The sequence below is a fragment of the Benincasa hispida genome, chromosome 12 (genome assembly GCF_027475165.1).
Source record: "Benincasa hispida cultivar pf3 chromosome 12, pf3_genome.v1.1, whole genome shotgun sequence".
Lineage (NCBI taxonomy): Eukaryota > Viridiplantae > Streptophyta > Magnoliopsida > Cucurbitales > Cucurbitaceae > Benincasa > Benincasa hispida.
The window spans coordinates 404,737-548,915 of NC_143489.1; the positions used below are offsets into that span (position 1 = coordinate 404,737).

General features: G+C 36.6%; 4 protein-coding genes and 4 non-coding genes across 11 annotated transcripts; 7 read left to right on the forward strand and 1 right to left on the reverse strand.

Moving 5' to 3' along the window:
• Positions 1–52,028: 52,028 nt before the first annotated feature.
• LOC120068685 (small nucleolar RNA Z107/R87) lies at positions 52,029–52,151 on the forward strand. The gene has a single exon (XR_005479316.1). It is a non-coding gene; the product is annotated as a small nucleolar RNA Z107/R87 (small nucleolar RNA).
• Positions 52,152–52,210: 59 nt separating this feature from the next.
• On the forward strand, positions 52,211–52,292 carry LOC120068673 (small nucleolar RNA SNORD34). The gene has a single exon (XR_005479306.1). It is a non-coding gene; the product is annotated as a small nucleolar RNA SNORD34 (small nucleolar RNA).
• Positions 52,293–54,832: 2,540 nt separating this feature from the next.
• Positions 54,833–56,997, forward strand: LOC120067098 (L10-interacting MYB domain-containing protein-like). 4 transcript variants are annotated; one of them, XM_039018503.2, is made up of 4 exons: positions 54,848–55,077; positions 55,645–55,693; positions 55,823–56,168; positions 56,258–56,997. In XM_039018503.2, the coding sequence occupies exons 3-4, from the start codon at positions 55,824–55,826 to the stop codon at positions 56,789–56,791; spliced, it is 879 nt and encodes a 292-aa protein (XP_038874431.1). In that variant the 5' UTR covers positions 54,848–55,077; positions 55,645–55,693; position 55,823; the 3' UTR covers positions 56,792–56,997. The 4 variants fall into 4 exon arrangements, with proteins under 4 accessions (XP_038874432.1, XP_038874431.1, XP_038874430.1 ...); XM_039018502.2 differs by having other exon boundaries at positions 54,986–55,077; positions 55,633–55,693; XM_039018504.2 differs by lacking the exon at positions 55,645–55,693 and having other exon boundaries at positions 54,833–55,077.
• Positions 56,998–61,549: 4,552 nt separating this feature from the next.
• LOC120067099 (uncharacterized) lies at positions 61,550–62,502 on the forward strand. Its single transcript, XM_039018505.2, has 2 exons — positions 61,550–62,161; positions 62,265–62,502. Exons 1-2 carry the CDS (start codon positions 61,681–61,683, stop codon positions 62,270–62,272), a joined length of 489 nt encoding a protein of 162 aa, XP_038874433.1. The 5' UTR covers positions 61,550–61,680; the 3' UTR covers positions 62,273–62,502.
• An 18,469-nt stretch (positions 62,503–80,971) lies between these two features.
• On the forward strand, positions 80,972–85,439 carry LOC120092606 (protein DETOXIFICATION 35-like). The gene is made up of 7 exons (XM_039050747.2): positions 80,972–81,442; positions 82,134–82,759; positions 83,051–83,107; positions 83,575–83,813; positions 83,900–84,018; positions 84,160–84,246; positions 85,030–85,439. The coding sequence occupies exons 1-7, from the start codon at positions 81,188–81,190 to the stop codon at positions 85,105–85,107; spliced, it is 1,461 nt and encodes a 486-aa protein (XP_038906675.1). The 5' UTR covers positions 80,972–81,187; the 3' UTR covers positions 85,108–85,439.
• A 3,173-nt stretch (positions 85,440–88,612) lies between these two features.
• TRNAL-CAA (transfer RNA leucine (anticodon CAA)) lies at positions 88,613–88,696 on the forward strand. Its single transcript has one exon. It is a non-coding gene; the product is annotated as a tRNA-Leu (tRNA).
• A 310-nt stretch (positions 88,697–89,006) lies between these two features.
• On the forward strand, positions 89,007–89,090 carry TRNAL-CAA (transfer RNA leucine (anticodon CAA)). Its single transcript has one exon. It is a non-coding gene; the product is annotated as a tRNA-Leu (tRNA).
• Positions 89,091–90,391: 1,301 nt separating this feature from the next.
• Positions 90,392–110,038, reverse strand: LOC120067206 (Ribosomal protein S5 domain 2-like superfamily protein). Its single transcript, XM_039018708.2, has 4 exons — positions 109,133–110,038; positions 92,065–92,505; positions 90,781–90,861; positions 90,392–90,670 (listed from the first exon to the last, which is right to left on the reverse strand). The coding sequence occupies exons 1-4, from the start codon at positions 109,710–109,712 to the stop codon at positions 90,579–90,581; spliced, it is 1,194 nt and encodes a 397-aa protein (XP_038874636.1). The 5' UTR covers positions 109,713–110,038; the 3' UTR covers positions 90,392–90,578.
• Positions 110,039–144,179: the final 34,141 nt, after the last annotated feature.

Here is a 144,179-nt window from a genome sequence, read left to right on the forward strand (position 1 = left end):
CGTTGTAATAGCCAATTTTAATCAATCATACCATTTATATAGCATTTATGAATAACAAGTTGTTACAAATGTAATTGTTAAATCAATTTCAATGATATGAACATTTAATGTAATCTAATGCATTTACAACAAAACAAATTTGAAGAGCCTAAACTTATAAATCGCTCGTAAGGTGATACATCAATCACTACTACACTCCACATTTATAAATAATCATAATTTTTTTATGCAGTCAATATGTTCTCCAAATTACATTATAGTTGAGTAAAATTAGAAGAAAAATAAATGTTGTCTAGCCTTTAGTCTTTTTTTTTTTAATACAATGCAACATTTAATCTTCACATTCCAATTATCTGATCAAACTTTTATCTTTGAGTTTGCTGCAAAAGAAACACATATTTACCATAAAATTCACTTCAAACTCATTCATCAAATGTGGTAATTTTTTCTATAATAGAGTATAATTGAACATATTGCAAAATTGAAAAAAATGCAAAATAAAAAAATGTAAAACAAAACAAATAACTTGGATCCATCTAGAAATAATGGTGTGGTTACAAATGTAATTGTTAAATTAATTTCAATGATATAAACATTTAATGTAATCTAATACATTTACAACAAAATAAATTTCAAGAGCCTAAACTTATAAATTGCTCGTAAGGTGATGCATCAATCACTACAACACTCCACATATATAAATAATCATAATTTTTTTATGGAGTCGCTATGTTCTTCAAATTACATTATAGTCAAGTAAAATTAGAAGAAAAATAAATGTTGTCTAGCCTTTAGTCTTCTCTTTTTTAATACAATGCAACATTTAATCTTCACATTCTAATTATCTGATCAATATTTTATCCTTGAGTTTGCTGCAAAAGAAACATATATTTACTATAAAATTTCAAACACATTCATCAAATGTGATAATTTTTTTCTATAATAGAGTACAATTGAACATATTGAAAAATTGAAAAAAATGCAAAATAAAAAAACTGTAGAACAAAACAAATAACTTGGATCCATCTAGAAATAATGTTGTGGTTTTTGCTAACCTAATACATTTTGACCCTTTATTATATTCAGTGGGCTTGTCTAATTTCAGCATGTTAATTTAGCTTCTAATTGGCTTGGTATACTCTTTGTAGTCTGCAGGGAAAGAATGTTGTTATTGTTGTTTTAGGCCCATCTTAATGTTGATTGTGAATTAGCTGGAAGAAGAATATTCCCCCACTAAATTTATTACAAAAGGCAGCACGGGATTGATTAGTTGTTGAGGAATGTCACCTGAATTTGTTTTTCTTTCCAGGGATTTTATCGTGCGTAAAGCGGTCCTAGATGAAGTGTTTCCCCTAGTGTAATAAAAGGCTGGTTGATTAAGCATTCAAGGAAGCATCGAGTAAGCGAGTATGCTTGCATCAAGTAAGCGAGTTTGCATGCATCGAATAAGCATGCATCAAAGAAGCGAGTAAGCGTGCATCGAGTAATTTAGTAAACTTTTAAACGTGAAGTTTTCAGGTGAACAGTGAGCAACAAGTAAGTGAGTAAGCGGGCAATCGAGCATCAAGTAAGATGCAATCGATGATCGAATATGACTTTGCAAACGCTGAAGCACCGGCTATTTAAGTGTTTTCTTCTTGTTGCTGTGATAACGAACCTTGTATTTTCTCTTCCAAAAGGAATTCCTTTGTAATCCAGTTTTTTATTATCAGTAAAGAAGATTGAGAGACCTTTCATAGTGGATGTAAATCTCATCCTGAGATTGAACCACTTTAACTTTTGTGTTGATTGTTCTTTCTTATCTTTCTCTTTTATTTTTTATTCGAGTACTTCTGTTGCATCATCACTGAGCTGAAACGTTAGTTAGTATAGCTTAGGTTAACAATTTGGTATCAGAGCTTCAATACTCGGACGTCTGGAGAGAAGTTAAAACTGGAGCCCATAGCAGCTAAGTTTCAATCGAGAGATTCGATGGGAAAGGCATTTTCGCTTATTGGCAAAAGTTGATGAATGCTCTGGTTGTTCAACAGAAAGTGGTAAAGGCTCTGGATGAGCAGATAGACTTGTCAACAACCATGAAGCCAGAAGAAATTATTGAGATGAAGAAAATAGCCTACAACATTATCATTTTGTACCTTGCAAACGACGTTTTGAGACAGGTGAATGATGCAAATACTGCAGTCGAGGTATGGAAACAATTTGACAAAATCACTCATTAATAAACTGTATATCAAGGAAAGGTTCTTTTGTTTTAAAATAGATCCCACTAAAGATCTAAAACATAATCTAGATGAGTATAATCGAGTTTTGTTGGATTTATGCAATATTGGTGAAATTATGTCTGATGAGAATAGGGCCATAATATTGTCGAATACTTTGCCTGATTCTTATAATGAAATTAAAACGACTATTAAATGCGGTAGGGACAGTCTTATGAAGAACATTGTGTTAAATGCCTTGAGATCAAGAGACTTAGAATTAAGGAAGGCTAAAGGAAAAGAACATGAAGCCTTGATAGCAAGGGGAAGGTCAGAGAAGAAATTCAACAAAAATTCAAGCCATGGTAGATCAAAGTCTCAAGGAAAAGTGAAGAAGTGCTTTTGTTGCCATAAGGAAGGTCACATTAGGAGGATTGTTTTGAGCTAAAAAATAAAAGGAAAAATGAGAATAGAAAAGATGATGATGTTCAAAATGTCAATGTGACAAAGAACTACCGAGAAGCTGAAGTTCTTACTATTTTGAATGGGAAGTTCAAATCAGAATGGATTCTTGACTCCGGATGCTCTTTTCATATGAGCCCTAACGGGGATTGGTTTCAACAGATCAATAGGGGAAAGGTTCTTCTAGGAAATCATCAAGAATGCAGTGTTGAAGGAATTGGAACAATATTAGTAAGGATGTTTGATGGACAGATCAGGGAGCTGACTTCCGTAAGGTATGTGCCTGATTTAAAGAGAAATCTTCTTTCTCTTGTAGTTTTTAACACTACCGGATACTATGAGTCTATACGTGATCATTATTGGATCATTCACTCAAAGGACACATAAAGAGAAGAAAATTATAGCTACATAGAAAAACAAAAATTATGTAAGTATCCAAGTTACAAATAGCAAGCATCAAGTTACAAACAACAAGCATATTTCTACTTCAATTTTAAGATAGTTCAAGATAGAGCAAGGTTATGTTATACTAAAAGAACACCATAGAACAATTATTTATATATGAGAGCATGGAAAGTCATACAAGAATCCCATAATAGAACAAGAAGAATACCCAAATAGAAAACCCTAGTAGAAACTAAGGCTGTCGAAGAAAAAAGTAAACTGTCATGTTTAAAGAATTTTTACAGTACAGAGAATTGCAACTTAAACAAACAAACAGTATCTCCCAAAGTGAACAAGGGTCTATGGCTTTGTACAGAAAAGCTTAGAGTTGGAGTTCACAAAAGCTTCTAATTATGTCATGCATCGATGTCATACAACTCCATCATCATTTTGATTGTCAATTAAATGATAGATTACAAATGTATATAATTAGAAGAACTAGTGTCTCTATTTGAAACAAATAGTCATGTGAAAAGGGTAAATATACTGGCAGACAAGCCATATTAGAGAAAGTCAACTCCAACTTTGACAAGAATCGAGAAAGAAATGAACAAGCCATAAAACCAAAACTGGATGAGGAGACCAACTCGATTAATGTATTTGGAAAAGCACAATGATCTTAAAAGCAAACTTATCTTGAAGTAGGGTAAAGAATCCAAACTTTAACTTTGACAGCCTAGAAACAAAGCCACAATTAAATCTAGAAAGATTGGAAGATCATTCCTTGATATAATTATGTCATCAACAAAGTCATCCCAATCTTGAGACCTAAGCTTAGCAAAGGAATAAACAACCACCGTTCAAATTGGTTCCTAGTAAAACAAAAGAAAACAAATTCCAAAAAAATACTTTCACCCAAAATGTTTTCCTAAACAAATAAAAATTCCAAACTACAAATTAATACACCGTCAAGAAAATCCAAGAAACAATTTTGACAAATAGAGATATCTAACCATAAGATCCCTCCTTCAGCACCATAGATAACCACTATAGCTAAATACTACAAAAAGATAACTTGTTATTCTTGTCCAAACTGTTATTTTTGGAGTAAAACTGTTATTCTTGTCCACAAAGATAACCACTATAATTAAATAGAAACACGAAGAAAGTAGCACATCCAGAAATGTGAATAGTACAAACATAGGGTTGAAACTCATAACTTATTTTTTTTATCCAACCATTCAAATCATGTAACGAGCTTTAAACTTGTTTACATTACCCAAGTTAGGCTTGAAGCATGTCATATTTATTCCTTCGATGAGTACTCAGGAAGATATACTCGATTAAAGGTGAAAGAAAAAAAATGTGAGATCTTGACATTTAGGTAGGAAGAAGAGAATATTTTTAGGTGGTTGATTACTAAAAAAACAATAGAATAACTATACTTGATTCTAGACTTTCTGCTCATAAATATAAACCATAAATAATAATTAAGATGGAATGACATTTACATTCCCAACCAGGCTGATGGCAACCTATCAGGAGCTCCATATGCCTTGTGAATCTGAAACCTTTAAAGTCCAGATATGCCTTGCAATGCTTTAGAAAACTCTTAAAAGTCCATATGTTTAAAAGCAATTTCAAATGAAATCCTACATAAGGGTTTAAAGCAAATTAAATTAGTTTAGCCCAACTTAAAGCAAATTTTTATTCAAGTTGTCTATCTTGTATTCAATTTAAAAAAACATGAGAGAATTATGTATTGAGAGAAAATTCTTGTAAATCACTTACTTTTGTACTTGTTTAAAAAAATTAATGCCCAATTGCTGGAGCATTATAGCCTACTTGAATTGAGGAGAAAAAGTTCATATGTTTTGACAGGAACCAAGTGTTTTAATAAGACGTTCAATCAAAATATTTACCTATAACTATCACAAGTTCAACTTACTTGGAAATGACGAGTCTCAAAGGAAAAACTGAAAAAGGAAGCCGCCTAAGCGCCCCCTTCTGAATAAGATTATGTAAGCTATGACTGTATACTATTTAATGCATAAAAGGAAATAGAGTTTACTTTCCTTATCAATTATACATATGAACTTAGACATTTCAAAACCATGTTACTTGAAAATGATAAATCTTAGTGGTAAAGAAAATAGAAAGGTAAATATGTGTCATAGGACTGAAGTTTATATCGCAGGCTGCAACAATCTTGACATTTGAAAACCATGTTGCAATTAGAAAAGCCAAAGAAATTTGCAAGTGTATATAGAGGAAAAGATACAAATTGGATGTTGTAGTCCTTCAATGTGATAAAAATTCAACCCTGCAAGAATATAAAAATATTAAGTCGATAGAAAATTAGCAACAAAAAAAATGCTCTAAATAGTAGAGAAAGGACAAAGATTATGGAGAAGCTGCAAGAATATCACTTGTTTCAATACATTAGAAATGATTTATCACTTTTTAACAATCCATTTGTTGTAGGGACTCTGCCACCTAGTATCTGAATCAATTTTTTCAGGCATTGCTACCACACACTTTTATACTTTTTTCAAGCATAAAAGTTACTGTCTATTGTTGTAGGGACTTTTCTCCCAGTATATGAATCTAAGTTCATGATGACATGAGTCTGGGATTACAGACTTACAAGTTACAAGCACAAATGGAAGAGCAACCAAGGCAACCTGCTTTGAGAGCAAAATAAAAACTTTTTTAGGAAAATGAATATTTACTTAAAAAATGTGTAGTTTACATGTGAGTTGCCCAATCTTCAATAGCTATAGGTTCTAATTCTATATTTAAAGCTATATAAAAGGCACTATTAAATAGTGATTCAACTCTATAAATCAAACGGATTATTTTTAGTACTTCGGGAGTACTATACTCTCCTATTCATACTATAAATTTATCTTCATAAATTTTACTGGACCTCACATTAATGTCAATTGAACCAACTCTATTTATAAAAATGCATTGATGTGGCACACAATGAGTGAAGGTAGTATGAAAATTGTCCATATTACGATAGTATAGGAAATTTTCCCATAAATGAAAGGTTAAAATAGCATATTTGAAATTCATATATCACAACAAAGCTTCAAAGAGTAAAGTTATTACATGGAAACTACCAACCCAATGAAATCTATAACCTTCACCAAAATGTGATAGTTATAACATGGTTTAATCACCATAGTAAACATTTTCTGCTAGAAATTATAAAAATAACTTAATAGCCCATGATTTAACAAGTTTTATAAACCTTTCACTAAAACAAGGCTCACAAACAAATATCTCAAATTCATACAAAAGTTATTCACTCATATTACTTTGCCTAAATTGCATTGCTTAGAACTTCATGGTAATATTAAGTAGTCAAAATCTTTTGAAATTCTTGCTATAGGATTGTATCAACAGCAGCAAAAGCACAAGGATCATCTAAGCACTCAAATTCACTCATTTTGGCAATATATAAAGCATGCTTTTGCAGAAAAAAGTGAGTTTCAAGACATACCTATTGTAGAACTTCTTCAAAGCTCCTTCTCCAATTGCTATCTTCTCCAAATCTTATTGTAGACTATCTCAAGATCTTCCCCACTATTCTCTTGAGGTTCTAGATTGAGTTGTGGGACTCAAAACAAGGTTGAATCAAGGGTAGAAAGAGAAAAGATCACTGTAGAAAAACAGCTTGAAGAACTCTTTCTTCAAACCAGTTTTTTCTCCAAATCTCAATAGATTGCATGCCCGATTTTCACTCCAATCTCTTCATTATATTGCAGATCAACATGCAAAGAGAAGAGTTGCATGAGTTGCAGCTCATGCTTGGAGAAGACACAATGATAATACTTCATGTGTGAGCTACTTAGGTGATGGATAATGGAAAAACTCTTTTTTCCATTTTGCGTGCTTTTGGTTTTCCAATTTTCCAATTTTATCTAAAAATCAAAATTTGATTTTATAAAATCTATTTTGATTTTGAAAAATAAAATTTAATTAATTTCATAAATTAATTTTTAAATAAAACTTAATTAATTTAATATCAAATATTAAATTAATTTTAACACATATCCATCTTTATATATTCAAATCATATTTAAATATATAAATTCTCTTATTCCGTTTAATTCTAAAATTAAACATATAATTATATCTCATATAATTACTAAATCCCTTAATTCTAATTTGAATGTTTCAAATTAACTTATCACGCTATTCTAGACTTAGTCCGTTATGAGCTAGTAAGGGGACCTCGCGGACCTACAGATCATGGGTTCCAACGATCCGAGATTAATTGGCTAAACTCATTAGACCAAATTAATCTCCATTCATTAACTAATGGGTCATTCCACTAAAGCCCATAGTTGCACTCGCCTTACTGTAGATATATTATGTCCACATGATTTAACCATAATTAGCAAGCCGACCCTTCACAGATTGTTTGTAATAATGGCAATGTGCGCGGACACCGAATTCCTTGGATCGCAATTTTACTTGTGCCAATGCATTTTTCCTGCACAAAATAAGTAAATTAGTTGTTTTATGCGATGGGCGCATGCAATCGCAATATTCTCAGTTTACTGCTTTTGGACATGATTTTGTATATTTTTACCATCACATTCCCTCATTGTTTTACTTGTTTGCGCTGTAATAACGTGCATTTATGCCCATTATCACACCCCCAAATTTAAAACAATGCTTGTCCTCAAGCATAAACTAAAGATTTTCTTTAGAGAGTCAGTCGCCTTTTCCTTACCTAGATTTCTCGAGGTGCCTTATTCAAATCTTATGAACCAAAATCTTCTTAATTTCTATCCTGGTCTCTTCCTAAATTAATTCTAAGACTTAGGGACCGTAAGTTTAACCTTCAAAAAGACTTTACTTGTTTCCAGGACATCGCATGATTTATTTCAAAAACTTTTTTCAACCGAGGTGTTTCCAAATGATTTCTATCCTTGGACAGTTTAGATATTCTTTTTATGATCTTGTGCTGATCCAAATGCCTTGCCTTCATTTTGGCTTGCCCCCACGGGTGTCATGCGAGCATCCAACTACGAGCAAGATGATCATTCTCAGTCTAAACTCATGCCCATTTGGCAGCGGAGTTGCGATCACTTGATTTATGTGTCGATCACGATTCCTACCTTCGTTTTGGCTTACCCCCACGGGTGTCATGCGGACATCCAACTACAAGTAGGATTGGATCTCAACATTATGATTTTTTTTAATGACTAAAAATAGCAAGGTTGAAAATAAATACTGGCACCCCCAAATTTAAACGCAGCAATATCCTCATTGCTGATAAATTGAAATGATTCATGCGATGCTCTTAGGAAGTTTTGTAAAGATCATTTTGAAAGAAAGCTGGTGGGCCACTAACTTCCAGAAATATTTCATGAATTGACCGTCCTTAAATTAAGTTGATTTTAGTACATGCGATGAGAAATAAAGGCATGAGTTTCATCATTGAAATCATAATTAGTACGGAAAATATTGCAATGACTAAATAAAGTAATCAAAATTTAATGATTGCGCCAAACAAAAGAGGATACGATGATAAAATTAGCAATGTTAAAATGAGATGCGAGGGTACAAAATTTAGAATAAGAAAGTCAAAGAAAGATACAACCCCCAAATTTTCTCTGTTGCCCGTATCATCTGTGATCGCATCCTTCTTTGCAGCGGGTTGATTCCTCGATTGCAATGGACTGAACGAACTAGTCGTGTTTTTCGGTTATCACGTTGCTCCACCGCAATCGTTTACTACGATTGTTACTGAAAAAATCACGAGGGTCAAAAGTATGAAAGACAGAGTTGGTATTTTAAAGAGAAGTGTTTGTACAAAAAAAACGGGTAAAGTAAGTTCATGAAAGAAAGATATAAAAAGGATACTCAAAAAAATTGTGTCCCTGATGAGTTTATGTCGCATAACAATGCAGGGACCGCTCGTTTCTTCTTCAGTCAGGATTCCTCAGGTCCACAGGGGTATTTTCGCAATGAAAGTCACCTCTGTGATACATCTTGACTCTTTGCCCGTTGACCTTGAATGTGCGGGTCCTTTCTTCATTAGTCAATTCGACTGCACCGTGCGGAAATAATTCTTTGATTATAAATGGTCCAACCAGTGATAACGGTCAAAAATGCACGTTATTACAGTAGTAAGTTATTAAACAATGTGGGTTTACATTGATAAAATATATAAGATTGTGTCCAAAAAGCATTAAGTTCATGACATTGCGATCGCATGCGTTCATCGCATGAAAATAGTTAACTGAAAACAGTTAACTTTTGTATTTTTATGCAGAATATGCGTTGACACAAGACAGAAAATGCAATCACAAGAAATCAACGGTTGAGCGCAGCGTTACCGCAATGATTTGCGGTGATTTGTGCTCGCAAATATCTACTCAAGAAGGATTGCCGCATAGAGCCGGCGCAACTTGGTGGGCGCATCTGGGTGAAAAGCATAATAAATCACGATGGGACAGAAAGCTGATGAAGATGGAGTCCAAATTAAGTTGACAAGCCGCTAATGAACTAATGTAGCAAGTACACTCAACTTTTCGGTGACAAATATTTGGCGCATCAGATAGAAAATTAATGTCATCCCATCAGTGCAATCATAAGAGAGAAGAAGCCTTTCACCCCGAAGCTCTATAAATACAGAAGGCGACCTTCAGAGAAGGGGTTGGTTCGTCTGGTTCGACAATTAGATAAATTTCTCCATAGTTAGAAGTAGCCTTGTTCTTAAATTTTCTTTTATTTAAGGCAGAAGCGAGAGAAGCGAGATTGCGCCGAGAGATCGTTCCTGTGAACTTGGAAGAGTGTCGGAAGCATCAAGATCAGAGAGAGGGCCAGCTTCTGCGGAAGCAGAAATATCTTTTGAACAGAATAGAGTTGACAGTGTAAAAACCTTGGGAAGCAAGGGATTACTACCAGGCTTTCTATCCTTATCTTCCATTGTCATTTTATACTTAAACTTATCTATAGAAATGGAATTTACTTCTTTATATCTGTTCACTCTCTGTTTATTACTCATGAGTAGCTAAATCTTCCGAATGGGTTGAGAAGCACTTAGCTAGCATAACTAGGGATCTTCATTATATGCAATTATCTTGTATTATGTATGCATCATTCGTCTATTAGAGATACTCGGGAGGGTAGGCTAAGGACAGAATCTAGGCTTGTAAAAGTCAGGTTAGAATCTAGGCTCGGGAGAGTCAGATTAGAACGCATAATCAAGAGATAGGAGCTTAGGAATAAGCAATCTTTGCTATTAACGCATAGCATGCATCCTAGAGATAGATTATGAGTGTGTGCTGTCACCTTGTCTTTATGTGTATCTTGCATCATCGCATAGGAAAAAAAGTAGAGACTTAGGAATAAGCCCTATGGACATTATCGCATTCATCACATGCGTCCTAGAACTAGAAGCACCGTATTTTCATTGGAAAATGATTTGTTGTCGCATGAGTATAGCATGATCGCATAGTCTGACGCATTCCCAGGTAACGCTAGCTAAAGACCTTCTCAACCCATTCCTCTGCATACTTAGTGTATCTACCGCAGAATCAATCTTTTCTTAACTCCGCCACATACTTTTTATACCGCAAACAAAAACCCAAAATGACTCTTTGATTTATTGGTTACCGCAAGTTTTCTTAAAAATTATCACCGCATACCGTTTTCTCTAGTCCCTGAGTTCGATCCTAGACTTACTAGGAAACTCAGTGAAATTTATACTTGGATTCTGCTGAGAAAACTTGTTGCTCAACGCATTTCCATCACTACATTTTCTTCCTTAATTTCACCACATAAAATAATACATCAAGTTTTTGGCGCCGTTGCCAGGGACTTTCACAATTCAGTGTGCTAATGGTAATTTTTCTGATTTCTTTGTAGCTCTCAATCTCTGGCGTATTACGACCCAGAGATTGAGAGAATGTTCCAACGAAGATTGAGAGATAGCTGCCAACAACAACAACCAGATAAAGACGACATGACGGAGCAGCCTGGAAATAGAGCACCAAACGAAAACAATGTCATGGCGAATCCCATCCTTCTGGCAATTGATCGTAATAGGCCCATTCGAGACTACGCATCACCAAACCTCTACAATTTCTCTCCAGAAATCATGAGGTTTGCCGTTGATGGATCTTGATTTGAAATGAAACTGGTGATGTTGCAGATGATCTAGACTGCTGGACAGTTCGGAGGAAGGCGTGGCGAGGACCTGCACGCCCACCTCTGAAGCTTCATAGAAATCTGCAATACTTTTGCATTCCCAAATATCTCTACCAAGAAGTTCGACTAACTTTATTTCCATTTTCTCTGTGTGATCAGGCACAAAAATCTGCATGTCCCAGCAATCTTCGAAAAGTCCTTCAAAAAACGACGGTAAAATCCTGCATATCCCAGGAAACTCCTGACAGCCTTCCAATTTGCTAAAGATGGAAGCTTTCCAATGGCCTCAATCTTTGCCTTATCCACCTCCAGCCCTTCCTTAGAAACTTTCTGCCCGAGCACAATACCTTCATTCACCATGAAGTGGCACTTCTCCCAATTCAGCACAAGATTTGTCTCTTCACATCTTCTTAGTATCTTCTCTAAATTGTTCAGACAGACTTCATATGTTTGCCCATAAATCGAGAAGTTGTCCCTAAAAATTTCCACTTAATCTTTGAGATACTCAGAGAAGATGGCTATCATGCACCTGTGGAACGTGCTCGACGCATTGCATAATCCAAACAGCATGCGACGAAAAGCAAACGTTCCGTATAGGTAGGTGAATGTGGTTTTCTCTTGGTCTTCAAGAGCAATCATTATTTGGTTGTAGCCCGCATACCCATCCAGAAAACAAAAGTAATCATTTTCTGCTAGGCGGTCTAGCATCTTGTCAATAAAAGGCAAGGGGAAATGGTCTTTCTTCATCGCCGCATTGAGTTTGCGGTAGTCCATGCAAATCCGCCACCTAGTGACAGTCCTCATGGTATTAGCTCATTGTTTGCATTTGGAACTACCGTCATTCCTCCCTTCTTGGGCACACATTGCATGAGGCTGACCCACGTGTTATCGACAATTGGATATATAATGCCTAAGTTTAACTATTTGATTATCTCCTTTTTCACAACCTCTTTCATCGCAGGGTTTAGTCTGCGTTAAGGTTCGATAGACCCTTTTTGGTTTTCTTCGAGACGTATCATGTGCATGCAATATGTGGGTCTGATTCCTCTTATGTCTGCTAGATTCCATCCTATTGTTTTTATGTACTTCTTTAGGATGCTAAGCATTTTCTTGTTTTTCTTATAGCACAGAAGAAATTATAACTGGCAAAGTTTCATTTTGCCCCAAGAAAACATACTTCAAATGGCTTGGGAGAGTTTTTAATTCCACGGTAGGTGGTTGTTCCAAGGATGATTTTTGTGCTTTTCTCTCTTCATTCAACGTCAATTTTTCTTCTTTGTTTGCCATTTCCATGATCGCATTGCAGGTTTCTATGGATGCGGTTGCATCCTCTCTTTCATCTTCTTCTTGGGACTCCTCTTCTTCATTACAACTGGGTTCATTGTCAGAATCGGATAGGTCTTCATCTTTCGGATGCTTCATGGCTTTAATAATGTCAAACTTAAGCTTCTTCCCATTTACACTCAATGTGATCTCTCCCTTGTACACATCAATTTGAGCACGACCAGTGGATAAAAATGGTCGTCCCAATATGATGGGTACATCCTTGTCTGCTTCGTAGTCGAGAATGATGAAGTCTGTCGGTAGAATAAATTTGTCAATTGAGACTAGGACATCCTTCAACTTTCCTTCTGGGTGAACTAAGAACCTGTCCGCCAGCTAGAGAGTCACCGTCGTGGGCGTCAGCTCCCCCACATTCAATTTTTTGAAAATTGGAAGGGGCATTATGTTTATACTAGCCCCAAGATCGCAAAGCGCTTGACCAATATATATCTCGCCAATTGAACAGGGTATCGTGAAACTTCCAGGGTCGCGCATTTTCAGGGGAATTATGGTGTTTGACTTTTGCATTAACACCACCATTGCAAACTTTCCTGTGCTTCTTTTCTTTGTCACCATGTCCTTAAAAAACTTAGCATATTTTGGCAATTGTTCAATTGCTTCTGTGAACAGGATGTTGATGTGTAACTATTTTAACATGTCCATGAAGCGATGGTACTGCACTTTATCATTTTGCTTCTTCTTAAGTCTCTGAGGGAATGGTGGCAGTTGTACCTTCACCGTTCCCTGTTCCATAGGCTTAGAAGTGGACGCAACTTCTAGTTCCATCGTCTCATTTTCTTCTGGTTCATCCTATGTCAACGGGGTCTTGGATTCCATCGCAACTGGAGTAGTCCTACTTGGCTCCGTCTTCTCTTCCGCTATTGTCTTTCCACTTCGCAAAGTCACAACTCGACATTGCTCCATTCCTGTGTTCCCCGGGTTGTAGGGGAGCTCTATTGAACTCGGCAACGCCCCTTGCGGTCTGTTTTTCAGCTCGCCCGTAATCTGTCCTATTTGGATCTCGAGACTGCGAATAGAAGTCGCCTGATTCTGAAGTACTGTTTCATTCTTCTCAATATACTGCTTTAACAGGCTCTCTAGGGAAGAAGATGTCGGTGCTTGCGAGCTGCTAGCTTGATTTTGCGATTGACCATTTGTTCGCGGGAAAAATACTTGCGGCCCTTCTTTTTGTGCCATGGGTTGATAACTCTGTTGGTTATTTTTCCACGTGAAATTAGGGTGGTTTCTCCATCTGTGGTTGTAAGTGTTAGAGAAAGGATTGTTCTTTACGAAGTATACAGATTGCGGGTTCCTCGGACATTCTTCCATCGGATGCAGATCTCCACAAGTAGCACAACTTGTGCTTGTCTGCTCAATTGCATTGTCCTGCCCACTTTACGTTCCCGGGCTATTGATTGCGATGCCCTGTATCAGATTCATCATCGCATTCATTTGATCTTGTAGGGATGCGATGGCCCCATTGTTTGCGTCACCTTTCCAAATTTTTAGTCTTTAATCGCTTGCCCTCCAATCTTCCTGATTCTTCGAAATGCAATCAAGGATATTTTTAGCCTCATCATACGTTTTATCAAGCAGACCTCCAACTGCTACTGCATTGGCAGCTGTTTGCGATGCAGGTTTCAAACCGTGATATAATATCTCCATCTGGAAACAGTCAAGTAAGCCATTGTGCGGACAATCTCGTACCATTCTCTTAAACCTCACCTAGGCATCGTTGAGCGATTCGTCAGTTTCTTGTTCAAAATTTGTAATCAACTTCCTCTTTCTTGCATTCTCGGTAGGGGGGAAGTATTTCTTCATGAACTTCTCTACTACTTTTCCCAAGACGTTATCTCCCCTGGTTCGAAAGAATAGGCCCATTTCCTTGCTTGGTCGCATAGTGAAAATGGGAATAACGTTAGTCGAACTTCTTCAGCTGAGATGTTTAGGAACACAAAAGTATTGCAGATTTTGATGAAACTCCGGAGATGGGGGTGCGGATCCTCGCCATGCCTTCCACCAAACTATCCGCCCGTCTGAATCATCTGCAATATAACCGGCTTCATCTCAAACCCCGATCCGTCCGGAGCTGGCCTAATGATTCCTGGGGAGAAATCATAGAGGTTGGGTGACGCATAGTCCCGGATGGGTCTATTGCAATCATTCGCTAGGAGAATGGGGTTTTCCATGATATTGTTCGCGTTTGCTGCTCTATCTTCTGGTTGTTATGCCATTCTAGGATTTCTCTCTTGTTGTTGTCGGCGGTTGCCTCACTATCTTCTTCGGAACGTTCTTTCAATCTTTGGGTCGTAGTTGGGCTCAGGAACATGTTCTTCGCTCATACGACACCCGCTTCTTCCCTTACTAAAGGAATGGCAGTGCACAGAGGTCGAAAGCTACAAAGAAAATTAAAAGAATTTACTGTTAGCGCAATATGTACTGTCGTAGTCCCCGGCAAGGGCGCCAAAAACTTGATGCGTTGTAAATGAGATGAAATAATGGTATGGAATTGCGGTGATGAGTTACTCACAGTCTTATCTCTTATTCGATTTCTTCAAAACCAGGCCTGAAGGAAGGAATGAATCAAAAGATAACCGAGAAATAGGTAGCACTTGAGGTCCCTAAAGAAAGAAGGAAATTAGGTCGTTGGTCAGGTAGAGGCTGACCAAGCCAATGATGCTTAGCTGGTCTTTTCGGATGATCAGCCACACTGGGACTGAGACACGGCTTGGACTCCTATGGAGGGCAGCAGTGGGGAATCTTGGAGGATTTTTTTTTTACTCGGGAAGAATTTAGGAAATCATTCGATAACACTTCTTCTTATTTCTCAATGATATCCATTTTTGAATAAAAGAGATGCGGGTTTTTCGGTGTCAGTCTTGCTTCTGCTAGGTTAGCTCTTCCCTGGGAGCTGACCCGAGAACTCTAATAGCTCTATCTTAGTGAGTGTTGGGTAAGAAGCTCTTTTCAGCACAAAATAGTACTCCTATTCATTCCTATTCTTTCCTCAAATAAGGTGGGTTGGGATTTCTTTCTCAATCTTTCTCTGATTCTAGCCGTGTAATGGATTCGGCTTTAGTCGGTTAAAAAGAGGTGTGTATGGCCGGGTTTCTTTCTTTATAGTGTTGCCCGCCCCCTTCTTCATTCATCCATTTAGGCTTTTACAAGCCCTACTAGGGAGGATTAATATAAAAAAAAGGGTTGGTATCCGTAATAAACTCCCTTTTATGTTGATCTAGGGGCAAGCTAGCTTTTCTGAGTTCTTTCGCCTCAAACCTCTCCTTATTCAGTTGTGTTAGCATCTGATTTCTCTAAAGCACTAACTAAGGAAGAAGCGTTACATTCTGAAATGACACGTTGAAAGTCTTGTAAAGGAAGAAAAAGCGCTGCTATTCTCTAAAAAGAACCTTCCTTCTATTCCTTACGTCAAGACTCTTCCTAGTTCGTGCTACTTTAGAATACATCTACACCGAAGGAAATATTGAATTTCATTGTCCTTCCTGGCCATGAAAGAATACCCCAATATGCCTTCAAGATAAGAAGTCAAACAATCAAGGGGTCGAGGACTCCTTCTCCTTCCCCTTCTTCAAACTCCGATTCGTATTGTTCATAGAGAAATCTTGGCTAGGGCGCTGGAAGAGAAGTCATTAAAGCGAGCTACCGTGTTTTTATCCGAACCACTACGTACTCCAACAAGGAAGCCATCCCCGTATCTACTAAAGAAAGATGGATTTGTTTTGCACCTGATAGTGCAAAAGATGGATGTCTTTCAATATACAGTATCAATTTCCTACTTAGGAAGGGAAAAATCGTTCTCGAAGAAGTGTGACCATCCAGTTGAATCTCGTTACCCTCCCATGTGATTATGGGGGCGGGCCTACCCCTCTTCCACAATTAGGTGAAGACCAGGGGAGGGGGGCCGGAAACCCCAACGAGAAACCTTTCACCGCGCCACACGATTCCTTCGCGAAGCGCTCTCTAAGAAGTTTCCACTCCTGCCCCCGTAAGCAAAGAGGTTTCATTCAAGATACCAGGCAACCAAATGAAAGTGAATAGCCCCTACCCACATCTCTATGTGCCCGCAGCACTTCCATATGGAGAAAGATAGGCTTACCATGTTCCATCAATACCACCTAACCTATTCCAATTTTGGCGGACCGTGCTCCACCCCGGTGAACTTATGCGGTTCCGACGTACCCAGAGGCCAAAGGCGAATCCGTTCACGGTTCGTAGGACTAACACCATTCAAAGATAGGGCGCTTGAGCACTCCTGCACGATATGGCTGAAAAGCCTGATCTTGCTTTCCCGCGATGAAAGACTAAGTCTGAAAGCACTGAATAATGAACTTTCCGCCTACAATAAAAAAAGCACACATTGGTAGGGTTTATAGCAAGACCTAGGAGAAGTATCTGAAACACGTAAAGACTGTTCTAGAAGCTCTCCGTGAGCACCAGCTTCAAACCCATACGAAGTTGTGGAATTTCAACCCAGTGGTTAGGACATCGTCTTTTCATGTCGAAGACACGAGTTCGATTCCCGTAGGGGATAGGTACTCATTCCCGATCGCTTTCTCTTAGTGTTCATTGCTGAGTGATTGCTCGCTATTTGGCTGGACGACTGGAACTAAAGACCAGAATGAAAGTTCAGAGCTCTCGCGCTGCTTGCTATCTAAAGAATGAAGAAACCGCTACTGAACAAGAGCGAGTGAAGTCATTGAACTGAAATGGGTGATTAGCGTGTAGTCCGAACCCCAATATGGGGAATTCTAGAGTACACCACTGGGTAGATCTAGATGAACGGTCCCAATGTGAGAAGATTCAATCTTTCCCTCGGGTCAGATAAAAGTCAAAGAAGAAAAGTCAAAGTTCGTTAACCCCGACACCATTCAAGGTCCCAAGCCTTCATCATTGCTTAAATCGCCCCTTTTTAAGCGAAAAAGACGAAACGTCTCGCCCATGGAGATCACTACTCTGGATTGGACAGACCACCACGGGATAGACCTCTTGAGGATGGGGACAGATACAGATCCAGCCAGAGAGCATTATGACGGAAGTTTTTATCTTTCTTGTTTTGTTGACTTTTGTTGTAGCCCGTCTTTACAACACTTGGAAAAAAAAGCTTGACTTAGCTCAACCCATTTCTTTTCTTTCTTGATTGAATGTTGGCCGCAAAGTGAACAACTGAACAGGAGATATCTAACTCAAAATCTCATTTATTAGTTGGATATGATCTACTCTTTCGAGGGCTAATATTTATTAACCGTTCGAAATGAAGTTTAGAGGCGACTTGACTTCTCCGCTTCGTGGGACTCCGCTCCTAAAGAAAGAGTGCTTTCATTCAAGAAGAGATCCATATCTCTGCTTCGAAGGGACAGCATGAAGGTTACAAGGAAAAAGTGGCACGAACTAACCTCCTACTTCTATAGATGGCATGAACTCGCAATCTGTGGTCAGACGATTCGGCAGAGACCTTAAGAACCTCTGAACGGAAACTTTCAACATTGATGGTATGTGGAGGATCCGGCCTCATGCAACCAAGCCCTTTCAAGGAGTAAGTTGAATGCAGTGAGGATATTTATGACATGGAAGGTGGTACTGAGGATCAAAGGGCCTACTTTCAACCAAATGGTGAAGGTGGGAATCCATTGGATGCTGAAAGGGAGGCTAGGGCATAAGAAGCAATCGACCATCTTGAGTAACAAGAGAAAGCGGGACCAACTACGATCAAGGAAGGGAAAGCGGGAGTAGCAAGCAGACGCAAGAGGGACAAACCTCATTTTGATTTCATCATTGGTAGAGATGGAGTACAGACAAATGAAGGAAGGAACCATGGAAAGAAGGGGCACTACAATCAAGAAATTCATTCTTGTTACGCTAACTCATACGGATAAAACCTTTTTCCAGGTTTTGAATTGACGCACGATTTTTTTGCCCTAATTGGAGTGGAGCACAACATTACTGGTCTTAGGACTTTTTTGACAAAAGTATACTGGTAAATGAAGAAGATGTTCTGTGTTCACGAATCCAACTGACATAGTGGCAAGATCATGAATACCAGTCCTAGCTGGCAGAAGCCAAGGGAAAGCATTTGAACAAGAGGAATGAAAAAAGAGTTTATTCGTATTCAATGCGGGATGACCCAGCCTTCCAGATCCGCATCAGCGAGTGGTGTGATGACGACCAACTTGATTGAAAATAACGATTTGAATGTAATGACTCGGGACGAATAATATATAATAAGTCGCAAATCCAAATCGGCTAATTGTACAAGTATAGCACCAGCTCTGGTAGAAATTTCTCGATTTTGAAATGTATCGGTACCCCGTCAGTTTCGAAAGGTTAAAGATGACATGCTTGATTGACGTCGTGACCGGGTGCCGGAATTCATTAGTCAAAACCAAATTATCTTGCAGGGGGGATTTTACGGTTCTGCCCGAAGCCCTTTTTTAGACCGTCTCCTAGAACACCTGCTTATCCCGCATATGCTTTTGGAGGGCCAGGTATGATGGTTGGGAACTCACAACCTCTCCTATTATCAGTACCACTCATTTTTTTTCGGGGTATAAAATGGCTTCAGGCAGTTGAATCACCAGCATTTCTTCCTCGTTTGTTGAGATTGAAATGGAACTCTTCATATATACCTCACTAAGCGCGATTGCTATAATATATACTTCCTTAACCACTTTAAGACAGATCGATCTTAAGAAGATCATTGCTTACTCCTCAGTAGCCCATATGAATCTGATGGTTAGAAGAGAAGTCATTAAAGCGAGCTACCGTGTCCTTATCCAAACCACTACATATATGTGTTGCACGTGCAAGTTTTCCTAGTAAAACCCAAGTATAAATCTCACTAGGTTTCCTGGTAAGTCCAGGGTCGAACATAGGGACTACTGAGTTACTATGCGACAGTAAGATTGATTCCTTTGCGGTGGCAAAAATAAATAAGTTGGTTGGTGTTTTGTTTAAGTCTAAATCCTAAGCGATGGATTCGAGTAAAGAGTTGATGAAAACGAGAATTACAATGAGTATGCGGTGAATGGGTTAAGAAGGGATTTAGCTAACACTTCCTAAGATTGTGTTCAAGTTATGCGAGCATGCTACACACACACAATAGCAAGTCATCTTCCCATGCAAATGCCATAATTCCTATTTCTAGGACGCGTGCGATGTATACGATAATGTCAATAGGACTTATGCCTAAGCTTCTATTCTTGTCTATGCGATGATGAATGATGCACACATACACAAGGTGACCGCATACTATCATATCCTATCTCTAGGGTGCATGCGATTTGTTAATAGCAAATAGACTTATTCCTAAGTTTCAATCTCTTACTTATGCGGTTCTAATCTGAATTTTCCGAGCTTAGATTCTAATCTGACTCTCCCAAGCCTAGATTTTATCTTTAAACCACTCTCCCGAGCATCTCTAAAAAGTGAATGACACATACATAAGACAAGATGATCGCATAAAGTGAAGATTTTAGGTCATGCTAGCTAAGTATTTCTCAACCCATTCGAAAATTTAGCTACTCATGCGAGATATAGAGAGATTGAGAACAAGTTGAATTAAGATTTTCATTGTCTATAGATTAAATGCAGAATACAGAATAACAATAGAATGTAGAGATAAGAAGCCCGGTACCAATGTCTTGCTTCCCGTGGCCTTTTACACTATCTTTTCTTTCCAACTCTGCTCAGATGAATGTCCTTTTGTAGCGCTTCCTGGCAGTCTTTCGAGCTGTTTGGGAATGTTCTCTCGGCATCTTCTTCTCTTCACTCGTCTCCATCTTTTAAGTATAAAAACTGAATAGACTTATGGCTAACTATTTTGTATATGATCTATCTTCTATATGGAAAACTCCTTTATCGATGGTGGTCTTCGGTATTTATAGAGCTCAAGGTAAAAAAGCTTTTCCCTCTAATGATTACAATGATGGGTGGTCATTAAATTTTCTGCTCTGATGCACCGATTAATGGTGATCGAAAAGTTGAATGTACTTGCTACAGTATGTCGTTAACGCCTTATCAACTAAATTCGGATTCGACCTTCATCAACTTTCTGTCCCATCATGATTTATTATGCTTTCACCTTGATGCACCATCTTTATGCGACCACCTTCTTGAGTAACTCCTTACGAACGCATACAATCGCATGACTTTGCGATCGCAATCTTTCAATGCACGTGGACGCCGAATTCCTTGGATTGCAATTTTACTTGCGCCAGCGCATTTTTCCTGCACAAAATAAGTAAATTAGCTATTTTTATGCGATGGGCGCATGCGATCGTAATATTCTCAGTTTAATGCTTTTGGTGATTTTGTATATTTTTACCGTCACATTCCCTCATTGTTTTACTTGTTTGTGCTGTAATAACGTGCATTTCTGCTCGTTATCAGCATTTCTGAAACACTTTTTCGAGGGAACTATGTTCAAAATATACACCGTAGTCCTAACTGCGTATCCCCAAAAAGAATTTGGTAACTGAGTATAACTCATCATGGAAAGAACCATGTCCAACATGGTTCTGTTTCTCCTCTCTACCATACCATTCTGCTGAGGTGTGCTAGGGGCTGTGAGTTAAGACTGAATTCCATGTTCTATCAAATAGTTCTAGAATTCTATGTCCATATACTCACCACCTCGATCCAATCGAAGCGTTTTAATCTTTTTACCTAATTGGTTTTCAACCACAGCTTTATACTCTTTGAACTTTTCAAAAGTTTCAGACTTTTCGTGCTAGATAAACATGCCCATACCTAGAATAATCATCTATAAAACTGATGAAATATTCATACCCTTCTCTTGCTCTAACATTTAGAGGCCCACAAAGGTCTGAGTGAATCAACTCTAGGGGTTCTTTGGCTCTAAGACCTTTTCCAGAAAAAAAATCTTTTTGTCATTTTACGCTCAAGACAGGACTCACATGGTGATAATGAACTGTTTTTCAACTTGTTTAGATGACCGTTCTTAACCAATCTCTCAATTCTATTGAGATTTATGAGATCCAGTCTCAAGTGCCAAAGATAGGCATTTGGAGAAATCTTCCTCTTCTTATGAGTCCCAGCAGTTTTAAACATCTCTATGTTCAACACAGCTTTGACCTCAGTTGATTTTAACATGTACAAGTTATTTTCTAATTTTGTAGAACAAATCTGTTTATTTCCCATTTTGATGAACACTTCACCATTTTTGAAATAAACTTTATAAATTTGTTCTAGTAAACAAGAGACAGATATTATATTCCTTTTCATGGAAGGAATATAATATACATTTTTCAAATAAATGTACTTATCTCCTATAAATAACTTCATATCTCTCACTACTTTGACTGAAACAATCTGTCCAGTCCCTACCTTAAAGATTGTTTCACTTTCTGTCAACTGTCTCCAGGAACTTGTTTCCTATGAGATAGTACATACATGATTAGCGGCACCTAAATCAATTATCCAGATTTTATTGTTTTCCACTAAACATGCTTCAATAACAAGTAAATCATATTTATCTTGTTGTTCGAATTCAACATTCTCATCTACATAATTCATAATTTTAGATGAGTTGGGAGAGAGAGGGCAATCCTTTCTTAAAACTTTGTTGTTGTAATCAACCACTAGTAATTTGTTGTTGATTTGATTTTACTGTTAATAATATTGGAAGTGAGTATTCTAGAATTCGACATGCTGATAAAATTCAAACAAATTCTAATTAGCAAATTGTAACTAAATCCAAAGTCAAGTTTTAGCAAAAAGTAATAATGTACCCATAACCATTATTTATTTGCAACGATATTTTAGTGAGTCGGAATATGTGCTACCGAGGGGTAGTCATATACTCCTTCACTAAAACAAACAATTTTAACTAAACACTATCCCCAGAATAACTATTATTCTCATAGTTGTTTAGTTATCGTTTTTGGTCAAGATCTTTACTAACAACTTAGTAATTCTTGTAAGTGTGACCCGCCATTTTCAGATCTTATAGAATGGTATGAACTTGCCTCCGAAATAAAAGACAATATCCAAGACGAAACTATAAAACCCTATTCATATTACTAAAGTCTGGGTTATTCCGAATCCTATGTTACAACCCTCCGTGGGGATAGCCGTCGTTAAACAACTAGCAAAGGGCCGCTTAAAGCTAACCAGTAGGCGCAACATAGGAATCTCACGGTTCAAACTAATGGAGGAGACCGTAGGATATATTGACACATATCCTTCACCTACTTACTATGAACTACTTCCTCCATTTACCTTGATATTGACTCATACAAAACACTTTCCATAGGGAGGTCACTCCCAGGGTGACACGAAGCGTCATATGAATCTCATGGTGTAAACTATATGGAGACGTGGTAGTTGAAATCTATTTATCATATAATAGACTTATATTTAAACAACTTCCTCTTATTCACCATAATCTAGATTTAAGCTAAAAAAAATACTTTTCGAAGGGAGGTCACTCCCTGGGTGACACGAAGTACCGCTTAAATATGGATTGTGAACTCTTAGAGACGTGAGAGCTAAAAATAACGTATCATATATGTTATTAATCTCCCACTCTAATAACTCTATCATATAGAAGTTATAAACTGCCACTGAAGTGTTCTATTTTAGGTAGATTTATACTTAGGTTCTTTTCGGCTAACAAAACAACCCTAAGTCTATGTTGTTTATCCAAGTATAACTCTTATAATTGGATTTTAACCTACGATGTCTAGGTGATAAACCATTTTATTACCTCACATCACTCACAATTGCTCATAAAACCAGTTACCAACGTTCAATTATTCAGCCATAATCCTCAGGTAGGAGGTGTTCCGTAAATCGTCAACTTAAGTACCCCCAGCCTTAGACAGGATTATATACCGGTTGAGTTTGTAACCTAGGCTTTATAAGTTTTAACAATTAAAACAGGTGGTCAACCTATGTGAGCATGCAGCTGTTGTTTATGGATTTTAAATGTCTTAACCTAATTTTATAATAACTTATAAAACTTTAGACAAGCTATTCATCCATAACATACATGAGGCATTCAACATTTAATATAACATTTATATTAAATACAAGAAACCCTAACATGCATACTATATATTATAACAATTATAACATACTTTCAATGCATGTAACATGCTTCCTATGGTGGGATTTTAAATCTAAATGGCATACTATATGCACATACAAGATTTATGTAATTATAACATACATCAAATGCATAAATAATTAAAGACAGACTAATACGGTTTTTAGTTTTGAAAAAAAAAAAAAGCAAACAAAACCTAATTATTACAAAATAGCTTCTGAACTGCTCCCGAACCGCTCAAACCGCTCCAAAACAAACTCAAGTAGCTTGAACCGGACCAGCCAAGAACCATTCGAAGCTGAACCGGACCAGACCACAAGAGAACCAGTCGAATCGACAGCCCTTGCACATGTTCAACATCTCGTTAAGTCTCATCATTTAGCAATGACGACCATCGTCTTGCATTTTGCCTGATCGATCGTTTAGCAAAGCTACACGACCGTGTAGTATTTTCCTTCTATCGTATAGTGTAATCGCTAGTGTCGAAGGAAGCTACACGATCGCTTAGCTCACACTATCGCGCAGGTCCATCGTTTAGCACAGACAATTTACTACACGATCGCTTAGCTCCATCGTCTAACGCATGAAGCTGATCGTTTAGCGCACACAAAAGGAAAACGATAATTTAATGCCATCGCATAGCATTCAATGCATCGCCCAACTGCCGCACAAAGTATGCGATCGCGTGGTGCTATCGCATCGCAACTCGATGCATCGTTTAGCTACCACATAGATGTAAATGATCGCGTAGTGCTATCGCTTAGCAACTCAATGCATCGTTTAGCTCCCGATCAAAGATAAACGATCGTTGTAAGCGATCGCTTAGCGCTATCGTATAGCTCTTCATCGCATCGCTTAGTTCTATCGTATAGAACCAAACGATTGCTTAACATCATCGTCTAACGCTTCATGTCATCGTTTAGTATCCGCCGTAGCTAAACGATTGCTTAGCTCCATCGTATAGAACATCATCACATCATTCAACATCATAGATAAGCAATTTGTTTAGTTCCATCGCGTAGAAACTTCAACGCATCGCTTAGTACTTTGTCTACACGATCGCTTGGCTCCGCATCTAAACGATCGCTCAGCTCTATCGCGTAGCACTTCATCGCATCGCTTAGAGCACATCGTTACTAAACAATCGCATAGTACCATTATATAGTAAATTCAACGTATCGTTTAGTTCCCACGCCAAAGCTAAACGATCGCTTAATGTTATCATATAGTAAATTGAATGCATTGTTTAGCTCCCGTAGGTACACGATCATTTAGCATTCAACATCACAATGACCAGTGCCCATTGCTATATGATCGTCTAGCTTTTCTTCACATCGTCTAACGCATAAAGCTGAACGATCGTTTAGATACTGCAACTCAGCGATGATAAGAACAGAGGCTGATTTTCTGGAACTGCAACTCGGCCTCTTCGCTTGTTTCTTCGATTTACAGCTTAATTTCAACTCTAATGACTCCAAATAAATATCAGACTCTTGGAAACACATTAAAGCTCATCAAGAAAAAGTCAATTACAAATTTAAATGAGAAATTAAAGAGAATTAAACAGCCAAAGCACAAAAAACCATATCAGTGCACCAGTTTCATATTTCTCATATAAAACACTCACCAAACAAAAATTAAATCGAATTAAATGCTTATTTGATGCTCTGATACCAATTGTAGAATTGTATCAACAGTAGCAGAAGCATAAGGATTATCTAAGCACTCAAATTCATAAATTTTGGCAATATATAAAGCATGCTTTTGCATAAAAAAATGAGTTTCAAGACATACCTCTTGTAGAACTTCTTCAAAGCTCCTTCTCCAGCCACTATCTTCTCCAAATCTTGTTGTAGACCACCTCAAGATATTCCTCACTATTCTCTTCGTACTCTAGATTGATTTGAGGTGGTCTACAACAAAATTTGAATGGTTTTTGAAACAAGCTTGAATCAAGGGTAGAAGGAGAAAAGCTCACTGCAGAAAAACAGCTTGAAGAACTTCATTATATTGCAGATCAACATGCAAAGAGAAGAGTTGCATTAGTTGCAATGCTTGGAGAAGACAAGGCAATGATAATGCTTCATGTTTGAACTACTTAGGTGATGGATAATGGAAAAACTCTTTTTTCCATTTTTTGTGTTTTTGGTTTTCCAATTTTATCTAAAAATCAAATTTTGATTTTATAAAATCTATTTTTATTTTTTAAAAAAATTAATTAATTATCAAATAAAACTTAATTAATTTAATATCAAATATTAAATTAATTTTAACACATATCCATCTTTATATATTTAAATCACATTTAAATATATAAATTCTCCTATTCCATTTAATTCTAAAATTAAAAACATAAGTATATCTCATATAATTACTAAATTCCTTAATTCTAATTTGAATGTTTCAAATTAACTTATCACGCTATTCTATTTGTTAACTAATGGGTCATTCCACTAAAGCCCATAGTTGCACTCGCCTTACTGTAGATATATATGTCCACATGATTTAACCATAATCAGCAAGCCGACCCTTCACAGGTTGTTCGTAATAACGGTTGGGTCAAATATCTGTTTTACCCCCGAGATTACGTCTTATTCCTCAAGTCCCTACTGATCCTCTAATGAAAAATTGGTTTGTGATCCAATCACTAAACCAAACTCTCTCAGCCCAGTGAGAGGGTGGGACCCCTTGTTTAAGACCTGGATTCAGTACTTGAGAGAACAACCTTTCTTCTATCCCTAAATCGTGTAGGTGTGAACTTCGTCTTGCACCCTATGTCCCCTGCTATCTATCCGGTCTTACCCCTGAAATGGGAGTCTTATTGAGCTGGCGCTATTAAGCCAACCCTCAACTATGTAAATCTAAGGGAAATCCCGAATAAACAGGAGTTCATATTTAGCTCAGGATTAAGATCGAATTACTTAGGTCATCTAGATGAAATAGTTAGTCTTAAACAGTAAACAACGTTATAAAGTAAGAGTGACTTATTTCTTGGTTCTGATCTTATGCAAACTCATTGCATAGGACACCCCCACTCCTCATATCATAACATGTACGAATTAGGATAACATCGTATGTAGCACTTTACAACTCTTTGTAACAACTACAGGTAGGTCGCATCCAATGGTGTTACCAGAATATGGTATCTAACCTCATTCATGTACCGTAGATCATTTTGACTATTTACTCGAACCTGATCCACTCTTATGTCTCCACATAAAGTTCAAGTACTCATACAATAGTCATGGGTCTTAGTTTATTGGATTTAGACTTTCATACAATTTATGAGATCAATAACAAGTATATTGATAATAGAAAAGTTTATTATTTTACAAATTGCGAGTTTTTAGGACATAAAACTCAATGCTTGCAAGGAGAAAAATATAAGTTAAAGAAAAAATGTGACAATAGTAAGTAAATGAGTGCCTCAATTTAACAAGTTTAAAATTACAAAGCCATGAAAAGTTCTCTCTTAATTTTGTATTAGAAAGTTACTTAATTTGGCAAATTATATAGTGTGTGTTTGAGTAAGAGAGTTATAATATATTTATGTAAAAGGAGAAATTTTGTGTTAAATTATAAACATCGTCTAAAGGAATTCAAAGGAGCTCAAGAATGGAAAATCGCAAAATAAACTGTCTCAATAGCCTATAACATACGTATTGGCCATCAAATGCAACGACTTATTTCATTGTCCTACAAGTGCCTATAAATGGTCTAAAAAACAAATAACTAATAATTAATAACATATCCATTGAAAAATAGCAAAATGCATCCCAAGTAGAAACTCGAAAATTTATATTTGTGATTAACAGAAACCAAAGGGAGAAGAGTGGTTTGTAGCAACCGAAGCTCTTACTGCAAGAAAATCAAATATCAAATATAAAGAAAAGTAACAAAATGCAGCCCAAGTAAAACCCAAATAATAATCGCAAAATCACAAATCATCAAGTCCTCCCTCATCAGCCATATTTTCAACAACTTCACCTGCAAATGTTGATTCCTAATAAAAGTTAGAGTGGGTAGCATAGTTAATATTTTAAAGTTGAAGCTAAGAAGAAAGATTTTTGTCGAAAAAGAGACATTTTTCCTTCAACCATGATATTCTAGGTATCTTCTTCTCTGAGATCTGGACAGCATATCTAACAAAAAAGGCTTACAAGAATCTCAAAGAAAGATAATGAAGATTTGAGAAATATCGAAATAGATTTGAAAAATACCTAGACCAACTTGAAATCGATGAGGAAAAATGGTGGATTGTGATTTTGGAGACAACGAAGAGTCTTGCTTGTTGGATCGTGACAGACAGTGAGTACACAATCAATCGAACGCCCAAATCGATTTCTCACGAACTGCAATCAAATGAACAAATTGTAGCCCATTAGAATCCTTTTTACCAATTCCATGGTTGCATCAACATAGTGAGTACACAATCAATCCTTCTCAATCTCAACTCATCCATCATACCATTCTGTGAGCTATTACTCCATTGGTAGTAACAATTAAGAAGTGGAAAACATTTTTTCCTTGTAACTTGAAAATGAGATGATGGAGCTAGGGCAATAGATGGAGATGATGAAGCAGAAGGTGAGAGAGAAGCAATAGATGGAGAGAGAACGAAAATGAAGACTAAAAAAGAATGAAGGCTGAGAGGAAAACATAAAAAAGCGTAATTCTTTTATTGGGAGAAGACTATGAGCGCTTCCAATTTTTAGAGTTCTTGCTTTTTTTCTTTTCATAAAATTTTTTTAAAAAATATTATGCTTAGATGCAATTAAAAGGTATATTTGTTGTAGTGTACTTATGTATGATGATATTCCTACGGGTTCAATACCTATGTATGATTGTGTGTAAACCCTGAACTCTAATTTTCCTACTTGAGTATGTTAACTACTGAGACCAGTATAGTGAGTAGGTTAATGTGAGAATTAATGTTTAATTGTAGGGAAAAGGGTGAGGTGTTAGAAGAAATATTTAAGCTTCAAAGCTTGACTTTCGGGTGAAGCTAGAAAATTGGCTAAGTATTTGCCCATGCGTTGACCTTGTGCTAGGCATTGGAGTTGAGCCAAGGGCGTTGGCCTTACCTATTTGAGAGGTTAGTTGGGCTCTTAAGGAAGCCAAGTGTGGGTGAGAGAAGAGAAGTCATGTGTTGGTTGTGACGCTAAAGAGGAGCGTGTTGAGAGCAAGCAACCTTATGCGTGGACAAGGCATGCGTTAGCCAAGTCTTGAGAAGTTAGAATGCATGCGGCAACATTAGAGTGTGCTCGAGCCTGGGCATTGGGCGTTGGAGCATTGCGTGTGGACGATCGTGTAGCTACTTGCGGCGCAAAACGATGAGCTATGCGATGAGCTAAGCAATGCGTTAGGCGAATGAGATATACAAGTGGATCATGCCTTAAGTAATAACCTAAAAGGTCTGTAGTATACAGATTAAGGAGGGATACCTTATCCTGGTGACACTACAGATACGACCCGCTTTGTAGAGATTTACAAGTGTTGTGAACTACTACAGATGATCTGATCCTGACCATTCATATGGAGACATGCGAGCAGGGGTGTCCTATACAAAGTGTCTGTATAAGACCAGACCACGAGATGATTAGTCTTTTTATATAATGCCATTGATACTTGAGACTTACATCTCACTTAAATGACCATAGGTGACATGACCTTAATCCTGAGTATTTTGGGAACTTCTGTCTTTGTGGGCAGTCCTTTGATTAGTATGGATGAGAGTTGCAAGATTGCCAACTCAACAAGCCTACCTTTTTGGGGATTTGTCTAATTGAGGAGCTAGGAACTCAGTTACACAAGACGAAATTCACTCCTTCCCCGAAGCAGGGGTAAGTAGATAGATTGCTCCCTTAAGGACTAATTTTGGGTCTTTAACATAGTGGCCACAACCTCTCTTTGGAAAAGAGAACTCAGTCATAGTAGGACTATGACTTATATTCATTAGAGGAATCAGTGGTACTTAAGAAGTTAGATGTAACAAGTTAGATGTAACTACAGGAACAAAACGGTAAATTAGCTCAGATGTACTTACGAGCGATCTATGAAAGGTTATCGCACTGTTGATTGGTTGATATGGACACAGAAATATATCTGTAGTAAGGAGAGTGCAGTTATCGATCTTTAGTGGAGTGTCTGATAGTTAACGGATGGTGGATCCCATGACTAAAGAGTTTAATCAGTTATTCACGTATCATTGGAGCTTCAAGCTACATGTTCATAAGGTCCCCTTGGTAGCTCAAAAGAATCAAGTTGAGAATCAGTTGTTGGGGTTGATTTGAAATGTTCAAATTGACAAGAGGAAATTCAATTATATATGATATAATTGGTGTGATGTATAAGATACATCAAATGGAGGATTAATGTAAATATGATTTACATTAAGTACCATAAAATAGAAAAGAACTAAGGTTTATATATTTCATGAGATGAAATATTAAAACTATAGGTTATAAATATAATATGGTAAATTGGTTATCATATTTATATATAATAAAATTAATTATTTGATATTTATCTCTTTTTCTCTAATAACTAATTGAGTAGGAGGTTATTGGTGGTTTTATGGTAACCGTGAGATAAAAGGAAAAATGTTTTCCTAATTTTAGAGAGTTGTTACTTTCGAAAAGAACTCACGGTGAAAGCTATTAAGTGAAAGAGTTTCACTAAGCGATAGCTAATAGAGAGACTAAACGATCGTGGAGTTTGACTATACGATATTCATTCAACTGGTCATAACTAAATGATCGTTGGCTTTATCTATACAATAGACTGTGTCATCTCCCACTTGCACAATCATCTACACGATCGTTGTCCTTCAATCTCTTTTTTAAGCTAAGTTTATACAGAGCCCACAAATCCTGGATTCTCACACCGAGAATACCAAGGTAACCAATATGGTGGTTTCCTTACTCAACTCGATTGATTTTGAGGATTTGTTGGTCATTCTTTGGACTCATGATTGCTGTGTTCGTTATGTTCGTGTTGTGCACCAGTCGTTGTGTTCGAGGGTTGTGTTGCTGTGCTTGGATGCATTGGATTGATCGAGAGAGTTTGAAGAATGGTTCTTCAAAGGTATACATACTCTATCCTTTAATTATATCTTAAAGCATGTTGTAATTTCTTGTTGTGCATGACCTATTTGTTTTCGTTTTAAGACTGTGATTGTTTATATTCAATTCGAATGGAATTTGGAACGATCCTTCCACTGCTCATGGAAATCCTTATGTCTGATTTCCTTCAATTAGTATCAGAGCTAGGTTGTTCTGATATTTCAAATTTCACTTCTGTTTCGAACTTCTTATACAATCGTGGTGGGTTTTCTGCATTGCGTTTAAGTGTTAAATGCGTTTATTGATGGATGTTGATGAATGTTTACGGGTTTAATTGCCTCTGTTTAAAGCGTTCTTTTCAATTACAAAGTGTTAATTTGTAAGGGCCTCTACGTTTTTGGGCATAATTAACAAGCAATCGAGTATGTAATTCAAAGTGTTTGAGTTTGTTGTGTCATTCGAGATGAAGTTTCGAAGCATGGAGATGCGGTTTTCATCGAGAAAGAAGACCAAAGGTTGGTCGTATCATGTAGCCTAAGGTAAACAATCGTTGGGATTTGGCTAAACGATCGTGTAGAAACGTTATGCGCGATCGTGTAATATTTACTAAACGATGGGGTAAAGTGTTTGCTCTATCACATAGTGTTGGTTACCCAATCGTGTGGACGCTAGAGGTAGACGATCGCGTAGAGCATTTGATGCTCATCATTTGATAAAAGGCGTGCGCACTAAATTATCATGTAGTTAGCAGGCCTCATCGCATAGTCACTAACTACTCGATCGCGTGGTATACGATACCTTGGTGCTTGTTCAGTGATCATTTAGACGATTGTACTTCACCGCATCGTTGTTGTTTAGATGATCGTTTACAGCTTGCATTGCAACATGCACGTTGCACGATCGCGTACCTTATGCTTCATCGCATAGTCAAAGGTACACGACCATTGTTAAATGATCGTTTAGCTCAAGAAGCATTGGTAAACGATTGAGTAAAGTGTTTACTCTTTCGTATAGGCGATCACATGGAGTTGGTACACGATCAACGATACGCGGACTTCGACCGGATGGTTCAAGACCCGGTTCGCCTGTTTGAATAGGAGACTATTTGCTATGTGTAATAGTTAGCTTTGGTTTTGAGCATTTGACGCCAATTATCCCAGTTCATCAACTTTTATTTAATGTACATGAGATATATTTTGGTTTATATGCCATAGTATATGACATATAGATTTAAAACCCACCTTAGGTTGTGCAATTATTCATGCATCATATATTATAAGTGTTATAATATAGCTTTTGACATGATGAAATTACAAGAGAGCATGCGCATGCATCATGAAATATAAGAGTTATATTTATGTATGTAGTAAGCATATTCATGCATCTTTATATTATAAGAGTTATAGTATAAGGGTGCATGGAAGCATGCTTGCTTAGTTCATTGCTTGGTTATATAAGTGTTATATAAATTAGCAATGAATGAACAATGCATGAAGCATGACACTTAGACTTGTTTGTAAAAGTTATAAATGCCTTGTATGTGTTTGCTTCATGTTGTGGATGGCTTTGGTTGTTTCTATTATAAGTTTTATAATGGAAATTAGAACTAAAATCGATAAGAAAGAGTTTCATGCGAACTTAGGTGAACTCATGTTTTAAAAGGGTTTTAAAATTGGATTTTGATAGACCTAAGTTCAAGGTTCTAATGAGATTAGCAACCTAAGTTTAATCCTTTTAAATCAGTTTAATAGGATTAAATTGATTGGCATAAAAGATTAGAATTGCATTAAATCTATCTATAAGGGACCTTTTGTCTAAGACGACTTCTGTCTATGCTGGGGTACTTAAGCTGACGGAAACGAAACACCCCTATTTAGGAACCTACCTGCAAAGGTGAATTAGATAGATTTTCTGCAAGCATGCGACAGTTGATTAAAGACTTCGTTAAAGAATTTAATGAATGATGATCAAAAGTTGTTTCAACTTTCCAAGGTAAGAGTTACTCTTGGGCAAACCTTAAAAGTCACTTAGTTAAAATCGTTAGCCGTGTTTTTTCTAAGTAACTAAATCCTAGGTTATAAAATACTCAGTGGGAGGAAGAGATATATGTCATATGTCAATGATTCCACTCACGTTTCTCCCTGAATGTTTACGCTATGAAATTCATGATTGGCCTCGTGGTGCCCTGGGAGCATCCCCCTTCGGATGGTGTTTGCATGAGTCAATATCAAGGTGGACGGAGAGAGTATTTACAGTAAGTGGGTGAAGGGTGTGTGTCAACACATTGGTTCGCACCATGAGATCATTCTTTCACTCCCTTGTGGCGCCTTGGAACCGTCCCCCTTCGAATGGGTTTTGTGCAGTTGGTCAATATCAAGGTGAACTCTAGAAATGGATAGGGTCGCTTTAGTTTTTGCCCCAGTTGGATTTTTTCCCTTCGGATTGGGTGCTTGGGGCAGAACTCTAGAGCCTAAAATGATGGGTCACACTTAGAGGAAATTGTTAAGCAAGTTAATGATTTCTTGATCAAATCAATAATGGCTAGTCGTTATAGGAGCAAGAGTTGTTCTGGTATTAATGACTGGTTAAGAATGTCTCAATTCAGAGGAGGGATAAATTGACCACCCTTCAGCAGCTTTTGTCCTAAACCATTGAAGCGTCATTGCGAAACTAGATGTCACACGGTGTTCATTTCAGTTTTGCTAAACCGTATTGGATGTTGTATGTTTTTCAAGGAGTATTTGCTAAAACCTAATGTAGGTCAATGTGTTTGTTTTTTCAACAACATGTTTGATTTTTCGTTAATTGACTCTAATATGACCGGTTTCATACAGTGGAAAGAGTCCGTTAAAACATATTTCGTGGTAAACAACCTCGAGTTTGTCATGGTTGAGAAGTGTCCTCAAGTCCGGACCTTTGAAGTTTTCGTAATGCATATAAGATGTGGATGAAGGCTAATTCATTGGCTCGACTTCATATATTGGCTAGCATACCTAATGCGTTGGCCAAAAGTGTTGAGAACATGGTCATTGCACGAGAGATCATGGACTTGTTGCAAGAATTATTTGAACGTTAGTTCTCATTTTTCAAGCACAAAGAGATGGATGACAAAACCAGTAGTGTCAGCTCCCAAGATAACCTCCAGAAAGAGACAGCAAGTGTTGCTGACACTGCTAAAGTTCATCGACGAGAAATGTTCTCTAACATGGAACTTGGAGCTTATTTAGGTTCTAATACTGATCCCATTACTCTCCAAAAGAGGAGGAAGTCTAAAGATAGTAGATGTGATTTATTGGTCTTGGAGACGTGTTTGGTAGAGAATGATGATTCTGTCTGGATCCTTGATACAGGTGCTACTAACCACGTTAGTTCTTCCTACCAGGATTTAGTTTCTGGCAAACCTTGCCACAGGGAGAGATGAATCTTCGAGTCGGTATTGGTGAGGTTGTTTCAGCTGTTGCTGTGGGCAGGTTGAAGTTATTTTTGGACAAGAAACGTTATTTGTTACTGGATAATGTTTTTGTAGTTCCTCATATCAAGAGGAACTTAATCTCGTTTTCTTGTCTCATTGAACAAGGCTATACAGTCTCCTCTTCTGAGAGTAAAATGTTTATTTTCAAAAATGGTATGGAGATTGGTTTTGGTTCAGTGGAAAATAACTTGTATGAACTAAGGTCGTTAGTCATAAAAGCCTTGCTTAATACTGAAATGTGCAGTATAGCGACAACAGCTAAAAGACTAAAGGTTTCTCCTAAGGAAAATGCCCATCTTTGGCATCTAAGGTCAGGTCACTTCAACCTCAATAGGATTGAGCAGTTGGTGAAATGTGGACTTCTAAAGAGTTTAGAAGAAAATTCCTTGTTGGTGTGTGAATCATGCCTTGAAGGCAAGATGACCAAATGACCTTTTATTGGAAAATGTTATAGAGTCGAGGAAACCTTGGAGCTTATACATTCCAACCTCTGTGGTCCAATAAGTTTTAGGGCTTGAGGTGGGTATGAATATTTCATCTCTTTCATAGATGATTATTCAAGGTACGGGTATCTCTACCTAATGCAATGTAAGTCTGAAGCCCTTGACAAGTTCAAGGAGTATAAGGCTGAAGTTGAAAACTTGTTAAGTACGAAGATAAAAACACTACGATCTGATCTTGATGGAAAGTATATAGACCTCTAATTCCATAACTATATGATAGAACATGGAATTACATCCTAACTCTCGGCCCCAGGTACACCTCAGCAAAATGGTGTATCAGAAAGGAGAAACAGAACCTTGTCAGACATGGTTCGGTCTATGATGAGTTATGCTCAATCTTCCAGACTCGTTTTGGGATTTTGCAGTGGAGACTGCATGTTACATTTGGAAAAACATTCCCTCAAAAAGCGTTTCTGAAACACTTTTTGATCTGTAGAGAGGCCGTAAAGATAGTTTATGTCACTTCAAGATTTGGAGATGTCCGACCAACGTGCTTATGGTTAACTGGAAGAAGTTGGAACCGCGTTCGAATGTTTGCCTCTTTGTAGACTATCCTAGGGAAATGAGGGGTGGATACTTCAATGATCCAAGTGAGAATAAAGTGTTTGTTTCTACAAATGCTATCTTCTTGGAAGAAGACCACAATCGGGATCATAAACCACGAAGCAAGCTTGTTTTACGTGAGACTTTTAGTGAGACTACTGAGGTTTCAACAAGAGTTGTTGAACAGACTGATAGATTAACAAGAGTTGTTGATGTCGGTACATCTAGTCAACTATCTCAAGAGTTAAGACTGCCTTGACGTAATGGGAGGGTTATAAACCCACCATAATGCTACATGGGTTTAACTGAAGCCCAGAACATCATTTCTGATGATGGGGTCGAGGATCCATTGTCTCATAAGCAAGCAATGGAGGATGTTGACAAAGATGAGTGGATTAAAGCCATGAACCAAGAAATGGAGTCTTTGTACTTCAATAATGTCTGGGAACTTGTGGATCAGCCTAATGGGGTAAAACCTATAGGATATAAGTGGATCTATAATCGAAACAAGGTTTAGATAAAAAGGTGCAAACCTTTAAGGCTAGACTCGTGGCAAAAGATTATACCAAAGTCGAGGGAGTGGACTATGAGGAAACTTTCTCACTTGTTGTCATGTTGAAGTCTTCCAGGATACTTCTGTCCATAGCCACATTTTATGATTATGAGATATGGAAAATGGACGTCAAGACTGCCTTTCTTAATGGTAATCTTGAAAAGACCATCTACATGCCTCAATAAGAGGGGTTCATCATTCCAGATCAAGAGCAAAGAATTTGTAAGCTTAATAGGTCCATTTATGGGCTAAAACAAGCGTCTAGATCGTGGAACATTAGATTTGACAGTGCGGTCAAATCGTTCGGCTTTGATCAGAACGTTGATGAGCCTTGTGCTTACAAGAAGATCATCAATAGCTCGGTAGCTTTCCTGGTACTGTATGTGGATGATATTCTACTCATTGAAAATGTTGTAGGCTTTCTGACTGACATAAAGAAGTGGCTAGCCGCTCAATTCTAAATGAAAGATTTCATAGAGGCGCAGTATGTTCTGGGGATCTAGATCATTCGGGATCGTAAGAACAAGAGGTTGGCCTTGTCTTAGGCATCATACATTGATCAAATGTTGATCAGGTCGAAGGTGCAAGATTCCAAGATGGGTTTATTACCCTTCAACCATGGAATCGTTTTGTCTAAGGATCAATGTCCTAAGACACCTCAAGAGGTTAAGGAAATGAGACGGATTCCCTATGCTTCAGCTGTTGGAAGCTTAATGTATGCAATGTTATGTACCAGACCTGAAATTTGCTATGTAGTAGGGATTGTCAGTTGTTATCAGTCTAATCCAGGATTAGATCACTGAACAGCGATCAAAATGATCCTCAAGTATCTTCAGAGAATGAGGGACTACGTGCTCGTGTATGGAGATAAGGATTTGATCCTTACAGGATACACTGACTCTGACTTTCAGATTGATAGAGATTCTAAAAAATCGACATCAGGGTCAGTGTTCACTCTAAATGGATGGGCTATAATGTGGCGAAGCACTAAGCAAGGATGCATCACAGACTCCACTATGAAAGCCAAATATGTAGTCACTTATGAAGCTGCTAAGGAGGCTGTTTGGCTGAGGAATTCCTTACAAATTTGGAAGTTGTTCCAAATATGTCTTTGTCGATCACTCTTTATTGTGATAACAGCGGGGTTGTGGCAAATTCAAAGGAATTTCAGAGTCATCGTAGAGGCAACATATAGAACGGTTGATCGGGGAGATTGTGCATCACGATGATGTGATAGTCATGAAGATCGCATCGGAGCACAATGTGACTAATCCATTTACAAAGGCTCTCATGGCTAAAGTGTTTGAAGGTCATCTGGAGAGTCTGGGTCTACGGGACATGCGGCATCTTGTTTAGGGCAAGTGAGAGATGATATTGGGGTATAGAGTATGCCCTAGTTTATTGTATATTGTACTTGTTTTTTCATGTATTGTACATTAGTCTTTCGAGGCATTAGGACAAGTGGGAGATTGTTGGGAATGGTATCATAATTCTCCTGGAATCTCGTAGTTTGTAAACTTTGTACACATCATTATGAATAAAATAAGAGTTATTTTATTTTGCATTTGCTCATATTCAATATGTTGGGTTTTATGTCCTAAAAAACTCGCAGTTTGTAAAATAATAAACATTTTCTATTATCAATATACTTGTTATTGATCTCATAATTTGTATGAAATTCTAAATACAATAAACTAAGACCCATGACTATTGTATGAGTACTTGAACTTTATGTGGAGACATAAGAGTGGATTGGGTTCGAGTAAATAGTTAAAATGATCTATGGTACATGAATGAGGTTGGGTACCTTATTCTGGTAATAACATTGGATGTGACCTACTCTGTAGTTGTTACAAAGAGTTGTAAATTGCTACATACGATGTGATTCTAATTCGTACATGTTATGACATGAGGAGTTGGGGCATCCTATGCAATGAGTTTGAATAAGATCAGGACCAAGAAATAAGTCACTCTTACTTTATAACACTGTTTACTGTTTAAGACTGACTATTTCACCTAGATGACCTAGGTAACTTGATCTTAATCCTGAGCTAACTATGAACTCCTGTTTATTCGGAATTGTCCTTAGATTTGCATACTTGAGGGTTGGCTCAATAGCGCCGGCTCAATAAAACTCCCATTTCAAGGGTAAGACCGGATAGATAGTTGGGGACATAGGGTGCAAGACGGAGTTCACGCCTACCCGATTTAGGGATAGGAGAAAGGTTGTTCTCTCAAGTATTGAATCCAAGTTTTGAACAAGAGGCCCCACCCTTTCACTGGGCTGAGAGAGTTTGGTTTAGTGATTGGATCACAAACCAGTTTTTCATTAGAGGATCAGTAGGGACTTGAGGAATAAGATGTAATCTTGAGGTAAAATAGATATTTGACCCAACCGTTATTACGAATAACCTGTGAAGGGTCGACTTGCTGATTATGGTTAAATTATGTGGATATAATATATCTACAATGAGGGGAGTGCAACTATGGTCTTTAGTGGAGTGACCCATTAGTGAATGAATGGAGATTGATTTGGTCTAATGAGTTTTGCCAATTAATCTCGAATTGTTGGAGTCCATGATCTGTAGGTCCGCGAGATCCCCCTACTAGCTCGTAAGGGACTAGCTCTAGAATAGCGTGATAAGTTAATTTAAAACCTTCAAATTATAATTAAGGAAATTAGTAATTATATGAGATATAATTACATGTTTAATTTTAGAATTAAACAGAATAGGAGAATTTATATATTTAAATATGATTTAAATATATAAAGATGGATATGTGTTAAAATTAATTTAATATTTGATATTAGATTAATTAAGTTTTATTTAATAATTAATTTATGAAATTAATTTTATTTTTTATTTTTTAAAATCAAAATAGATTTTATAAAATCAAATTTTGATTTTATGATAAAATTGGAAAAAGTAAAAAAACAAAACACTAAAATGGAAAAAAGAATTTTCCATTATCCATCTTTGAAGTAGCTCACACATAATGCATCTTCTTGGCTTTGTCTTCTCCAAGCATGAGCAGCAACTCATGCAACTCACTTCTTTGCATGTTGATTTACAATATAGTGAAGAGATTGGAGTAAAAAACGATGATGCAATCTACAGAAATTTTGAGACAAAATTTTGTTTGAAGAAAGAGTTCTTCAACTGGTTTTCTACAGTGAGCATATCTTCTTCATCCCTTGATTCAAGCTTGTTTTGAGTCACACAACTCAATCTAGAGCACCAAGAGAATAGTAGAAAAGATCTTGAGGTGGTCTGCAACAAGATTTGGAGAAGATAACAGCTGGAGAAGGAGCTTTGAAGAAGTTCTACAAGAGGTATGTCTTGAAACTCACTTGTTTTTCTGCAAGAGCATGCTTTATATTTTGCCAAAACTAGTGAATTTGAATGCTTAAATGATCCTTGTGCTTTCGCTGTTGCTAATTCAATCCTACATAAGAAACAAAGATTCGTGATTATTGTATGTAAACTTAAGCATGTATATGAGATATACAAGTAAATCATGCCTTAAGTAATAAACTAAAAGGTTGTAGTATACAGATTAAGGAGGGATACCTTATTCTGGTGATACTACGAATACGACCCGCTTTTTAGAGACTTGCAAGTGTTGTGAACTACTATAGATGGTCTAATCCTGACCATTCATGTAGAGACATGAGATCGAAGGTATCCTGTACAAAGAGTTTGTATAAGACCAGACCACAAGATGATTATTCTCTTTATAAATGTCGTTGATACTTGAGACTTACATCTCACTTAAACGACCATAGGTGACATGACCTTAATCTTGAGTGTTTTGGAAACTCCTGCCTTTGAGAGCAGTCCTTTGATTAGTATGGGTGAGAGTGACTAGATTGTCAACTCAACAAGCCTACCTTTTTGGGGATTTGTCTGATTAGGGAGTTGGGAACTCAGTTACACAAGACGAAATTCACTCCTTCCCCAAAGCAGGGGTAAATAGATAGATTGCTCTCTTAAGGGCTGATTCCGTGTCTTGAACATAGTGGCCACAACCTCTCTTTAGAAGAGAGGACTCAGTCATAGTAGGACTATAACTTATGTTCATTAGAGGAATTAGTGGTACTTAAGGAGTTAGATGTAACTATAGGGGAAAACGATAAATTGGCCCAGTTGTACTTACGAGCGATCTGTGAAGGGTTATCAGACTGTTGATTGGTTGATATAGACACAGAAATATATCTGTAGTAAAGAGAGTGTAGCTGTCAGTCTTTAGTGGAGTGCCCGACAGTTAACGGATGGTGGATCCCGTGACATCAAGTTGAGAATAAGTTTTTGAGGTTGATTTGAAATATTCAAATTGACAAGAGAAAATTCAATTATATATGATATAATTGGTGTGATGTATGAGATACATCAAGTGGAGGATTAATGTAAATATGATTTACATTAAGTACCATAAAATGGAAATGAACTATGGTTATATGTTTCATGAGATGAAATAATAAAACTATAGGTTATAAATATAATATGGTAAGTTGGTTATCATATTTATTTATAATAATATTAATTATTTGATAGTTATCTCTTTTCTTTAATAACCAATTGAGTGGGAGGTTATTGGTGGTTTTATGGTAACCGTGAGATAAAAGGAAAAATATTTTCCTAATTTTAGAGAGTTGCTACTTTTGGAATGAACTCACGGAGAAAGCTATCAAGTGAAAGAGTTTCACTAAGTGATAGCTAATAGAGAGACTAAATGATCGTGGAGTTTGACTATACGATAGTCATTCAGCTGGTTGTAGCTAAACGATCGCATGGCTTTATCTATACTATAGGCTACCATTTACTACAAGATTGAGCGTATCATCTATATGATAGATTGTGTCATCTCCCACTTGCTCAATCGTCTATACGATCGTTGTCCTCTAATCTCTTCCTCAAGCCAAGTTCATACAGAGCCCACAACTTCTGGATTCTCACACCGAGAATACCAAGGTAACCATTGTGGTGGTGTCCTCACTCAACTCGATTGATTTTGAGGACCTGTTGGCCATTCGTTGGGTTCATGATCGTTGTGTTCGTGTTGTGCACTAGTCGTTGAATTGAGGGTTGTGTTATTGTGCTTAGACACATTGGATTGATCGAGAGAGTTTGAAGAATGGTTCTTCAAAGGTACGCATACTCTATCCCTTGATTATATCTTAAAGCATGCTGTAATTTCTTGTTGTTCATGACCTATTTCCTTCATCTTTGTCACCCATCCCTTTTTTCTCAAAAAGTGAGAACTGACGTTCAAACAATTCTTGCAACGAGACCATGATCTGATGTGCAATGACCATGTTCTCAACCCTTTTGGCCAATGCATCAGGTATGCTAGCCAAAATGTGAAGTCGGGCCAACGAGTTAGCCTTCATCCACACCTCATATGCATTACGAACATTTTGCGGTGCATCAAGGGTCGGGACTTGGGGACACTCTTCAACCATGACAAACTTGAGTTCGTTTACCACCAAATATATTTTAAGAGACTCTTTCCAATGTATATAATCGGTCAAATTAAAAGAGGCAACTAACGGAAAATCATTCATGTTGCTGAAAAACAAACACACTGTTATACATTAGATTTTAGATAATACTCGTTGAAAAACAACATCCAATACGGTTTAGCAAAAATTAAATGAACCCCGTGTGACATCTAGTTTCGCAATGATGATTCAGTGGTTTAGGACAAAAGCCACCGAAGGGTAGTCAAGTTATCCCTCCTCTGAATTGAGACACTCTCAACCAATCATTAATACCAAAACAACTCTTGCTCCTATAACGACTAGCCATCATTTATTTGGTCAAGAAATCATGAACTTGCTTAACAATTTCCAGTAAGTGTGACCCTTCATTTTAGATCCTAAAGTTCCGCCACAAACAGCAAATCTGAAGGGAAATTTTTTTATTGGGGCAAAAACTAAAGTGACTTTATCCATTTCTGGAGTTCACCTTGATATTGACCATCCGCACAAAACCATTCAAAGGGGGACGCTCCCAGGGTGCCAAGAGGAAGTGCAAGAAGATCTCACGGTGCAAACCAATGAAGGAGACCGCAGGACATGTTGACACACATTCTTCACCCACTTACTATAAACACTCTCTCCATCCCTTGATATTGAATCATGCAAATACCATCCGAATGGGGATGCTCCCAAGGCACCACGAGGCCAAACATGAATCTCACGACATGAACATTTAGGGAGAAACGTGAGTGGAATTGACATATCATATATATCTTTTCCACTCACTGAGTATTTTATAACCTAGGGTTTAGTTTACTTAGAAAAAACACGGTTAACAATTTTAACTAAGTGACTTTTTAGGTTTGCCCAAAAGTAACTCTTACTTTGGAAAGTTGAACAACTTTTGATCATCATTCATTAAACTCTTTAACGAAGTCTTTGACCAACTGTTGCATGCTTGTAGCAAATCTATCTAATTCACCTTTCCAGGTAGGTTCCCAGATAGGGGTGTTCCATTTCCGTCAGCTTAAATACCCCAGCCTAAACAGAGCTCGACTTAGACAAAAGGTCCCTTATAGATAGATTTAATACAAATTTAATCTTTTATGGAAATCAATTTAATCCTATTAAACCGATTCAAAAGATCAAACTTAGGTATCTAATCTCATTAGAACCAGGAACTTAGGTCTATCTCAATCCAATTTTAAAACCCTTATAAAACATAAGTTCACATAAGTTTGCATGCAACTCTTTCTTATTGATTTTAGTTCTAATTTCCATTATAACGCTTATAACAGGAAACAACTAAAACCAACACAATGTGAAGCTACACATACAAGGCATTCATAACTTTTATAAATAAGCCTAAATGTCATGCTCCATACATTGTTCATTCATTGCTACTTTTATACAACATTTATATGACAAAGCAATGAACCAAGCATACATGCGCTCATACACCCTTATACTATAACTCTTATAATATAAAGATGATGCATGAGTATGCTTAATGCATGCATAAATATACTCTTATATTTCATCATGCACGCACATGCTTTCTTGTAATTTCATCATGCCAAAAACTATATTATAATACTTATAATATATGATGCATAAATAAAATGCATAACCTAAGGTGGGTTTTAAGTCTATATGTCATACATTATGGCATATAAATAAACATACATCTCATGTATATTAAATAAAAGTTGATGAACCGGGATAATTAGTCTCAAATCCTCAAAAAAAATAATAATAAAATTAACTATTACAAATAGCAATGAGTCTCCGATTTAAACAAGTGAATCGGGTCTTGAACCGTCCGGGCGAAGAAATGCGTCTCCTTGATCGTGTACTAAATCCTTGTGATCGCCTACACGATAGAGTAAACTGTTTACTCGATCGTTTAGCAACACTGTATGAGCATAAACGATCGTTTAGCAACAATCGTGTACCTTTGACTATGCGATGAAGCATGAAGGCACGTGATCGTGCACCGCGCATCATACAACGAAGCCTTAAACGATCAACTAAACGACAACGATGTGGTGAAGCATAATCGTTTAAACGATTGCTGAGCAAGCGTAAGGTATCGTATACCGTGTGATCGTGTAGTTAGTGACAATACGATGAGGCATGATGAACTACACGATCGTTTAGTGTGCGCACCTTTTATTAAACGATGAGCATCAAATACTTTATGCGATCGTTTACTCCAAGCGTCCATGCGATCAAGCAACCAACGCTATGCGAAAGAGTAAACGCTTTACCCTATCTAAACGATCGCTTAGTAAATACTACATGACTGGGTAGAACTTTTCTACACGATCGTTTAGCCAAATCTCAACGATCGTTTACCTTGGGCTACACGATACGACCAACCTTCGGTCTTCTTCCTCAATGAGAACTGCATCTCCATGCTTCAAAACTTCATCATGAACGACTCAACAACTTCAAACACTTTGAATACATACTCGATTGCTTGTTAATTATGCCCAAAAATGCAGGTGCCCTTACAAATTAACACTTTGTAAACTTTAAGAAAGCTTTAAACAGAGGCAATCATCCCATAAACATTCATCAACACATCCACAAACGCATTTAACTCTTAAACGCAATGCAGAAAACTTAAAACTCACTGTAAAAGAAGTTCAATACAACAATGGTATTTAGAATATCAGAACAACTTAGCTCTGATACCAATTAAAGGAAATCAAACACGAGGATTTCCATGAGTAGCATAAGGGATCGTTCCAAATTCCATTCAGATTGAACATAAATAATTACATTCTAAAATGAAAACTAACAAATCATGCATAATTAGAAATTACAGAATGCTACACGATAAATCAAGGGATAGAGTATGCGTACTTTTGAAGAACCATTCTTCAAGAATCCCTCGATCAGTCACCAATGTGTCCAAAAGCAACACATGAACGCAACAAACAGAATAACATGAAAAACCAATAGCTCCTCGAACCCAATCGAGTTCCACTCGATTCACAAACTGAGTAAAGACACTACCACAAGTGTTACCTTGGTATTCTCAGTGTGACAATTCAGGAGTTGTGGGTTCTGTATGATCTTGGCTTTGAGGAATGGAGGAGGTCTACGGTCGAGTAGACGATCGAGTAAGTGGGAGATAAGAAGTTGTCTATCGCATAGACGATATACTTGATCGTTTAGAAAACACAAGCCTATCGCATAGACTTTGCTACTCGATCGTGTAGCAACGATCAGCTGAATGACTATCGTATAGTCAACTCTACACGATCGTTTAGTCTCTGTCAATACTATCACTTCGTAAAACTCTTTTACTTGATAACTTTTTCCGTGAGTACTTTCCGAATGAAGCAACTTCTAAATTTAGGAAAACAATTTTCCTTTTATCTCACGGTTAACATAAAATTTCCGATAACCTTTCACTCACTCGGTTATTAGAGAAAAAGAAATAAATATCATATAAATTAATATATTATAAATAAATATGATAACCAACTTATCATATTATATTTATAACCTATAGTTTTAATATTTCTTCTCATGAAACATATAAACCATAGTTTTTTTTTTCTATTTTATGGTACTTAATGTAAATCATATTTACATTAATTCCTCCAATTAATGTATTGATAACGGACAGAAATGCACGTTATTACAAAGCAAAGATATAAAACAATGTGGGAATGCAACGGTAAAAATATGCAAAATCGTGTCCAAAAGCATTAAGTTGAGAATATTGCGATCGCATGCGCCCATCACATTAAAGCAGCTAATTTACTTATTTTGTGTAGGAAAATGCGTTGGCACAAAGCAAATTGCGATCCAAGGAATTTGGCGCCCGAGCGCATTAGAAGATTGCGACCGCAAAGCCATGCGATCGTATGCGCTCGCGAAGATTTGCTCAAGAAGGTGGCCGTATAAAGAATGCGCATCAAGGTGAAAGCATAATAAATCATGATGGGATGGAAAGTTGATGACGGTCCAATCTGAATTTAGTTGACAAGTCGTTAATGACACACTGTAGCAAGTACATTCTACTTTTCGGTGACCATTAATCGGCGCATCAGACAGAAGAATTTATGACCACCCATCATTGCAATCATTTGAGAGAAAAGCTTTTTCACCTTGAACTCTATAAATACCGAAGGCCATCAAAGTTAAAGGAGTTCTAATTCTACTCTGTCACCATATACATAAAAGTTAGAATGTACAATTAGTTAGCCGTTAGTCTATAGTGTTCATATACTTGGAGGCGGAGGCGAGCGGAGAGAAGAAGATTCCGAGAGATCACTCTTGAAGAGCTCGAAAGACTACTGGGAGGCGCTATAAACGGAGAGAGGGCCGACACTTGCGAAAGCAAGAATATTATTTTAGGCAAAGTGGAGTAAAACACAGTATAAAAGCCTCGGGAAGCAAGACATTGCTATCGGGCTTCCTATCCCTACTTTCCATTGTTGTTTTGTATTCTGACTTTAGTTATAAAATGGAATTTGCATTTCAACATCTATTCAATCTCTTCACAATTTGCATGAGTAGTTAAATTTCTGAATGGATTGAGAAGCACTTAGCTAGCACGACCTAAGATCTTCATTTTATGCGATCATCTTGTCTTATGTATGCGTCCTCCACCCTTTAGAGATACTTGAGAGAGTAGTCTAAAGAAAGAACCTAGACTTGAGAAAGTCAGGTTAGAATCTAGGTTTGAGAAAGTCAAATTAGAACCGCATAAGCAAGAGATAAAGACTTAGAGATAAGTTCTGTTTGCTATTATGCATCGCATGCACCCTAAAAATAGGATATGATAGTATGCGGTCACCTTGTGTATGTGTGTATTATTCATCATCGCGTAGACAAAAAATAGAGGCTTAAACATAAGTTCTATCGATATTATCGTATACATAGCATGCATCCTAGAATTAGGAGCTATGGCATTTGCATTGAGAGATGACCTACTGTTGTGTGTGTGTAGCATGATCGCATAACTTGAACGCAATCTTAGGAAGTGTTAGCTAAATCACGTCTCAACCCATTCCCCGCATACTCATTGTAACTTTCACTATCATCAACTTTTTACTCAATTCCGCCGCATAGGATTTATACTTTAAACAACATACCAATCAATTTATTGTTTTTGTCACCACAAAGGAATCAAAATTTACCATTGCATAAGTAACTCAGTAGTCCCTGTGTTTGACCCTGGACTTATCAGGCAACCTAGTAGGATTTATACTTGGATTTCACTAGGAAAACTTAACGTGCAACGCATACACCACCATCACATTATATACCATTATTTCATCATATTCACAACGCATCATGTATCTCATACATCATACCAATTATATCATATATAATTGAATTTCCTCTTGTTAATTTGAACACTTCAAACTAACCTAAAATCTGATTCTCAACTTGAACCCGTTGAGCTACCAAGGGGACCTTATGAACCTATAGCTTGAAGTTCCAACTGTACGTGAATAACTGACTAAACTCTTTAGTCATGAGATCCACCATCTGTTAACTGCTGGGCACTCCATTAAAGACCGACAACTGCACTTTTCTCACTACAGATATATTTTTGTGTCCGTATTAACCAATCAACAGTGCGATAACCCTTCACAAATCACTCGTAAGTACAACTGGACCAATTTACCATTTTGCCCCTGTAGTTATATCTAACTCCTTAAGTACCACTGATTTCTCTAATGAACAATAAGTCATAGTCCTACTATGACTAAGTCCTCTCTTCCAAAGAAAATGTGTGGTCACTATGTTCAAGACCCGGAATTAGCCCTTAGAGGAGCGATTTATGTACTTACTCCTATTTTATGGAAGGAGTGAATTCCATCTTGTGTAACTGAGTTCTCAGCTCCCCAATCAAACAAATCCCCAAAAAGGTAGGCTTGTTGAGTTGGCATTCTGGCCACTCTCACCCATACTAAGCAAAGGACCGCTCTCATAGGCAGGAATTTCCAAAACACTTGGGATTAAGGTCATGTCACCTATGGTTGTTTTAGTGAGATGTAAGTCTCAATTATCAACAGCGTTATATAAAGAGACTAATCATCTCGTGGTCCGATCTTATACAAACTCTTTGTATAGAACACCCCCGTTCGCATGTCTCTACATGAATGGTCATGATCAGACCATTTGTAGCACATTACAACACTTGTAACTATCTACAAAGTGGGTTGTATCTATAGTGTCACCAGGATAAGGTATTCCTTATTTATCCGTATACTATAGACCATTTAGGTTATTACTTAAGGCATGATCTACTTGTATGTCTCATATACATGCTTAAGTTTTCGTAAAATAACCACTGATCTTAGTTTATTGGATATGAGTAAATGCAAATAAAATAACACTTATTTTATTAATAACAACGTGTACAAACTGTTTACAAACTACGGGACTCCGGAAGAATTAGGACGCCAATCCCAACATATTAATCACATACAAGTTTGTTCATACAATGTTTACAAACTATAAGATCCTACGAGATTTAGAGCATCAACCCCAACACATTTAACATCTAATTTAGTAATGATGCTTCAATGATTTAGGACAAAAGCCACCGAAAGATGGTTAGTCATCCCTTCACTGAATTGAGACACTCTCAACCAATCATTACACCAAAATAACTTTTATTCCTATAATAATTAGTCACTAATAATTTGGCCAAGAAATCATTAAATTGCTTAACAATTTTCTATAAGTGTGACCCTCCATTTTAGACTTTAGAGTTTCGCCCCAATGATCCAACCAAGGATAAAAATTGATTGGGGCAAAAACTGATGCGATCTAATCTATATTTGGAGTTCGCCCTGATATTGACCTAATGCACAAATCATTCGAGGGGGGACACTCCTAGGGTGCCTCGAGACCGTGCAAGAAGATCCCACGATGTAAACCAATGAAGGAGACTGTAGGACATGTTGACACACATCCCTCTCCCACTTACTATAAATACTCTCTCCATTCACTTTGCTATTGACCCGTGCAAACACCATCCGAAAGGGAACGCTTCCGCCAAGCATGAGCCTCATGGTGTGAACTTTAAGGGAAAACGTGAGTGGAAAATTGACGTATCATATACATATTTTTCCTCCCACTGAGTATTTTAAAACCTAGAGTTTAATACTTAGAAAAAATAACTAACAATTTTACTAAGTGATTGTTAATTGGCTCAATATAACTCTTATATTGGATAGTTTAACAATGATGATTCTTATTTATTAAACACTTTAATAAACCTTAATCATTAATTGCATGCTTATCATATAATTAATAATTGAATTACCAAAACTTGTATCACTTATTTAAGTGCAAATTCAAATTCAAAAGTTATTTTCTAAAAAATAAAATTCAAACCAGATGAAATAGAAAATTTTAAAGTTAAATTTGATATATAATGTCAACTTAGAGCAAGGTTTTTAATATTGATGTTAACGAAAAAATCGAGGTCCTAACTTTATGGAATATCGATGAAATGTCAATTTCGATGGATATTTCTAGAAAAATTATAAAAACAAAAATAAATAAATTTAAATTAAAAATTAAAAATTTTATGATTTTTAAGCAAGTTAACATGTCTGTTATTTATATTATATTTATATTAATGACATTTGTTGCTTATTTTTTTATGTTTCGTTGATTTTTTCTATGATATAATTAAAAATTCGATTTACCCCTCATGTAGATATTGAACCCATTGAAACATGAAAATATCGATAGAAATTACAACATGTGGATGGAAATTTAATAATATGCATAGAAGTAAGGATGTACACGGGTTAGGTTGGGTTGGGATAGTTTTTTAGACCAACCCAAAATTTTAGGTTGGTCGGATTGGCTACACAAGTGACTCGAACAAGGTCTCCAACTCAACCCAATCCAAGCTTAAAATTTGGATTTGGTTAAGTTGGGTTGTCGAGTTATACAAAATTAGAGAAATTAACTCTTTTTTTTAAGAAAAAAATATGAGAAAGACAATGAAATGAATTTAGTGATTGAACTTAGCTCAATGCTGAAATCGACACCGGATGACTAGAGATTGAGGGAGAAGAAGGAAATGACGGTGAGAGAAAAAAAGGAGCAAATCACGATAGTGAGAAGAGACGAACCCAATAAAAACGAAGGACAAACTAAGGATAGGGGCGATGAAATTTTTTTATGAACAAACTACATAAAGAAATTAGATGAGGAAAAGGGACTAAGGTGAGATGAAGAGGAATAGGGACGGAGATTAAAGGAGAAGGAGTGAGGCATTAATTGTTGTGCAACGTGAAAAGAAAACCCTAATTGAAATTTTTATATATAATAATAATAATAATAATTTGGATTCGGTCAACTTAAAATTTAAAAAATGCAATCCAAGTCCCAAACCAACTCGAAAAAAACATTAAAAAAAAAAATTAATCCAATCCAACCCAATATAATTTATCCCTCACTTACGTTATATATATATATATATATAATATTCTCTTTCCCCACCTATATATCCCCCCATACTTCAAGGTTATTTCTTCTTCCTCCCTTTCTTTTTTCCTTCCGACGTTGTGAGTTATAGGTGGGAGATGGATGGCATAGGGTGATCCAGCGACGAGGCGAGCATGGGACGATAAGAACTACAATGACAGACTCGAAGCAGATGAATGGCAATGACAGATTCGGAGCAAATGAACGGCAACTGCGGACTTGGAGCAAATGAACAACGACGGTGGATTAGAGTAAATAGGCGGTGACGGCGGACTCGAAGCAGACGAACAGTGGGCTCGATTCAACTTTTAGTTTTACTTTTTCCTATTTTTTATATATACTATGATATATATGTATTTTTTTAACTTATGTAGGAAATTTGATATATACTGTGATATATGTATTCGTTTATTTGATATAAACAAAAGTGTTTTTTTTTTTAATTTATGCTTCATGTATTATGATATATGTATTGTGGTGTAAATGAAATTTATGAAAATTTATATACTGTGGTATATTTCATATATTGGTTTATACTATGATTTATGTCAAACATTGAGTCAATCTCTAATTTACAAACTGTAGTTTATTTCATATATTGGTTAGAATATTTTCAAACACCTAACAAAATATTCTAAGCTATATCTAAAATAACCATGAATCCATAAAAAATGTTCTAAGGTATATTTAAAATAATCAATAATCCATAAAAAAACAAAAAAAAAAAAAGCCAATAAAATTATACGTGAAAACCAACGTAAATAGAAAATAAAACTTCATTAAATGCATTTTTTTCCAAATTGGAAAATGGAAAAAGAATTATACTAAATTTATTTTCTCTCCCCAATTGATAAATGAGAAAAATTATATTAAATAAATTTTCTCTCTTTATAATAAATATATTTTCTCTCTTTATCATTAGAGCAGCTTCGAAAATAGGAAAAAAATCAGATAGAAGTAAATGAAAAGAGGTATAATTGTTCAAAATTAACCCTAACAGTCATCTTTTAAAAGAATTCAAATTTTAAAATATTTTTAAAATATTGGATTTTGCCTAAACCGAGGCGTTTGGATTGGGTGAATTAGAATGAAAATAAGAGTGGGAATGGACAAGGGATACCATCCAAAAAGGTGGATTTTCTTCCTTCCTACTCTCTCATCTTTTAATACATTTATTTATTCTTTTATTTTTATATATTATTAAAACTAATTAATTTAAATTATTGATTATATGAAAATTAAATTTATATTTTATAAAATTATATTAAATTTAAAATTATTGTGTATGAATTTAACCATTACTATTTAATAAATTAATTAATTTAAATATAGATATATTAAAACAATTTAATATATATATAAAATTTTTAATTTAGTTTAATAAACTAGTTTATATATATACATATATATCTATTCTTATTTTTCAATAAACGGTTAAAAATCGAAGCAATAAAACCATCAATCAATCAATTAATTAATTAATTAATTATATTTATAGTTAGTTAATAATCATTATGATTAATATAATATGAATTAATTTTTTTATAATTATAATTAATTTATCATTAATTAATTAAAATTCATTGGTTGTTTCATTAATTAATACATCACAATTATATAAATTCATCAAATCAGTCCTATCAAATTATTTAATCAAGTAGCTTTAATTGTACATTTTTCATTTTACAAATACTTGTAATTAATATTATTATTTGATTGTTAAATAATTAATTTTTTCAAAACTTTGAATTAAATTTATTGTTTATCAATAAATCTATTAAAATTGTAGAGACTTTTCATGATTAATTTTACAAATTAAATACCAAAAAAATTATTCCCATAAAATCTCGACAACATTCTCATGCACAATGTAATCATTCATTTCCATAATCTTATTCCAAGACTTATTGTTTTCGGACCTCCTTAATTCATGAGCATATATAAAATTTTAAACCAAACGACAGCATTCTAATTAACTCAATCCAGATCCTACGATTTAGGTTGGATGGTGAAGAGTAATCCGGATTATTTGAACAACATGCTCAGGTGGTAAAAGTTGAATTTTCTTTTTTAAAAATAAATAACAGGGGAATATCTCCACAATCCTAACACTAGCGAGGAGCGGGTCATTCTCGTATTTTCCTACAAGAATGAGAAACCCTAATCTCCCCTACCTCCACTATATAAATGCTTTACACAGCGCCTTCATTGCCGAATCGTTTTCAATTACGCTCTCAATCCCATTACATTTTTTTTCCTGTAAGCTTTTCATTTTGTTTTTTTTATAGCGAGTGAAGAAGATCGCGGTGACGACTCACTAAAATTCAAGCTCAACAGACCGGATTGCAGAGTAATTTCCTCTTTCTTCTTTGAAAGAGTGAAACGTCTTTGCATGTCGACTACCCCGCTGAACTGAGTGATCTCTTCACTCGCTAATTTTCACCATTCGGTTTGATTTCATTTCTTATTGTTCTTACTGAATCTGGCCGGTGATGATTGATATTTTGATTTGCCTACATTGTCTGATAATTTTATGACTGAGAACTATCTATCTGAGGCTTAATTTTGATTCCTATTCCTTGCTATGATACTTCAATTTCCAATGATTTCGTTTTCATTTTAATCTCACTGATTAAAATTTCAGTCCGATTTTCCTTTTGTAGATTTAGTGATGCAGTTATCGAAAAAGAAGAAAAATCATAGTCGCATGATTTGGATTCGTATTTCTAGCTAATGATATTTCAATTTCCGATGATTCCGTTTTCAACTGTGTTCTTGAACTTTTTTTTCATTTTCACTGATAAGAAATCCATTTCGAATCTCTTTTTGTTTATTTTAGGGATGCAATTATCGAAAGTAAAAAGAATCATAGCCGCATGGTTCTGATTCATACTCCTGGCTCTGATAGATTATAGAATTTTAACTGATTTCCAAAACTATGCATACTTGACTGTTTTCTTGATTGTCGTCACTCATAGAATTTCAGTCGGATGATGTTTCAGGAAAATGGGGAAATGGAGGTTTTAAATGCTGTTTTCAGTGTTTGATCTTCATCTTTATTGTTCTTGGTCTCCAAACTTTCTGCAAATCCATTTTGATCATTGAACTTTATGTTATAAGAACTAATTTAATGCTTTACAGTTACAGTCAGATTTTTCATGAATCATTGTTTATTTGTTCAGCTGGATTCGAGGCTTCAGATGATAATGTTTAGTGAACAGAATGAGATTTTACTCCGTGCCTATTGCTTCATTACAACATGAAGAATTGAGATTTTATGTAAAAGTTGATTATTTACCTACCATATTTTAATCATGATTGGCCATTATAGGAATTAAAGAACGATTAACAAGTTTGGTCCAAATAAGGGATTTTATGCCTCATTTGAGATTGTGCCTCCATGAAGAGTTTAGTCACCACCTGGTGTTTGGTGTTCAGGTTCTTGAAATTGAGGAGGATAACTTGTTTATTTTGATGGATTCTTCTATGACCCGTGAAATGTAAATAAAATGCTTAATGAAAGCATTGAGTAAATTAGGTATATAACATATGAACCCAATTGCAACATTAAGGCAAAAAGATACTATAACCCAATTTCAACATTGAGAGAAATCTTCATAATTAGTTTCGTATTTTTTGTACTATTAGTGTACTTTAGTTGCTTATGAAATGCACCTTAGTGTTTTTTTTTTATTTAACTATTCTAAGATGAGTTTCATTAAAATAATTAACCACAAATCAAGTCCTCATTAAGAGTAGAGGATATCCAATTTTGTACTCAATTTTGGAAACAAGACATTACTCTCACAAAACCTCAGTCTTCAACACAGGAGGAAACAATATGAGTATTAAAAAGAGTAAAAAACAGCTTATGTAAGAGAGTGATCAATTAATGACATGTTTGGAAGTGGTTTAATAATGGTTAAAATCATTCAATGATGAACATAGATTAGATATTGAATTGATTATAAGTGATTTTTAACCCAAGTGATTTTCATAATTGGATTGGATAGCCTCACCTTTCCTTTAGTGGCCCTCTACAGATGAATTGTTAATGGTGTCTATGTACTCGCTTCATCTTTATAATTGTTTTATCAATATTTGGAAGAACAAAAATTATTTTTCTAAGACTAGCATGATATACACCACCACAACCAACCACATACAAAACCCTTAATCAAAGGGGGAATACTATGTGAGAAGTTGGGAGATAACCTAACAAAAACCTAACTGTTAAGAGATGGGTAAAGCCATGACAGAACAGCTATTAACTATTTTCTTGGGAAAATTCGGTGGTTAAGCCTTTTATGACCATTTTCTTATAGATCTATTATTTTGTAAGCCTTTTCCAGATTTAGTTCTTTTATGTTTGACTTGAAAATTTATCTTTCAAATTGGTTTTTGGCTTTTACCCATGATTTTCATCATTTAAAAAAGGAAACGTTTGAACTTTTTAAAAAATTACTTGCTTTAGCTTTTCAATACTCAGCTTGGATTTTGTAAACCATAATAGAAATGAATATTAAAGTAAAGAAAACTAATAGGTGCTAAAGAAAAATAAATAAGTAAACAAACCTTTTTAAAAATTAGAAGTCAGATGGTTGTCAACAAAATTGTATCAAGCCAAATATCTAAAATTTAGAAACTTGTAAGACACAAAACCTATATACATTTTAAAGACTCGTAGACCTTTCTCTTCATAACTAATCGCATTACAAAAAAATTCCAATTTTCAAAACTGAAATTTTAATAATGGAAGGGGTTTTGAGCAACTGGCTCTTTATTTTATTTTTCTTTTAAAACCATTTTGTGTGAAAGATGAGCCCTAATGAGAAGTCGTGGGCTCAAAGGGATGGGCCTATAGGAAAAGAGATGGGCAAGAGGTATAGGCAGCTAGTTCCTACCCTAGAATAGGGTTCTACCTGGTTCAGACCGTTTATAACAACCACGAACCGAACCGAACCTAACAAACTAAATTTTTTAATACGGAATAAACTGGCAAAACTTAAAAGAAAGAGAAAAATGAAAACCGGTCCAAGTGAGTTGGACCGTCTTGGTTTCTCAGTTTTTCGATTATTATCATCATTTTTAGAAATTCATGATGTGGAGTCAAAAATCATAATGGAAAGTACTTTTGGAAACACTTTACGTTGCTTTATAAAAAGTTTTAAGTTAGAATTAGGAAGCACTTTCCGTCCAACTGCTTGACTGGAAAGCACCTTAGAAAGAAACAAACTGTTTACACCAAACATGAAACATTCCCCATTCTAATTTGATGCTTCCTCCTCTTCATTTCTGCCCTAATTTCTCATTTCTTCTTTCTCTACTCCATTTTTTATTCTCTTAAGGTACGTTTCTAATTCTTTTTCCACTTCGTTTTTGTTTTCTTTTACAATTTCGATTCTGAATTTCATGATCTCTTTAATCTTTTATTCAAATGTTCATCACGAAATTCATTCTGTTTTGCTCTGATCTTGTTAGAAAGGAACCATATCAGAAAATTTAAGACAAACTTTTACTAATCGCATTTGAATTGTGTATTATTTGTTACTATTTAACTTTATTTTGCTTTTTGATACTGTAATTTTCTTTCATTTTGAATCCCTCCTGGTTCGATTTCCCCTTTTGGGTTATTCTTACCATTGATCATCTCTGTTTCTCACTGTTTAAATTCCCTTGGCATTAGTTTAATAAAACCTAGTAGTTCCTAAACACCATATCAGGCGAGAAGATAGAGGAAGCTTTATGAACATGGAGAGTTGGGATTCTGTGTTAGATATTTTGTAAACGAGGGACTATTATTCTCTTTCTGGATCTTCACTGATAATGAAACTGAAACTACATCAATTGTTTACCATTTTTTATGGGTTATCTGAGATTCAAGTTTATATTCCTTCTTTAAGTTCTCATTTCAGTGAAAATACTGAGAGGATGAATTGCTGCTGCTGGGTCACAGGGAAAATAGTATAATTTCTTGCTTTTTACATTTCAAATTTTGTCTATATCTTCCAATTTTCATCTCTAGTCTTCACTGTTTTTAATCTAACCATGTAAAACTGATTCAAATGCTTTTTGTTATTGTTTATGTATTAGAATGTCCAGGAGTTTAGCTACTAGCGATGAAAAAGAGAGGCAAACAAAGGCTGTTTGGGACGATGTTACTGTTGATTCATTCATAAATGTTTGTGTTACCGAGACATTAAATGGGCATAGACCTCGTGGTTATTTTACGAAAATTGGATGGAGGAATGTAGTTAAGAACTTCTATGAAAGGACTGGAAGAAATTATGGGTACAAGCAACTTAAGAACAAATGGACAACACTCAAGAAAGATTGGCAAGTTTGGAATGATTTGATTGGAAATGAAAAAGAAATAGGATGGGATCCTCTAAGGCAAACCATTGATGCAACTAGTCAATGGTGGGATCACAAATTAAAGGTAATCCTCCTTGAATTTGTATTTGTTTAACAATTTTAAATTTTAATGCAACTAGTTATGAATTTGTTCATTGATTTGTTATTTTATAGGATCTTCCTGAGGCAGCCAAGTTCCGAGCAAAAGGACTACAAAATGTGGAGCTCCTGAACATTCTTTTTAAAGATGTTGCAGTCAGTGGAGGAGCTTGGGCCCCAACCCCATCTCAAGTTGTTTTACGCAAGGCTACAAGTGATGGGATTGAAGATTATAATGATGACACAACAGGAGACACAAAGTTCAACAATGTTGAAAGTAACACGAATGAAGTTAATACTAGTGCTACTTATACTCAAGGGAGTGAGAAAAGGAGGAAAAAAGTAGATTCAAAGGTTGGATCGCCTTGTAGATTGTTTGGTGCATTAGATCGTCTTTGTGATGTCATAGAATATAGAAGAAGAGATTTACCAGGATGTAGTACTCTTGAAGTAATGGAAACTTTAAGAGGCTTACCTGGAATTATAGAAGGTGATGAGTTGTATATGAAGGCTGCAGATATCCTTATCAAAAGAGAAAATAGAGAAATGTTTGTTGCATTACGAAAGCCGGCGATACAAATTACATGGCTTAAGCAAAAAAGGGTTTGACATTATACTAATTTGACAATAAACCTTTTAAAAAAATTTTGATTGTTAGCCTTAGTGGAAGACTTAGTTTTGTTTTGTTCTTCCATTGCCATTAGATCTCTTTGTCTTGTTAGATATAATACTATCAGATTATACAACAGTTTTAGTGAAGTGTAAGAGATTATGAGAGATGTTGTCTTATATGTTCAAGATGGTTTCTAGTAGTATCTTTTTTTAGTTGATCAAGACACCAAAATTTATGATTTAGTGTAAAGTTGTTGTGGATTATTTTAAAATAAATGTTGATAAAGAATCATGGAAAACTTATTCCTAAATGATACACACCTACTTAGTAATCTTTACTAAGTAGGTAGAGATTAGTAAACAAAACAGATACACACCTAACCCTTCCAACAAAAGAGGGGGAAAAAAAAGCTTCATTGGGGAAGTAACGACCTTTGAGCAATTGGGCAAAGAGGCTATTCGGGTTGCTCGTTAAGGCACCAACTATGTTTAGCAAGCATGACAGAATAAAAATTCTAATAACTCTCCCTCTCAAAAAGAAGAAAAAAAAACATTCCTAATGGTGCTCTACTTATCTGTTTGTTCTTGACGTAAACATAACGCTAGAATAAACTTAGCATACAAAGAATCAATCAATATTGTTAATTGTTATTGTTATAATTGTTATAAGGGTTGTTGGGTGGTTGTGCTTTTGTAGGCTTTGGTTACAGGTTGTATGTATCTATTTTTAGGTAGGCTTTTATGTATAAATACTTGTGTATTTTACCAATCAAAATATACAAAAATACAGTGATATACCAAATTATTTACATGGTAACATTGCCTGTCACCGCCATGCCCCAACCATTCAGATCCAGCCAAATCTGATCCGTGAAACTCACCAGCCCTCCGTTCACCAGCCGTGCACCTCCGTCCGCTTCAGATCCGTGAATTTGGTCCGCTTTAGATCCAGCCGTTCACAACCATTCAGATCCGAATATCGTTCTCGGATCCAACCAACGAAGCCCGTTCGGACCAATCCGTGCCGCTCTGCCTTCCAGTCTCAATCGACAGTCACCAGCCACCGTGCACCTTCGTCTTCCTTCCAGTCTCGATCCAGAAAGCATTCTGCCTTCTGTTCTGCCTTCCGGACCAACGAAGCGAACTCACGTACACTTCAGATCTGAGGAAAAGCCGCCAGCCGAGCGAGCCGAGCCGCGCTATCTGTTGAGCCGAATCGAGGCGAGCCACCTGTTGAGCCGAGCCGAGCCCTTTGTTATGTCGAGTCGAGCCGTCTGCAAGCCGAGCCATAATATGAGCTTTTTCTTTTTTGGTGATTTCTTGTGCATCTGTTTGTCTCCATTTAGTTGTTCTAATGGGAAAAATTTATGTTTTTCTTCCTATTAGCATTGTATTGGACAACACCAACTTTATGTGGGCCTATCAAATGAAGAGTTTCTTGATTGGACGCAAGTTGTGGCGGATTGTTATCGGAGATGACACCACCAAATAATCACCTGGTTGAGTAACACTTCCACTCTGACCATTCATATCCAATTTGATCAGTCAATCTGTGAATGAGTACCTGGTTATTCTTTAGCCCATCTAGACTCAATTAGATCAGGCCAAGATTCCCCTGCCATCTCTCAATGCTACAATCGAAGAAATCCTCTTTGGAGAAAAAAGGCTTGGACTAGTCTCCTCTCTATCATCAGATGTTGCTCTTTCTTTCACTGAGTCCTCCTATTTCTGCAAAAACTGCAAAGGTATTGCTACAAACGTGGGTCGAGGGTCGAGTGTTACTCGATTGTGTTCGAGATTCTACCAATTGTGCAGTTTGCTGGTTTGTTCGCGTTGCGTTCGTGCAATTGAACACGCTGCTAAGTTTGATCGAGGGACAAGAAGAATAGTTCTTCAAGGGTATATTCACTCGATCTCTTAGTGTTAATTTTATGAAGCATGCTATATTTTAAACTTGATGCATAACTGTTCTGTGTTAGATTGTAAATATCAATATTCTTTCACAATAGGATTTAGAACGATCTGCTTCCGCCCATTGGTTCTCTTGTTTAAGAGTTTTCTTTAATTGGTATTAGAGCTAGGTTTTTCTGATATTCTAAATTCCATTGATGTAAATTACATATGCAGTCTTGGTGGGTTTAATTAATTTGCTATGGAGTCTGTATTTAAAGTGTTCGAGTCTGTAAGAGTCGCTCGTGATGAAGCTTCAACGCATGGAGATGTCGTTCTCATCGAGGAAGAAGACCAAGGGTTGGTCGCATCGTGTAGCCCAGGCTAAACAAACGTTTAGATTTGGCTATGCGATCGTGTAGAAAAGTTCTACTCGATTGTGTAGTATTTGCTAAACGATCGCATGGCCGATGCGACGCAATCGAGTAAAGAGCTTGCTCGATTGTGTTGCGTTGTCTACTCAATCGCGTAGACATTGAGGTAAACGATTGTTAAGTATATGATACTCGACACATGGTAGGCGCGCACACTAAACGATTGAGTAGGCCAGCATGCTCATCGCATAGTCACTGGCTACTGGATCATTCGGTATGTGATACTTGACACTTGCTCCACGATCGTTTAAACGATCATGCTTCATCGAATAGTTGTCGTCTACTTGATCATTTAGGCATGCGTTATACGATGTGTGCTACACGATCGGGTGACCTTCATGCTTCATCGCATAGTCATAGGCACTCGATCCATGCTACACGATCGTTTATATTCGTTCAACATTACTTGACGATCACAAGGAGTTGTTATATGATCAAGGAACGAGGCTTCGCTTGGGCGGTTCAAGGCCTGGTTCGTCTGTTTGAACCGGTTCGCTCGATGGCTTTTATAATTGATAGCTTTTCTTTTTCGGTTTCTTAGGCTAATTATCTTGGTCCATTGATTTTTTATGAATGTGTATATTTAATTATATGTCATAAAGTATGCCATATAGTTTTAAAACCCACCATAGGTTATGCAATTATTCATGCATCATCTTTATATTATAAGATTATAATATAGTAGTTTGCATGATTAAATTACTTTAAAGCATGCTCATGCATCATATAATATGGAAGTTATAATATATGCATGCATTAAACATATCCATGCATGATTTTTATATTGTAATTGTTATAGTATAAGGGTGTATGAAAGCATGTATGCTTGGTTCATTACAAGTTATATAAATGTTATATATAGTAATGAATGAACATTGCATGAAGCATGACACTTAGGTTAATTTATAAAAGTTATAAATACCTAGTCCAACTTAGCAATGTTGTTGGTTTTAGTTGTTTCTTTTTATAAGCGTTATAATAGAAATTAGAACTAAAATAAATAAGAAAGACATGCATGCAAACTTAGGTTTAATTATGTTTTAAAAGAGTTTTAAAATTTGATTAAGATAGACCTAGGATCATGATTCTAATGAGATTAAAAATCTAAGTTTAATCTTTTAATTCGGTTTAATAGGATTAAATTGACTAATAAAAGATTAAATATGTACCAAATCTATCTATAAGGGACCTTTTGTCTAAGGCAAGTTCTGGCTAGGTAGGGTTTTTAAGTTGACGAAAACGAAACACCCCTACCCGGGAACCTACCTAGAAAGGTGAATTAGATAGATTTGTTGCATGCATGCAAATTTGATGACAGACTGTTAAAGTGTTTAATAAGACTTGATTCGAACTTATTTAATTATCAAAAGCAAGATTTTTTTTAGCAAATTAAACTTACACTTAGATAAAATCAGTAGTGGATTGTCTAAGTTAATGAAACCCTGGGTTGAACATTTAGTGGAAGGTACTTAAGGTATATGATACTTCACTTAAACCTCTACACGTTTCTCCCTAAAAGTTCACACCGTGAGATCTATCATCGACCTTGTGGCTCCCTGGGAGTGTCCCCCTAGTGTTTGGGTAGGTCAATACCAAGGTGAATGGAGAGAATGTTCATAGTAAGTGGGCGCGGGACGTGTGACAACATATCCCACAGTCTCTCTCATTAGGTTGGATAACGTTTTTGTGCATTGCCTCGAGGCACCCTGGGAGTGTCCCCCTAAAGGATGGTTGTATTTGCACAACTCTTTATCTGATCCCCTGAAAAGGATAAGGTTGCTTTAGTCTCTTGTCCTAATCTGCTTTTCCTCAATGGTGGGCGCATTAGGGCAAGACTCTAGGGCCTAAAATGAAGGGTTACACTTACACAAAATTATTAAGGTTGTTAATAAATTCGGGACCGAACAATGGTGATTGTTAGAGTCCGTTACAAGAGTTGTTTCTGTCTAATGGTTAAGAATGTCTCATCCCAGTGAAGGGGCACTTGATCACCCCAACGATAACTCTTGTCCTACCTCGTTGGGGCATCTTTGCAAAATAGATGTCACTTTACTTAGGGTACAATAAAACTATTTTGCTAAAAACCCTAAAATTGGTGTTAAAAGTGGTAATGCAAATAGACTTATTAAGCTTGTTCTTGTTTTCAACAACTTTTAAAAATGGAAACCACTACTTTAGCTCTTTTAGCCGCTAGAAAATTGACTAGCGATAACTACGCTAGTTGGAAAAACATGATAAACATAATACTTATCATCGATGACCTCGGTTCGTCCTTACGGAAGAGTGTCCCCCTATTCAACTCAAACCGCAGCTCGAAATGTTCGAGAGGCTTATGAGAAATGGACACAGGTGAACGAGAAGACCCAAGCTTATATCTTGGCCAGCTTGAACGACGTCTTGGCCAAGAAGCATGAGCCCATGGTCTCTGCTCATGAGATCATGGAATCCCTAAAGGGAATGTTTAGACAACCGTCCAGGAAGCTCAAACATGAAGCTCTTAAGTTCATCTTCAACTCCAAAATGAAGGAGGGTACATCTATTTGAGAACATGTTTTGAACATAATGGTCCACTTTAATGTGGCGAAGATGAACGGGGATCGCATCAATGAGGTCAGCCAGGTTAGCATTATTTTAGAGACGTTGCCAAAAAGCTTCCTGCACTTTATAAGCAACGCTGTTCTGAACAGGGTTGATTACACCCTTACAACTCTCCTCCACGAGTTGCAGACATTCCAATCCTTGCTGAAAGGCAAGAAGAAGGTTTGTGAGGCAAATGTTGTTTCATCATCTAAAAATTTCCTCAAAGGTTCAACCTCAAGAACTAAGTTTGCACCTTCTTCTTTCGACACTAAAAAGTGGAAGAAGAAGAAGGGTAGTAAAGGGAAAGGGAAACTATCGACTAACCCACAACCTGCCACTCCGCGGGGTAGGCAACCAGCGCCGGTTGAAAATGGAAAATGTTTCCACTACAACCAAGATGGGCACTGGAAGCGGAATTGCTCACATTGGTTGAAGGAGAAGAAGAAGGCCAAGGCCAATCAAGGTAAATGTGATTTACTGGTTTTGGAGACTTGTTTACTGGAAAATGATGATTCTGCCTGGATTATAAACTCTGAAGCACTAACCATGTTTGTTCTTCTTTTCAGGGGATTAGATCCTGGAGGCAGCTTGAGGCTGGTGAGATGATGATGCGAGTAGGCACCGAGCATGTCGTCTCAGCTGTGGCAGTGGGAGGCCTTTGGTTGACTTTACATAATAGATTTATCATTTTGAATGATGTGTATGTTGTTCTTGAGTTAAAGAGGAACTTGATTTCTATAAAGTCCTTGTTTGAATGTAAATATACTCTCAAATTTTTAGTTAATAAAGTGTTTTTTTTTTAAAGATGGTGTTGAGATATGTTCAGTTAAATTGGAAAATAATTTGTATGTGCTAAGGCCGTTAGCAACAAATTTCCTCCATAACATAGAGATGTTTAAAACTGTCGTAACTTAAAACAAACGACTTAAAGTTTCTCCTAAATAAAATACCCAACTTTGGCACCTTCGATTAGGGCACATCAATCTCAATAGGATTGAGAAGTTGGTGAAGAATGAACTTCTAAACGAATTAGAAGAAAATTCTTTACCTGTGTGCGAGTCATGCCTTGAAGGCAAGATGACTAAAAGACCTTTTACTGGAAAAGGTTATAGGGTCATAGAGCCTCTAGATTTAGTGCATTCAAACCTTTGTGGTCTGATGAATGTGCGAGCAAGGGGAGGCTACGAGTATTTCATCACTTTTACTAATGATTATTCGAGGTATGGTTATGTTTATTTAATGCAACATAAATCAAAATCCTTTAAAAAATTCAAAGAGTTCAAGGTTGAAGTTGAGAATGCATTAGATAAACTGATTATAACACTTCGATTTGATCAGGGTGGAGAGTTTTTAGATAATGAGTTCCATAACTATTTGATAGAACATGGAATCGTTTCCCAACTCTCAGCACCTGGTACACCTCAGCAGAATGGTATATCAGAAAGGAGAAATAGAACCTTGTAAGACATAGTTCGGTCGATGATGAGTTACGCTTCTTTATCAGACTCGTTTTGGGGTTTTGCAATAGAGATTGCAACTTACATCCTTAACTGTGTTCTCTCCAAGAGTGTTGCCAGAACACCTTTGGAGTTGAAGAACGAGCGTAAAGCTAGTTTGCGTCACTTTCGCATCTAGGGTTGCCCAGCACATGTGCTTAAGGCTAATTCTAAGAAACTGGAACTACGTTCGAGACTGTGCTTAATTGTAGGCTACCCCAAAGGCACACGAGGGGGTTATTTTTAATGATCCTAAGGAAAACAAGTTGTTTATATCGACAAATGCTCCTTCCTTGAGAAGGAAAAGGAGCACAGTCCAAGAAGTAAAATCGTGTTGTGTGAGCTTTCCAACGAAACTACTAAAACTTCTACAGGAATTGTTGAAGAGCCTGCTACATCAACAAGAGTTGTTGATGGAATTTCATCTAGTAGGTCAAATCTACCTCAAGAGTTGAGGGAACCTCGACGTACTGGGAAGGTTGTGAATCCACCTGTTCGCTATATGGGTTTAACTGAAATCCTGGCTATGGTAGCTGATGGCGAGGTTGAGGATCTGTTGTCTTACAAGAAGGCAATGGAGGATGTTGACAGAAATGAATGGGTCAAAGCCATGGATCTCGAGATGGAGTCTATATACTTCAACTCAGTGTGGAATCTTATAGATCAACTTAATGGGGTTAAATCTATAGGTTGTAAATGGATCTACAAGAGGAAACGAGGTGCTGATGGGAAGGTGCAAACCTTCAAGGCTAGACTTGTTGCAAAAAGTTATACCCAGGTGGAGGGTGTTGACTATGAGGAGAATTTCTCGCCTGTTGCCATGCTTAAGTCTATCCACATCCTCCTATCCATTGCCTCATATTATGACAATGAGATATAGCAAATGGATGTCAAGATTTCCTTTCTGAATGATAATCTTGAGGAGACCATTTATATGGAGCAACCTGAGGGATTCATAGCCCAAGGTCAGGAGCAAAAGGTTTTCAAACTGAATTGGTCCATTTATTGACTGAAACAGGCATCTCGATCTTGGAACATAAGGTTTGATACTGCAATCAAATATTATGGCTTTGACCAAAATGTTGATGAGCCTTGTGTCTACAAGAAAATCATCAACAATTCAGTAGTTTTCCTAGTGTTACACGTTGACGATATCCTACTCATTGGGAATGATGTAGATTTATTGAATTCAGTTAAGAACTGGCTAGCGACCCAACTCCAAATGAAAGATTTGGGTGAGGCTCAGTTTGCTCTTGGGATTCAGATCTTTCGGGATCGAAAGAACAAAGTACTAGCACTGTCTCAGGCATCATACATTGACAAGATGTTAATCACGTACTCGATGCAAAACTCCAAAATGGGCCTTTTGCCTTTCCTAAGACACCTCAAGAGGTTGTGGAAATGAGACAGGTCTCCTATGCATTTGTCGTTGGCAGTTTGATGTACGCGATGTTATGTACTAGACTTAACATCTGCTATGCTATGGGGATAATCAATAGATATCAGTCTAATCCCGGACAGGGTCACTAGACATCCATCAAAAACATCCTCAAGTATCTTCGGAGAACGAGGAACTACATGTTTGTGTATGGTTCTAAAGATTTGATCCTTATAGAATACACGGACTCTGATTTTTAGACTGATAAGGATTATTGGAAATCCACTTCAGTGTTCACTCTTAACTAATTTGGTTATTTCTTGAATTGATGAACACTTCATCATTTTCGAAAGAAACTCTATAATTTTGTTCTAGCAAACAAGAGATAGATATTAGATTCCTTTTCATAGAAGGAATATAATAAATATTTTTAAGATAAATGTATTTATTTCTTACAAATAACTTCATATCTCCCACTGCTTTAACTGAAACAACCTCACTGGTCCCTACCTTAAAGATTGTTTCGCCTTTTATCAACTGTCTCCAGGAACTTGTTTCCTATGAGAAAGTACAAACATGATTAGCGGCATCTGAATCAATTATCTAGGTCTTATCATTTTCCACTAGACATGCTTCGATAACAAGTAAATCATATTCATTTTTTTTTTCGAATTTTGCATTCTCATCCATATAGTTTAAAACTTTAGATGTGTTGGGAGATCGAGGACAATCCTCTATTAAAACCTTTTTAAAACCATTAACCGCTAGTAATATGTATGTCGATTCGATTTTACCGCTAACTAATTCGGAAATGATTATTCTAGAAGATTTTGACATGCTGAAAATTTTAAACAAATTCTAATTAGCAAATTGCAACTAAATCCAAAATCAAGTTTTAGCAAAATAAGTAATAATATACCCATAATCATTATTTATTTCCAACGATACTATAGTGATTCAGAAGACGTGCTATCGCGAGGCAGTCAGATACTTCTCCACTAAAGCAAACAATTTTGGCCAAACACTATCTCCAAAATAACTCTTATTCTTATAGTCGTTTAGTTACCGTCAGAAATTACTAACACTTTAGTAATTTTGTAAGTGTAACCCTCTTTTTTTAGACGTCAGAGATCGGCCTCAACTATGCTACTGAAATGGAGAGTCAAGGTTGGGAATGAACCTAAGAAGTCCTATTGATTTCTGGAATTTTTGTTGATCTGAATCCTATATTACAACCCTCTGTGGGGATAGCTATCGTTAAACGACTAGTAAAGGCCGCCTAAAGCAAACTAGCAGGTGCAACAAGAGATCGCAGGGCACGTTGACACATATCCTTCACCCACTTACTATGAATTACTTCCCCCATTCATCTTGTTATTTACTCATACAAACACTTTCCGAATCGAGGTCACTCCTAGGGTGACACGAAGGGTCATATAAATCTCATGGTGTGAATTATGTGGAGACGTGGCCGTTGAAATCTATGTATCGTATATTTGATTTATGTTTGAACGAATTCCCCTTATTCACCAGAAACTGGATTTATGCTAATACTTTCCAAATGGAGGTCGCTCCCAAGATGACACGAAGTATCACTTAAATCTCGATTGTGAACTCTTACGGACGTGAGAGCTAAAAATAACGTATCATATATGTTATTAATCTCCCACTAAAGTGTTCTAATAACTTTGTCACATATGAGTTATTAAACTCCCACTGAAGTGTTCTATTAATTTGGATAAAATTATACTTAGGTTCACTTTGGCTAAATAAACTACCCTAAGTCCATGTGGTTTATCCAAGTATAACGCTTATAAATGGATTTTAACCTATAATGTCTAGGTGATAAACCATTTTATTACCTCACATCGCTCACGTATGCTTATAAAAAATCGGTTAACAATACTCAATTATTCGGTCATAATCCCCAGGTAGGAGGTGTTTCGAAGATCATCAACTTAAGTATCCCCTGCCTTAGACAGGATTATATACCGATTGAGTTTGTAACCGGGTTTTACAAGATATCGTCCTATTTTAACTTATTTAAAACAAGTGATTAACTTACGTGAGCATGCATCTTATCTTTGTTATGGATTTTAATGTCTAATTCATTTTTATAACAACTTATAAAACTTAGACATGCTTATACATCCACAACATGCATCAAAGGCATTTAATTTAATATAACAATTATAAAAAAACAGAAACCCTAAACATGCATTCTATACATTATAACAATTTATAACATATACTCAATGCATGTAACATGCTTCCTATGGTTGGATTTTAAATCTAAATGGCATACTATATGCAAAAACATGTTTAAATTTAAATACAACATATATCACATGCATAATTATTTAAATAAACACTGATATGGTTCAACTTTGGCATCCTAAGCAAGCATAATAACTGAATTATTACAATAACAGGTCCAAGACAGCTTCAACTTGGTGTAGAACTACCTGAACTGACCCGAACTACTCGAACTGGACCTCCAATGCATCAAAATGGGTTGAATTGGTCCAAATAGAGTTGAACCAGACCGGAATGGGACTGAACCGATCAAACCAGGCCTTTCCCATGTGAACCAGCTTGAACTGCGCGTTGCTCAATTGGGATGATTAGGGTTGCAATGCTCATCCCAACGTTGCAACACTACGGTCTTCACCAAGAACAGCGTTGCAATGCTTGAAGCATCGTTGCAATGCTGCCTGGGTAGTGGGGCAATTCTTAGCAGCTTTCTCACGACCTTGCTTGCTTCAATCTCCAAATTACAGCTTAAAATGGACTTTAATGACTCCAAATAAATTACAGACTCTAGAGCACACATATAAGCTCATCAAACAAGAGCCAATTACAAATTTAACTTGGAAATCATAGAGAAATCTAATGCCAAAGCCGAGAAAACCATCCATGTCAGTTCAATCATGCATCTTCAGAAATTCACCCACAAAACTCAAATTAACATTAATTAAGTGCTCAAATCATGCTTTGATACCAATTGGAGGGATACACAAGCATGCAATGGAAGCAAACAGAATCAATAAGCACTCTAATTACATTTAATTTGAGTTCTTAAGCATGCATTTTCAAGTGGGTTTCAAGTTACATACCTTTTGTGATGAAATCTTCAAATCCAAGTTGCTCTTCACTCCAATTTAGCTCCAAATCAGTTCGTGAACCACCAAGTGGTCTTCTCTACTATTCTCAGCTTTGAATTTGAGTGGTGGAACTCAAATTTAAGTAAATTTGGTAAGTGTTTTATGAGTTTGAAGAGGAAGAAGAAGATGAACTAGAAACCAATTTTCCAGCTTTCAATCTATGTCCCATTCCCTTTCTCTCTGCAAATTAAAGTTGTTTTATACTTCAGTAACATGCAAGCAACATCAACCATGCATTTGGCCAGCAGCTGCTATCTTATTTGAATTGAGATTTGTGTGTGCATGAAGGGGGAACACCTCCTCCTTGCTTCAAAAATGGGAAAAACCCACTTTTGGGTTTCAATTTCCAATTCTTTTTTTTTTTTTTTCTAAATTTCTTTCTTTTTAATTAATTCTAAAATTAATCAAAATTCGATTTAATTTATTCTCAATTAATCAAATCTAAAATTGCAAAATTCAATTTCTCAAATTGAATTTAGAAAATGGAAATTAATTTAATTTTATTAATTAATTAATCAATTTAATATCAAATATTAAATTAATCATATAACTAAATTTAAACATGAATCTTATTCATGTAATTGATATTTAAATCAACATTTAAATATTATACACTCTCCAATTTTGTTTAATTTCAATAAATTAAACATTAATTACTTCAAATATAATTATGCAAACCCTAATTTGATTTTGAACTAATTCAAACTCAAAAACCCTAATTTTAATTTGAACATTTTCAAATTAAAATTCAATTTAAACAATTCAAATTGATATCATTTCAAATTCACTCAATTTAATAATTCAAGGTATTTATGTTTTACGAGCTAGTAGAGGGACCTTATGAACCTACAGATCATGAGCTCCAACGATTAAGATTAATTGGCTATAACTCTTTAGACCAAATTAATTATTACTCGTTAACTATCAAGTCATACTATTATAGCTTGATAGTTGCAATCTCTTCACTGTAGATATATTTGTGTCCACATGATTTAATTATAACAGTAAGTCGATCCTTCACAGGTTGTTTGTAATACCGACTGGGTCAATTTTCTGTTTTATCCTCGATATTATCTCTTGTTCCTTAAGTTCCAACTGATTCTCTAATAAACAATTGATTTATGATCCAATCACTAAACCGGATCTTTCTCGAGCCAGTGAGAGGATGGGGCCTCTTGTTTAAGACTTGGATTCAGTACTTAAGAGAATAACCTTTCTCCTATACCTAAATAGGGTAGACGTGAATTCCGTCTTGCACCCTATGTCCCCAACTATCTACCCGATCTTACCCCTGAAATGGGAGGCTTATTGAGCCGGCACTGTTAAGTCAATCCTCACCTATGCAAATCTAAGGATAATCCTGAATAAACAGGAGTTCATAGTTAGCTTAGGATTAAGATCGAGTTACCTAGGTCATCTAAGAGAAATAATCAGTCTTAAACAGTAAACAACGTTAAAAGGTAAGATTGACTTATTTCTCGGTCCGATTTTATGCGAACTCATTGCATAGAATGCCCTCACTCCTCATGTTAATACATGAACGAATCTGGATCACTTCATTTGTAGTATCTTTACAACAACTTATAACAGCTACAGAGTAGGCCACATCCAATAGTGTTACCAGAATAAGGTACCCAACCTTAATCATGTACTATAGATCGTTTTGGCTATTTACTCGAACTCAATCCATCTTTATGTCTCTACATAAAGTTCAAGTATTCATATAATAGCCTTGGATCTTAGTTTATTGGATTTAGACTCCATGAAATAGATTCAATATCTTTATTTAATTTGAAGAAATGTTGAATAACATCTTTTATTGATAATAGAATATGTTTAACTTTTACAAAGTGCGAGTTTTAAGACATAAAACCCAACAATACTCCCACTTGGACTAAAACTCTAGCAAATTAATATATACAAATATATTCAATGTTGAGTTATACTAAAAGAACAAAAAAGTATAAATACAATAAACTAGGGCATTAAATACCCATATATTCTCCCACTTGCCCTAGTGACAAATATCTCGTAGACCTAATCCTACTAGGTGACCCTCGAACACTTTAACTGAGAGAGCCTTCGTAAATGGATCAGCTAAGTTGTCTTGTGAGACTATCTGCATGACGATCATGTCTTCTCTATGTACAATCTCCTTGATGAGATGGTACTTCCGCTCGATGTGCTTTTCTCGTTTATGGCTTCGAGGTTCCTTTGAATTTGCAACTGCTCCAATGTTGTCACGATAGAAGGTGACAGGCAAGTGCATATTAGGAACTACTTCCAGGTCAGCCAGGAACTTTCTGAGCCATACTGCTTCTTTTGCCACTTCACTTGTAGCTACATACTCAGCTTCAATTGTGGAGTCTGCAATACAACTTTGCTTGATGCTTCTCCACAAAACAGCTCCTCCATTCAGAGTGAATATTGATCCCGAAGTCGATTTCTTAGAATCAATATCAGTTTGGAAGTTAGAATCAGTGTATCAAGTAAGGATCAAATCCTTAGCACCATACACGAGCATATAATTTCTCGTTCTTCAAAGATACTTGAGAATGTTCTTAACGACAATCCAATGATCATATCCAGGATTGGACTGAAATATGCTGACTATTCCGACTGCATAGCATATGTTCTTAACGTGCACACAACATGGCATACATCAAGCTCCCTACCGTTGATGTATATGGAATTCATTTCATATCTTCAACCTCTTGAAGTGTCTTAGGACTTTTTTCTTTAGACAGATGAACTCCATGTCTAAAAGGCAACATTCTTTTCTTGGAATTTTGCATTTTATATTTAGACAACAACTTGTCTATATAAGATACTTGAGATAGTGCTAATGTTCTGTTCTTGCGATTCTGAACTATTTGGATCCCAAGAACATACTGTACTTCTCTCAAATCTTTCATTTGGAATTGCGTAGCTAGTCATCTTTTAACGTCAGCTAGAAATTCTATTTCATTCCCAATGATTATAATATCATCAACATACAACACCAGAAAAGCGACAATTTTGTTAACGATTTTCTTATAAACACAAGGTTCGTCAACGTTTTGTTCAAAGCCATAAGATTTGATCGTAGTGTCAAATCTCATATTCCAGGATCTAGATGGTTGTTTCAACCCATAAATGGATCGATTAAGTTTGCAAACCTTTTACACTTAACCCTGTTCAATAAACCCTTCTGGTTAAGACATATAGATACTCTCTTCAAGATAACCATTCAAAAAGGTTGTCTTGACATCCATTTTCCATATTTCATAATCATAAAATGTAGCTATGGACAAGAGTATTCTAATTGACTTTATCATGACAACCAGAGAGAAGGTTTCTGCATAATCTACCCCATCTCTTTGGGTAAACCCTTTTGCCACAAGTCCTGCTTTGTAGGTCTGTACCTTACCAGCTTGGTCTCGTTTTCTCTTGTAGATTCATTTGAAATCGATGGGTTTTACCCTTTCAGGTTTATCTACAAGATCCCAGACAGAGTTAAAATACATAGATTCCATTTCAAGGTCCATGGTTTTAATCTATTGGTTTTTTTCCACATCATTCATTGCTTGTTTGAAAGACAATTGATACTCTAAGCCATCATTTGGTATGATGACTTGAATTTCAGTTAAACACATATACCGGTTAAGTTGTTGCACAACCCTCCCACTACGACGAGGCATTCTAAACTCTTGAGAATGATGTGAAATACCAGTATCACCAACAACTCTTGTTGATAGACTTGCTCGGTCAACAACTCTTGTTGATGTATTTTTCATTTCTCTGGACATTTCTTCTATTACTAGCTTGCTGCGAGGTTGATGATTCTTCATGTGATCTTCCTCTAGGAAGGTTGCATTTTTCGATACAAATACCTTGTCTTCCTGAGAATTGTAAAAGAAACTACCTTTCATTTTTTTTTTGGGTAGCCTACAAATAGGCATACTTTTGAACGGCGTTCCAACTTTTTAGGATTTTGTACCAACACATGTGCCAGGAAATCCCAAATTTTGAAGTGATGTAAATTTCCTTTGTGTCCTCTCCAGAGCTCGTAAGGTGTTTCAGAAACACTTTTCGAGGGAACCATATTCAAAATATATACTGCAGTTTCAACTGTGTATCCCCAAAAAGAATTTGGTAACTGAGCATAACTCATCATGGAACGAACCATGTCCAACAAGGTTCTATTTCTCCTTTATGCCATACCGTTTTGCTTAGGTGTGCCAGGGGCTGTGAGTTGAGACTGGATTTCATGTTCTATCAAATAGTTCTTGAATTCCATGTCCATATATTCACCATCTCGATCTGATCGAAGTGTTTTAATCTTTTTACCTAATTGGTTTTCAACATTAACCTTATATTCTTTGAACTTTTCATATGTTTCAGAATTTTGGTGCATTAGGTATATATGCCCATACCTTGAATAGTCATCAATGAAGCTGATGAAATATTCATACCCTCCTCTAGCTCTAACATTCATCGGACCACAAAGATCTCAATGTACGAGCTCTAAGGGTTCTTTGGCTTTAAGACCTTTTCCAGAAAAATATCTTTTAGTCATTTTACCCTCAAGACATGATTCACATGGCAGTAATGAATTGTCCTCTAACTTATTTAGTTGACCATTCTTTATCAATCTCTCAATCCTGTTGAGATTTTCGTGACCTAGTCTCAAGGACCAAAGATAGGAATTTGGAGAAGTTTTCCTTTTCTTATGAGTTTCGACAGTTTTAAACATCTCTATGTTCAAAACAACCTTTACCTCAGTTGGTTTTAACAAATACAAGTTATTTTCTAATTTTGCAGAACAAAGAATTGATGAACACTTCGTCATTTTCGAAAGAAACTCTATAATTTTGTTCTAGCAAACAAGAGATAGATATTAGATTCCTTTTCATAGAAGGAATATAATAAAATTTTAAAGATAAATGTATATATTTCCTACAAATAACTTCAGATTTCCCACTGCTTTAACTGAAACAACCTCACCGGACCCTACCTTAAAGATTGTTTCGTCTTCTGTCAAATGTCTCAAGGAACTTGTTTCCTGTGAGAAAGTACAGACATGATTAGCGGCACCTGAATCAATTATCCAGGTCTTATCTTTTTCCACTAAACATGCTTAGATAACAAGTAAATCATATTCATTTTGTTTTTCGAATTTTGCATTTTCATCCATATAGTTTAAAACTTTAGATGAGTTGGGAGATCGAGGACAATCCTCTGCTAAAATCTTTTTAGAACCATTAACCGCTAATAATTTGTATGTCGATTCGATTTTACCATTAACCAATTCGGAAGTGAGTTATCTAGAAGATTTTGACATGCTGAAAATTTTAAATAAATTCTAATTAGCAAATCGCAACTAAATCCAAAATCAAGTTTTATCAAAACAAGTAATAATGTACCCGCAACCATTATTTATTTGCAAAAATTCTATAGTGAGTCAGAATACGTGCTACCGAGGGGCAGTCAGATACTCCTCCACTAAAGAAAACAATGTTGGCCAAACACTTGTTAGGGTTGATGTCCTAAACTCTCGTTGGGTGATAACGGGTAGAAATACAAGTTATTACAGCTCAGATAAGTAAAATAATGAGAGAATGTGACGGTAAAATAAACAATATCATATCCAAAAGCGCTAAACTAAAAGGAACTGCGATCGCATGTGCCCATCGCATAAAAGCAGTTAATTTACTTATTTTGTGCAGGAAAAATGCAGTGGCACAAGTAAAATTGTGATCCAAAGAAATTAGGCGTCAGCGCGCTTGAAGATTGCAATCGCAATGTCATGTGATCGTATGCGATCGTGAGAAGTTGCTAAAAAAGGTGGCCGCAAAAATACTGCATATCAAGGTGACAACATAATAAATCATGATGGGACGGAAAGCTGATGACGATCAAATCCGAATTTAGTTGACAAGTCGTTAAAGCCACACTGTAGTAAGTACACTCAACTTTCGGTGACCATTAATCGTCGCATCAGAGTAGGGGATTTAATAACCACCCATCATTGCAATCATTAGAAAGGAAGGCTGCTTCACCTTGAGCTCTATAAATACCAAAGGCCACCATTGTAACAAAGGAAACAAGTTTTAGAAGATACAAGTTAAAGAGCGTTAGTCTGTTCACGTACATACTCATACTTATACTTAGAAGCCAGAGACGAGCAAGGAGATGAGGAAGCCGAGAGATCATTCCCGAACAAATCAAGAGACTGCAGAAAGCATTATAAAGGAGAGAGGGCCAACACTTGCAAGAGAAAGAATACACATCGAGATCAAAGTTGGAGTGAAAAAGAATAGTGTAAAAGGCCACGGGAAGCAAGACATTGCATATCAAGTTTATCTCTCAATTCCATTGTTATTTTGTATTGAGTACTTTATTTATAGAAAATGAAAATCTCATTTCAAACTATGTTCTATCTCTCCATATTCTGCATGAGTAGCTAAATTTCTGAATGGGTTGAGAAGTATTTAGCTAGCATGACTTAAGATTTACACTTTATGCAATCATCTTGTCTTATGTACGCATCATTCACCCTTTAGAGATACTTGAGAGAGTAGTCTAAAGATAGAATCTAGACTTTAGAGAGTCAGATTAGAATCTAGGCTTAAGAAAGTTAGATTAGAACCACATAAGCAAGAAATAGAAACTTAGGCATAAGTTCTATCATTATTTACACATTGCACGTACCCTATAAATAGGATATGATTGTATGCGGCCACCTTGTTTTATGTGTGTATCATTCATCATCGCATAGACAAGAATAGAGGCTTAGACATAAGTCCTATCAAAATTTTCATATACATCGCATGCGTCCTAGAAATAGGAATTATGACATTCTACATTGAGAGAAGACATGTTGTTATTTATGTGTAGTATGATCGTATAACTTGTGCATAATCTTAGGAAGTGTTAGTGATAACAGGAAGAAATGCACGTTATTACAGTGCAAAGATATAAAACAATGAAGGATTGCGACGATAAAAATATATAAAATTGCGTCCAAAAGCGTTAAGTTTATAACATTGCGATCGCATGCGTCCATCGCATTAAAACAGCTAACTTATGTATTTTGTGCAGAAAATGCGTTGTCGCAAGGCGAAATTGCGATCTAAGGAATTCAGAGTCTGGGCGCATTAAGAGATTGCGACCACAAGGCTGTGATCATATGCATTCACGAAGATCTACTCAAGAAGGTGGCCGCATAAAGCCGACGCATCAAGGTGAAAGCTTAATAAATCACGATGGGACAGAAAGCTGATGGCGATCGATTCCAAATTAAGTTGACAAGCCATTAACGACACTATAGCATGTAAACTTAACTTTTTAGTAACAATTATTTGGCACATCAGACAAAGAATTTACGACATCCCATCAGTGCAATCATTTGAGAGAAAAAGCTCTTCACCCTGAAGCTCTATAAATACCAAAGGCCACCTTCATTAAAGGAGTTCGGAGAATTCGGTCCCGCTATTTAGAATTTAGAGTTCGTCTTCACCATATACTTAGATTTTACATACTTCGAAGGTGGAGGTGAGCGAAGGGAGAATACGCCGAGAGATCGTCCTGGACAACTCGGAAAAGTACTAGGAAGCGCCGAAAACAGAGTCTTGCGGAAGCAAGAACATCTTTTGGGTAGAGTAGAGAAAACTCAGTGTAAAAACCTTGGGAAGCAATATATTGCTACCAGGCTCTCTATCCTTACTTTTCATTGTCATTATGTATTTTGAACTTATTTATAAAATGAAAATTGCATCTTTACATCTGTCCACTCTCTTCACCTTACACATGAGTAACTAAACTGTCGAATGAGTTGAGAAGCACTTAGCTAGCATGACCTGAGATCTTCACTTTATGCGATCATCTTGTATTATATATGCGTTATTCGTCATTTAGAGATACTCGGGAGGGTAGTCTAAGGATAGAATCTAGGCTTGGAAAAGTCAGATTAGAATCTAGGCTCGGAAGAGTCAGATTAGAACCGCATAATCAAGAGATAGAAGCTTAGGAATAAGTTGGGGAAAAATGTAAAAAAAATAAATTTAGAATTAATTTGTAGCTACAAAAAAGAAGAAGACGGAAGTTGGGGGAAAATGTGAAAAAAAAATAGATTTAACCTTAATTCGTGGCTAGAAATTTTACTTTTATTTTACTATAGGTCTTTGAAAATTTGAATTTGTAAAAGATTCTTTGAAAATGCAAAAACGCTAAAAAATATAAGAAGACATAAGTTGGGAGAAAAAAAAAATTAGCCATAATTCGTGGTTGGCCTTAAATCGTGGACGGGTACATGATTTAGCCTTAAATCGTGGATGGACTTAAAATTCGTGACCCCGTCCTCGATTTCACAACTCTATTTTTGTTAATAGTTTCAAACCAACCTTATTTTTGTCAATAAATATTAAAATAAAATTATTTTTAAAAAATTCAAATAATTATGAGGGGAACTTTTAAAATTAATTTTAATAGTAATAAGAAAAATAGTGAAATGCTTAATTAATTATAATTCGTCTTAAACTTTATAAATTAATTAATAGGCATTAATACTAAATACTGGAAGTGAGTATTTAGTGGAAAATCAAGATTAAAAGTGTAAATCTTAAAATTAAGAGACTAATTAAAATAAAACTCAAATCTCAATAGTAAAATTATAAATTTTGAACTCAAAGATGTAAAAATGTGAAATTTTGAAACTTAAGAACCAAATAAAAATTAATAAAAAAACTAAAGAACTAAAAACGTATTTTATTTCCTCTCAGGGGAGTTCTTTGATTTTAAAAAAAATGTTTTTCTAGATAACACTTTTCCCATCATCTGGATGAGGATAGGGATTGAGTTGTTTGTTTGTTTGTTTTGTTGGCATTACCTGTTTAAAAGAAAGAACGCATTTTTTTTCCTTTCTTCTTATAGTATTTTGGCGCTAATTAACATAGAATCATATGTTGCAAGTTTTCTATAGATTCGTTTCTATACGTATATATTATTGTCTCAAAATAGAGTTAATTAACACAATTTGAATGTATGTAATGCAACATTTCCTATGAGAGTTGAACTTAACCCAGATGTAGAATTTGTATATGGTTCTGGCCATATAAATCCACTAGGCAACAATGCTTCTGAAATTGACTATATAAGATTTCTATGTGGTGAAGGTTATAACAACACTTTACTCCAACAAATCTCTCAAGACAAGTCTACATGTTCTCCAATCAATTCTGACCAAGTTTTTTACCTAAACTATCCTTCATTTGCTCTTTCCACATCAATCTCAACCTCAATCCATCAAATCTACAAAAGAAGAGTCACGGTCAACAAATTCTACATATAAAGCCACAATTTTTGCTCTTTCAGGACTTAATATTACAGTCAATCTTTCTATTCTTTCATTCAAAGCCTTGGGTGAAGAGCTAAAATTTGAGCTTACAATTGAAGGAAAAATCAGTAATAGCATTGAATCGGCTTCCTTGATTTGAGATGATGGTGTACACAAAGTCAGGAGTCCTATAACCGTCTTCGTCTTTGATTCTGATACCTTCATTCACTAATACGTTTATAATTTTTCGTATTATCTCATTACCTATTTTTTCAAAATTATTAAAGATTAATAAATAACATAATTCAACTATCATATATAGATGTGTTAGTGACTTAAAAGTCGATGGTTCAAAATTTCCTTATCCCTATTGTATTCAAACAAAAAAAATCAATAAATTGCAAAAACAACCTTTGAAGTATGTGGTGGTTGCAATTATACCTCAAACTTTTAATCATAAAAATTGAGCCCTCGAACTTATTAAGTATTAAAATTGGACACTCAAACTTACGAAAGAGTTAGAACTTATTCCCTCTAATTTTAAAAGTTAGAATGGTTGTTTTTAAATATAGAAAAATAAACCAAAATATTTACAAAATATAGCAAAATTTTAGAACTATCCATGATAGATATTGATAGACACTGATAGAAGTCTATTAGTGTCTATCAACGTTTATCATTGGTAGTTCTAAAATTTTGCTATATTTCATAAATATTTTCAACAATTTACCATTTGAAATAATTTCCCAAATTAGAATTATGGTCTTGTGATTTGATAATGTCTTATAAATAGTTCATATAGTATGATAAAACACTCCAGTAGTTTTGGGAGACTATTTGTAATTGTTCTTTCAAACCAACAGATTTTAAATTCTAATTGAAAATTATATGGACTAAATTCTAACCGAACTAAATTTATAGTTAACCTTTAAATAAATCATTAATTGATTCTGATTCTTAAGGATTTGTTTTTATTGTTTTTTTAATCTAAAAAGGGAAGGGAAAATATTTTATGGCGAGGATTTGAATTGATGTTCATTTTTGGAAGAAACATTAAAACGAACAGGGAGGTTATCTCATGTAGAAAACAAACTTTCACACCTTCCCTAATTCTATTAAGTCGACCTAATAATGAAAGGTAACCATTCAAGATCGAAAAGCAAACAATTTTTCTGTTTAATTATATTTGGCGATTGCAAACAAAGTACAAGAAAAAAATTAAGAGAGGTTTGAAATCCATTTTCAAATGTTGAATTTAAAAAATAAGTCATTTTGAAAATAAAAGTTAAGTGTTTAACAATCACTAAAAATAGATTTTCAAAAAATTAGTTTATAAAATAAACTTATTTAGAAAAGATGAATTTTGAGTGTTTAATCTCTCCCTGATTCCTCACTTTAATGTCAAAATGAGTTTGTGGTATTAGCATGACTTTCGTCCCAAGAGGTCGAAGGTTCAATATCTCATCTCACATGTTATACTAAAAAAAATTCTCACTTCCACTATGTTGCCTCTAGCCAACCAACTTTGGCTACCACGCGATACAACCAACTTCAACCATCATAATAGTGTATGGTCGTTCTTTATAGTAATTTTGTATTAATAAAAAAATTAGAGTATATAACAAACTATTAAGGGTAGTAATGTATTTTCCATAGTAAAGGTAGTATTTTAATTTCTATTTGCTTTTCTTTTTGTATATTTTCAGTCATTTATTGTATTATTAAGAATCCATAATAATGAGAGAGAAACCACTGGATTGGCCTAAAAGAAACTAAACAAACTTTATATAAAAGTACTCTTGAGAAAAGAGTTGCCAAACAGAAAAATTGTCGATATTAGCCCTCCCTCCATCTTTTAGAAATAGCAACTTTTTTTTGTACGCATTAAACTAGTTTTTTACGGTTCATCTCGATCGAGGTCGAGCACCAAGATTTAGATTAAAATTTTTTATAGATGATTGCACTGTCATTTTTAAATTTTGAGAAATGTCAAATTTTGTGAAAATTAAGTAAGATTTGGAAAATATATAGATTCTCAATATTATTTCTATGCGAGATTTGCCAACAAGAGCTTAGTTCAACTAACATATGTATGTACTGAGGACCATAAGAGATCCGTGGTTTAAATCTCCCACCCCCAATTATACTAAAAAAATCTATGAGATTTGCCTACAGTTTATCGAGAAAGCCGAAAATGATCCATAGGATGAAAAAGTTAACTAAACTTATCTTTTTATCTAAATCGATGGCCGATCTCAACTGAGATGGATCGAAAAAAAACTATTTCAATGAATTTTCTAAAATGTATTAGTTCTAAATATGGAAACATCTAAGGGTTATTTAAATTCTGACAATTTCCCAAACACATATGTGATGATGATGAAAAGATTAAACAACCTTTTTGGTACATTTAAATAAGACTGCAATTTTAGTTTCTATATTTTTCATTAATCTTAAATTTAGTCCATTAACAATTTTCATGTAAAAAGGTGATACACTATGTGAGTATTCTACCAAAATTTATAAAATAAAGCCTCGTAGATAATAAACAAAAACTAGTTTGAAATATCATTTTGATCTCTATATTCTGAGATTTGTTTAATTTCAATTTTGTATATTTTCAAATAGAGCGTCAATGACCTATTTTTTTAGGCCCATATAAGATATAGCCTGGTTTTTAAAAATCTATAGTTTTTGACCTTTTGCTTACATCGTCATGAGGTGAAACTACTAAAACAACCTAAAGTGCACGAATGATGGATTTTTCTTCTCAATTCAAGCCCCTTGCTCTAGTTTGTTATTCTCCTTCTTCAAGCTTCCTTATTCGTTTTTTCTTTTCCCATATTTTGCCACCTCTTAGATTTTTTTTTTCAATATTTCATCTTCCCTGTACTCTGCGAGCATGACTTAGAATTGGACTCTCTTTCACAGAATAATTGATAAGCCACTACAATAATTCTAGGCTTCAATGTCGGTTGAAAATAGTGGTCTCGGATGTATAATGTCTCAAACATATTATATTCACCCAAAATTGAAAAGCGAGAACTGAGAAATTAGAATGAGGTGATAAAGAAGCAAATTGTGAACAAGGAGATGCAGGAGTGAGATCTATGCTCATCGTGTGTGTATTTTGGTTGTCTTGGTAATTTTACGATGATATAAGAATAAGGTTAAAAAACTTAGTTGTCAAAAAGTGGGTTAGATCTCATATGGTCTCTCAAAAGAAGCCATCCATACAAAAATCTCATTCAATATTCAATTTTAGTCCTTGTCCTTTTAATCAATTGTATATTTAGTTGTTTAAATATGGTTTCAAATTTTAGTGCTACATAATAATAATAATTTTTATGCAGTAGCATGTAAATATGGTTTCAAATTTTAGTGCTAATAAATAACAAAAAAAAAAACTTTGAAAAAATAACATTAAATAAGTGGTATGGAGAAAATTTAAGATTCTTTTTAGAGTATAGAGACTAAAATTGAAAAAAATTTTAAATACAGGAACCAAAATAGTATTTTAACCTAAAAAGTATTCGAAATAATAAACAACAAACTATTTAAAATTTAAATTAAAATACTATTTTGCTTAATATATTTTGAGGTTGTTTCAATTTTAGTTCTTATATTTTTAATAAATTTTAAATTTAATCCTTAATATTAGTTTATCGTTGATTTCTTAAAAAAAAAAATATTATTATCTATGAGCATTTTTAGTATGAAATTTGAAAATATTATTGCATGGGAATTACAATTATTAATTAACCAGTTTCGATTAAAAAATAACTTTTAAGGGAGTAATTTAAGATATTTATTAAAATTAGAAAATCTAAAATTTGAGTTGTTTGGAGACTAAAATTGAAAAAAGCCAAAAAGAAACCAACCAAAATGGTATATTATGCAAATAAAAGATTATGATAATTGGGTGAGGTGGAGGTAATATAATGGAAGAAGAAGAAGTAAATGAGCGAGAGGAAAGAGAAAGGAGAAGTTGAATGATCCCATCGGCAAATAAGTATGAACGAGTAGCTTACGGAAAAGGCGCCATGTTCAGATTCAGGCTCTCTCTATACTCTCTGTTACCTACCTCCAAAATATCCTTCCTAACCTCCTTCTCCTCCATTTCTACACCCACCCAATGGAAGCTCCTTTGCTCAATGGCGTCGCCGACGCCGACTATCAGCCACTCAAAACTTTCAGCGACGTCACTCGTGTCTTCTTCGCTGAGACGACCAAGCTCTGGAAGATTGCGGCGCCGATTGTGTTTGGTATAATTTGTCAATACGGAATCAACTCACTCACTAGCATTTTCGTTGGCCATATCGGCGATGTTGAGCTTTCCGCTGTTTCTATCTCTGTTTCCGTAATCGGAACCTTCGCCTTTGGCTTCATGGTCCATTTCCTTCTCTCTCTCTCTCTCTCGCGGTTGTTTTTTTGTGTTTATGATAATGATAAGGATCAATTGCGCAGTGCTTGTTTATGGAATACTTTACGAGTGCAGGATTGATTATGTTATATCGTTGTTGTCTTGTTTTTCTATTTTTCTTTTCACGAAGCAGAAAAGGAATCTGTAAAGTAATACTTAATTTACAATGTCCGTCTACTATTTCCAGATTAACTATTGATCACGTAGGAACACGACGAGAGAGTGCTTTTCTTTCTCGTTTTGCTAAATTTTTATTAAAAAATTGTTCTCCAGGTTCTAGATCTGGTAAAGTTCTTCCTGATTATGCGAATTCTGCCCGTATATGTGCGCTTAATTCATTTGTACCTATTCTGTAAGAATGTTTGTTTTCTTTGCTATTTTCCTATGATATTAACTTTGATGAAAATCGAAGGGGTTTAGAACAGTGATGTGTCTGGTGATTTGATGTATGAGAGAGAATTTTATAATAGCATTTCGAATGATTTTGAAGCAGCCGCAGTGGTGGCCTGATTGAATGATTTCTCGGAGAAGTTTTGCCTGAGATAATTGTTTAATTTTGCATATGAGTAGAAGACGAGTTTCAATAAATTGTGTACGCCTCTTGTTCTAATTTTTTTATTCTTGGCTATTATTGAATTTGATTTTCTATAAAATGTAGCTTGGTATGGGAAGTGCACTGGAGACGCTGTGTGGTCAAGCTTATGGCGCTGGGCAAGTTTATTTGCTTGGTGTTTATATGCAGCGTTCATGGATTATTCTCACAATCTCCAGCTTCTTCATTCTACCGATTTACTGGTATGCTGAACCAGTCCTGAAGTTTCTAGGACAAGCAGATGAAATAGCTGAAGTTGCAGGATGGTTCACAAGGTTGCTAATTCCTGAACTGTTCTCGCTGGCAATCGTTTTTCCCACCCAAAAGTTCCTTCAAGCCCAGAGCAAGGTCAATGTCCTTGCCTATATTGGGTTTTTGGCCTTATTATTACATGCTGCAATGCTCTGGCTCTTTATTTTCGTATTCAACTGGAACCTAACTGGTGCAGCTATTGCAAGCAACATTTCAAGTTGGGTTACTGCTATAGCACAAGTTATCTATGTTGTTGGCTGGTGTAAAGATGGATGGACTGGTTTGTCTCGGGCGGCTTTCAATGATATATGGGCCTTTGTCGGCCTTTCCTTTTCATCCGCAGTAATGCTTTGCCTTGAACTCTGGTATATGATGAGTATAATTATTCTTACTGGCCATCTTGATAACGCGGTATATGCTGTTGGTTCCCTTTCAATTTGGTAAGAACAGAACTTAGTATGTTTGGCTTACGCCGCACCCTTTTGTAGTTCGTACAACAAAAATTAATTGTATGCTGAATAATGAGATTATAGAGGCATTGCTTGAGAATGGGTAGCAAGTTCGTGGAATAATAATGAGACTATAGAGTGTAGGGCTTGGAAATAAAACTTTGAGAGTTGTAAAGTATACAGAAATAATGGATACCTTTGTTACGAACTTTAATAGTAAAATAGGTACATCAAATGAAGGATGCCGAGTTTTTACTAATCCTTTTACTTTTGCTTTTCCAGCATGAATATCAACGGATTCGAGGCAATGTTATTCATAGGTATAAATGCTGCCATTAGGTATGTGATTTTCATCCATTATATTTCTGGTTGGAAAGTGCACTTATCTTTTGTGCATCCAACTAAATTGTCCAATCATAATTTTCCATATGACAAAATCTTCTTATGTTTGTCTTTAATATTTTAATTATTTGTTTGTGTGTGATGATAGTTAAATGCATAAATATGAGTGCATTCCAAGATACACCTAAATATTACTCTTTCTTATCCCTTGAAAGGCTTGTTATTGTATCTGATCATTCTAATACCAGGGATCTTAAATTATAAATATACTATTGTAATATATGAATAGTTCAATGGAAAGTTTATTTCATATTCCAAATAAACTATGGTGTAAAGAAAAACAGAACAATATGATAGATAATATGCAACTGTTTGATCTGCCAAAATTTATTGCTTGATTTGTCATCTGTGTATATAATAACTATTATTAGTGTATTGAATTTGCATTTGTGTCATCTTCCCAGCGTGCGGGTCTCCAATGAGCTTGGACAAGGACATCCAGTGGCGACCAAATATTCTGTCTATGTTACAGTATTTCAGTCTCTTCTTCTCGGATTACTTTCCATGGTGATTATCTTAATCACAAAGGATGATTTTGCTGTCATTTACACCAGCAGTAAAGAAATGCAAGTTGCTGTCTCTAAACTGGCATACCTTCTTGGAATCACCATGGTTCTTAACAGTGTCCAGCCAGTAATTTCAGGTACCAAATCCAGCATGTTTTACAAGTCTGCACTAAGTTAATAAGAATCTCCCTTCTCTTTTTAACTTTTTCCTGAGTTTTTTCAGGCGTTGCTATTGGAGCTGGTTGGCAAACGTTGGTAGCATATATCAATCTTGGCTCTTATTATGTTTTTGGTCTTCCCCTTGGTTACCTTCTTGGTTATACAAAACATTTGGGAGTTCAGGTCAGTAAATTTTCTTTCCCTTTTCATGAAATTGAAGGTAAATGATGCAGGGTATATCTTATATATTATGATTTATGCATAAGCATCTTACCGTTTCTCCTTTAGCCAATATGTAACATATAATTTATTTTATAATCACAGGGACTATGGGGAGGCATGATCTGTGGTCTCTCTCTCCAGACCATTCTGCTTCTGATCATACTCTATAAAACAAACTGGACCCATGAGGTAAGTTTAATCTATAGTAATTTCAAACCCCTCTCCCACTCTTTAATTAATTTATAAATTTGGTTTTACCTATGATATGACAACTCTTGATCAGATATATTCTGTTCCTTTGGCACATTAAAAATAAATTTAAAAGAGAAATGAGACAGGATAAAAATTATACTAGCTGGTTAAAACATATTTCTAAATTTCCATCGTTGTGGTTTCTCTATTCAAAAATAATTTTAATAATTCTATACTTAGAAGCAATTTAGATCACTTTTAGAGGAAGCATTTGATTAATGATTAGTGCATAATACCATTCTCAAAAACTTACCCTAGTCTTGTACTTAGAGAAGGTTTAGGAATGATTTTAAAATGGTTGAAAACATTTTTTTCATGTTCAAAATTACTCTCATACATGTCTTTTAATCAAAATCAATTTATTATTAGTTTTATTGTATATGAAGTGATTTTAAAATTATTAAAATACTTTTATCATGTTTAGAATCACTTCGAAAATGCCTTTGTAAATGACAAAAGTGATTTTTTTTAACCATTTCAAAATCAACCTCAAATATATACTTACATTTTTAAATGTGATCCATATCATCAAAATTGATTTGAATAATTAAAGACAAGCATGAAAATAATTTCAAACATGACAAGTGATTCTAACCTTTTAAGATCATTTCCAAACATGCTGAAACTGTTCAAGGAGTCACCCGAGCATGTTGTTGTACATAAGATTTATGGAAAACTTAAGTGAGACCTGTTATTAATTAACGAGATTATACTATGCAGGTTAATCAGTCGATGGAACGGATGAAAAGATGGGGAGGACAAGAGGTCAAAATTGACAATACAACTGATTACATATGAAGTAGATAGACAGAAAACAGCTTGACCAATTGCTCTAACTTGCTTTGATTTTTTTTTCTCCTTTTTTTTGGTTCCAAAACTATTTATGTTCCTTAGTTCTCCATGCCGGTCTAAAATAACTAGCTCACAAAAATAAAAACAAAAAAAATAAAATCCTTGGTGATCAAAATACAAGAACTTGATTGTTAACTATTACTAGTCAGCAATCAAAGCTCTTTCCTTCACTTTTGTAGACACGGTTGCTCCTTTTTTTTCCTATTTGTTCATAGTTCTTGTCCATTTTCCTACTTGTTAGTCTTATAAATTTTAAATCTTTGATTTTCTTCCCCCCATTTCTTTTGTTTTTTTTACCTTTTTACTAACTTCCAAAATATTACTAACCTTAATCATTCAGCTTTGCTTCATTATAAATTGTATCTTTTATATAAAGACAATAATCTGGAAACGGTGTTGTATTATATGTTTTAAGAGCTGGGAAATAATATTCTTAGAAGGTGCAATGACAAAACATTTGTGAGAGTTAGAAGAATTAAAATTGAGATTTCAAACCTATAAAGAAGAAAATGAAAAAGTTGATAATATTTGAAAAACCAAAATAGGTTAAGTTTAATTTCATCTAATGAGATATTTGATCTCAAATAAGTGCTAAACCTACTATTACCTAATTACTTGTTTGGATATTTGTAATAGATAATAAAATATGGAAAAAAAAATTAAAAATATATCACCTTTTTAAAATATTTGCAAATATGAAAATGTTGACTAGTTAACTTTTGAATTTTTTCTAATTTCCAGTTTCACCCTCCCAAGACTTGAAGATACTCGATTCATTCATAAGTGATTTAACACCAACAAGTCAATCATGAAATTTGATTATTATAACGAAACATTAAATATAAATAGCAAATAGAAACGGATTTGAAAGAAACTATTTTTTAGTTCACAAATTTACACCATTTTTAGAAATAGTTTGAAATAGAAATGAGAATAGTTATTAAACAAGTTTATTTATCAAAAAATGAAATGCGAACGATATCTAACAGCAAATAGTTTTTTTTTTTTTTTTTTTTTTTTTTTTTTGCTTTTCATAGGCTTAAGAGTATGATGTTTATCATAAATAAACTTGAAAAAAATGGCATAAATAGCCAAAAATGAAGGGCACAAATTGAAATATGTGTAAAATATTTGCAAATATGAAAATGTTGACTAGTTAACTTTTGAATTTTTTCTAATTTCCAGTTTCACCTTCCCAAGACTTGAAGGTATCCAATTCATTCATAAGTGACTTAACACCAACAAGTCAATCATGGAGTTTGATTATTATAACGAAACATTAAATATAAATAGCAAATAAAAACGGATTTGAAAGAAACTATTTTTTTAGTCCATAAATTTGTACCATTCTTAGAAATAGTTTGAAATAGAAATGAGAATAGTTATTAAACAAGTTTATTTATCAAAAAATGATAAATGCGAACGATATCTGACAGCAAATAGTTTTTTTTTTTTTTTTTTTTTTTGCTTTTTATAGGCTTAAGAGTATGGTGTTTATCATAAATAAACTTGAAAAAAATAGAATAGATAGCCAAAAATGAAGGGCACAAATATTAAATGAATGACACAAATTGAAATATGTGTATTTGTGTATTGCAATATTTGTTTACAAAATCAAATCAAGAAGAAGGGTTTGTTTGGCTGTTTGCTATTTTTACGAAAGTGCCCTTGAGGTATTAAAAAGAAAAGTGATCGTATGAATGTTTGGAAAGGGCAAGAAAGGGACAATAAGGTGGTCAGTAGCTATCGTTGATAGAAGTTACCAATGATACCATGTTATTGATGATAGAAGCTAACACTAATATCACGTTATCAGTAATAGAAGCTACCACTAATAGCATGTTCTTGGTGATAGAAGCTACCACCGATAGCATATTATCGGTGCTAGAGAGATATCGATGAGGTCATTGATAGCATGATATCAATGAGATCTTTGATAGCATCTTATTAGTGTTGTTATCAGCGAAAGAAGCTATCACTGATAACCACGATATGAGTGATATTAATGATACCGACGATAGAAGTTAGGTGAAATCTATATATCGAGTTTCTTTGAAAGTTCATAACTAGTTATAGAAATCTATCATTGCTAGACCTAAGTTTAATATTTCAAGGTTGATTCTAATGGATGAAAGTCTATCAATGATAGCGACTGATAGCTTCTATCAATGATAGACATGATAGAAGATTATCAGTGATAGCTACCGTGTTAATTTTTCAAAGTTGTTATTTATGAAAGTCTATCAATGAAAGTCACTAATAGTTTTCCAATGACTGGCATAGCTTAACTTTTCAAAGTTGTTGGTTTTCTTTCAATGTTGATAACCGCTTATAAAATTCTCTCATTGATAGGCACTGATAGCATTAACTGTTAATATTTCAAGATTAGTTCCAATTGATGAAAGTATATCAATGATAGCCACTGATAACTAATAGCAAATTAAAAGCTAATATTTCAATATTTTATTAACATTTCTCAAATTGAAAGCTACAACTGATAGCAACTATCAATGATAGCAGCTATCAGTGGCTATCACTAATAGTTGCTATCAGTGATAGCTTTCAATTTGAGAAAATAAAAAAGAAGTAAGCAAAATTATAGCTAGGCGTGGACTTTTTAGTCTTTTCTATTTTTTGTTCTATATATATAATTATTTTATCATTGTACTACATATTTTGTTATTTTGGACTTGAATTCTATTTATACAACTAGCCCTACTTGTTTTTAGTTTTTTTACACATTAGTAAGAAGTTATTTATTTGAGTATTTGTTCTTTTACTATTTTTGATACTCTAACTTGGATATTTTGTGAATTTTTATTTTGGATATTAGTAGCTATCTTCTAGACGAACTCTTTGATATATTCTCTTATCGCTCAAGTTTAAGATTTTTTAGGACTATCCTAATACTATAATAATCACCTCTTACTATACTAAATACTATTTTGTATTTCCCAATTAGGTACAGTCAACACTATTTCAAAACTTCTATTTGTTGTAGTATTTACTATTAGTTACAATTTTTGTTATTTTACGTTCATCAATTTTTTATTTTTTGTTACAGTGTTTTATTATTTCTATCTCAAATTAAAATAGTTAATACCTCAAACACATACTATTATAATCCAAACTAAAATAATCTACACCCCCAAATATAAACTATAATAACCTAGGACTATAATAAACCAACTCCTTACCCCAAACACCTAGTGATTATTGATTAATTCATGGATAAGTTTTTTTATTTAATTTTTTTAACAAATTTTGATCGTAACTTATTCAGATTCTGGGTGTTAGATAAAATTATAACTTAAGAGTTAAATTAATTCCTTGAACTAAGGCGCAAGGATTAAAAGGAAAAGAAACAATCCTTTTGAAGTTTGAAAAGTATGATCTGGCCGTTCTTTTTAGTTAAGATGTATATTTTATATTGTGAAACTGTAAGCAATCAGTCAGGATGGCCGAGTGGTCTAAGGCGCCAGACTCAAGTTCTGGTCTTCGAAAGAGGGCGTGGGTTCAAATCCCACTTCTGACAATGTTTTTAATTTCTTTTTTTCCATCTTTGTGTACAAACAACACATCTCATTTCAATTAACAATATCATGTATTTGCACCTCTTTATTGCTTTAATTGTTTCCCCACAAAAGTCCCTCAAAGGTTCAAGTTTTCAAAGGAGGGTGTGGGTTCAAATCCCACTTATGACAATGTTTTTAGTATTTTTTTTTTCCATCTTTGTGTACAAACAACACCTCATTTTCAATTAACATTATCATGTAGTTGTAGGTAACCCTCTTTATTGCTTTAATTTTTCTTCCCCACAAATGTCCCTCAATAACCTTTGACAAGCTAGGATGACCGAGTGGTCTAAGGCACTAGACTCAAGTTCTAGTCTTTGAAAGAGGTCGTGGGTTCAAATCCCACTTCTAACAATGTTCTTAATTTTTTTTCCCATTTTTGTGTACAAACAACACATCTCATTTTCAATTAGCATTATCATGTAGTTGTAGGGGGCTCTTTATTGCTTTAATTTTTTTCCCCCCACAGAAGTCCCTTGGTGGCCTTTGACAAGATTTTTATTTTATTTTACTTTAATCTCTATATAAACAAAAGAGAAATTATTTCAAACGGTAAAACTGTTGAAAATATTTACGAGACATAACAATTTTTTTGAATTATCAATGATAGACGTTAATAGATGCTGATAGACTTCTATCAGTGTTTGTGTCTATCAGCGTCTATCATTGATAGTTCTAAAATTTTGCCACATTTTGTAAATATTTTGACTTATTTTTCTATATTTAAAAACCGCCCTAAACAAAATACCTCATTTTCAAAACATCTCTTTTCATCTCTTAATTTATTCTCTTTTTTTTTTTTTCACAGAAGTGCCTCTTTAATTTTTATAATATAATATAACTTCATTTATTTGTATTGATCTCAATATGCATAATTAGAAGAAAATAAAACAAAGATACTAATAAACAGAAGAATAATCAAGGTTTGAAGTATTGACAAAAATGTCAAACATACCGATTATATGAAAATGTCTTTGCCAACAGAATTTTTTTGGAAAAGAAAATCATGAATAAAGCTGTTAATGAGATTTCCAATCAGGATATATCTAAAAAAAATAAGTAACGTCTAAATGAAAAATTGTCAATGTGAATGGAAATTTCTGAAAAATCAAGAAAAGAAAATGTTCATAACTTAACTATGAATTCTCCAAGATCTACAGTGGACTCACACAAGTTCTTCACATTACATGTCTTTACCTTCGATTGGAATACAATTGGCATATAGTTCTTGAGAGGTGTATAAATGTTGAAAAGAAGAGGGAAAGTGGGAGCGAGAACAAGAGATAAAAGAGAGCGAGAGCAAGATGAATAATATCAATTCTAGACGTCTCAATCTCATACCCAACAAAATAATCATCTTTTATTCTCAACAATCTTATTCTCAAATATATTGTTCTCAGTATTCTCTACCAATAGACAATTATTAAAACCTTAAACCAAACACCTCCAAAATGGTTAAGACGTTATAAAGTTGTGAATTAAGAAACCATTCCATTCGTAATGAGAAAATAGAAACAAATAACAAGTTAACAAACAATAATATAATAGAGTAATAAAAGAGAGTAGTAATACAATAAACTGTTCACTACATTCCAGTGAGAGAAAAGAATATCAAAAAGTAACCATCAAGCGATAGAAGAAATGCCCATGAGAGAGGAGTGAAACTCAATGGCTTAGTGCTAAATTTCAATAGTTATTTGCTACAAACAAGCAGGGTATTTGGAATAAACAAACTGTGGCTACGTTACAAAAACGATGCAGGAACCAACCTGTTTGTAAACCTTTGACCAATTTATTGCAGAAGAATAAAGTTGAAGTTCCATACAGATAAACATGTATAACCTAACGTTTAACCCATTGGAAGCTCTTTCTTGCTTTTGCCTTTCCTGGCTTCTTTCTTTCTACGACACGTGCATCTCGGGTCAAGAAACCAGCTACCAAGCAAATAGAAAAGAAAAATTTGATCAGTAAAATACACAAATATATACTTATGTATCATTCTCGTCATAGCTGACCAAGAAAAAGTGTAATCGTTTTATCTTACATGCTCGCAATGGAGGACGGAGATCGGGTTCCCAATTCTGCAAGGCTCTGCTGATACCCAACTGAATAGCTCCAACTTGACCTGAAGATTCAGAACTTTCACTCACTTGAAAACACATACGGCGAGAGTAGAGAGAAAGGAAGTTTGTACTTGGAATAGATGGAAACAAAAATAGCTGACTCTCGATGGCTTAGAGTCAGGATAAAACTCCAGAAAGCATATAAGCAGCAAAGTCGAAACCATAATGCATCCTTCCTAATATAGTCAAAAGCATAAACTTCTCCATCCAACCATTAGACTGAGAAGCTGGCAGTAATAGATCTTGTATTGATGACGAGAAAAGAAGTTATTAAGGTACTGCATCATCTGTTAATGACTAGCATAATTCAAAAGATACCCAGTTTTAATTGGCATATCATGTAAAGTAAAATCGATAAGATGATCAGACGCCAATATTAAAGGTGTATTAATGAAAACAGGTAAAGGAGGAAAGGCTTAGGTTGTGAATTAGATAAACGACCTACTTTTGTATCTAAGTCATGAAGAAAGAGAGTTGTGAAGTGAAAACGGGGAACTTATAGAATGGGAGTAAAAAAGAGAGTTTCTTTTGTGAACAGAGGTAACTCAGGTCTAGTAAAGAGGAGAGGTTATCATAAGAACAGGAGTTCTATGATGAAGCTCAAATTTATTTGAAGTTTTATGGCCGTGGAACATATTTGATGGTATGGAGTTCCATCTAAAAAATAATTGGTAATGAGAGGAGTAACCCATGTCCCTTGTTTTTTTCAATGTGAAATTCTCAATCGAACATAAAGCAAAGTAATTTATGCATTGTACATCAATCCATGGCAACAAACTTAAGCAGAGACTGATGTCTAATAAACATTTATTTTTGTCTCAATCATAACATATATACTTAGGCTTTTGTTTCAAATTCAAATTCTATGTTTGAATAGCAGGGTTTAATTACTTGCGATGAAATGAAATACTATATAATGAAACTGATAAGTTGCAAAGTAGTTGCAGAAGGAAAAAAAAAATTAAGAGAGCTTTTCATTAAAGAGAGATAAGTACACAGAATTAGACAATGCGATAACAGGTGTTAACCCACTCGATGCCAAAGGAGAACTAGTGACAAGAAATAATCACATATACGAAATAGTGACCAGATAATGGGCTACAGCAAGCAGAACACAAAAACCATAAAAACAAAATTTGAGAACAGACATAACCAGTATATAGATGTAACGAGAAGTGTTAAATGTTATTTAGATCTTAACATACCCGTTGTACCACCTCCTTTAACAGTACATTTGACATCCCAAAGGCCTAATGTTTTGGTCTCGGAGAAAGGCCGAAGAAGAGCAGCCCGACTATCGAGCATTGGGAAATAGACATCAAACTCTTTATCATTCACTATGAACTTGCCATCCCCTGGCTGAATCCATACACGAGCAATGCTGCATTTCCTTCTTCCCGTGCCATATGCTCTTCCTTTGTCATCTACCTGTCTCACTCTTGCTTTTGCAATCTCTTCTTGTTTCTGGCGCTCAATTTCAGCTCTTGAGGATTTTCTTGTGTTTTTCTCATAACGCATATCCTCTATTTCACTTAGAGGGGGCAACCCCTCAACCCCTTCCAAATCTTTCAAAGCTATCAAACTGTCTAGCATGTCATCGGTGATTCCAGATGCAGCAATAAGATCTCCGAATGCTCGATTAGGACCTGCAGTTGACATATTAAATGAACAACATAATTGATTTTTTTTAAGAAAAAAAGAAGTGAAATGTTACAGAAACGCATCCATGATCCACATTCCCAAACATCAACGAATTCACCAGAGTAATTAAACAAAAAGAATAGTTCTTTTATTACTTTTTATTATTATTAGTATTATTTGTTAAAACAATAGAAAATCGAGAACACTAGGTTTACGTGGAAAACCCTAGAACAGGGAGAAAAAACCATGATAGAGTCTCTTTTTATTATTTTAACATACAATGAAAGTTACAAAAGAAGCCATATTTATAGGTTCTAGCAAGCCCTAATATAAAAAAAGGAAATAAACCTAAGGTAAAGTAAAATACTAAAATACCCTCGGGGTTATAAACTATCAACAAAGCCCCTTATTTCTAACACTCCCCCTCAAGTTGGGGCGTAGATGTCAATCAGACCCAACTTATTAACATGAGTCAAAACTTTGTCTGAGTAACCCTTTGATAAGAACATCAATAACTTGTTGACTAGATGGAATATATGAAATACAGATACTGCCATTGTTCAGTTTCTCTTTTATAAAGTGTCTACCAATCTCCACATATTTCGTTCTATCATGTTGTACAGGATTATTGGCTATGCTTATAGTCGCTTTATTATCACAATAGAGCTTCATAGGTAAAACACTGTCTTGGTGAAGATCAGACAAAACTTTCTTCAACTAGATTTCTTCATAAATTCTCAAACTCATAGATCTATATTCAGCTTCAGCACTGCTTCTAGCAACAACACTTTGCTTCTTACTTCTCCAAGTAACTAGGTTACCCCACACAAAAGTACAATATCCAGAGGTAGACTTCTTGTCAATAACTGATCCTGCCCAATCAGAATCGGTATAAGCCTCAATGCATTTTCTGTCAATTTTTCTGAACATCAGACCTTTATCCGGAGAACTTTTCAAATATCTCATAATCCGATTCACAACTTCCATATGTTCAAATATCTGGTCTAGTGGGAGATGAGTAAATCAACTTTCCCACTAGATGTTGATACATCTCTTTATCAACAGGATCTCCCAGTTTTGCATTGAATTCAACAGGAGTGTCAGTAGATCTACATCCAATCATACCTGTTCCTTTTAACAAGTCAAGAGTGTATTTCCGTGGTGAGATAGAGATCCTTTCCTTTGATCTTGCTAACTCCATTCCAAGGAAATACTTTAGATTCCCTAGATCTTTTATCTTGAACTCGTCAGCCATTTTCTTTTTTAGCCTGGTGATCTCAACAGTATCATCTCCGGACAAGACAATATCATTACATACACAATTAGAACATCAATTTTTCTAGATACTGATCTTTTTGTAAACAACATGTGATCAGAGTATCCTTGAGTGAAACCTCGGGACTTAACAAAGGTAGTAAACCTGTCGAACCACACTCTCAGGGACTGTTTCAAACCATACAAAGAATTCTTGAGTTTACAAACTTGATGATCAAATTGAGCTTCAAAACCTGGAGGAGGACTCATATACCTCTTCTTCTAATTTGCCATTCATAAATGTATTTTTTACACAAGTTGATGGAGAGGCCAATCTTTATTAATTGCAACAAAAAGGACCCGGACCGTGTTTAACTTCGCTACAGGGAAGAAAGTCTCAGAATAATCTATTCCATAAGTTTGAGTAAACTCTTTTGCTACAAGTCTGGCCTTGTACCTGTCTAGAGTTCCATCTAATTTATACTTCAGAGTGAACACCCACTTGCACCCAATTGTTTTATGCCCTTTAGAAAGAGCTACAAGGTCCACTTATCATTATTTTCAAGAGCTCTCATTTCTTCCATGACGGCAGTCTTCCACTCAGGAATTTCCACAACAATTTGAATGTTTTTTGGTATTATTGCTATATAAAGGCTGGTAGTGAATGCCGTGAACTCAGAAGACAGATTACTGTAAGACAGAAAGCTATACATGGGTACTTGGTGCAGGACCTAGTGCCCTTTCTCAATGAAATGAGCATGTCAAGAGAGAGATCATAATCTCCTAGTTTGTCTGAATCCTCATCTACAATGGGATTTTGATTACATGCTCCAGCCTGAGGTTGAGTCTCACCTTCTTGTGTTTCTGTCGAAGTCTCATCACTGCTTGCAACCTTGGTTTTCTCTGGAACTAACATATCAGTCCTGTCATTCTCAGTCAAATCAACAATATCATCCTCAACACACAAGTTAGTGTTATCAGAGCCAGCAGTACCTTGAGCTTATGTTGGTTCAGATTCATAGACCGAAGCCGACAAAGTAGTAGGGGACACTATTTCCTTTCTAAGATTTTTCCTGTAGTAAGTTATCCAAGGGACTTGTTTAGTGGGTAGAACGGTGTCATGGGCACTCAGGATGGGTTCAGGAAGGAGTACGGAAGGTCAGTAGAGACTGAAGATGGGACTAAAGATGTGGACCAGTTAGTCTCTTCACTAGTACTCTCCCTCTAAAAATGACTAATGGGGAAGAAAGATTTATCCTCAAGGAACGTTACATCCATGGAGATGAAGTATTTTCGGGAAGAAGGGTGGAAGCATTTATAACCTCGCTAGTGAAGGGGGCCAATGAAGCACATTTCTGAGTACGAGGGGTAAACTTAGTTTGGTTAGAGCCATGACTATGGACAAAGGCAATGCACCCAAAAACCCAAAGAGGGACATCAGGAATAAGCCACGTGGTAGGGTATGATTCTTTGAGGCATTCAAAAGGGGTTTGGAGTTGGAGGACACGGGAAGGCATTCGATTAATAAGATGAGCTGCAGTCGGAACTGCATCCCCCCATAAGTAAGATGGAAGTGAAATAGATAGCATGAGAGACCGTGCACTCGAGGAGGTGACGAATTTTCCCTTTCAGCCACCCCATTTTGTTAAGGGGTTAGGCACACGAGCTTTGGTGGACAATACCTTTAAAGGACGAAAAATCACAAAGGGTATGATTAAGGAACTCACGACCATTATCACTACGAAGAATAGCAATTTTGGTGTTGAATTAAGTCTCAACAGTAGTGTACAATTATTGAAATATCAATGAAACGTCAAATTTATCGGTGAGGAGAAAAACCCATGTAAGATGGGTATGATCATCAATAAAGGTCACAAAAACATTTCCCCCAAGAGGTGGTAATACTCAAGGGACCCCAAACATCACTATGAATAAGGGTAAAGGGCTGAGAAGATTTGTAAGATTGAGAGGAAAAGGTGACTCTATGCTGTTTTGCACGAATGCACACATCACAAGATAGAGAAGAGACATCAACTTTATTGAATAAATGAGGAGATAAATATTTCATATATTGGAAATTTGGGTGACCAAGGCGAAAATGCCACAACATACAATCTTTTCCTGAAGTTGAAGAATAAGAAGACAACAAATTAGTCCTATAACAGTTCCTAAAGGAAGCATCATTATCAAGGAAATAGAATCCTCTATTGTGCCGGGTTGTGCCAATCGTCTTCCCCGAGCTTAAGTCCAAAAAGAAAACATTATCTGGTGAGAAGGCAACTTGACAATTCATATCTCTAGTTATCTTACTAATAGATAGTAAATTTTAAAATATGTTGGTTACATGCAGTACATTCTGTAAAGTTAAACCATCAAAAGGAGAAATATGACCCTTGTCTGCAATAGGAGCAAACGATCCATTTGCAATCCAAAACTTTTCATTACCAATACTCGGAAGATATGATAGAAAATTATCAAAAGATCCGGTCAAATGATTTGTGGCACCTGAATCAAGTATCCATGGTTTCTTCCCATTTATGTTGAGCTTAAGGATTGAGAGGTACCTAATTGAGCAACGGCCCCAAAAGAAGAGACACTAAGGTTACTTTGGCAATTTACCTGAGGTTGTGACTGTGAGGCACTCGCAGATTCACTCATAAGAGCCCAACGAGGATTGGGCTTGTCACTTGGAGGACTTCTTTTGCCATTCGGTGGTCTACCATGTAACTTCCAACACTGATCTTTCGTATGCCAGGATTTCTTGCAATGTTCACATACCGGGGTCTGTTTCCCATTTTTCTTGTCACTATCAAACCAGATAATTTCGAACTGAAAGCAACAGATACAGTCATGATGTTCATAGCACTGACCCTGTCTTCCTCTAGACGAACCTCATAGCACACTTCCATAAGAGAAGGTATAGGCTTCTGTCCTCGTATACAGCCTCGCACTACATCGAACTTGGAGTTCAAACCAGCCAGGAAATCATAAACACGATCGACTTCCTCAATCTTGGAATACTGGATACCTCCACAAGGACAAGCTCAAATGATTTCACGACACAGGTCCATCTCCTGTCAGATTAGGGACAATTTTTTAAAGTATGAAGTGACATCCATCGTCCCCTATTTGCACTCGTGAGCCTGTTTACGTAGAGTGTAAAGACGAGACGCATTCTGCCTTTTAGAATATAATTTCTGAACTGCATCCCAGATATCTCGAGCAGTCGCAGTAGACAACGGCTTCCCTATCTAAAGTTCCATACTATTAATCAGCAGTGATCAAAGCAGGGAGTCTTCTCTTTTCCAAATGCGCTCCTGAAGACCTCCTGGCCTAGGTCTTGGTATCTCACCAATTAGATACCCAACCTTGTGACACCCTTCAAGAGCCATTTTAATGGACTGAAACCAGAAGAAATAATTCTGACCATTCAATTTTTCTCCTGTAATTAACTCTAAGGAATTTCCCATAGATCCAGACAAATAGTTTGTAGTTGTTAAAACAGATAAAGGGGTTACTGAATTCTCTGGATATATCGATAGACTGAAAGGAATGTCAGAATTCACTATACTGGAATTTAAGTTTGTGGAAGCACCTAGGGCTGTCCCAAGAGCAACGATTTGTTGCTGAAAATTTGCCTGAAGATTAGCCAACTGTTGTTGAACCATTAGCGGAGATAAACCAATCGAACCTTGATGTTCATAACTAGGCGACAGATGATGAAGAAGGCCTGATGGCTACAGGTAGGTTATTTGCAGCTGGAAGGGAAAGGAGTCGGGGATTCCCAGTGGCTGCAAGGGGCTTGTTGCCACAGTAGGGGATTTACCTTTGTGGTAGGTAGACGACTCACCAATCTTGGCTTCAAGGTGTATGTTTCGACTATCGACAGCAAGGTTGGAGGGATGGGCAGCGGCGGCACTCGATAACAAGGGAGGAACGTCGGCAGCATTGTGAAAAAGAGCGGCAGTGCTAGGGTTTCCATCAAGGGGTTGCGACGGCGCTAGAGTTGGATGGATATGCAAGGATTGAAGATGCCGATCAATGGTGGCTTGGACGACAGTAGCGGCAGTGGTCAGAGGCCCCATCGACAACTATGGCGAAAGCGAGACTGGTGCAGAACTAAGGTTATCTTGCACCAGTTGGTTTTCGCCGATGGTGGTTAAGGTTTCATCACCACGCTCTGATACCATGTTAAAAGATAGAAAATAGAGAATACTAAGTTTACGTGGAAGATCCTAGAACAGGGAGAAAAAACCACGATAGAGAGTCTCTTTTTATTATTTTAACATACAATGGAAGTTACAAGAGAAGCCATATTTATAGGCTCTAGCAAGCCCTTATACAAAAAAAATAAATAAATAAACCTAGGACAAAATAAAATACTAAAATATCCTTGGGCTATAAACTATCAGCAAAGCCCCTTATTTCTACCATTATTATTATTTTGATAAGAAACAAGATATGTTCAACAAAAGACCCAAAAAAAAAAAAAATCAAAGAAGAACCTAGCGTAGCGGCAAGGGGTTGAGATTACCCCTCCCAAAAGCTTAATTAAAGAGAGTCTTTCAATTGTTAATAATCATCAAAAGAAAATAACTACAAAAGAATTTGGTGTGATTTGTGTACCACTGGTGTAAAACCAAAGGATAGAAAAAACTCTCAAATGATTTTATTTCTCCAAAATACTGACCCAACCTATTATTTATAGACAATGGTTAAAAACAAACTGTTTTACAAAGACTACCTGTAAATAAAGGGTAGTTGGTTAAGGTCTATTAGTTACAGCACCTAAAAATTAACTAACTAAACATTCTTATAAACTGATACATCAACCACACCACCAAGAAGTAATGTGTTGCACCAAATGCCAAAAGGAATGAAAGAATAAGTATTTATATTTAAAAAGCCTGCAATTTCTTTCCTTCTAAAGACACCAAAGAAGGAAGCAAGCTGCACATCTCTAAAGGACCGGAGATCTTCCCCCTACCGCCAAAGACCTTTCCATCAAGCCCTTCTAAAACAGCACACAAGGAAACCACATTTCAGCCTCAAACCGAGAGTGAAGAATAAAGTGATCCAACTATCCAAAGGTTCCCCCTGAAGATAGACAACAAATTGAGGGAGACATCGTCCAAATTTGAAGATTTCCTTTTCTCTGTTTTTCCCCCCTTTCTTTTTTATGAGGAACTGGACAAAATTCAATAAAGCACAAAAAAGAGCATCCTAGGGGCAAGGGGAAGAGAACTCCCCATCCCAAAGAAGAGTACCTACAAAAAAGCCCTCCAGTGCCTTGCGATCATTGAGGGGAATCAGTTACAAAAAAACAAAAATAAATAAATAATCTCATGACCGCGACACCACCAATATTCCAAAAATCGGGGAAGGACGTAAACTTATCTTCAATGGTTCTCCTATATCGCTCCAACCAAATACTCTATATAGTGGCGCGAAAGTCAATTTTCCAAAGAGCTTGACACTTTCCTTTCAAATTCCAGCCAAGGACTTCCAATATCCAAGCATCCAACAAGGAAGACAAACCTGGAGCCCAAAAGTTTCCAGCAAGCAATTCCAACTGTCTAACAAACAGGCCATTAAGAAATATATGGGCTATGACTTCCTCACTACTGTTGAATGTAGAAAGCAAACCGAAGGGGAGAAACAATTCCTCCCATTCTTCTTTTGCAGCATCTCTTGAGTATTTACCCTCTAGTGCACCTCCAAATCGAGCTGGATAGCTTCTGTATGAGGAACACTCTTTTCTCTGCAAGCTTCAAAAAGAGAAATCTAGTGGAGAAAGAACCAGAGGATTCCAACGACCATCTATTTGGATCAGCTCCTTTCCCAACCGATAATTTTGAAGCTTTCTTTGAAGCTTATCGTGGGTATTTAAATTTATGTAGGCTCGGTGTTTTTGAATGCCCAAGGTGCCCTTAGGCGCAATGGCTCTCTGGAGCCTAGGCACAAGGCGCACAAAAAAGATGCGAAATTTTTTTTTTTTTTTTTTTTGTGAGGCGTACAAAGGCACACTATATATAAAAATATTACATTAAAAAGAGAAGTATAATTGAAGTAGAAATATTGAGAAAAAAAAAAGGGGACCCAAAACACAAGAAATTTTGCATTTAGGTTTGGTAAACTTGATTCTTTTAATTAATAGAGAAGGAAAACACTTAATTATTACTGTTTTTTAAAATAATTGAAAAGCCCCAAGGCACAGGGCTTTGATCCTTGGGGCTTCACAAAAGGTGCGCACCTAAGGCGTGCCTTATTTTGTGAGCTCGCTTTTCCAAGGCAAGGTGCCAGACCTGCACCTTGGGCCTGGGCACGCGCCCAAGAGGGTTTTTTAAAACACTGTGTAGGCTAGGGACCATAAAAGATAATTTTAAAAAATAAATAATTCATTTAATTCTTATTGATGAGTTGTTGCAGCTTGATTTGGGCCATTTGGCAATACATACAAGTTCGTATCATTCTTCACTTGAAGATTTTTGTGCTTAGATAATTTTTCAAGCTCATGGTTTCAGTTGCTGAGGTGATATACTACCGATCCATGTAGTTCTCCTTGATGAGCAGGTGCAGCTTGATTAGGTGATCCATACAAATTCGTGTTATTCTTCATTTGAAGATTTTTGTTCTTAGAGCAGGTTTTGCAGCCGGAAGGATGTAGCTAGGTTTTTTTACTCTTTGCTTGTTTGTTCTTCATAGTTCTCATTGCTCATTTTGTATTACTATTACTGTTCTTCTTATCTCTTGTAGCCAGCATTTTGTTCCTTTTGCTTTTCTTTCTTTTTTTTCTTCCTTTAGGAGTTCGTATCCTTGAACATTTTTCTTCCTTTTTATTTATCAATAAAAGCTTTGTAAAAAAACAAGGTTCATCAAGCTTCCCATCTCTTTATCGGAGAGTGACACCTAATCCCCAGTCACACGTTTGTAGTATCCATTCCAACAATAGACAATGAGAAAAACTTTTGGTTTAAATACAATTTTGGTCCCTATATTTTTTTTTTTTGTTCATTTTGATTCTTGTACTTTCAAAATGTTCATTTTAGTCCCCATACTTTCAACTTTGGTTCATTTTAGTCCCTATACTTTTAAAATGTTCATTTTCGTCCTTGTACTTTCAACTTTGGTTCATTTTGATCCTTGAACTTTCAAAAAGAAATCATTTTGATCTCTTAAAAATAAAATGAAAATAAAAATGAAGGGACTAAAATCATCACTTTTTAAAAGTACACGGACCAAAATAACCAAAATTGAAAGTATAAGAACCAAAATGAACATTTTGAAAGTATAGGGACCAAAATGAACAAAAGTCGAAAGTATAGGGACCAAAATGAACATTTTGAGAGTATGGAGACCAAAATGAACCAAAACCAAATATACAGGGACCAAAATAATATTTAAACCAAAAATATTATAACCAAAATTTTTCAAACGGAAATAGCATAAATATCCAGCAATCTTAGAGCTAAGGTCACTGGTTCGCACCACTTATCTTCCCAAAATTATTCTTCTCCTATTTTCCATAATGAACTCAAATAGGATGGTTAAAAGTCAATAGGACACTCTTTTCCCCATATTAAAAATTGACATACTTAGCAAATAAAGATGGTTAATAATCGGTAAGAATATGAAAGCAGAGAGCATCCACACAAATGGTGTCAGGCTGCCGGCCAAGCAACATAACTATAACCATTTCATTTTTTTTTTCTATTATTTGACAGGAAACTCAAATTTCCGATGGATATTTGGAAAGTTACAAACTAGAAATAGTAAAGAACATATCAAGAAAAACCTCCAAAACCAAAACCAAGCAAACTATAAACTGAAAAAGTACAAAAAAAAAAAAAAAAAAAAAAAAAAAAAAAAAAAAAAAAAGAAGAATTAATCTAAGAAAATGAATAACTATGAAGCACTATGGATAGAGCGCTCTAGAGAACCCACAAAAACTTTCACTAAATTAATGCTTTCCTCCCAAGGGGTACTTTTGTCCATGAAAACCAGCCTAATTATTTCAAGACGTACTCCTCAAGTCAAAAACTTAACAGTATCAACCCATATCACTCAGCCCTCAAATTTCTGTCCCATAATTGCGTGCAATAACAATAATGAAAGGGAAGGTGATCTTCTCCAGCATTAAAACAAGGTGGACAGAAACTAAGATTTCTCGGAGATTTTCTTGGAATTTTGTAGCTGCAGCGAAACTTCCAAGAAAAAACAATGAAGAATCGTCATTTACATCTTTTGGACTATTTAACCTACATAAAGCTGAAACAAAGGGATTTCTGTAAGAAAGTTACTCCACTGATCTCATTAAAGAATAATTTAACTGAAAAAGAACCTAAACTCTCCAAATTCGAGCATCTTTTCATTTTACTTCTAGAACGAGATCTTCATAATAGTTCCAATATTCCAAAATAGCCTGTTCTCTCTTTTAAACCTCTTCTATCATATACTTCCTAGGAGTTTGCATCAACCACCAGCATGTTTCTCTGAATTGCTAGCTCTTAATTCTTGGAAAGCGGAGAGTTAGAAGCTGATAGTTTACCCAAGAATCCTTCCACAGAATTTTTCTCAACTTTTCTTTTTTAATGAAGGAAACCATATCTTCACAGAGAAATGGAAGGATATGCAACTTGGGATCCTCTCCTCCATGAGCTCCCAGGCAAAAATCTAACCTCTTTTAGGCCCTCACCTCCATAGAAAAACAGAAAGGGTTTGGATGGGAAAACCACACGAGAGGGAAAATAAATAACTAGCAGAAAAACCCACCTGAAGGTTTGAAGTTGGGCTCCAAAAGAGAGTATTCCTAGAGCCAGGATGAAAACATGACACTAGTAAGGAAACGAAAGAAATTGAAGAGGGGAAAAGTGACCAGGATGAAAACATGACCCTAGACTATAGAGTAGATTTGAAAGAAGATAGGGAAAAGTGACCAGGGAAAAGAAACAAAACGGGAATCTCTGTACCAACCATCTTCCCAAAAAAAATATCCAAACTATTAGTTTAAAAATGAATTAAAACTAAAGGACGTGTTGTTCAAGCCCAGGAATTGAAACCAGTTTAGAAGGATGAGCCCCATATTTACTCATAATCTAAGAAGAATAGACACATAGACAACAATACAGGTTACTAACACATGACACGTCAATTTCTTAAAAACAAAACCAGGACGGGCCGCAATTCAACAATTTTTCACTTTTGTTTAGGGTTGGCCATTGTAGCATAAGCCCAGGAATTGAAACCAGTTTAGAAGGATGAGCCCCATATTTACTCATAAATCTAAGAAGAATAGACCCGTAGACAACAATACAGGTTACTAACACAAGACACGTCAATTTCTTAAAAACAAAAGCAGGATAGGGGCCGCAATTCAACAATTTTTCACTTTTGTTTAGGGTTGGTCATTGTAGCATATAAATGAGCTCTCTCATATGAATTTTTTCTTAGTTGTGAATGGTTTTCTACAATTCTACTATGGCAAATTAACAAATGTTTCTTTTTTACTTCTCTCTGTTGTCTCCAAAGGAGCATATTCACATGTTTGTGACGTGCCTAGCAAACGATGACCCTTATGCTGCAAAGGATAAGATAACATCCTAACAGCCTAGCTAGAAAGAACTTCACTGTGAGCTCTCAGATTACCTATACCCAAACTACCCAACTTGGATAGTCTTGAAACAACCTCCTTTTCTAATCAAGTGGGAATCCTTCCCTCCTTGAGATTCACCCATATAAAATCCTTATGGTCTTATCCAACCTACAACTACTGATGGAAGAAATTGTAAACAAAGATAGGAATTAGATAGGAATTCCACAAAATACTACTAATAAGAGTCAACTTATCACCCTTAGAGAAGAGAGCATTTTTTCACTTCTGGACTCTGGACTTTTTCAACTAATGAATTCCAAAACGACAAACAAGATGTGGAATGCACATAAGAGGAAGCTAAGGATAGATAATAGGCATATTAAAAACCAAGCAACTACAACAAATGCCCATCTAACCAACTTAGTTGAATCACAATTAATTCCCACTTCCAAACTTTTTCCCTAATAAACTTGAATCGTGAAACGAGTTCAAATACTGCCAAAATAGAATATCATGTCAAACCAAATTGAAAAGGAGAGAAATAGAATCAATCCTTTCCGACCCACAAAAGCCCTGGATGGCATCCTTGTTCATTTCATCCCAATGGCCACTACCTACTAAAAACAGCGACTATAATACAAAAGAGGAAGGGAGAGAGAGCATTAACTTGCCTTACTCCTAGACACCTGGGACGACCTACTCCTAAATTGACCATTGACCAAAACAATAAAACTAACTGATTTGCGGTAGTTTCAAATAAAAAATCTTCACTTAAACCCAATATCACCCTTTCTACCACAAGAATTTGTCTAGAAAATCTCAAGCTACGTGAACATAAGGTTTCTCAAAATCTATCTTGAAGATAGCCCCCTCCTACGTACAAGCTAGTACTCATCAATTGCCTTGTTGACAGTAAGGATTTTATTGATAATTTGTCATCCAAATAAAAGCACTCTATTAGTTGGATATGATGAGGGTGCTATGGGGGTGTCAGCCTAGTTGAGATGCCTCAGTGCACCTACCGATCCTTTGGTTTCCTAATTGATTTTTTTGTATTTGCCTTTATTATCAAAGTACTCATCTCTTGTACTATTTTTATTGATTAATAAAGGTTGTTTCCTTTTCAAAAAAAAAATAATAAAAGCACTCAGAAACTTTGTTAGGGAGGACCATCTAAATCTATCAAGAAACACCTTAGCAACCTTATAGCTGGTAATAAGACTAACAAGTCTAACATCCTTAGCTCTATATGCAATCACCTTTTTAGGGATAACACAAATGAAGGTTTCATTCAAGGATGAAGTAATGATTCCACACTTGTGAAACTCAATTAAAACTTCACCTATATCTTCCTTGATGAGCTCCCAATTCTCTTGAAAGAATGCCATAATGAAACCATCAAGGTCTACTGCATCATCACTCTCAAGACTAAAGACCACATTCCTAATCTCCTTCATCGCGAAAGAGGCATCCCAACCCTAATAAAATGTGTCATTAATCTAAACCTTCTAAAAAAGCTATCAATGACAAATCACTTTTGCGTTTGACTTTCAACTATAAGTATTTCTTGGTCGAGCATTTGTGCCAAAAATATTGTGTGTGCTTTTCAAAATAAGACGAATTTAGGAGAATGTGCTTTTAACCAAACAAAAAGCACTCCTAAGCATAACCTTAAGAAAAGATAAGATGCCCTCCCCAACTACTTCATCCCAGCCACCACCTGACCATTTTCAACCTCCTCAAGGGAGGTAATGGCAGCCTTATTTCTCCTCATGCATGCAATTCAATGGAAGAGAGAGTTTGTGAAAGAAAGAGGTACAAAGTCACCCAACTTTTTTAACCCACCTCACCATGGCCTTTTGTCTCAAACATGCACCATTACTTATTTCGATTGAAAAATACCTAACAAAAGGAACTTTCTTTTTGTGTGTGTGTGTGATAAAATCAACAATTTTCATCGAGAAGAATGAAAGAATACAAGGGCATGCAAAAAAATCAGTCCACAAAACAACTTCTCTACAAAAAGGGGTTCCAACTAAGTAAGATGTGTCCTAAAGAGTAATTACAAAAAAGCTTTGAAACTGAAGCCCTACAAAAACATGAAACCTCACCCGAGACCAAACCTCATTAAGGTCCATATCCCTACCCCTGAACACCCTATCGTTCCTTTCCCTCCAAATATCCCACAAAACAACACACACTCCAGTAAACCACAAAAAGCGGCATTTCTCTCTAAAAGATAAATGAAGGAGGAACTCCCCAATCGTCTTCAAAAGTTGAAGACAAGAAGGGTGTTCAGGAACTCCCCTGACCACCCTTCTTGTCTTCAAAAGTTGGAACGGTTCTCCTTCCAAAGACCCAGACAAGGGCGCTAATAGCATAGTTCCATAAAATTTTAGCAAGTCATCCATTTGATTTTTCAGAAAACGTCTCAAGTCATTTGGTTAAATGGGCTTCATTCTCGTCTTCAGGTTTCCCATCCAATACATATCTATAAATTTAGAAATCTGAAAGTGTAAACCCCTAAACCTATTTTACTAATTAATTGTGTTTAAGTTTCTATGATTATGAGTTAATGGTATTTATGTAGTTGAATGTTATGTAAAGTATGTTATGATTGTGTATAATGTTTAAACGAGGAAAATTTCCTAAGTGTTAGGAAGGTGAGATCTTAGGTTGTAAAAGGCAATTGACACTTGGGAAACTTGAGAGCATAAAGCAATGGAAGTTAGCCGTGTGGCAAAGTTGGAAAAGGGCAGAAAATTTCCTAAGTATGAGTAGTTAAGCTCTCGGGTGTGATAAAAGAACTAACACTTAGATGGAAACCAGAGGACTAGATGTGACTATGCGGTTAAGGGTCCAAGGGACGAAAATGGGTTAGGTCTAACAAGAGGCATGTGTCGATGGTCATTTTGGGGGGTTGGCAAAGGCCAAGATGGAGGGAATGCGAGCAGCTAAGTTTGCCTAGCATTAAGTGATACTAAGGAGATTAATAGATTTGGTCCAAGGCAAAGGTTAGGAGGCCACAAGGTGCACGATGGCCGGAAGGCTTAAAGGCTTAAGCATGTGGCTATCCAAGGGTTATGCAATGGCAAGGAGTGCTGAGGCACAAGTAAAGGTTAATGAAGGCGTTGATGAGTAGCAGGCCTAAGCACGAGCGCCTAAGACAAGCAAGTGTATGCACGGGCTAGTGACGCAGTGACCAAGGGAGTGCAGCACTATTTGAGTACGTGTTGGCTAGAAGGGAGACTTGCATGGACACAGGCCTATGTGGTAAAAGGCTTAAGCACCCAACTTAATCACCCAATTAGAGGGCTAAGTAGCCTAATTAGAGGCCATAAGTGAGCTTAGTGCGCCAGGTGTCATCTTAGGGATGCTATCTGATCATGTAGCCCTTAATATAAAAGGAAGTTAGAAATGAGGAACTCGATTTGGGCATTCTACTTGTGCTAAAGAAGGAGAGTTACTACCAACCTGAAGCTTGAACAGTGAGGAAGTTAATCCAGGGCAATCGGTGGAAAATTCTTATGGAATTGAGCTGAAAGTTGAAGAATTCCTCAAGTGCTCGAGATTCTTAGGTTAATCGAATAGGTTGTAAAGATTGACGAATTCCAAGCTCGTGGAGAGAAATCAGCCGCTGGAATTTTAAGATGTCTAGGAATAAGTTCTTAGAAGGAAGTTTCATGAGATAAAGTCTGGAAGTTAAATTATTCAAGCTGGAAATTAAATTTGGAATTTTTGGTTGGGTGAACAAGCAGGCAGGCAGTTGCCACCCAAGCATAAGCAAGCAGCTAACTAGTCTGAGGTCAAGTGTGGGCAAGTGCGCGCATAGGCGAGGGTATGCGATAGAGTAAGCAGGCACTGGCCAAAGTGTGCATGTAAGGTGCGCGAGAGGCTGTGTGCAATGGAAGAGGCGCACTGAGGGTTGCGGCCATGAGCGCCCATCGCATAGGCGAGGTAGGCGCATCCTAGTGCCATTGAGCACCTATGTGCGGATTGCTACCTAATCTAACTAATCGGTTAAGGATGGTAATGCGTTGAGTACCTATGTGTTGGGGATGCATCGAGTAAAAAGGAATAAGATGATGCATTGAACTAGATTTGGACTTAGTATATATTAAAGCTGAATAGTGAAGTTAAGCTCAAGAGGGAGCTAAAGGCATCACTTATTATTTTTACAGGAAAAACGCATACAGGAGAGGCCTACAACCCTTTGAGGAAGCAACTCAAAGACAATGATTGACTAGCTTTCAAATGTTTACTAAGTGTTCTACTAATAAACTTACAACGCATAGTTAGTTTTAACTTGATTTTCTTATTGCATGATTTAAGTATTGGAAATTGATGTTGAACACATGATCTATAGTTTAATGACAGATTTTATATATAATTTCCATGCATTCCAATTAAGCTTTATGCCATATTTTAGCATGAGACTAAGCTCTTCAAGAATTTCCTATAGCATGTTGAGTATGTTGTTTTATAATAAAGATTCATGTAAAGTTAAAATGTTTTACGCTTTGTATGAAAAACCTACTCCTGGACACTAGTACAGAAGGTATAGTAAGGTACCAATTACATGGAGATCCTTGCTACCGAAGGTATGGTAAGGTAGGTAGGTAAGGTAGGTAGGATCCTATTTAGTTCTACGTGCACGTAAAATCTATGTTATCGACGTTGAGATCGAGCATGACTCTCTCTCAACTAAGGTTATTAGGAATTGAGCAAAATGACTCTCCTACATGCTTAGGTAGAGGAGTAGGGTACTTTGCAAGAAATGATGATGAGTTTTATTTCAAGGTTTTTATATGCCATGTTTTCATTTTTCCAGCTTAATCTTAAATGTTGTAAATGGAATTGTAAATTTTTTATGAAAAGCACGTTTATGTTATTCTTGTATGAAAGCATGTTTCTTAAAATAGTTACTCACCGGGCATTTTAAGCTCATTCTTTTAAATGTTTTCTCTCCTCAGGTAGCAGTCAACGTCCTAAAGCCTAGAAGATCTGACAGTCAGTCACTACTCAGGATCATCCAAGGATTTGAAGTCTAGGTGGTCCACTTGCTATGTTTAGACCCAAGTTTCATCTGTACATGTCATGGGGAAAAGGGTAGAACTTGTGTCGAACTGTTGTTGTATTAAACTTAAGTTTCCAGAACCTATTAATGTATGTTCATTTGGTAACTGTTTAGCAGTATATATATATATATGTGTGTGTGTAGTGGTTTGATGATGAGGTTATGGTGGTTTGTAGAGATTATGAACTGCTAATCAAGTTTATCAAGTGTTAAGGAGATAGGTTCATAGGAACAGGTTGGTTAGTAGTCGTCATAAGAGGGTTGACAATTGTTGTCTTCACATTCTTTATCAGATTTAGAAGATAATCTGGGAAGGGATGCGACAGAAAGTCTAGTGTGTACAATATTAAAGGGCGCGAAGGGCACATCAGCTAATATACATCACAGAAGAGTAAAGAACCAATAAAATTAACAAATGACAACCTTTAAACCACTGCACCCGAAAAAATTAAGTAAAAGTTCAATGGCCTCAACCCTCTATCTTTGCCGTTCTCAAGCTAAACGCAAAAGCTACGAGTAAGAGCATTATTATGAATATGAATTGCCTCGACCAGAATAACCATCATAGAATCAAATAATCTGGAAGACGCCAACATTTTACGAAACTGAATCAAACAATACATACATACCAGAATTAGAAACCCATTCAAATGCATAATTTGTTGAACTTGAAATACAGTCTTCTCAATCTAGGGAGAGAAAAGCTTGCCTTTAAGAATAGCAGTGAGTTCCTGCTCCTCCTTTTCCAGCTTCCTTGCATCCTCACTGCTCTTACTATCCACTTCCTTAGTCTCGTCGCTGGATTCACCAATTTCGACTGCAACCTCCTCAATGTTGAAGACATCACTTTTTTCTTCCTCTACCAGGCTCCACGGCTCGAATTTTTTCGCTGTAACCCATTCATTATCACCATCGCCGTCTTTATTTCCTCGAACTTCCTGCTCCATGCTGGCAAAAATATCCCCTTCGGCACCCTGATCCTCGCCCTTCGAACTCACCCATGAATCGTCGTTTCCCGGAGCAGAGTCGTCCTCCGCAATGCTGTCAAGGTCGTCAGCTTCCTGAGTGAACAATTGGTCGAAATTTCCGTCGTTTTCCTGTGAAATTTTCCAGACATTGCTCGTCGGTTGGTCTCTGCTTCCACTATTCCTATTGTTATTACTTCCATTGTTATCGGTGGAGAATAATCGGAGAAGGAGATGAAAACTAGGAGTTTGAGCTGGTGGTTTAGTGGAAATCAAGCCGAGTAATCTGAAATGGGAGGGTTTCGGAAGTAAACGGGAAAGCATGATGAAACAAAGATAGCTGAAGAGAGAAGGCCGCAGCACCGCTGAGTATTTTGAGAGAGAGGAGAAGACTTTCGTGGGGTAGGGGAGACTACTAATGATCACGGGCAGATCTAAACGGCCGTGAAGGAGAGAGAAACGACGAGAGACGACGGCGAGCAACGGCGGCGAGGGGTAGTCGCAATAGAGGTGGCTCTGAAAATGTGAAGAGGCGGCATGAACGCTGGTGTGATGAGAGACGAGAGTTTAGAAGGGTTTTTGCCAAAACGAAGAATTTTGCAAAAGGAGAGTGATCCAAAATTTGTTTTTAGGCATCCCTATGCCCTGTTACCAATTTTCTTTAGAAAAAAAAAAGTTTTATCATATAACATCATCCATAATAAAAAGTTACATTTTACCAAAATGACTATAGGTAACATATCTTAATCCTAAATGAGTTAGTTTTATACCATGAGAGTAGTTACATTTTACCAAAATGACTATAGGTAACATATCTTAATCCTAAATGAGTTAGTTTTATACCATGAGAGTGGTCCTTTGATTTGCATGAGAGTGGTCAGATCGTCGACTCCATAAGCCTATCCTTTTGGGATTCGTCTAATTGGAGAGTTAGGAATATAGCAAGAGAAAATTCACTCCTTCTCCAACGTTTAGATAAATGGATTGATTCCAATGTCACACCACACCCTCTCCTGGAGAAGGGTTTGGTTATAGTTAGACTATGATTTATTGATAAAGGGATTAGTGGTACTTAAGGAGTTAGATGTAACTACATGAACAAAATGATAGTTTTGGCTCAGCTGTACATAGGAGGAGAAATATATTTGTAGTGCGAATACTGCAGTTATCAATCTTTAGTGGAGTGTCCGATAGTTAATGGATCGTGAATAATTTAATTGATGAGTTTAATTAATTATTCACATATCGTTGGAGCTTCAAGCTACAAGTCCGTGAGGTCCCCTCGGTAGCTCAACAGAATTTAATGAGAATCTGTTTTTGAATTAATTTTAATTGTTCAAATTAATTGAGGGATTTAATTAATTATATATGATATAATTAAGTTAATATAATTATATGTGATATAATTACTATAATGTATTTGATACATTATAATATTAAGTATTTATGAGAAAAATAAATATTTGAATATGATTCAAACATTAATTATATGAATTGAATTCATATCATTAAATTTAATATAAATGTGATTTATATTAAAAGTCATTGGTGAGAGAAAGAAAACCATAGGTTATATTGTATATGATATAATATTAAAACTATAGGTTGTATAGTATATTTGATATAACATATAGTTTAATATATATTATATGATAAGGTAGTTATCATATGAATATATGTTAAATTATTTATTAAATAAATTAATTTATCTAGTTTAGTTTATTTATTTTTTTGAAAATTAATTATGGGAGGGAGTTGACTCCCCCCCCCCCCCCCCCCCTTCTTTCTCTCCATCACATAGGTGGAGTTGGTGGTTTTTCTCTTCATCTCTGTGTATGGAAAGATACAGAGAGAGAATTCTCATAATCATGATTTTCTCACCTTGCTTCTTTGTAATTCCCTCACCAAAATAGCCAGAGCCCCACATCCTCTATATTCTCACCTAGAGAATACCAAGGTTTTCTTCACGGTGGTGCCCATTTTGGAGTTCGAGGGATTTGTTCAATTGAAGAACTATTCTTCAAAGGTAAGGGTTTTCTAACTCATTTTATCTTTTTGTATTCTGTTTTTCAAGTATGTTCTGTTTATTGAATTAAATGCATAATTTTCATGTTCTTCTCCGTAAAACTATTGTTCTGTGAAAAATGGGAAATTGGAACGCTCTTATGTTCCGCTCAATGACCTTTCAAAGGGTTCCTTCAATTGGTATTAGAGCCACAGGTTTTTTCCCAATTTTTCCTAATTTTCAAAATGGTTTTTACAGTGTTGGTGGATAATTCATTATGTTTATTCATATGATGAATTATGTGTTCAGTGGTTTACATTTAATGGATGGTTTCGGGATTGGATGTGTTAGATTTGTTGTTTATTTACAAATTTTGTTTTAAAGGCCCATGTTTGTGAGACATAATTTGCTATCGAGTCTATATTGATTGCTCTTGAATCATTCGTGGTGATTTCTGCCCGGATTCTGGAGAAAATGAGGCGAAAAACGATGGAGTTTCGAAGCAGTTTGAAACTGTACAATAGTGTTGCGACGCTGCGATGTGGCGAACGAGGGAAAACTTCGTAGCGTCATGTTAGGACTGTGAAACCCATATCTCAATTTCCCTATTTAAGCAAGTAATTAAGACAATTAACTAAGTATAAGTTAATCCTATGTTGAAGAAAAGGAAAATTCTAAGTGTTTGAATAGATTTGTTTAATTAGTAAAAATTTGGCTAAGTATGAAGTCAAAAAAGAAACCATGCATTTGGGGTTAGGAAACATTAACGCATGAGGCTCTAATGAAACTAAGTTTGTAGAGGTTATAAGAGATTAAGCCTTGAAGCCAAGTGTGTCGGGTGAAGGAAAGCCATGCGTTGGACAAAGCATGTGGCAACCAAGTTTTGGAGGTTAGCATGCATGCGGTAGAATCAGGTATGCGCGAGTGTGGGCACTGGGCGTTGGAGTGTTGTGCACGCAGACGATCGTGTAGCTACATGTGGCACTACACGATGAGCTACACGATAAGCATAAGTGCTAAACGATAGCACTAGATGATAGTGCTAGACGATAGCACTAAACGATAACGCTAAACGATGAGCTTGGGCGCTAGGCGATAAGTATAGACGCTAAACGATGCATTAGGCGCAAGCGCTAGACGATGGCGCTACACGATAAGCGGACGCGCTAGATGATGGACATAATGCGTTAGACGATGAGCAACAGTGATAAATATGCGATGAGCGACAATGAGATCGTTAGGTGATAAGCGACAGCGAGAGATCACTAGACGATGGAGCTATGTGATTGGGTGTAAGTGCTATGTGAGGGGCGCACTATTGGAATAATTTAGGAAGAGGTTTTGTTTTATTTTAATTATTAAGGATGGATGGGTTTGAACATAAAATCATACGTTAGACATAACTGATGTGTTTGCTCTCATGCTTCTGAGATCATGCGTCAGAATGATGATGCATTAATCTTAGCATGCAATGACCACGCGTTCCTATCACAAGTTTTCTTATGCTTGCGCCAAGTATAACACAAATGCAAGTTTCTCGGGTAATCTGAGGTCGAACACGGGGACTTGTCACTCAATAATATTTGTGAAGTGATGTGTTTGAGGTGAGGAATAAGAATAAAAGACAAGCGAAGAAAGTTTAAATGACTTATACACTACTCCTACTTCTAGCTAAATAGATTGAGCAATATGAAGTTTACAATGAGAATAGGTAGAAACACAACAACCAATAACGCATAGTAATGTTTACTATCTTAAATCGTCCGAATAATCCCAGCTCATTGCACTGAATAGGTAGAAACACAACAACCAATAACGCATAGTAATGTTTACTATCTTAAATCGTCCGAATAATCCCAGCTCATTGCAATAATGCATCACACCTCTCGGTGGTCAGCCACATGACTATATCTCTATAGTGCATAGTTGCATTGAGCATAAAATTATGCCTATCTCTAGGAACAATGCGAACCTTGCTTAGTGCGTTTCATCTCTTACCTTCTTAGGCAGTTAGACGCGGCTATTTAACTTATAGACAAGCAATACAACATCCCATAGACAAGTGTTGCTACAACCTTTCACCAAGCAAAGAGGATTAACTCACTATACTCGCACAATGCACACCTCTCGATGGGTTACTTCATGCGTCCTATCTCTAGGCTACACGATTAAGCATGCGATTGACTTTGATAAATAAACGCTGAAGATAAAATATGACAGAGATGAAGATGATGAAGAAGACGATAATGAAGGAATTAAGATTTGCATTGATCACAAAATATCTTAATATCTCAAGCTAAAATGTAATACAATACAGAGATTAAAAGGGAGATGAAGGAATCTGCGTCAAGGCTGCCGGTGGTGCCATGGTTGAATGGTGGAGATGTCTCTCTCGAGCTTTATCTCCAGCGAATGCTCCGATCGTCACTCAGTCTGGGTTGTGGAGATGAAGAATTCTCATTGGAAATCTCTTTCAAGCTCTCCTCTATGATCACAAACTTCTGGCACGAAATAACGCATAATATTGGGTCAGTGAGGATTTAGGTGCTAATCGATGCAAAACTCAAATTTTCATAAATTCTAAGTATTATCACTGCGTTTTCTATCTATTAACCCTCATAATTCTAAATAAAAGGCTTATAAAACTGGCATTTCTACCAGTTATCACCTCTCCCCCCCCCCCCCTGGAAACTTAGAATCATGCTTGTCCTCAAGCATGCGTTACACTCAAGAAATTCTTGACTCACCTTTCGGCGTTCCTTTACAATGACCAGCTTTTCAGAATATAATTAACTCGTACCTCTAACCATGGCTGCAATGCTCTCCTCTACTTTGGGTGCTTCTTCAAAGAGATCTTTTCTAAGTTGAAATTTGGCAAGCCCTTGCTAAAAAACTTTTAATTCATTCTCCGCAATTTTGTGTTTAGCTCATGAGAATGCGTTCGTTCAAAACAATTCAAGCTTATGCATTTACTTATTTGAATGCGGCGTTGAACCTGGTTACGCTCTTTGTTTTGGCTTACCCCCACGTGTGTCATGCGGGCATCCAACTTTGGTGGCGTTCCATATTCAACTCAACTCATGTCTTGTTTTATTTAACTTGCGCCAAACAAAGAAGTTGCGCTGATGTGTCGATCCTGGCGATTTACCTTCGTTTTGGCTTGCCCCCACGGGTATCATGCGGACATCCAACTACGAGTAAATGCCTTTCACAGCTCAACTCTTATCAACATGGGTTTCCCCATTGCATTGACAGTGGAGTTGTTATTTTCAAAAAGCTCTTCTTCTTCTTCTTCTTCTTCTTTTGAAGGAAATAACCGCAATGTGATGAATGCAATTCTCCGAGACCGCTGCCACCCCCCAAACTTAGAGGGTGCCAGCATTCTCATTGCAAGCTAAAAACAAACTTAATAGGAATGTGATAACAAATGTTTGAGCAAGGGTTTGCACACAATACAACTATAGACTTTCACAATTTGAAGAATCTATTAAAAGTATGGGGTGCCTTGCGATACTAGTTAGAGGACGCGGTGAATTATTTGTACCATTATAGACGCACCGCAAAGAACCGCAGTCAAACAAGGAGAATTCCAAAAGGCTAATGCATAAAAGATAACAAGAAAAGAAACTTAAGTAGAATAATGCATACAACAATGCGTTGGGGTTCATGCGATTGAAGCCACGCGTTTGAAGGATGTGGAGGATTCTTCCATTGTAACTGTGCACCGAGGAGAGTTATTATCGCACCTATAAGGAGCAAACGCACCACAACCAAGGAAGCATCCGCATATCCAAAATAATAATAAATAAATATAATAAACTAAACTAAAAAAGCAATGTAAAAGATAGAGTAGAAGACGTCCCTGGAAAAATTAGAGTGTTGTCACCACAAGGAGTCTCCCATGCAAGAGATGCTTTTCAACTGCTTGGGTCAAGGGGGCTCGCCCTGACCATTGGAGCTTCCAGCAATTGTTGGACGCATGATGGTTAACATGCGTCTAAGACTGCTTCCAACTCATGCGACAGATAGCCTTTCTATTTCAGGGTCAATATTTGACTTTCGACGCATCGCCTATACTTCAAATATTGTTTGCAACTTCGTCGCACAATCTACAATACGCCTAAGATTGAAAGAGTGCCTACGAAAACACAAAAACTTCGCAAAACATTAGCTGCCAAGTCCCTGACAATGGTGCCAAAAACTTGTTGGGATAATTTAGAAACGGGTTTTGTTTTATTTTAATTATTAAGGACGGATGGGTTTGAACATGAAATCATGCGTTAGACATAACTGATGCGTTTGCTCCCATACGTCTGAGGTCATGCGTCAGAATGATGATGCATTAATCTTAGCATGCAATGACCATGTGTTCCTATAACAAGTTTTCTTATGCTTGCGCCAAGTATAACACAAATGCAAGTTTCTCGGGTAATCCGAGGTCGAACACGGAGACTTGTCACTCATAATATTTGTGAGGTGATGCGTTTGAGGCGAGGAATAAGAATAAAAATCAAGCGAAGAAAGTTTAAATGACTTATACACTACTCCTACTCCTAGCTAAACAGATTGAGTAATATGAAGTTTACAATGAGAATAGGTAGAAACACAACAACCAATAACGCATAGTAATGTTTACTATCTTAAATTGCCCGAATAATCCCAGCTCGTTGCACTAACGCATCACACCTCTCAGTGGTCAGCCGCATGACTATATCTCTATAGTGCATGGTTGCGTTGACCATAAGATTGTGCCTATATTTAGGAACAATGCGAACCTTGCTTAGTGCGTTTCATCTCTTACCTTCTCAGGCAGTTAGACATGGCTATTTAACTCATAGACAAGTAATGCAACATCCCATAGATAAGCGTTGCTACAACCTTTCACCAAGCAAAGAGAATTAATTTACTATACTCGCACAACGCACACTTCTCGGTGGGTTACTTTATGTGTCCTATCTCTAGGCTACACGATTAAGCATGCGATTGACTTTGATAAATAAACGCTGAAGATAAAATATGACAGAGATGAAGATGATGAAGAAGACGATAATGAAGGAATTAAGATTTGCATTGATCACAAAATATCTTAATATCTCAAGCCAAAATGTAATACAATACAGAGATTAGAAGGGAGATGAAGGAATCTACGTCAAGGCTGCCGGTGGTGCCATGGTTGAATGGTGGAGATGTCTCTCTTGGGCTCTATCTCCGGCGAATGCTCCGATCGTCACTCGGTCTAGGTTGTGGAGATGAAGAATTCTCACTGGAAATCTCTTTCAGGCTCTCCTCTATGATCACAAACTTCTGCCTCAGATGTCTTAAAATAAAGATCCCAAGGGCTATTTATAGAGTTTGGACGCTGACAGCTATAATGATGAAGGTATAACTCACAGCTGCTTTTGCTGCGGTATGGGCATTGTCACATCGCCTTATCTTGTTGATACTCCCAAGGTATGCGTCCGAGCTGAATTCAATTGAAGTTATCAACGCGTTCTACCCATCTTGCGATCTTCTATTATGGTTGTCAATCCGTGGGCGCACTCTCTATTTGTTCATCGTTTTCTCCATGCGTTAGATGCATATGTTTACCGCAACTTCCATGCGTTAGACGCATGTGATTGTCGTCTGTGTCGTCTTTGTGGTAGACTGGCTTTAGTGCATACGTTTGTCTGTGATTGTTAGCTTCAAACGCATGCGTGTGATTCCTGCGATAGCTACAAATATAGACACTTTGGCACAAAATAACGCATAATATTGGGTCAATGAGAATTTAGGTACTAATCGACGCAAAACTCAAATTTTCACAAATTCTAAGTATTATCACTGCGTTTTCTACCTGTTAGCCCTCATAATTCTAAATAAAAGGCTTATAATAACTGGCATTTCTGCCAGTTATCACGCACGTGCTAGATGATGATCGACAGCGAGATGGTTGGATGATGAGAGATAGTGAGAGGGTTGGATGATAAGCGACAACGAGAGATTTCTAGGCGATAAGCTATGCGATGAGTGCAAGAGCTACACGATGAGCTAGACAATGGGCCAAGCCATGGTGGGCACATAGTGAAGTGTCCATGCATTGCTAGGGCTTGTGGTACACGAGGCTTGTGAGGTTAGATTGCGTTGGTCTTGAGCAAGAGACTAAAAGCGTTGGCAAGCAATAAGGACATGCTAGCATTAGTAATAAGGTATGCGTTAACAAGAGGCTAGGTGATGGTAAGATATACCATGAGCCATTGAGTGAGACCTAATTTGACCCAAGTGTTGGTATGCGTTGGTGATGTGTTATGTGCTAAGGACATCAGAGGATGAGTGGGCACATAGGACAAAGGCTAATAGCATACATTGGAAGAGTGTAATGGTCATAACCCTAGTTGAACGTATGTGCCAAGGGAGAGCCATACGAGTGAAGAAAGGTATGCGGTCAAGCAAGGACTTGTGATGAATTGATGAGAAAGCCATGGGCTAATAGTGGTTAACCGAGAAGGGGTTAAGTTTAAGTTAGTAGAAGGTGGACAAATAGGATTTCATGCAAAGGAAGTATGCATGAGGAAGACAACTCAAAAGTAGGAGGTGGATGCACCAAAGAGCATGCGAACCGGATATGTTGAACTTGATGAAGAAGAGGCTAACACTTCAAGCTGGTGGTGGCAAAGGAGGGCGTTGGCAACCCGAGTGGTAGACGCCTGGGCATGCAGCAAGCTGGAGGTGTCAACATAAGGTGAAGTAGGAACGTCTATAAATAGGGCCAAGGACTTCTCTTCAGTTCATAACTTGAAATTCTCTTCAAAGGACATTAGAAAGAGTGTATGAGGGTTGATTGGGAGGAGACTATACGTTGATAAAAAAGGGCATGCGTTGGTAGCAAAACCATACGTTAGTCAAGTGGTTCCAAGAGAAGGAAATGTCATTGGACAGTAAGGGCATGAAGTAACATCAACTTGGGATGAGAAGTTCTCTAAGACTACTCGTGCGTTATGAGTGATTTCAAAGCCACTTGAAAGTCTAAGAGTCTAGTTTTCAAGGCAGAGCTGCCGGAGAAAAAACTCAAAGGAATCAGGATGGAGAGTGGGGAAAAAACAAAAGGGTCAAGCTCTCAAGTAAGCTTGAGCCAGTCTTGATGACTTGAGGATTCCAGCCAAACCACAAGCAGTTATAAGCTGAGATTTTAAGGTAAGCTTCCTGAGACATTTTAGAACATATTTGTAGAAGGAAGTGTCTCAAAATAAGGCTTGGAATGATGAGTAATCTAAGCTTGTAGTTAAATCTATAATTTAGGGTTCAAAAGGGAGCCTGAGGAAACCTAAGGAACTTCAGAGAGGAAAGTTCCTACTGTTGGGATTGGTGTCCTAATTCTCCCGGAGTCTCATTGTTTTGTAAAGATACACATTGTTCAATGAATAAAATAAGTGTTATTTAATTCTCGTATTTACTCATATCCAATAAACAAAGCTCTTTGGTTATCTTATATGAACTTAAGCATGTATATGTGATATACAAGTGGATCATGCCTTAAGTGATAACCTAAATAGGTCTGTAGTATAAGGATTAAGGTGGGATACCTGATCCTGGTGACACTACGGATATGGGCTGCTTTGTAGAGGTTTATAAGTGTTGTAAACTACTACAGATGGTAGATCCTGACCATTCATGTGGAGACATGCAAGTGGGGGTGTCCTATACCAAGAGTTTGTATAAGACCTGGACCACGAGATGACTAGACTCTATATATAACATCGTGGATACTATAGACTTGCATCTCACCTAAACGACCATAGATGACACAACCTCAATCCTGAGTGTTTTGGGAACTTCTACCTTTGAGGGCGATCCTTTGATTAGTATGGGTGAGAGTGGTCAGATTGCTAACTCAACATGCCTACCTTTTTAGGGACTTGTCTGATCTGGGAGCTAGGAACTCAATCCACAAGATGGAATTTACTCCTTTCCTGAAGCAGAGATAAGTAGAGAGATTGCTCTCTTAAGGGCTGATTCCGGGGCTTGAACATAGTGGCCACAACTTCTCTTTGGAAGAGAAGACTCGGTCATAGTAGGATTATGACTTATGTTCATTAGAGGGATCAGTGGTACTTAAGGAGACTGATGTAACTATAGGGGCATAATGATTATTATCCCAACTGTACTTACGAGCGATCTGTGAAGGGTTGTCGCATTGCTGATTGGTTAAGATGGATACATAATATATCTGTGGTAAGGAGAGTTCAGTTATTAGTCTTTAGTGGAGTGCCTGGCAGTTAATGGATGGTGGATCCCGTGACTAAAGAGTTTAGTCAGTTATTCACGTACCGTTAGAGCTTCGAGCTACAGGTCCATAAGGTCCCCTTGGTAGCTCAATGGATTCAGTTGAGGATCAGTTTTTGGTGTTGATTTGAATGTTCAAATTGACTAGAGGTATTTTGATTATATATGATATAATCGGTATGATGTATGAGATACATCTAGTGGAGGATTTATGTAAATGAGATTTACATTAAGTACCATGGAATAGAAAAAGAACTATTGTTTATATGTTTTATGAGACGAAATATTAAAACTGTAGGTTATAAATATAGTATGATAAGTTGGTTATCATTTATATTTATAGTAATATTAATTATTTTTCTTTAATAACCAAATGACTGGGTGGTTATTGGATTCCTGTTAACCGTGAGTTAAAAAGAAAAATGGTTTTCCTAATTTTAGTAAGATTTACAAACTGTTGAAAAGTTTTCCTAAAAAGTTTTTTTGAGTTTTCTCTCTCGCGCAAAAGAAACTCACATAGTTGTCAAGTAAATACGAATTTACTAAACGACGGCTAGGGCGAGCTAAACGATCGTGTTGTGGCGAGCTAAACGATCGCATAGTATTTACTAAACGATCACATAGTTTTGCTAGATGATCGCTTGTCCAAAGTAAACGATCCTGTAGTGTCTGTAGGCGACAAACCAAGCTAAACGATCGCATAGCTTTTGCTAGACGATCACATAGCTTTATCTAAACGATTGAGTATCGACTTATACGATAGGTCTCCGCCATCTCCCACTTGCCCAATCGTGTACACGATCGGTGTTTCCTTCTTCGTCTGCCTCATACCAAGTCCGAACAGAGCCCACCCTCTGGATTCTCACACAGAGAATACCAAGGTAGCCTTATTGGTGGTGTCTTACTTAACTCGACACCGTTGAGGTTCTGTGGAGGCCATTCGTGTTGTTGCTAAGGAGTTCGTGACCGAGGCGATCGTTGAGGACAAGCGCAAAGTGTTCATGCTGTGTTGCTATCGTGTAGATCGTATGTTCGAGGTAACTGTTGTTTGAGCGGTCGTGCGTAACAGAGCGTGGAGACGAATCTTCAAATGTTCGTAGAATTTTTCTCTTTGTTCATTTGAGTTTTTCATGCTATAATTTCTGAATTATTTCCATAACCGTTTATTTTGTATTCGACTGTAATATGTGATGTTCATTCATGATTGTGATTTGGAATAATCTTGTTTTCGCTGCTCATGGAAATCTCGAATCCAATTTCCTTCACCTACCCAACCAAGGTGAGTGGTTATTCTATTGTTTATATGAGTGATTTCTATGTATATGTGTGATTATATATATATATATATATAGGTTATATTTGAAATATTGGCATGATCAGGAAATATGTTTTGTCTGGATTTGATTGTTGTTATGTTGTCGTAATGCGTGTGTAATTGCATTGGGAAACGAGATTTGTACCCAGGATACTGTTAGCATGCTTTGTGGATGCTTAGCAGGGATTGTCAGGGAATTTGGCTGGGATTGTCAGCGTACCCAAACATGTCTAGCAGGAATCGACATGTGCACATTCGGCGGGTTATAGGGTGTGGAGATTGCGTCCACGATAGTCATTGTGGGTTATTCGCGGAAGTACCCAGGGAACATACATGATCATGCCAGGGATGTCCAACTGACAGGCTGGGGAGGTTACATTTTGTTATGTGATTATTGTTTGATTGTGGAATTGTTTTCCCAAAAGTGAATTTCTGAAATCAAACTTATTTTTGTATAAAACTACCACTCACTGAGCTATTTAGCTCAAGTTTTCCATGTTTTGTTTTCTTTCCCCTCCCCCCTCCCCCTTAGGTAGTGAAAGGTGAGGAGTTTCAGGGTGCTACTAAGGTCAAGGTCCGCTACGCCACAGCCTCACTACCGGTTTTAGAATTGTTGATGTAAACTTTGTAGTTTAAGCCCAAGAGTTGTATAAACGTTATGCTATTTATAATAAAATGAGTTTGGCCTAAAAATTGTTCATTACATCTTTGGCTTAAAGTGTATTGAGGGTAGAAAGTTTCAAATAGGCAGTAGGTATCAAAAAGGGTGGTATCTGCAGTCTGTTGCCCCTCCCCTCGGGCTCAAGAGGCAAACTCGGGGAGGGGTGTGACAAGGACACAACGTTGCGACGCTCCGAGACGGAGTTTTCACGTGGTTCAGCTCTGGTTCGCGCGTGGTTCAAGGTTTGCTGGTCTGGTTCGGTTCATGGGTTACCTGGTTCGATGGTTTGAGGTTCATCTGGACTAGTTCCTGGTCTAGTTCGAACGGTCAAGCCCCGATTCACCTGTGTTGAACTGGATGGATATTATTTTGTAATAGTTAGTTTTAAATTTCCTTTTAGGTGTCCAATCCCGATCCGTTAATTGCTTTTATATTATACATGTGATGTATGACTTGTTTTTATTATTATATGCCATATAGTATGTCATATAGTATAAAATCCCACCATAGGTTATCCAATTATTTTCATGCATCATTTATATTATAAGTGTTATAATATAGGTATATGCATGATTTAATTAATATAGCATGCTCAAGCATCATATAGTATAAATGTTATAATATATGCATGCATGTATTAATAGCATTCATGCATTATTATATCATAATTGTTATAATATATGGTTTAATGAATGTATGAATGTATGCTATAGTATGTTTCATTACCTTATTATATAAATGTTATATATGTTAGTAATGGAATGAAATTGCATGAAGCATGACACTACCTTAGATAATTTATAAATGTTATAATTTACTAAAGTATATCAAAGCAAACAATGTATGTTTTAATTTGTTTCGTTTATTTATAATGGTTATAACTAAATGCAATTAGAAATTAAATCGATAATTCAGAATTGCATGCAAACCTTAGGTTACATTCATCTTTTAAAATTGTTTTAAAACATGATTCAGATAGACCTAAGATCATGTTTCTAATGAGATTAGAAATATAAGCTTAATCTTTTAATCGGTTTAATATGATTAAATTGATTCTTAATAAAAGATTAACTTTGTAACAAATATATCTATAAGGGGCCTTTTGTCTAAGGCTAGTTCTGTCTATACTGGGTATTTAAGTTGATGAAAACATAACACTTCTATATGGGAACTTATCTAGAAAGGTGAATTAGATAAATTTGTTACAAGTATGCAAGTTTGATTAAATTTTGTTAAAGAGTTTAACAAACCCTATACAACACAAGTGTTGTTTTTGGACAAATTAAGCAAACACTTAGTTAAAATCAGTACCAAATTTTTTAAAGTTAATTAACACTAGGTAAAACAATCAATGGGAGGAAAATGGGGTATATGATACTTCATTTTTTTCTTAACGTTTCTCCCTTAAAATTCACACCGTGAGATCTATACTCGGCCTCGAGGCACCTTGAGTGTCTCCCTACGGATGACATTTGTATAGATCAATATCAAGATGAATGGAGAGAGTGTTATAATAAGTAGGAGCGGAACGTGTGATGACATATCCCTCGGCCTCTCTCATTAGTTTGAAGTAAAGTTTCGTGCATGGCCTCATGACACCTTGAGTGTCCCCCTATAGGATGACATTTTTGCATGACGTTTTATTCAAACTCCAACAATGGATAGTGCTACTTTAGATTCATGTCCCAATTGGTTTTTTCCTATGATTGGCTCATTAGATGGAACTCTAGGACCTAAAACGAGGTGTTAAACTTACAAGAATTGTCAAACGAGTTTAACAAATTCTGACCAAATAATGGTGACTAATAGTGACAGTAACAAGGAGTTGTTCTGTCTAGTTGAGATTGTCTCATTTCAATGAAGGGGCACATGATCACCCTACAGTGATTTTTATCTTGTCTCACTGATACGTCATTGCAAAATAGATGTCACTTAGGGTACATTAGATTATTTTGCTAAAAGTTGATTGGTTGTCTTGATGGTTTAATGCAATTAGGCTAATTATAAATAATTTGTATGGTTTCAACAATCTTTTCAATATGACTTCTGCTACCTTAAATTTACTCACTGTTGACAAACTAAAGGGCGACACTTCTTGGAAAAAGTACGATCAATACAATCCTTATCATTAATGGCCTTTGTTTTGTCCTAATAGAGTATGTCCTCCCATTTCAGCTCTGAATGCTGCTTTAAATGTTCAAGAAGCATACGAGTGATGGACATGGGCAAACAAGAAGGCCTGAACGTATATCTTGGCAAGCCTTTCCGAAGTCTTGGCCAAGAAGCATGACCCCATACTCATGGCTTGTGAGATTATGAAGTCCCTGAGGGGAATGTTTGGACAACCGTCCACACAACTCAAGCACGATGCTCTCAAGCACATCTTCAATGCTCGTATGCAAGAAGGGGTATCTATTCGAGAACAGGTTCTCAACATGATGGTCTACTTCAACGTGGCGGAGATGAATGGGTCTGTCATTGGCGAAGCTGGTCAGGTTAGCTTCATTTTAAAATCTTTACCTGAAAGTTTCCTACAGTTCCATAGCAATGCCGTTTGAACAGGATTGACTACAACCTGACCACCTTACTCAACGATCTACAGACCTTTCAATCCTTGATGAAAACCAAGGAACAGAAGGGTGAAGCAAATGTTGCTTCATCCTCTAAAAAGTTCCATAGAGTTTTGACCTAGGACAAAGTTTGTGTCTTCTTTTTCCAGCACCAAAAAGTGGAAGAAGAAGAAAGGTGGAAAGGGAAAAGCTAACCCATCAGCTGCTGCCCAAAAGGGCAAGAAAGCCAAGGTTGCAAAGGGAATCTCTTTCCATTGCAACCAGGAGGGACAATGGAAGAGGAACTGTCCCAAATACTTGGCGAAGAATAAGAAGGTCAAGCAAGGTAAATATGATTTGTTTTCTTTGGAAACCTGTTTAATGGAAAATGATGATTCAACCTAGATAATTGATTCGGGCACCACTAACCACGTTTGTTCTTCATTACAGGGAATTAGTTTCTGGTGGTAACTGGAAGCTGGAGAGATGACGATGCGGGTTGGAACTGGGCATGTCGTTTTAATTGTGGTAGTGGGAGGTCTCCAGTTAAATTTACAAAATAGATATATTTTGTTAGAAAATGTATATGTAGTTCCTGGTTTGAAGAGGAACTTAATTTATATAAAGTGTTTACTTGAACAATCATATTGTATAAATTTTTCTGTAAATAAAGTGTTTATTTCAAATAATGGGGTCAATATTTGTTCTGCTGAACTGGAAAACATCTTTATGTGCTAAGACCGTTAGTTGTTGGGATTTGTGCCCTAAAGTCTCGTGTCCTGTAGTTTGTAAACATTTTTGTACGAACTCTTGTGATGTATAATATATATGATATTTACTTCACTTTTTGACTTTGCACATTTAGATGTTTTTAGTTTACCACAAGCTACTAAACTTGATATCCCTGGTTGTCTTTATGTAACTTAAGCATGTATGTAGTGACGTACAAGTGGATCATATTTTAAGTGACAACCAAAATGGTCTGTAGTATATGGATATAGGAGGGAAACTTTATCCTGGTAACACTACAAACGCGACCTGCTTTGTGGAGTAGTTGTAAGTGTTGTGACTTGTCATAGATGGTCTGATTCTGATCATTCATGTAGGGGACGTGCGAGCGAGAGCGTCCTATACAAAGAGTTTGTATAAGACCTGACATCGAAGTGTTAACGTCTCATCATATAACTCCGTTCATGACAGAGACTTCACTTCACTAGGATGAGCATAGGTAATATGACCTTAATCCTAAGTGAGTTGGGAACTCCTGCCATCGAGGGCGGTCCTTTTATTTGCATGGGTGCGAGTGACCAGAGCGCCGACTCAAACTTACCACTTTTGGGATTCGTTTGATTTGGGAGCTGGGAACTCAGTTTCACAAGATGGAGTTCACTCATTCCCTGAAGTAGGGTAAGTAGATAGATTACTCTCTTAAGGGATGATCTCGGGGCTTGAACGATGTGGTGCCATACACCTTCTCATGGCTCGAGAGATGTTCACACATAATAGGACTATGTTGTATTGTTCATTAGAGGGATCAGTGGTACTTAAGGAAAAGATGTAACTATAGGGGCAAAACGATAAATTGGCCAGCTGTACTTACGAGCATCTGTGAAGGGTCATCGTAATCATGATTGGTTATATCCGATGGACATAGAAATATATTTGTGGTAAGAAGAGTTCAGTTGTTGGTCTTTAGTGGAATGCCTAGCAGTTGACGGATGGTGGATATCGTGGATAAATAGTTTAGTCAGTTATTCACGTACTGTTGGAGCTTCGAGCCATAGGTCCATAGGGTCCCCTTGGTAGCTTAGATACAAGTTGAGAATCAGTTTTTGGATCAGTTTGAAATGTTCAAATTGACAAGAGGGAGTTCCATTATATATGATATAAGTGAAGTAGTTAATTATATATGATATAATTAACTTTATGTATGAGATACATTAATTTGGAGGAAATTGGATATAAATATGATTTATATCTAGTGGAGGAAAAATACTATGATTAATATATGATATTAATCCATAGGTTATGAATATAATGTGATTATACTCATTGTCTAGTAATTGGACGATTAAGGGATAATATGTCGGCATCTCTTCTATTTTTGTAATGGATGAGTAAGTTGAAGAATCGCTTTGGGACGCTTAAATAGCTCACGGTTTGTTAAGCATTGGATGCGCGGACATAGTGTTGAAGTGTGTTATTGCTTAATAAAACCCGTGCCTATACGATAGTGCTTGAATGATCATTTACCTATACGATAGTGCTGAGCGATCATTTAACACTTACACTCTTGCGCGCTATTTACTAAACGATCGTTTACCTTTTTCTAAGTGATCGTTAAACACCCGATATTTACTAAACGGTCGTATAGATGATCACTTAGCTTTTCCTACACGATCATTTAGACGATCGCTAACCTTTTCCTACACGATCATATACTTCACCTAAACGATCAAACATTTTGTCTATATTATAAACAAGTCTTTCTCCCACTTGCTTGATCATTGTATATGATCTCCCTTCTTCCTCCCCTCTACCAAATCCAAACAAAGCCCACCCTTTGGGTTCTCACTCCGAGAATACTGAGGGCTCTGAGTGGTCGTGTCATCCCCGTCCTTTTGTTCATGTAGAGACTGTTTGAGGTAGATGATTGGGATTTGCTGAGCGATAGCTTACCGTTTCAGCAAAAGTGAGATTTGTTGTGAAGTATAAGTCTTCAACTGGTATGATCTCTCGACCTCTTATTTATGGTTCCTTTGAGCATGCCAATAATTTAGCGTTATGAATGCATATTAGTATGTTTGAATGTATATGTGGAAATTCTGTCACAATGAATTAGAAAGATCCACTTCCGCTCGTAGGTACTCTTGAATAAGAGTTCCTTCATTAGCAACTAAAGCCCTCCATAACATTGAAATGTTTAAAACTATGGTAACTCAAGGTTGGGTTGTATGTCCTAAAACTTGCGATTTGTAATGTTAAACATATTCTATTATCAATAAAGATGTTATTGACGTTTATTCAATAAAATTGTTTTTGAATATGTGAATTGCACTTGTAAAGATTAAATCCAATAAACTAAAGATCCATGGCTATTATATGAATACATGAACTTTATGTGGAGACATAAGAGTGGATCAAGTTTAATAAATAGCCAAAATGGTCTAGTATACGAATAAGGCTGGGTACCTTATTCTGGTAATAATATCGGATGCGGCCCACTCTATAGTTGTTACAATTTGTTTGTAAAGTTCTACAACAAAGTGACCTAATTCATTCATGTATTGACATGAGGAGGGGGGGTGTCATATGCAATGAGTTTATGTAAGATCGGACCAAAAAATAAGTCACTCTTACTTTATAACGTTGTTTACTATTTAAGACTGACTATTATAAAGCGATGACCTAGGTAACTTGTAAACCCTGTTCTCCATTTTCCCTATATAAGTGAGTAATAAGCATGCTAAGCAAAGACTAAAGATATGTTAAAGTAAAGTTGTGAAAGGAAGTAAAGAAAGTAGGAAGATGAAGGAAGAAAATTCTAAGTGTTGGAAAACCTAGTCTCGGGTGAGTTTTAGATAACTTAGTAAGAGGAAAATTTGGCTAAGTGTTGTCATGGACGTTGGCCTTACGTTAGGCGTTGAGGTAAGAAGAATGAGTGGTGATTTTGTCTTGGAGGTTAGGCAAGACATAAAATGGCTAAGTGTTGGTAGTGTGTAGTCTATGCGTTAGCCTTGTGTTGGGCATTGGAGACAAACTCTTATGCGTTGGACTTGCTTATAGAGGTTAGACGAGCTCTTGTAGAGGCCAAGTGTGGTCGAGTGTGGGGAAGCTAGGCGTTGAAGTTGTGCATGCCAAGGTGGTCTTGATTGAGCGTTTGTGACCCTATGCGTTGACAAGGCATGTGGTGGCCACAAGAGGCTTGCGTGATCGTGATGCGAGGAAGGACCATCGTGCAACGAGTATGGGTTAGGCACGAGCAAGGAAGCGTTCGGTTGCACGCAAGCGTGGGTGTTGGGTGTTGGGGCGTTGTGCAAGGGTGATCATATAGTTACTTACAGGGCTACATGATAAGCACTAGACAATGGACACAAAGCTGAGTGCAAGGTTGGGCGTAAGATGATGACGTATACGATGTGTGCGGGGGTTGTACAATGAGCGCAAGGATAAGGTTGAGGTTGGGCATGCATGCTGATCAGTATGCAGTGATGAGCCCAAGGTGTTGAATAATCAATACGCGCTAGAGCTATACGATGAAGCGAGGAAGTTTGCGATGAGGTATGCGATTACGCTGAAAGACTGTGCAACTGCTTGGAAAGCGTTGGCAGTCTTGGCACAGGTAAATGAGGCATGCGATGCTCGATGGTTGAGCGTTGAGGAAGGATTAACGCTGGTTGATGATGTGCTAAGAATAAGCTATGTGTGAGCTAGGACATGCATTGGTCTAAGGTATGTGACCATAGGAGGAACGCGATGGCCTAAAGGTAAGCTATGCGTTGGCCAAGGTTGGGCGATACATTGTTGAAGTAGGCATGCGACCAAATGGATGCAAGCGTTGACTTGAGAATTGACCCTTGCGTTGATGATCAAGAGGAAAGGATCAACTTAGTGAACGATTAGTCAAGCTAGCTGTCATGCTTAGGTTTTTTGTTATCACTTAAAGGATAAGGTGGCAGTTTAAGGTTTAAGATAAGCATGCAGCTGCTAGTATAAAAGGAGAAACCTGAATTCAAAGAGAGAATTTGAGCAATTCACTCATGCGAATGGAGTGATTTTAGAGCCATTCAAACGCTTAGTGTGTCTAGTTGCTGAGGTTAGGTTGCTGGAGGGAAATTCCAAAGGAATCAAGCTAGAGATTGAAGAATCTAGCTGAAGTTCGAACTCTCGGGTAGATATGAACCTATTTTAATTATTTTAGGATTTTGGCCAAATCATGAGAAGCTCTTAGCTGAAATTTTAAGGTAAGCTTGCCAAGACATTTTAGAGCAAGTTTATAGGAAAAATTTCTTGAGAAAAGGTCAGGAAAATTAGTTATTCAAATTGCAAATTGAATATGGAAATCTTGAACACGCAGGCAGTTGCTTGGGTTGAACAATTAAGCAGCTTGAAAGGCCAGACGGTGATGTTGAATGCACGCACTGAGAGCTAAGTTGCGTGCAAGGGATGCATTGGCCTGGGCGCAAAGATGCATTGAGAAGCATTGGATCGTGCAGGCAGGTACGTAAAGTGTGAGGCACAAAGTTACGCTGGAGCATGCGAACGCCTGACTGGACGAACGCATGAGGCATGCGTTGATGTGCCACAAGATGGGCGCATAGGCTGAACGATTGGTGCAAAGTTTAGCTAGGCGATGGGTTGTTTAGGTGTGGGCTGAAAGCTTGGATGTGTAAGAGGCATACCATGCATTGGTGTGTGGCGGAAGGGAACGCCTAAGCCATTTGATGGACGCATGGTATGCATTGATGCTGTGTGACTGCCGCATAACAAGCTCAGCACCTAGAAGAGAATTCCAAGTGTTCAATGCATAGTGAAATTGGCATTGGAAGGTAAGGTTGCACACTAAGACAAAGTAAACCAGGTATGGAATGTTAGTCTCAAAAGGGAGGCCAATGCTAATGGATAGAATGCATTGTGATGTCCACAAGTTTGATATCAAAAGGAAGAGTACATTAGGAGAATTACCAAAGACAGTGAGTGACTTTAAATGCTTTAAATGATTTACAAATGCTTTATGAATGATTTAGCAATTCATGTTTACTGAAAGCTATTTGCAAATCCTTTATGAATGATTTAGCAATTCATGTTTACTGAAAGCTATTTATGACAACTATTTTCAAATAGTTTCCAAAGTAACGCATTTCTCTTTAATATTATGTTTTATGCGTTGACTTTATGATTATGATATGCACTTCAATGATCATAAGTATGCGTTAATAATGAATGCCTTAGGGCAACTAAAGTCATATAGAGATAAGAATGTGCCTTAGAATATATGAATAACTCAGTACTGAAGGACTAAGTGTGAAGGTACTGGAGCTAAGTCCTAGATATGAGTTCTAATGATGTCTATGTACACGTAGGACAAGTAAGACTAGGTAAGGTGATGGACAAAGCTAACCTAGGTTAATACAGGGTAAGGTGATGGACAAAGGTGACATACCTTAACCTGTGTTAGTATGAGGAAAGCTAGGTGGAAGGCAGTGGACAAAGGCAACACTGTTGGGATTGGTGTCCTAATTCTCTCAGTGGTTTCGTAATTTGTAAATATTTTGTACACACATTGTTATTAATAAAAAAAGTGTTATTTTATAAGCATTTACTCAATCGAATAATCTAAGATCCTTGGTTATTTCATGTAACTTAAGCATGTATGTGAGACAAACAAGTAGATCATGCCTTAAGTAATAGCTTAAATGGTCTGTAGTATAAGAATAAAGAAGGGATACCTTATCCTGGTGACATTACGGATACAACTCGCTTTGTAGATGTTACAAGTATTGTAAAGTGCTACAAATGGTCTGATCCTGACCATTCATGTGGAGACATGTGAGCGGGGATATCCTATACAAAGAGTTTGTATAAGACTGGACCATAAGATGATTAGTCTCTTTATTTAACACCGTTGATATTTGAGACTTACATTTCACTAAAATGACCATAGGTGACATGACTATAATCCTGAGTGAGTTGAGAACTCCCGCCTATGAGGGCGATCCTTTGATTAATATGGGTGAGATTGGCCAGATTGCCAACTCAACAAGCCTACCTTTTTGGGGATTCGTCTGATTGGGGAGCTGGAAACTCAGCTATACAAGACAAAATTCACTCTTTCCCCGAAGCAGGGGTAAGTAGATAAATTGCTCCCTTAAGGGCTGATTCCGAGTCTTGAACATAGTGGCCACACCCTCTCTTTGGAAGAGAGGACTCAGTCATAGTAGAACCATGACTTATTGTTCATTAGAGGAATCAGTGGTGCTTAAGGAGTTAGATGTAACTATAGGGGCAAAATCGAAAAAGAAATGCTAAACTATTACAAAAATTCGAGTCAACCGGTTCGAACAGGTGAACCGAGTCTTGAACCGCCCGCCTTGATGCTTCGTCACTTGATCGTGTAGCAAATCTTTCTGATCATCGAGTAACACACGTTGAGTATAAACGATCGTGTAGCTTAGGATTATGTGATGAGCATGAAAGTCCACGCGATCGTGCATCGCGCTTCGAGTAACGCATGCCATGCGATCGTGTAGCTAACGACTATGCGATGAGCATGATAGTCTACATGATCGAGTAGCAAGCGCCGATTATCGTATACCATGCGATCATGTAGCTACTGACTATGCGATGAGCATGATAGCCTACACTATCATTTAGTGTGTATGCCTTTCGTCGAGTATCAAATACCGCACGATCGTTTACCCCGTGCGTCTATGCGATCATGTAGCCAATACAACATGATCGAGTAAACACTTCACATGATCGCGTAGCATTAGCTATGCAATCATTTAGTAAATACTACACGATCGAGTAGAATAATTCTACACGAACGCACAGCCAAATCTAAACGATCGTTTAGCTTGAGCTACATGATGGGACCACTGTTTTGTCTTCTCCATCAAAGCGAACTACAACTCTTGCTTCTTGAGCTTCTTCACGAACAACTTAAAAACATAAATGAATACAGACTCGATTGCAAGAAAATATGCCCAAAAACGCAGGGCCCTTTACAATTAACTTTTGTAAAAGTAAAACAAAAGCATTAAACAGAGACAACTATCTCGAAACATCCATCAACAACATCCACAAACATTTAATAGTTAAACGCATTGCAGAAACTTAAAACCCACCAAACTGTAAACAAAATTCAATACAGCAAATGGGATTTGTAAATCAGAACATAACCTGGCTCTGATACCAATTGATGAAACTCTATTTATAGAGAACCTTTGAGCGGAAGCGGATCGTCCAAACCCCATTGTGATTGAACGCATACATTTACAGTCACACAAGGACAGATTATACATAAAACCTAAATTACAGCATGCTATCGAAATAAAAATGAACAAGGGTTAAGAGATTATACCTTTGAAGAACCGTACTTCAATTTAATCCTTCGAACGAACTCATTCACGAACGCGTCGAACAACTCGAACACTGCTCAAACAAGCAGTAAGCAACAACTCGATCCTTGAACCAAATAGGACATTACCACTTGGTGACCTTGGTATTCTCGGTGTGAGAATCCAGGAGTGGTGGGCTCTGAATAATTTTTGTTAGAGGGGAAGTTTAGAGTTTGGAGGAGGAAGACTGTCGAGTTTGAAACAACGCAGTCATGTAAATGAAGAAGTTTATCGCATAGACAATGTTACCTGATCGTTTAGTCTCTCAAGTAATCGTGTAGGAACTCGATTGCAAATAGTGTCTCTTCTAGAATAATTAGAAAACCATGTTCATTTATTCCACTTTTTCCATAAAACCAAATAACTACCCTATAAGGATGGTTAAAGAGAAAAAGGATAATTATCAAAATAATTAATAAATTATAAATAAATATGATAACTAACTTATCATATTATATTTAATCCTATAGTTTTAATATTGCATCATATACAATATATAAACCATAGTTCTGATATTTAATATAAATCATATTTATATTAAATTTAATAATTATGAATCTAATTCATAGAAAGTATATTTGAATCATATTCAAATATTTGTTCCTCCAATTAAACAATAATGTATCAAATACATTATGTCAATTATATTATATATAATTGGATTAATTGAATTATATCATATATAACTAAATTCTCTCTTATTAATTTGAATATTTCAAATTAACCAAAAAATTGATTCTCAACTTAAATCCATTGAGCTACCAAGGAGACCTCATGAACCTATAGCTTGAAGCTCCAACGGTACGTGAATAACTGATTAAACTCTTTAATCACATTATTCACCATCCGTTAACTACCATGCACTCCACTAAAGATCGACAACTGCACTATTCGCACTATAGATATATTTCTGTGTCCATTGGATATAATCAATCAACAGTACGATGACCCTTCACAAACTGCTCATAAGTACAACTGGACCAAATTACCGTTTTACCCCTATAGTTTCATCTAATTCCTTAAGTACCACTGATCCCTCTAATGAAAAATAGATCATAGTCCTAATATGACTAAACCCCTCTTGGGCCAAGAGAAGGTGTGGTGCCACATTGTTCAAGATCCAGAATCAGCCTTTAAGGGAGCAATTTATCTACTTACCGTTGCTTCGGGGAAGGAGAGAATTCTATTTTGTGTAGCTGAGTTCCTAGCTCCCCAATCAGACAGATCCCCAAAATGGTAGGCTTGTTGAGTCGGTAATCTGGCCATTCTCACCCATGCAAATCAAAAGACAACCCTCATAGGTAGGAGTTCACAAATCACTCAGGAATAAGGTCATGTTACCCATGGTCATCCTAATGAAATAAAAGTCTCTATTATGAACGACATTATATAATGAGATTAAACATTTCGTAGTCCGGTCTTATACAAGATCAAATAATTTGTAGCACTTTACAACATTTGTAACACCTACAAAGCAGGTCATACTCGTAGTGTCATCATGATAAGGTATCCAGCCTTATCCATATACTATAGACTATTTAAGTTATTACTTAAACACGATCCACTTGTATGTTTCCACATACATGTTTAAGTTACAATGACAACCATGGATCTTAGTTTATTGGTTTGTGGTTAATGCAACTAAAATATCATATATTTTATAGACAAAAGTGAATAAAATATCATATATTATAAATCATAGAATGTTTTTTATACAAGTTTTTACAAACTACAGAACCCTACGAGATTTAGGGCATCAATCCCAACAGATGATACTTATGTAAGTTCACTAAATCTACTCGCCTAAAAGTTGCATGGTTCACTTTGCTATAGAATCGTCAACAATTTGACAGTCTCATTTTTATTACTTGCAAACCTCTACTCAAACCTCTTTTACTGCATCTCTGAACAGTTTTATCTTTAGCTTTTTGGCAAGAACCTTTGCCATTCTCTAAATTTGGGGTGGGATCGGTCTGAGCAGATGCCTTTAACATAAACATTATGATAACGAAAAAAAAAAAGATCATAATAAAACTTCGTTGTCAGTGCAAAGGGAAAACCCAAGCCAATAAGAGTTTAGTTATGCAAGGTACCTACCCGTAGTTGGATACTTCGCATGACACTCATGTAGGTAAGCAAAAACGAAAGTAGGTGATCAGAATCAACGCATAATAACAACTTCTTTGTCTGGTGCAAATTAAATCTAGCTAAGATAAGAGTTGAGTTGAATATAGCATGCAACCAAAGTTGGATGCCCGCATGACACCCATGGGAGTAATCCAAAATGAAGAGTGTAACCCGGTTCAATGGCTTGCCTTCAATCTGATAATAAGTCGCGAGCTTTGAATTATTTTGAATGATCGCATTGTAAAAAGCTAAAAACAAAGTTTTCTGTGATGAGTAAAAAGTTTTGAGTGGAGGCTTTCCAGAATTAAACTTAGAAATATTTCTTAGAAAAAGTGGCTAAGTTTGAGGAGAGTGCTGCTGCTTAGGCTAGAAGTGTAAGTAAGTTATATTATGAAAAGCTGGTCAACACAGAGGAAAAGGCAAGGGACAAGTTTTGAGTTTCCTTAGTATAAGACATGTGTTTGGATCGAGGATCGATGTCATTAATTCGACTCCAAACCGAAACAAAAGAAAATTTATAATTTCGAACTACTTCTATTGCTACAAAGACGTAGTAACAGTGGTAAGTGATGCGTTATTTTATGAGGTGGAATAATGGAATGAGATGCGGTGATGGAAATGCGTTGAGCAACAAGTTTTCTCAATGGAATCCAAGTATAAATTCCACTGAGTTTCCTAGTAAGTCCAGGGTCGAACTCAGGGACTAAGGAAAACGGTATGTGGTGGTAATTTTCAAGAAGACTTTGCGGTAACCAAATAAATCAAATAGTTTTTTTTGTTTGTTGTTTGCGGTATAAAATAAATGTATGTGATGGATTTGAGAAAATATCAATTATGCAGTAGATACATTGAGTATGCGGAGGAACGGGTTGAGAAGGTCTTTCCCTAACGTTTCCCGAGAATGCGTCAAACTATGCGATTATGCTACACTCATGCGACAGCAGATCATTTTCCAATGCAAATGTGGTCCTCCTAGTTCTAGGACGCATGTGTTGAATGCAACAATGTCCATAGAGCTTATTCCTAAGTCTCTACTCTTTTCCTATGCGATGATGCAAGATGCACACAAGACAAGGTGACTGCACACAATCATTTCCTATCTCTAGGATGTATGCGATGCGTTAATAGCAAACAATGCTTATTCCTAAGCTTCTATCTCTTGATTATGGTTTCTAATCTGACTCTTCCGAGCCCTGATTCTAACCTGACTTTTCCAAGCCTAGATCCTGTCCTTAGACTACCCTCCCGAGTAGCTCTAATGGACGAATGATGTATACATAATACAAGATAATCGTATAGAATGAAGATCCCCAGTTAAGCTAGCTAAGTGCTTCTCAACCCATTCGACAGATTTAGCTACTCATGCATAAGAAATAGAGAGTGAATAGATATAAAGAAGTAAATTCCATTTCTATAGATGAGTTTAAGTACAAAATGACAATGGAAGATAAGGATAGAGAGCCTGGTAGAAATCCTTTGCTTCCCAAGGCTTTTACACTGTCAACTCTATTCTGTTCAAAAGATATTCTTGCTTCCGCAGGAGCTGGCCCTCTCTCTGATCTCGACGCTTTCGAAACTCTCCTAAGTTCACCGGAACGATCTATCAGCACAATCTCGCTTCTCTCGCTTCGACCTTAAAATAAAAGAAAAACTAAGAACAAGGCTATTCTAACTATGGAGAAAATTATCTAAGTATTCGCACTCTGAACTATCTGAACTCCTTTACTGAAGGTTGCCTTCGGTATTTATAGAGCTTCAGGGTGAAAGGCGATTTCTCTCTTATGATTGCATAGATGGGATGGCTTTAATTCTCTGACTAATGCACCGAATATTTGTCACCGAAAAGTTGAGTGTACTTGCTACAGTAGACCGTTAGCGGCTTGTCAACTTAATTCGGACTCGACCGTCATAAACTTTCTGTCTCATCGTGATTAATTATGCTTTTCACCCAGATGCACCCATTAAGTTGCGGCGGCTCTATGCGGCAATCATTCTTGAGCAGATATTTGCGAGCACAAATCACCGCAAAGCCTTGCGGTAATGCTGCGCTCAACCGTTGCTTTCTTGTGATCGCAATTTACGCTTTACGTCAATGCATATTCTGCATAAAAATACAATGTCATGCAATGTCATGCACTTAATGCTTTTTGGATGCAATCTTATATATTTTATCAACGCAAAGCTTCATTGTTTAATAACTTAGCACTATAATAACATGCATTTCTGCCCGTTATCACACCCCAAAATTTAAACAATGCTTGTCCTCAAGCATAAGCTAAAGATTTTCTTTAGAGAGTCGACTGCAATCTCTTTTCCTAGATTTCTCAAGGATACTTCATTCAAATCCTACACACCAAAATTTCCTTAATTCTTATTCAAGTCTCTTCTTAAAATATTTCTAAGACCTAGGGACTGCAAGTTTAACCTTCAAAAAAACTTTACTGGATTCCATGACATCGCATGATTTATTTCAAAAGAAAACTTATTCACTGGGTGTTAAATGATTTTTATCCTTGCATATTTTTGACATTGTTATTTTTCTCTGACCTTACGCTGATCCAAGTGCCTTGCCTTCGTTTTGGCTTGACTCCACGTGTGTCATGCGGACATCCAACTACAAGCAAGGCGCTCTTTCTCAGACTAAACTCATACCTACTTGGCAGCGGAGTTGCAGCCATTTATTTATGCATTGATCTTGGCGACTTACTTTCGTTTTGGCTTGCCCCTACGTGTGTCATGAGGACATCCAACTACGGGTAAGTGCCCTTCACAACTTAACTCTTATCAACTTGGGTTTCCCCATTGCGTTGACAGTGGAGTTTTTATTCTCAAAATTTTCCCTCCTTTTTTTTAGAGCTAAAAATAGCAAGGTCGAAAAATAAAGATCTCACTCCCAAATTTAAAATGCGGCAATGTCCTCATTGCCAAAAGATTGAAAGAAGTCATGCGATGTTCTTAGGAAGTTCGGTAAAGGGTCATTTTGAAAGAAAACTAGCAAACCACTAACTTTTAGAATTATTTCATGAGGTGACTTTTCTAAGAGTAAGTTGACTCTAGTGTATATGAAAAAATAGAAGCATGTGTTTCATCATTGAAATCATAATGGGCAAAAAGAAATCATGCGGCGACTTACTAAATTTATCAATATTAAATGATTGCGGTAGTCAAAGAGGATGTGGTGATATAAATTTCAAAATTAAAATGTGATGCAATAGTGCAAAATTTGGAATAAAGTCAAGGAAGAATACAACCCCCAAATTTGCGCTATCGCCCGCATTGTTTGTTGGCGCATCCTGCTTTGCAGTGATCTACTGTCTTTAGATTTCGGTGTCGGAATAAAGTAGTTGCGTCTTCGTAGAGCACCTCTGCAATCGTGTACCTTGATCGTTTGCAAAGAAAACATTGAAAAGGTCAAATAACTTTAAACAAAACAAAATCTTTTACCACAATCGTTCAGCACGACCACATTTTTTTTTAAAAAAGAAGTAAACTACAAATAGATAAATGATAACAATAAAGTGATGAAAGTTCATGAAGTATTGATGTAAGGAAAAATGATATTCAAAAGGATTGCGTCCCTGATGAGGTTGAGTCATATAGTAACTCAGGGATTGTTTATTCCAAGCCTGGCTTTTCACGTCCACGGTTGCTTTCTCTTTTTTTCTCGATCTTTCGAAATTTTGACTGCCTTAATCCGGAGCTTCTCCCCATTGATGTTCATTATGATTTCCCCCTTGTGCACATCAATTTGAGTTCGATCGGTCAAGAGGAATGGTCGTCCCAATATGATGGGCGCATCTTCGTCCGCTTTATAATCCAAAATGATGAAGTCTGCCAGCAAGATGAATTTATCAATTAAGATTGCGACATCTTTCAACTCTCCCTCGGGATGTATTCGGGATCTGTCCGCAAGTAGGAGAGTCTTTGTCGTGGGCGTAAGTATGCCAATATTCAATCGTTTGAGGATTGATAGCGGCATTACGTTTATACTCGCCCCAAGATCGCATAGTGCTTGGCCACTGTAGACCCTTCTAATGGAGCATGGTATCGTGAAGATTCTTGGGTCGCACATTTTTGGTGGGGTCATGACATTTTGCATTGTTACCACTGTCGCGATCTTTTCTTCATCATTTTGTTTTTCGTTCAATCCTTATGGGGATGCTGGTGGTTGGACTTCTTCTATCTCATGATCTAGCGGCTTGAGGGTGGACGCAACTTTAGGGTTCATCTTTTCGGGCTCTTCTGAATTGTAAATCAACGGGTCCTCGGTTGTCACCGCATTCAAGTTGGTCGTGATGGGTTCTTCCCCTACTTCTACAGTCATTTTGTCGCTTAGCAAGGAGACTGCTAAGCATTGTTCCTTCCCTGTACCCCAAGCGTTGCGAGGAAGCTTAGTTGAGCTCGGCAAAGTTCCTTGTGATCTATTTTTGAGCTCGCCCACAATTTGTCCTAGTTGAATTTCTAGATTTCGGACGGATGTTACTTGATTCTAAAGCACTTATTCGTTCCTCTTAGTATACTGCTTCAACAAGCTCTTTAAGGACGAAGATTGCGCTGCCTGCGAGCTACTAACTTGGGTATGCGTTGGACCGTTGGTTCGCGGGAAAAATCCGGGTGGCCTTTCCTTTTGTGCCACTGGTTGAAAGCCTTGTTGCTGATTTTTCCACGCGAAATTTGGGTGATTTCTTCACCCAGGGTTATATGTATCAGAATAGGGATTATTCTTTATGAAGCATACCGACTACGGATTTTCTAGGCATTCTTCCATCGAATGAGCATCTCCACAGATGACACAACTTGCGGTCGTTTGAGCAATTGCTTTGACTTGCCCTTTCTTCGCTCCCGTGCCGTTAATTACGATGCCTTGTATCAAACTCATCATCACAGTCATTTGATTCTGAAGAGATGTGATGGCTCCGTTGTTCGCGTCACTATCTTTAATTCTTAATCTTTGATCGCTTTCCCGCTAGTCCTTGTGATTTTTGGAAATGCGATCAAGTATATTTTTGGCCTTCTCATATGTTTTGTCAAGCAGACCATCCGCTACTGCCGCATTGGCAGTGATCTACGAAGTAGGGTTCAGTTCATGGTAAAAAATCTCCATCTGCAAGCACTCTGGTAAGCCATTATGTGGACAGTCTCTTACCAGCCTTTTAAACCTCGCCCAAGCATTGCTGAGCGATTCGTCAGTTTCTTGTTCAAAATTTGTTATTAATTTCCTTCTCTTGGCATTCTTGGTTGGTGGGAAATATTTCTTCATGAACTTTTCGATGACTTATTCCCACGAGGTTATCTCACCCAATTTGAGAGGATATGTCCATTTTCTTGCTTGATCGCATAAGGAAAATGGGAATAAAGTAAGTCAAACTTCCTTGGTGGAGATAATCGTGAACACAAAAGTGTTGCAGATTTCTATGAAGCTCTAGAGGTGGGCGTGTGATAACGGGCAGAAATACACATTATCATAGTGCTAAGTTCTTAAATAATGCCGGATTGCGTTGATAGAATATATTCAATTGTGTCCATTAAGCATAAATTCTAAACTTTTGTGGTCGCATGCGTCCAATGCATTAGAGCAGTTGATCTCTATGTTTTTATGCAGAATAATGCGATAACACAGTGCAAAGAATGCAATCATAGGAATACATCGGTCGAGTGCAACTTCACCGCAAGACTTTGCGTTGATCGTGATCGCAAACATTCACCCAAGAAGAATCACCGCAACTTGGTCGGCACAAATGGTGAGCACATCCGGATGAAAGGACAACTAAGATCGATGGGATAGAAAGCTGACAGCAGTTGGATCTAAATTAACTTGACAGCCGATAACGGTCACAAATACATCCAACTTTATTGGTGACAAATATCTAGCATGTCAGTCAGGATTAAAGTTGTCCCATCTATACAACCAGGAGAGAGAAGCCGCTTTTCACTTTTGATGCCCTTTAAATACCAAGTGCATTCTTTAGAGAAGGGTTAAGCAGTCGATCACTTCATCACCTTTACAAGTTCAAAACTCTATGCATAGTTTTCTTTACCATTTTATGGAAGAGCTAGAGAAGAGTGGTGACGCTGAAGATCGTCCAAAGCAGCTCGAGAGAGAACCTTAGGGCGTAAGAGCAGAGAGTGGGCCGACTCTCACGAAAGCGAGAATATCTTTAGAGCACGAGTAGAAACAGTGTAACGTCTGGTGGTAAGAAATTGCTTCAGGCTCTTTACTTTACTCGCATTGTTATTTTGTACTTCATCTTATATCTATCCAATGGAAGTTCTATTTCTACATCTGTTGACTCTCTTAATACGCATGAGTAGCTAAACTAGCTGAATGAGTTGAGAGGAACTAAGCTAACATGATCTAGGAAGTTCATTGCCTGCGATTGTCTTGTTTTATGTTGTGCAAAATACCCCTTTAGAGTTACTTGAGAGAGAATCTAAAGAAAGAACCTAATGTCTCGAGAGAGCTAGGTTAGAATTTGGACTCGAAAGAGCAAGATTAGGCTTTCATAAACAAGAGATAGGGACTTAGAGATAAGCTCTGTTTGCCAACTTGCATCGCATGCATCCTAGGAATATGAGTGATATTATGTGGTTGCATATTTGTGTGAAAGTCATGTGTCATCGCATAAATAGAAATAGAGGTTTATGTGTAAACTCTATAGACTTATCGCATATTCATCGCATGCATTCTAGCCTTAGAAGCCATGGTATTCATGCCGAGAGGTGGTTTACTATTGTATGCATGTTGCATGATGACAAAGCATGAATGCATCCTAGGGAGTGTTAGCCGAATCCCTTCTCAACTCGTTCACTGCATATTCATCGTATTTCCTGTTTACCATCTTTTTTCGAACTTTGCCGCATTTGTTATCATTTTCATTAACGCAAAAACAACCCAACACTTATTTATTTAACTGGTTATCGCAAGTTTTCATAAAGATATCCAATGCAACTATTTTCACAAGTCCCTATGTTTGACCCTGGACTTACCAGGAAACTCAGAGGAATTTACACTTGGATTCCCCTGGGGAAACTTGAGTGCACAACACTATCCATCACACATTCCATCCATAATTCCACACTTCGTAAAAATAAGCATCAAGTTTTTGGCGCCGTTGCTGGGGACTTCAGCAAAATAGTTGTTAACGGTAATTTTTATGAATTCTTTGCAGAACTCTTAATCTTTGACGAACTATGACCCGGAGATTGAGAGAACATTTCGAAGGAGACTGAGAGAACACCAACAACAACCACAATCCGATAAAGAAGAAATGGCGGAGCAACCTAGGAATGAAGCACCAAACAATAACAATGTCATGGCAAATCCAATTCTGTTGGCAAACGATCGCAATAGGCCCATTAGGGACTATGCATCGCCAAGCCTCTATGATTTCTCTCCGGGAATCATGAGACCTACCTTAGACAGAAGTAGATTTGAAATGAAACCAGCGATTCTGCAGATGATCCAGGCTATAAGTCAATTCAGAGGAAGGCGTGGCGAAGATCCGCACGTTCACCTTCGAAGTTTTATTGAAACCTGCAATATTTTTGTGTTCCTGAACATCTCTGCTGAAGAGGTTCAACTAACGTTGTTTCCATTTTCTCTCTATGATCAGGCGAGGAAATGGGCTTATTCGCTCGAACCAGGAGAGATCACTTCTTGGGAGTAGTTGGTGGAGAAATTTATAAAGAAGTATTTCCCACCTACAGAGAATGCCAGACGAAGAAAGCTTATTACTAATTTTGAACAAGATATGGACGAATCGCTTAGCGATGCCTGGGCGAGGTTTAAGAGGTTGGTCCGAGATTGTCCGCATAACGGGCTGCCAGATTGCCTGCGAATGGAAATTTTCTACCACGGTTTGAATCCTGCTTCGCAGACCACTACCAATGCAACAACAGCTGGTGGTCTGTTTGACATGACTTATGATGAGGCGAAGAATATCCTGAATCACATCTCCAAGAATCATTAAGACTGGAGGGAGAGCGACCAAAGATTAAAACTCAAAGATTCGGACGCAAATAATGGTGCAATTGTTTCATTGCAGAACCAAATGACTGCAATGATGAATTTGATTCAAGGAATGATGATCAACAACCCAACACCGCAAGGTGGGAAAATCAATGCAATAAGTCAAAACACCACAAGGTGTGCAACTTGCAGTGATGGGCATGCAATGGAGGATTGCCCACAAAACCCACAGTCTGTATATTTTGTAAGGAACAACCCTTTTTCCAACACCTACAACCCCGGGTGGAAAAACCACCCAAATTTTGCTTGGAAGAATCAACAACAAATTTTTCAATCTGTGGCACAAAAAGAAGGGCCACCAGGGTTCTTTCAACACAGCAATGGTCAACAGAGCAACCACGCAAGTAGCTCACAACAACCACCGCAATCTTTTTCCCTAGAAAGCCTGTAAAGCAATATATAAAGAAAAATGAGACAGTGCTTCAAAGTTAGGCTACGTCCATTCGCAATCTTGAGTTGCAAATGGGCTAGATTGCAAACGAGCTTAAAAGTAAACCGCAAGGGGCACTGCCAAGTTCAACCGAGCTTCCACGCAACCCAGGGGAATAAGAAGCAATGTCAGGTTGTGACACTGCATAGTGGAAAAACTGTGGAAGGAGAAAAGAAGGAGCAGAACAAATCAACCTCTATCGTAGCTGAACTCGAGATTGCGGCAATGCAAGAAGGAGAAAAAGAGAATGAAACAGTAGAACCTGAGGTTGCGTCAACCTCAAAGTCAAATGAAACGGGAACTGTGAAAGTCCAGTTACCACTTTTCCCTCAGAGGCTAAAGAATAAGAAAAACAAAGAGGTACAGTACCCACGCTTCATGTCTATGCTGAAACAACTACATGTTAACATTCCTTTTAGTGAAGCGATTGAGGAAATTTTTGCCTATGCCAAGTTTCTGAAGGACATAGTAACCAAGAAAAGAGGCGCTGGAAAATTTGCCATAGTGGCACTAACGCAGAGTTCCAAATCTATTATCCCACCGAAGATGAGCGATCCTAGGAGCTTCACCATTTCTTGCTCCATAGGAGAACTCTACATTAGGCAAGCCCTGTGTGACCTAGAGGCCAGTATAAATTTGATGCTGCTTTCAATCTTTCGACAATTAAATGTGAGGGAACTTGTGCACACATCCATGACTTTTCAGTTGGCTGACAGATCTTTGGTTCATCCAGAGGGTAAGGTGAAGGATGTGCTGATCACAATTGATAAATTTATTTTGCCAGCCGACTTCATCATCCTGGATTATGAGGCCGATAAAGACGTGCCCATCATTTTGGGATGACTCTTCCTATCAACGGGTCGTGCTCAAATTGATGTGCACAAGGGAGAGGTCACTTTGAGCATAAACGGACAGAAACTCAGATTTAACATAATTCATGCCATGAAATTTCCTGACGAGGAAGACCTGCCAGATTCGGAGGATGAATTGAATTTGATTGAAGAAGAAAAGTCTAATGAAGAGTATGAAGAAGAGGATGCCAATGCATCCGTAGCTGCCTACAATGCAATCGTAGCAAAGACAAACAAAGAAGAATCGATCGCAAACAAAGAAGAATCGATCGCAACGCAAGAAGAAGAGCTGAAGGAAGAAAGAAAAATAATGCAACCGTCTCTCATAGAGCCACCAATCCTTGAACTAAAAACCCTACCAACACATTTAAAGTACGCATTTCTGGGGCAGAATGAGAAACTGCCAGTGATAATTTCCTCTGCACTCAACGCAGATCAAGAG

Bases quoted from the DNA above. Each gene is read 5' to 3' on its own strand.
- LOC120067099 (XM_039018505.2), top strand. From the start codon at position 61,681: ATGGTCCACTTTAATGTGGCGAAGATGAACGGGGATCGCATCAATGAG.
- LOC120067098 (XM_039018504.2), top strand. From the start codon at position 55,824: ATGTCCAGGAGTTTAGCTACTAGCGATGAAAAAGAGAGGCAAACAAAG. The intron at 56,169-56,257 runs GTAATCCTCCTT...GTTATTTTATAG, and splicing joins GGTGGGATCACAAATTAAAG to GATCTTCCTGAGGCAGCCAA.
- LOC120067206 (XM_039018708.2), bottom strand. From the start codon at position 109,712: ATGCTTTCCCGTTTACTTCCGAAACCCTCCCATTTCAGATTACTCGGC. The intron at 92,506-109,132 runs GCAAGCTTTTCT...TGTCAACTGCAG, and splicing joins ACTCACTGCTATTCTTAAAG to GTCCTAATCGAGCATTCGGA. The intron at 90,671-90,780 runs GTAAGATAAAAC...TTTGCTTGGTAG, and splicing joins CCGTCCTCCATTGCGAGCAT to CTGGTTTCTTGACCCGAGAT.
- LOC120092606 (XM_039050747.2), top strand. From the start codon at position 81,188: ATGGAAGCTCCTTTGCTCAATGGCGTCGCCGACGCCGACTATCAGCCA. The intron at 81,443-82,133 runs GTCCATTTCCTT...TATAAAATGTAG, and splicing joins CCTTCGCCTTTGGCTTCATG to CTTGGTATGGGAAGTGCACT. The intron at 82,760-83,050 runs GTAAGAACAGAA...TTGCTTTTCCAG, and splicing joins GTTGGTTCCCTTTCAATTTG to CATGAATATCAACGGATTCG.